The sequence below is a fragment of the Arvicanthis niloticus genome, chromosome X, assembly GCF_011762505.2.
Source record: "Arvicanthis niloticus isolate mArvNil1 chromosome X, mArvNil1.pat.X, whole genome shotgun sequence".
Taxonomy (NCBI): Eukaryota; Metazoa; Chordata; class Mammalia; order Rodentia; family Muridae; genus Arvicanthis; species Arvicanthis niloticus.
The window spans coordinates 61,939,670-62,083,848 of NC_047679.1; the positions used below are offsets into that span (position 1 = coordinate 61,939,670).

Below are 144,179 nucleotides of genomic sequence, written 5' to 3' on the forward strand. Positions count from 1 at the left end.
ATCAAGTGAGGTGATCATGTGCTTTTTTTCCCTTTGAGTTTGTTTATATAGTGGATTACATTGATGGATTTCCGAATATTGAACCATCCCTGCATTCCTGGGATAAAGCCTACTTGATCATGGTGGATGATTGTTTTGATGTGTTCTAGGATTTGGTTTGCAAGGATTTTATTGAGTATTTTTACATTGATAATCATAAGGTAGATTGGTCTGAAGTTCTCTTTCATTGTTGGGCCTTTGTGTGGTTTAGGTATGAGCGTAATTGCAGCTTTATAGAATGAATTGGATAGTGTTCCTTTTGTGTCTATTTTATGGAATAGTTCACAGAGAATTGGCATTAGATCTTCTTGGAAGGTCTGCTAGACTTCTGCACTAAAACTATCTGGTCCTGGTCTTTCTTGGTAGGGAGACTTTAAATGAGTGCTGGTATTTCTTTAGGGGTTACAGGACTATTTATATAGTTTATCTAACCCTTATTTAAATTTTATACCTGGTAACTGTCTAGGAAATTGTCCATTTAATCCAGATTTTCTAGTTTTGTTGGGTATATGCTTTTGTAGTAGAATCTGATGATTTTTTAAAATTCCTCACTTTCTGTTGCTATGTCTTCCTTTTTAGTTTTGATTTATGAATTTAGATAGTCTTATCTGTGTCCTCTGGTTAGTCTGGCTAAGGGTTTTTCTATCTTGTTGATTTTCTCAAAGAACCAGCTCCTGGTTTTGTTGATCCTTTATATAGTTTTTTTTTTGTTTGTTTGTTTCTACTTGGTTGGTTTCAGCCCTGAGTTTGATTATTCCCTAATGTCTCTTCCTCTTGGGTGTATTTGCTTTATTTTTATTCTAGAGCTTTCAGGTGTGTAGTCAATCTGCTAGTGTATGCTCTCTCCAGTTTTTTTTTTTTTGTAGGCACTTAGAGCTATGAGTTTTCCTCTTAGCATGCTTTCATGGAGTCCCACAAGTTTTGGTATGATGTGTCTTAATTTTCATTAAATTCTAAAAAGTTTTTAATTTCTTTCTTTATTTCTTCCATGACCAAGTTATCATTGAGTAGAGTGTTGTTCAGTTTCCATGTGTATGTGGGCTTTACATTGCTTTTATTGTTATTGGAGAGCAGGCTTAGTCTGTGATGATCTGATAGAATGCATAGGATTATTTCAATTTTCTTGTAACTGTTGAGGCCTGTTTTGTGGTCTATTTTGGAGAAGGTACCACGAAGTGCTGAGAAGGATATATATGCTTTTGTTTTGGGATGAAATATTCTATATATATCTGCTAAATACTTTTGGTTCATTCTTCTCTTAGTTTCACTGTGTGTCTGTTTAGTTTCTGTTTCCATGATCTGTCCATTAATGAGAGTAGGGTGTTGAAGTCTCCATCTATTATTGTGTGAGGTACAATGTGTGCTTTGAGCTTTAGTAAAGTTTCTTTTATGAATGTGGATGCCCTTGCATTTGGAGCACAGATGTTCAAAATTGAGATTTCATCTTGGTTGATTTTTCAGTTGACAAATATGAAGTGTCCATCCTTATCTTTCTTGATAACTTTTGGTTGAAAGTCAATTTTATTCAATATTAAAATGGCTACTCCAGCTTTTTTCTTAGGACCATTTGCTTGAAAAAAATTTTTCCATCCTTTTTTTCCCCCTGAGGTAGTGTCTGTCTTTGTCACTGAGGTGCATTTCCTGTATGCAGTAAAATGATGGGTCCTGTTTATGAATTCAGTCTGTTAGTCTATGTCTTTTTACTGGGGAAGTAAGTCCATTGATTTTTAAGAGATGTTAAGGAAAGGTAATTGTTGCTTCTTGTTACTTTTGTTATTAGAGGTGGAGTTATGTTTGTGTTGCTATCTTCTTTTGGATTTGTTGAAAGAAGTTTAATTTCTTGCTTTTCCTAGGGTATAATTTCCTTTCTTGTGTGGGTAGTTTCCCTCTATTATCCTTTGTTGGGCAAGATTTATGGAAAGATATTGTCTAAATTTGGCTCTTTCATGCAATGTCTTGGTTTATCTATAATAATTGAGAGTTTTGCTGAGTATATTATCCTAGGCTGGCGTTTGTGTTCTCTTAGGGTTTGTATGACATCTGTCCAGCATCTTCTGGCTTTTATAGCCTCTGGTAAGAAGGCTGGTATGATTCTGATAGGTCTGCCTTTATAAGTTACTTGACCTTTTTCCCTTACTGCTTTTAATATTATTTCCTTTTTGTGCATTTGATGTTTTGGTTATTATGTGATGGGAGAAATTTCTTTTATGATCTACTCTCTTTGGAGGTCTGTAGGCTTCTTGTATGTTCATTCATAGGCATCTCTTTTTTTAGGTTAGGGAAGTTTTCTTTTATATGTTTGTTGAAGATATTTACTGGTCCTTTAAGTTGGGAATCTTCACTCTCTTCTATACTTATTATCCTTAGGTTTGGTCTTCTCATTGTGTCCTGAATTTCCTGGATGTTTTGGGTTATTTTCTTTGACAGTTGTGTCAATGTTTTCTATGGTATCTTCCTCATCTGGGATTCTCTGTTCTATCTCTTGTATTGTGTTGGTGATGCTTGCATCTATCACTCCTGATCTCTTTCCTAGGTTTTCTATCTCCTGGGTAGTCTCCCTGTGTGATTTCTTTATTGTTTCTACTTCCATTTTTATGTCCTGGATGGTGTTATTCAATTCCTTCACCTGTTTGTGTTTTTTTTCTAATTCTTAAGGGATTTTTGTGTTTCCTCCTTAATAGTGTCTACCAATTTACCTGTGTTCTCCAGTATTTCTTTGAGGGAGTTATTTATTGTGCCGCGCCAACCCTGACCAGCAGGAATTAAGACAAGGAACAACCAGTTCCTTCTCACAGCAGTTTACTCAGGATGCTTAGCAGTTGGTAGTCAAGATGGTGAGCTCCCCCCACCCCCCATCCCTTCTCCCGGGAGCAGCTTATAAACCCTGCCAGGAGCCCATGAACTCATGCCACGTGCACCATATAGCTGAGGTCACTAAACAGCAAAACAAGCTATGTGGGATAAACAATATATTTATCTGAGTGTGCTTCAGCTGTTATAGGCTTTTGAAAACCAAATCTTTCATCAGGGTATATGGTTCCAGATGCCTGCAAAGTTGATCTAGCCGCTTTCTACAAAAGTTGGCTCCCAACAATTTATGACCTTTTAAAAGTATTCTATTATCATGAGAAGTGATTTTAAGTCTAATCATGGTTTTCTGGTGTCATAGGTTATTCAGGACTTGCTATGGTGGGAGAACTAGGTTCTTATGATGCCAAGTAACCTTGGTTTCTGTTACTTATGTTCTTGCACTTGCATTTTGCCATCTGTTTATCTTTAGAGCTACCTGCACTCACTGTCTCTGACTAGAGCCTGTATGTTCTTTTATCTTGGTTGTGTCAAGTTCAGCTGCTTCTGTGATCCTCTGATCCTGAGATCCTTGGTGTGATAGCTCCTGGGAGTCAGGTTGCTTCTGGAATCCTGAAATTCTGGTGTGACCAAACTCCTGAGATTTTGTGTTCCTATTATCCCATGTTCTTGGGCATTTTAGAGCTCCTGGGAGTCCAACCTCCTGTGGGTTTTTCAGGATTGCATGCAGATATGGCACTCTAGCACTGTTCTGGGCACTGGCACAGGCCAGAAAGCCTGAGCATGTCTTTATAATTAAAGTCCCAGAGATGTTAGAAATAGATATAACATATTTTAGAACAATACAATATATACAATAAACCTGAATCCAGCATTATATTAAATGGAAACAAAGTGAACTATTTCCTTTAAAATAAGGAATGAGAAAATGGTGGCTACTTTCAACCCTCTTACTCAATTTAGCACTCAAAAATTTGTAACTATAGTAATAAGACAAGAGAAAGATATAAGAAGGATAAAAACAGGAAAGGAATAAGTCATGTTATTTGACTCTATACTTAATAGGCCTCATTGAAAATACCTGAAAATACCTATACTTACTAAGCACTTTCAGTAAAATTAGAGGATAGAGACTCAACATATAATATAAAATTGAGATTATATATATATATATATATATATATATATATATATAGTTATGAAATGATTATATTTATAAACTTACATATTTAGTGCAATTCCTACTAAAATTCTCGTGTTATACACTACAAAGCAAGATAAAGCAACCTAAGAATTCTTGTAGAACCACAAAAGATTATGCCTAAAGAAATACTGCAGAGAAAGAAGCATTCATGTTAGATTCAGCCTGATCAATCTCAGTCCTGTGTTCTTGTATGTAGTGTCTTTAATAGGGTCCTACATTCAGTCTCTGAAAGACAAATAACAAAAATCTAGTTCACATGCCAAAGAATGAAATTAGACCTGAACTCAGCACCCTGAACAATTGGATCCAAGTGAATCAAAGACATCAACTTGAAGCTCAAACACTAATTTTGCTAGAACAAAACATGAGCAGTATTCTCCAAGATATAGATCTTGGAAAAGACAACAGTTGACTAGAGGGACCTCAGAAAGCTAAAGGCTTCTGAACACCTAAGGAAACAATCAATCAGTGGAAGAAGAAACTTACATAATTGAAGATAAACTATGTGAGCTATAAATTTGATTAATTAAGCAATACAAAGGATTAATGTTTAGAATATGCAAATAATTTAATGAACAAAGGAGTCAAGGAAAGAGATGACTCAATTAAGAACTGGAATAGATATCTAAACAGAGAGTTCTCAACAGAAGAAATAAACTTGGCTCAGAAATACCTTAAAAAAGTGTTTACCATCCTTAATAATTAGGGAAAAACAAGTTAGAATAAATTCTTTTTTTAACATTTATTTATTATATATAAGTACATTGTCACTGTTCTCAGACACACCAGAAGGGGGCATCAGATCTCATTACAGGTGGTTGGGAGCCACCATGTGGTTGCTGGGATTTGAACTCAGGACCTCTGGAAGAGCAGTCAGCACTTTTAACCCCCAAACAAATTCTTATTATTACTACAACATGAATGAATCCCAAGAACATTAGGACAAATGAATGCTATTTACAAAATCTCTCTCTCTCTCTCTCTCTCTCTCTCTCTCTCTCTCTCTCTCTCTCTCTCCATATATATATATATATATATATATATATATATATATATTCTGTATATATAAAATATCAAATAAATACATGTAAAAACAGAAAGTGATTTTTAACAATGAAAAGCAAGTTTAAAAACATTTCTAATATGTATGAGTTTTATTTAGGGATGATAAAAATTGTTAAAAATTAGAATTTGCTGATGATCATGTAACTCTGCTTTTATTATTATTATTCCTTGATTAGTTTTTATTTTTGAGATAGGATTTCTTTGTGTAGCCCTAGCTCTCTAAGACTCACTCTGGTTGTCCTTGACCTCACAGAGATCTGATTGCTTTGAGTAAAAGCAAGTTTCTGCCACTGCTGGCTGTTACTCCATCTTTATTATTGATGCTGAATTAAAGCCTTTCAGTAAGAGAATTTATGACTTGACTTATATTTTAGTAAAATAAAATGCTACTTGTAATTCCCATATTATAAAATTAATATTATTTGGGTTTATCTTCACTGGTCTCACATCTGACAGAGGGCTAATTCCCCAAATATGTAAAGAACTCAAGAAACTAGACATTCACATGCCAATTAAAAATGTGTTATAGAGAATTCTCAACTGAGAAATTGCAAATGGCTGAGAAATATTTAAGGAAATGTTCAACATCTTTAGCCATCAATGAAATGCAAATTAAAACTGCTTTGAGATTTCATCTTAATATCTGTCAGAATAGATAAGATAAGGAAACACAAGTGATAGCCCATGCTTGTGAGGATGTGGAACAAGGGGAACAGTCCTCTATTACTAGTGGAAATGAAAACTTGTATAACTACTTTGGAAATTTATATGTAGGTATCTCAGAAAATTGTGAATCAATCTACCTCAAGACCCAGTTATACCATTCCTGGTCATGTACCCAAAAGATGCTCCAATCTATCAGAAGTTCACTTGCTCTACTAATGTTTATAGCAGCTTGATTCATAATAGCCATAAATTAAAAACAACCTAGATGTCCCTCAATTGAAGAATGGATAAAGAAAACATCATACATTTATACAATGGACTATTACTCAGCTGTAAAAAACAAAGACAACATGAAATTTACAGGCAAATGAATGGAACTATAAAAACAATCATCTTGAGTGAGGTAACCTAGACCAAGAAAAACTCTCATGATATGTGCTCATATTTAAGTGGATATTAGCTCTAACGTTAAGGGTAACCATACTGCAATCGACAGACACAGAGAATCTAAGTAACAAGGAGGGCTCAAGGAGGGATGTATCAATCTTCCTGGGAGGGATGAATGAATCTTCCTGGGAAGCGTAAATAGAATAATCATTGTGGATGAATGGGTGTGCATGCTTGTGGAGTGGGTGGGTGGCTGGGTATGGGAACAGGATAGATCAGTTGGGTGGAGGATGGAGGGAAAGAATACTGGAAAACAGGAATTGGGGGACCACCTCTTGGACAAGCTAGAAACCCAATGTAATGGAAACTCACAGGAATCTACAAGGATAACCCTAGTTAAGGTCCCTCACAATGGGGAATAAGGGGACTGAACTGAACTGGTCATCTCCTGTAACCAGGCAAGATTTCCAGTGGAAGGATTGGGCTATCAACCCATCCACAAAATCTTTGACCTACAATTTGTCCTGCCTACAAGTTGTGCTGGGATGAAGATAGCTGGAATAAAGGAGTGGCCAACCAATAACTCATCCAGGTTGAGACCCATGCCATGAGAGCAAGCGCCCACTCCTGACACTACCAGGACCCAGAGGAATATCCCAGAGACATAGGAGAGAGAATGATTACTAATGATATTCTGCTATACTCATAGATTAGTGAATAACCCAATTGTCATCAGAAAAGTTTCACCCAACAACTGATGGAAAGAGACACTGAGACCCACAGAGCTTCAGAAAACCTACCCAAGAGTGGAGGTAAAGTTGGAGAAGCCAGAAGGGTCAAGAACACAAGAAAACCTACAGAATCAACATGCAGGGGCTAAAAAGGACTCATAGAGACTGAACTGAAAACTGGGGAGCCTGCATAGGACTGTCCTAGGCTCTCTAAATATATGTTACAATTTTCTTTTTAGTCTTCTTGTAGGACTCCTAAGAGAGGGAGTAGGAGCTATCTCTGACTCTTTTGTTTGCTTTAGGGACTCCTTCTTTCTTCTGGGTTGCCCCATTCAGCCTCAATAGGAGGGGAGGTGCCTAGTCTTACTCAACTTGATATACCATGGTTGATTCATATCCATGTCAGGCCTGCCTTTTTCTAAAGAAAAATGGAGGAGGAGTGGATGGAAGACAGATAGACAGAAGGTGGAGGGGAAGAAGTAGGTAGAGAGGAGGGAGGGGAAACTGAAGTCAGGATGTAAAGAAAGGAAAGAAAAAAATGAACGTACAAAAGCATTAATGATCATCTTTCTTAATTTTTTTCTAGAGTAGTAATAACGATGACTCTGGAGTGGTGACTCATTGCAGTTTACATTTATTTCTCTGAGTTTATTGATTCTTGAAAGAAATGCCCATACAAATATCTTGCCATCATTTCAATTGGGTTGTCTGTTTCCTTCTTGATTTGAAAGAGTTCATTGCATAATCTGTACAGTTTGACCTTATTTGGTATATGATTTGCAAGTAATTCATCCAATTTAATGCTCTTTTCCTTACTGATTTGATAGTTTATTTTTTGTAGGAAGCCGTGGTCAGCGGTGATATATGTGCCATTCCAAGATGGCGTGGACATCGTGTCCTCTCCACTAGTAAACAACTAACTGTGCAGGTGCAAAAAGGCAGAAAGCGCCAAAAGTCACTGCCCAACCCGGGGCGTATTATGGGTAATGAGTGAACAGCCAATCAGAAGTGAATACGTCACTCTAGGGCGTATTTAAGCTGTGCCTCTTCCTGTCTTTGGCCCTTCCTCGGTCTTTCCGCTTCTGCTTATACAAGAAGTAAAGCCTCGTTTGTAGTAACTACCCAATCACTGCCTCCATGTCCTTTTTCGTGGGCGAAGGGGACACAAGAGGCGCGCGGAACAATTTTTGATAAATTTAAAACATTAATTTTTCTGTAATTCAATTTATCTGCATTATCACACACTGTTCCATTGCATGTCTAGTACCTGTCATCAGATGCAAGGCATACTATATTTGCCTACTATAGATAGTCTGTATATACATACAGTCTTCTTTTAAAAAGATTTATTATTTACTCATGTGTGTGTGTGTATGTGTGTGTGTGTCTGTCTGTCTGTCTGTGTGCACGTGCATACACATGCATATGTACCTGCATGTGGTAATCCATGTAAGCCACAAGAGAATATCAAACTCCACTGAAACTAAAGTTACAAAGGGTTTGGTGGGAAACTGGTACAGATACTGAGAACTAACTAGGATCTTTTAGAAAAGCAACAAGCAACTTCTCAGCAAGGTCTTCAGTTTCTATTGTCTTCTATAGAAAAATGTTGATTTTGGGGTGAGGTTGTTCTTTCATGCAATAAACTCATAGTTGATATATATCTATATCTACATCTCTATCTATCTATCTATCTATCTATCTATCTATCTATCTATCTATCTATCTATGTTAATTCATTTAATTGTTGGTGTAATATAGATTTTATCTTTTTAAAAGTGAGATTATAACTTAAGTATATCATTTCTTTTTTCCTTTTATTATATTCTAACCCTCTTCTGTACCCACTACTCCCATATTCTGCCACTATTCCAAATTCATGGCCTCATCTTAAAAATTTATGTTATACAAATGTGTGTGTGTGTGTGTGTGTGTGTGTGCGTGTGTGCATGTGTAGTCCTTATACATAGGTACATCCTGTTCTGTTTATGTAATGTTACTTGTATATTTATGTTTTAAAGATTTTGTATTGATATGAAATTGGTGTGTTATTTCATTACCTATAGTTCTTTGTGTAGGTTTGAGACTTTTCTGAGCTTTTTTTCTTATTAACATGCCTATTTGTGCCTTCTTTGTTCTGGTCATGCTTAAGTAGCCATGTTAGTAAGATTTCATGGGTATAGCTTCTGACATTTCTAGGAGACCCTATCTAACAGTAAACTCCTGGTTGCTTTAGTTTATACAATCTTGATGCTTCTTCTTCCATGATTATTTGAGCAGTATTTATAAGAGTAGTTTTGTGGATGATTCAGTTGGGACTGACTTCCACAACTCTTCTTTTTGATTGGTTGTAATTTTCTGCAATGATCTCTGTATGTTGCAAATATAGTTTTCACGATGAGGAGTGAGGACTTATAAGGGCAAATATTTATAATGTAGTTAAGAACAATGCTTGCTTAGTAAATTGGTGATAGTAGATTTTTCTACCAAAATCCATGACCTCACTAGCTATAGGAAGCTGGCTGAGTTTCCAGTATCAAGCATGATTTCTCTATTGTTGAGCATGTCTTAAGTGCATTAGAGAGCTGTTGGTTATCATCAGTGTCTGTACACTATAACTCCACACTAAGGGTTATATGCCATGCTGGCCATTGTTTTCATGTGGTTCATAGGTGGGACTATTGGCTGGTTCCCTCATTTATATGCTTGCATGGCCTTTCTGGTGCCTAGTCCTCAGGGAAAAGATGGCTTTCAAGTCAGATGCAGCTTGGGGCCTCTGGTCCTGGTAGCTAATGTGCATAGTGTCTTTAAAATTATGGACTTATCTTCCACCTCTGGGGTGAGCAGAGAGGGCAACCAAAAGCAATGACAATAGTCCGCAGTGTTTTGGCAGTCTATTGGACAATCCTGACCAATCACACTAAAAAAGGTTTCTCATCATGCATTGGCTTTTTATTCAGTTTATTTTTTGAGGTACAATGTTTCTATTTATCATTATCTCATTTAGTCATTTATCTACTTGCTAGAGTTCATAAATTTACCATTTTTAACTAACAGCCAACATTGTTTCACTTTTGTTTGGTTTAATTCTATTTCTTATCAGATATTTTATTTGTCATCACATCATCATATTCTTATTAAATGAAAATAAATCTATTTGATACTCACTAATTAGTCCCCTTTTATTTTTATTCCCCATGGTAGACTATATTTCATCTGTGGTTGTGAGATTTATATTTTTGATACATAAGCTAGATTGCTATAGTTGACATGCAATGACTATAAATCAAACATAATGAGGATAAAGTATGCTAAATGAAGTTGGAACAGACTTATCAAAGGACAGACACTGAAATGTCTTGCTGTTAACAACATACATTTTTAAACCACAGATAAATCTTAATTCTTCTCTTGATGCAAATTATAAAAGCCTTTGATATAGCAAATTAATTTAATATTCACAAAGCAGTAATAATCAATTCAATTAGAATTCTTTGGTAATTTTAAGTAGAGACAAATGTCTACTTATAATAAAGTATTACTGCTAACTAGAAAACACTTTAAGATAAGTGGTCACTCCATTAACATATCTAACATTCTCAGTATATCATTAATCATGACAAGACACTGGTATTAACACTGATATAATGACACTTTCATTATAATACCATGGTTTTTCATAGACTTCTAGTATCAGAAAATATTACTGTTTGAGAAGCCCATAGACATTATCTTGTACAATTTCCTACTTGATTGATATATGACTCCCCTCAATAATATGTTCATAAGTAGCCATCAAATCTATTCTCCAATACTTCCATAGAAGATAGTTTATATTCTTTCACTACATATCTTATTATAATAACTGACAGTTAATATTACAGCCTTAGTTTTACTGAAGAGAAATCAATCTTACTGACACTTCTGACCAGGAGGCCTCATTTTGTGTTTCACAGCCACATAAGTGGCTAGTGACTGGTCAAGTAAGTCACTAATCAGTATTATCATCTGCCTCTCCTCATTCTCACCCCTACCATGTATTTTTATTCTTCAACATCCTAATTTCATTCCATTGTCTGTAACAATATAATTCCCATTCTGCTATTGATTGAAACTTTTTTTGGGGAGAGTGGGCTATCTATTCTTCAAAATTCTCAAATACCAAAGTATCCCAAATATGACTTCTGGCTTTTTTGAGGGGGTGCAGCTCTCTTCTTGTTCTGTTTGTGCAACTTTAAATGACACTAATTCTTAAGTTAGCTTAACACAAATGTTTACGTAGCCCATGGACAATTCTATAAATTATCTTACTATTAAATTATTGGGTTTGTCCATGTTTTTTGTTTCAATTCTGTGTGGTACACCTGGTGTTATTTTTGTGCACTTAAGTGCTTATTTTATTTAATTTTTAAAAAATCTTGTGAATTTCAATAAAGGTTGTATTTTCAGATTGGATTTTTTTTTTAAATAAAAGGTAACAGCACATAAACAGTGCCTGTACAATTTCTGCACCAGCCCTTCTGAGTATATATTATGGTTTTTAGTTTAATCTTTTTGTGGAATTCTGGAGTGTGCAAATAAGTGAGTGTCTGACTCTTCTGTCATCTTTTGGGCTCTTTCCCTTCTGTTTACAACTAACTTTAAAAAATTGAAAACTATTATATTCAGACATATTAAATTTCATTATGCTAGGCTCAATGAGTTGTTGTGATCTTTCAATCTCATGATTATCCCATCTTGTTTATGGATTATACTGAACATTCAAGCATTTAATTCATTTCAAAAGAATTTGATCTGTGTCTAGTGTGTTATGGTTTTTAAGGGAATCTCATACTCTTTAATTTGCCTAGTTTCTTAGTTGGATAGTGAAATGAGAATTGTGTCATTATAATGCTTTAGGAAAACTGGAACCATGCTTTTTCTGAATTGTACTATAAAAATATAATTTTTTATTAATTCTTTGAAAATTTCAATGCTGTATTGTGATCATTTCCAGCCTCCTCTTCCCTTAACTCCTTCCAGATACACTTCTCACCTGTCCATCTCCTCCCAACATTATATCTCCTTTGTTTCTTTAATAATTTACTGGGTGCAGTTGTGCTACCAATATACTAATAGATGTGGAGGCATCTACTGGAATATAGTCAAGCTAGATAGACTTAGTATAGTCATGAACTCACAGCAGGTATGGTTGTCTGAATAAGACCTTAACAATGTACTTCTTTTTGAGAGTAAATATATTTTTACTTCTTTATTGATAAAATTTATGTTCCTTAAAAACCCAGAATTGTTCCTGTCTAAAGGAAATGTCGGGACAAAGCTTGGAGAAGAGACTAAAGAAAAAGCCATTCAAAGACTGCCCCACCGAGGGTCCATCCCATCTGCAGACACCAAACCTAGACACTATTGCCAATGCTGCAAAGTGTTTGCTGACAGGAGGCTGGTATAGCTGTCCCCTGAGAGTCTCTGCCAGAACTTGAGCAAAACAGATATGGATGCACGCAGTCAACCACTGCACTGAACACAGGGACTCCAATGGAGTTAGGGGAAGGACTAAAGGGGTTTTCAACCCCATAGGAAGAAAAACAATATCAACTAACCAGAAACACCAGAGCTTCCAGGGAGTAAACCACCAACCAAAGAGTACACATGGAGGATCCCATGGCTCCAGTTGCAAATGTAGCAGAGGATGGCCTTATCTGGCATTAGTGGGAGAGAAGGCCTTTGGTCCTGTGAAGGCTTGATGTCCCAGTGTAGGGGAATGCTAGGGAAGTGAGGTGTGAGACATAAGTAGGTGGGTGAGTGGGGGAGTACTCTCATAGAAGCAGGGGATGGGGATAGGATGGGGGTTTGCAGAGGGGAAACCAGGAAGGGGGATAACATTTAAAATATAAATAAATAAAATAACTAATAAAAAAGAAAAAAACAATCTTGTTGTATTTCTCTTCATTTGCCATGTTTATACCCTAACTCCTATACAGAATGTCCTTCCTCCTGTTATACTTAGAAGAAGCCAATTCTTTTCTTTTGAGGTCAAAACCAAATTTTACAGCCTCCAGAATTTCTTGTTTTAAATTTAAATTTTATTTTATTTAGGTTGTATAACATCCATGGTACATTTTATATCCCTTGAAAAAGATTCCAATTAATTATGACATCTTGGTTGTCTGTTTCTATCTGCATTTAAATTATAGTTAGTTAAAGCTGAAGGCTTAAAAATCACTATAACATTTACCATAGGCTTTTAAAATATATGGTGGATGCCATGTAAACATTTTGAGTTAAATTCAAAGCTTATGACATGTCAGTGGTGACAGTGCTTTAAGGAACACTGAATAAGATTTAAGATATTTAAACTCTAGTTTCTACTGTTTGTAAGTGACCCTGTGTATATATGATACCCTGTGTGTTCCATTTCTGTACCCTAGTGGAATAATCTACAAGTAAAAGGATTTAATATTATGTAGTTTAATTTTTTCAAATATTTATTTATTTTTGTATTATTTTTTATTGGATATTTTATTTACATTTCAGATGCCATTCCCTTTCCCCATTCCCCTCCCCAGAAAACCCCTATCCCATGCCCCCTTTTCTTTTTTGCTTTTATACACTTTTTAAAAAAATGTTAATCAAAGGCTTTATAAGTTTGGTAATGTTCAATCAGAAGTGTAACCCAATACCCAACCTAGATATATCAACTATCTTTGACTGGTGGAGACACGTGACCATCTGCCTCCATATCCCCCCTCTCTTTCTCTCTCTCATCACCTAGCTTCTCCAATTTCTAGATGTGTAGATAATCAGAATTTGGTTTGAAAGATCCTAGAATAAAAATTAAGATGTCCTGCTTTTTCTTTTTTATGTTCAGTGAATCAGCCTCATCCGAAGCGCTGTATTCCTGGATATCTCTTTCCAATGCAAATTGCTGTTGGACCTTTCCCACATCCATCTTTTGATGCAACTGCAGGTGAGTTTTGAAACACATCCCTATGTATTGATGTTTGTACTTAATAAGAACTTTCTCAGGATTAATTAAATCAATGTTGTATCCTAGATTATATACTAAGTTGATTATCTCTGTTTGTTTTCTAGATACAAAATATTTACTTGGCAATTTCTATCCATATATCTTACTGGTTTTATGTGAAGAGAAATTGAAATGAAGGGTATAGACATTTATGATCTTCTAGGTATTCCATGTAAACTTCAGTGAAAATGTTTGAGTCTTTTACTCAAGTGAATCAATATATTAGATATTACTTGTTCCATTTTATAGATTATGAAACTGATTCCTACAACATTTGGAAATAGTAGAGCCATAGTATTCAGAATTTTAAAAATTTAAAACATGTAATTTTATTCATTTTCTGTAATAAATGAAAATAAAATGAAAAGAAGTACAAGTGTCTCTGTAAAAACAAGTACCTTTTGTGTTCAAAACCAAGTTATGCTTCTAGTCTCTACATTGGAACACAGGTTGAATCAATAAAATATCATCATATAATCTCTAATTCTCTCTCTGTCTCCCCTAAGGCCTCATTCTGTTAAAAATCATATCTAGATTATTTTATAACTCACTAAATCTAATCAGTAAAGCCCTTATCTGCATGTGTATGAGACCGTCTAGTGAAGCATGAGAAACCTAACATCACTCATACCCTCAAAGAAGAGTGATTCTCCTATCCACAGCAGCTATCAACTGCCTATAGCTCTTAATACAGGGAATGGCCTATAAAGCACCTCTCATATTTATGCTGGAATTTTGAACAGCTTGATTTTGTATATGTATTATGTAGATAACCAGTTTGTCTGAGGTCATGAGTATAGTAACCATGTCATGTTCGTGAGACAGCATTTTATGGCACTTCTCTCTCTCTCCTCTAGCTCTTTCTCCCCTGTTCCTTGATGTTCATTTACTGATCATTTTTGTTGAAGAGGTTGATACAGATGTCTCAGTCAGGGCTTAACACTAGGTCCTTTAGTCTTAGAACTTTTAACAGTTACATAAATCTCCATTGGCTGTAGCTCAATGGAAAAAAAAAGAAGTTCTCCACCTTTGACCAAGGTGGAAAACAGTCTAATTTTATGAGTACAAACAAATATTTAGAAGGCAATTTGACAGAATTACCATTTAGTAAAATTACTATAGCAGGTTCTATCATAAGTCATATGACTTCCCTAACTATAGACTTTTGATTAGTTTAATAGCACCATTTATAGATGCAAGCTGCCTCCTGTTTAACAGGCCACAAAAACAAATAGAAGTAGCTGGTTACTGGCATATATGTCCCTGTTGTATCATTGACCATATTCTGTCTGTCAGGTCAGTGTTGTGGCATACAAATTCATCAATGGGTAAAACAATGTCTCCCCAGCCTGCACACTACATAGCCCTTTCTAGCATCATGAAAGCTAGCAGGGAAGAGATTTACCAAACAGATTGAGATTGGTTTCTTTAGCTATTATAGACAGACTTTGTGGTATATTTTTCAACAGGACTATAGTATCTAACTATGGTGTTTAAGCAAGCTCAATTACAGTATCTTGTGTTATTCTAAAAGATTGTGGGACCTCCCTGGTCAATAGCTTATAGGAAGATATCTTGTTCCTGTACGGATATTTTCACATAATAATCCATGTCTTTTGAGAGTGACATTGTCTACCCATTTAAGGTCCCTCTGTTTGACTTTTGATTACATTAATATTTTGAAATCAGCTTCTTACTAGTAGGTTTCATGAAGCTTTTTCATATAGCTGTAGTTTATGATAGCCTACCCACCATCTTCCCCTGTACATCATTCTCTAACACTCATCCCCTACTCAAACCCTAGTATTTGGTCATCTTCTTTCATATTGGATTCATTTTACTCTAGCTTCAAAATGTTTAATTGAGTAGAGATATAAGAAGCTTCAACATAGATTTTTTTTATACACCTTACCTTTGGGTTAGTTGTTTCCCCAAACCCTAATTTCCACATACTTTTACATGTCTCACTGAATAAAATATTTTACGGCTTTCTCACTATCCCTGCCTCTATTTTCACCTCACCCTTATTCTACTATTCCCAATTTCTAAATATATCCTCACTCAAAGGTCTATTTTTTCATTGTCCTTTTTTTCTCTTTCTTTCTTTCTTTCTTTCTTTCTTTCTTTCTTTCTTTCTTTCTTTCTTTCTTTCTTTTTCTTTCTTTCTTACTTTTAATTTTGCTTCAAGTTAAACCCACAAAAGAAAATAAAAAAAACCTTGAAGCTAGGGCTAATAGGAGATATCATATATGACATTTGATTTTCAGGAGCCAAGTTATCTTTTTCAGGATCCTACTGATGCACTTATTTGCATGTGTTTGGGGCTAACCATTTAGTATTAGGTGTTCATCACTGAAGAACCAAACCAAATCAAAACAAACCAAAACAAAACAAAAACCAAACTAGCTCTCATTCCAACAGCAACTATTGACTGAGCACCAGAAGTTGTTCTTTTGGAAGGGTCTTGTGAAATTAAACCTCCTTCACATTGACATGTCAACTGGTATGGTTTTGTGGGTATTTTCATGCAGTCATGTTGTTGGGATTTATGGGAGCAACATTACTGTCCTGTCTAGAAGAAAATATCATGCTCTTACAACCTTTCTGTGCCCTCTTTTGTGATGTTCCTTGACATGTAGGAATTGTGTTATAGATATTTAGTTTTGGGCTGGACACTCTACAAATACTGTATCATTGGGTTGTAGCTGGTTGCATATGTCTTCAACAGTCTTCCTCTGGTTAAGAAAACTTTTTGGATGAGATTGAGAGCTGCATTTATCTATGGGTATAAAGATATGTATTTAAAGGACATTTGAAAACTGTATTATTTTAGCAATCTGGCTTAGTAGGTTTTCCTGTAGTTGGCCATGTTTACAGTACCAGGCATGGGTTACCTCTAATTGAAAGGAATTTGGGTCCAATTAGACAGTACTCAGCTGTCTGAGAGATAATGTTTTCACTGTTCTCCTACTGGTGACACTGGACACTGGCTGTCTTGTCATTGTTGTGGTTCTCAGGCTTTATACCTTGTTGGGGCTTTATCCACTTTTCTTCCTTAGAAGATTACAGAACAACTTGTGACTAAGAGCTAGTCCTTATTGAAGAGAATCTTAGTTATTATCAGCTTGATTTATCTGTTCTCTGACCAAAGTGTGTTGTATTTTCAACAATAGGGTCATACTGTCTGTGTTAGTTATTTTTCTATTGAAGTGATAAAATATTATGACCAAGCTAATTTGAAGAGGCAATGGTTGATAAGGGTTATTTTTCAACATTCTTAGAGATTATGATGGTGGATTGAAGATATGTTAACTGGAACAGAAAACTGGAGGCTCACATCTTAAACTACAAGCATAATGCAGATTTAACTAGAAATAAAGTATATTAACTCACAAATCTTGCCTCTAGTGATATAAAAGATCAGATTTCTTAAGCCTCTTTAAACAGGACCACTAACATTTGGACCAAGTGTTCAAATGTCTAAGATAATTGGATACTTTCTCACTCAAACTATCACATTTTTTGTATTCTTACAGGCAACGGAGAGCAATGGCAATAAACTAGAATGTTTTGAGAGTCCTTTGTCACAGTGGGAGATAATGGCATTAAGCCTACCCCCACCACACATTGTGTGTGCATGCACAAAATATGTGCATTTAAGAAAACTTGGAAAATACTGGGTTTTCTCATTTTTTCCCAAGCATCCTCATCCTTCATGATTTTTAACACTTCTCTTTAATTCTGCTACTATGTTTTCCTCCCTCCCAAGATAACATTTCCCCTCTTTTTTCTTCCTTTTCCTCTCATAGTACCTTTCTAATTCCTCTATAGAGCTCCTGTTCTTCCCACTCTCCAGGCTTCTAACACTACACATTATACCTCAAAACCAAAGATTCAGATTTAGGATCCACAAAAAAGGAGGACAAGCATCATTTTTCTTTCTGGGTCTGAGTTACTTCAGTTAGTCTAATATTTTCCCACTTCTGTCTATTTACCTACAAATTTCAATATTTCACCTTTCTTTAGCACTAAAAATAATTATGTTGTGTATATTTACCACATTTTCATTATCTGTTTATCAGATGATGGACATATGGGCTGTGTCTTTTTTCTAGACAGTGTGAATGACAATGAATGTCCTAGCATGCTGTTTATTTGTTTTTCTCATAGTGTGTTTAAAATTAGTGCTTGTTTGCATTTTAAAAAGAATTATTGTATTCTTTAATTGATTAGTTCAATTTTACTGTATTTTATCTTCAAATTCTAACACTATGTCTCATACATAACCCATTCTACTGTTAAAGGTTTCTTTAACAGTAGAAACCTTTGCTTTCTAGCTGCATCTTCAATTTTTTTTTTTTTTTTTGGTTTTATCTTCATTTCAGTTTATGTTTTCATCAGAATTTCTATCTCTTTATTAATTCAGTTTTCAAAGCCTGAGATGTTTTCTAATTTCATTTAGCTATTGGCCAGTGTTTCTTTGAACTTTAATTAGGAATTTATTTTTGTAAGCTTTTAGTTTTTTTCTTGGAAATTCTTTGATCATGTTTATAGTTGTTCTTAAATTTTGCATCCTGAGATTCATCTAGATAGTCTGCATTGGGGAACATTTCTCAAATGGTGTCTTAGTTTTTATATTGTTTCTGCTTTTGTGATAAGGTCTGAATGTGCTGATTTATATAATTTGTTTTGTGTTGGATTTGAGAATCTAGCATGCTTAGGTTGAGGGGAAGTTTGATATTTTGTTGTTGTTGGCCAATCTTGGTTGATGTCAGGTCAGATAGGAGGAGTGAGAAAGTCAGTCCTTCAGATACCTTATTCTGTTAATTATATCCTTCAGATACAATATCGATTACTGATTGAAGAGATTGGTAATTCTAACTCACTGGTAACAAGTGTGATTTGGGGTTCTATTTTTCCCTTTTATTTAAAGTAGACATCTTCCATATATCCTGTTTATAGTTTGTTTTCCCTCTATTGCTCCTAGTTCCTACCCACCTTCCCTTTCAGGTGGATCTAGCTTCAGTCTCTCACTAGAAAACAAACATGATTCAAAAGGATAATAATAAAACAATAAAACAAAACAAAACAATCAGAATATGACAAAGCAATCAGAAAGAAGAGTACAAAATGGCACAAGAAACATATATAGACTGAAAGCTCACTTCACACACTAGGGAATATTATAAAAACATAAGATCAGAGGCCATAATATGTATGTAAATTGCCTGTAGGGTGAAAAAAAAGGAGAGAGTAATAAAAACAAAAAGATAAATTAAAGAATAATAAAGAGGGATGGTGAGATGTCTCAGCGGTTAAAAGCATTAACTGCTCTTCTAGAGGTCCTGACTTCAATTCCCAGCAACCACATGGTGGCTCACAACCATCTGTAATGGGATCTGATGCCCCCTTCTGGTATGTCTGAAGACATCTCCAGTATACTCATATAAATAAAAAAATAAAGAAATAAAAAATAGATTCAGTTTAAAAAATAAAGAAAAAATTCTGACATTATGAATAACATTATGACATTATGAAGCATTGAACTTCCACAAGCAAGGAACCTTCCAAGATGCTACTGAGTTCATTTTCGTTCGCCATCTCTTGGTGGGCATGCAGCCTACTCTTTAAGTGTAGTTTGTTTCCTCAGTCAGACTCCCTTGAAGAAAACTTAAATTTTTATTTGCAAGTGATTATCAATTGGCATAATTTCTGGGTTAAGCGTGGGAGCATGTGGCCACTTCTCCTTTCAGATTTAAGACCTTATCTGCTGTAGACCAACACAGGCTTTGTACATGCTACTTCAGATTTTGTGAGTTTATATAAGTAATGGTATTGTTTTGTTTAGAAGGTCTTGGTTTTTTGGTGCCTTCCATCTCCTCTGCCTGTTATACTCTTTTTGCCTTCTCTTCTCCAGGGTTTTTTGAGCCCTGAGGGGAGAGATTTGATGGAGACATCCCCTTTAAGGATGAGTGTTCTAAGGTCTCTCACTTGGTACATTGCCTAATTGAAAAGTATTTTCTGGACTATGAACATAATCATGTAGGGGTGAAGGCATAAGGTAGTTATTGCCTTTAGCCTTTGTGGAGCAAAGTCCACAAAATAGCAACAGTTTGTATAGAGCAACCTGTACTCTTGGCAATAGTTTGAGTTATTTGGGCATTTCCACAAGAGTCCTTTGGCCAACAACTCAATTAAATGTAACCCACTCCCAGTACTGAAAATTTCATTTCTTGAAAAGAGATGTCTAGTTGGGATTCTTTATTCCCCATTATTTGGTGATTTCATTTAGCTTGCCTTCATATATATACACATTTCCAGAAGCTTCTGTATTAGGCTTCCATACTGCACCTCAGATGGCTTTTAATGATTTAGAAGTGTATGCTCTCCTCTAGCATATTTAATGATTCTGGCTTACATTATCATCTATGAAACATTTGAGTTGGTTTTCTGCAGGGTGACATACAGATCTAACTTCATTCTTGTGAATATTCTTATTTTACACAACATTCATTGAAGATACTGTCTTGTAGTATACACTTGATACTTTGTAAAACTTCATAAATAAATAGCTATCACTGTGAACATTAATTTCATTGTGCTCTTTTCTATTACTTTAGTATCTATGTGTGGTTTGGGACAGTATCAGGCTGTTTCAACTACTATAACTATGTAGTATAATAAAATTATAATTTTACACTTTCTCTTTAGGATTGTTCTGGTTATTAAGTATTTTTGTTACTTCCAAATACATTTTAGCATTCCTTATTCAACTTCTGTTAAGAATATTGAATTTTTTTCCTATTTGTATCCCTTTGGCTTCCTTTTGTTGTCTAATTGCACTGGCTAGGACTTCCAGTACTACATTGAATAGGTAGGGAGAGAGTGGGCAGCCCTGTTTAGTCTCTATTTTAGTGGGATTGCTTCAGGTTTCTCTCCATTTAGTTTGATGTTGGCTCCTGGCTTGCTGCATATAGCTTTTACTATGTTCAAAATAGGTTTGGGCCTTGAATTCCTGGTCTTTCTAAGACTTTTAACATGAAGGGTGTTGAATTTTGTCAAATGCTTTCTAAGCATCTAGTGAGATGATCATGTGTTTTTCTTCTTTGAGTTTGTTTATATAGTGGATTATGTTGATGGATTTCTGAATATTGAACCATCCCTGCATTCCTGGGATAAGGCCTACGTGATCATGATGGATGATATTTTTGATGTGTTCTTGGATTCGGTTTGTGAGAATTTTACTGAGTATTTTTGCAACAATATTCATTAGGGAGATTGGTCTTAATTGTATGTCTCTTTTTTGTTTTTTGTTTTTTTTTTTTTGTTTTGTTTTGTTTTTGTCTCATTGTTCTAGTAAAGCTTGGGGTGCTATAATAAGCCTTGAGGTACAACATTGTGTTATTTTTTTTAAAATCTCTTGAGTTTCTCTCTTTCTTTCTTTCTTTCTTTCTTTCTTTCTTTCTTTCTTTCTTTCTCTCAGTCTTTCTTTTATTCACTTTGCATCTTACTTGCTATTCCTCTCTTCTGGACCCTCCCCCACAGCTACTCCCCATCCCCCATCTACTTCCCTTCTGAGAAACTGGAGACCCAGCAGGTATCTCCATACTCTGGTACATCAAGTCTCTGCAGGGCTAGGCACTTCCTCTTCCACTGAGGCCAGACAAGACAGCCAAGTTAGGGGAACAGATTCCATAGACAGGCAACAGCTTTAGGAATAGTCCCACTTCAGTTGTTTGAGACCCATAAGACCAAGGCACATATCTGCTACATATGTACAAGGGACCTATGTTCAGCTAGTATATTCTTTAGTTGGTGATTCAGTCTCTCAGAGCCCCCAAGGATCTAGGTTAGTTAATTCTGTTGGTCTTCCTGTGGAGTTGTTATCCCCTTTAGGGCCTGCAATCCTTTTCCCACCTCTTCCATAAAGGTCCCCAAGGTCCATCCAATGTTTGACCATGGCTCTCTTCATCTATTTGAGTCAACTGTTTGATGCAGCCTCTCAGAGGAGGGTCCTCTCATGTAAGGCTCCTGAGTCTGCAAGCATAACTGAGTAGCATTAATAGAATCAAGGATTGGTGCTTGCCAATGTGATATGTCTCTAGTTAGGCTTGTTATTGCTTTGCCATTCCCCAGCCTCTGCTCTAGCCCCTGTTTCTGAGTTTGTGGTAGACAGTATAAATTTTGGCATGAAAGTTTTGTGGGTGGGTTCATGTCCCTATAGCTCCAAGGGGTTCCTGCCTGGCTACAGAAGGAGACAACTCCATATCCTCATTTACCTGTGCATCTCAGCTAAGGTCATTCTCATTGGGTCTTGGAAGCCTCTCCTATCCCAGGTCTTCAGAGCATCCTCGAGATGTTCCCCTCCCCCAAGCCTCCATCAGTTACAGATTTCCATGAATTTTCATGACCATCTGGCCATTTCTCCTGTCTCTCTCCACACCTGACCCTGAAGCACCCTACCCCCATTTCCGTACCCATTCCTTCTTTTACCCAGTTTCCTCCTTCCATTTGTCTCCTACAACTATTTTATTCCTGCTTCTAAGTGAGATTCAAACATCATCCCTTTAGCCTTCCTTCTTGTTTAGCTTCTTTGAGTCTATGTAGTATAGCATAAGTAGCCTGTTTTATGGCTAATATCCAATTATAAGTGAGTACATACCATGCATGTCCTTTGAGGTCTAGGTTGCCTCACTCAGGATGATATTCTCAAAATCATGATGTTCTTTTTTTAATGCTGAATAGTATTCTATTGGGTAGATGTACTACATTTTCTTTATCTAGATGTTGAGGAACATCTAGTTTTTTCCCCAGTTTCTGGCTATTATTAATACACTTCTATGAACATAGTAGATCAAGAGTCCCTGTGGTATAGTGATGCAGTTTTTGAGTATTTTCCCAGGAGTAGTATAGCTCAATCTTGAGGTAGAAGTATTCCCAGTGTTCAGAGAAAGCACCAAGTTTATTTCCAAAATGGTTGTACAAGTTTGCATTCCCACTGACAGTGGTTTTCCCCTTTCTCCACATCTTCACCAACATGTACTATCACTTGCATTTTTTTGATCTTAGCCATTTTGACAGGTGTAAGATAGAATCTCAGAGTCATTTTGATTTGTATTTCCCCAATAACTAAGGGCTTTGAACATTTCTTTAAGTGTTTCTTGGCCATTTGAGATTCCTCTGTTGAGAATTCTTTGTTTGTGGTGTTGGATTTTGTCTAAGGCTTTCCCCAAATCTAGTGGGACATTCATGTGTTTTTTTCTTTCAGTTTGTCTTTGTAGTGGACTAAATTAATGGATTTTCATATATTGAACCATCCCAGCATCCCTGGGATGAAGCCTACTCGATCATGGTTGATGATTTTGATGTGTTCCTGAACTAGGTTTGTAAATATTTTTGCAACATTGTTCCTAAGAGAAATTGGTCTGAAATTATCTTTCTTTTTTGAGTCCTTTTGTGGACTCAAAAGGCATCAGAATGACGGTGGCTTCATAGAATGAGTTTGGCAGTGTTTCTTCTGTTTCAATTTTGTGAAATAGTTTGAGGATTATTGATTTTAGCTCTTTGAAAATCTTAAAATTTTGTACTATAACCATCTGGCCCTGTACTTTTTTTTTGGGGGGGGGGAGCATTTAATGAGTATTTCTATTTTTATAGGGGCTATAGGGTTGTTTAAATAGTTCGCCTGAGTGAGTCTTTCAATTTCCTCATTGTCTGTTGATATATTTCACTTTTCATGTCTGATTTTGTTTATTCGGAGACTTTCTCTATCTTTTGTTTAGTTTGACTACGTGTTTGTTAATTTTTTCAAAGAACCAGGTTTTGTTTTGTTGATTCTCTGTATTGTTTTCTTTGTTTCTAACTGATTGGTTTAAACCCTGATTTTGATTATTTGCTGCCTTCTATCCTCTTGTTTGTTTGCTACTTTTTTTCTAGAGCTTTCAGTTGTACTTCTAAATTGCTGCTATGAGAACTTTCTAATTTCTTTATGAATTGCTTAGTGCTATGAAATTTCTTCCTTGAAGTGCTTTCATAGTGTCCCACAAATTTGGGTATGGTGTGTCTTCATTTTTACTGAATTAAAGAGTCTTTAATTTTTTAAATTTTTAATTTTTCTTTCTTTCTTTCTTTCTTTCTTTCTTTCTTTCTTTCTTTCTTTTCTTTTCTTTCTTCTCTAACCTAGTGATCATTAAATAGGGAGTTGTTCAGTTTCTAAGAGTTATATAAGATTTTTGGTGTTTCTGTTGCTTTTGATTTCCAGCTTTAAACCATGGTGATCTATAAGATATAAGGTTTATTTCAGTTTTCTTATATCTGTTGAGACTTCTGTTGTGACTGACACTATGGTCAATTTTGGAGAAAGATTCATGAGGTGCTAAGAAGAAGGTACATTTCTTTGTGTTTGGGTGAAACATTCTATACCTGTCTGTTAGGTCTATTTGATTCATATTGTTGGTTAATTTCGTTATTTCTCTGTTCATTTTTTGTCTACATGGCTTGTTGATTGGTGAGAGTAAGGTGTTGAAGTTTCCCACTATTAATGTGTAGGATTTGATTTCAATGTTACTTTTACAAATGCGAGTGCCATTGTGTTTGGGGCATAGATGTTCCAAACTGAGATATCATCTTGGTAGATTTTTCCTTTGATGAATATGAAGTGTCTTTCCCTGTTTCTTTTGATTAACTTTGGTTGAAAGTCTATTCTATTAGATATTAGAATGGCTACTCAAGCTTGATTCATGGGTCTATTTACTAGGAAAATGTTTTTTCCAGCCCTTTACTCCGAGATAATGTCTTTCTTTATTGCTGAGATATGTTTCTCATATATAGTAGAATGATAGATCCTGTTTTTGTATTCCATTTTGTTAGCCTATGTCTATTTATTGGAGAATTTAGTTCATTGGTGTTGGGAGATATTAATGACAGTAATTGTTACTTCTTAATATTTTGATGTTGTTGGTTGTGTGTGTGTGTTTCCCATTTTTGCTGGTATAAAATTACTTTTTTTCCTGTGTTTTCTTGGATGTAGTTATCCTCCTTGGGTTGGAACTTTCCTACTAGTATATTTTTTAGAGATTTGTAGGTGGATAGTGTTTAAATTTGAATTTGTCTTGAAATATCTTATTTCCTCCATCTATGATGATTGAGTTTTGCTAGGTATGGTAGTCTAGGTTGGCATCTATAGTTGTTTTAGAGGTTCCAAGATATTTGTCTAAGCTGTTCTAGCTTTTAGAGTTTCTGTTAAGAAGTAAGGTGCAATTCTGATAGGTCTACCTTTGTATGTTACGTAGCCATTTTCCCTCACCAATTTTAGTATTCTTTCTTTGTTCTGTGGATTTTTTATTTTGATTATTATATGCTAAGAGAATTTTCTTTTCTGGTCCAGTCTAATTGGTGTTCTATAAGCTTCTTGTATGTTTATGAGCATCTAATTCTTTGAGTGGGAAAAGTTTTCTCCTATGACATTATTGAAAATATTTTCTGAGACTTGGTGCTGGGAGTTTTCACTTTCTTCTATACCTAATATTTTTAGGTTAGGTCTTCCTGGGTGATTTTTGTTAGGAATTGTTTAGATTTAACATTTTCTTTGACTGATATATCAATTTTCTTCTATTGTATGTTTTACACCTGAGCTGTTTGTGATGCTTCTTGCATCTGTTGTTTCTGTTCTCTTTCCTAGGTTTTCCATCTCCAGGATTCCCTCAGTTTCTGTTTTCTTTATTGCTTCTATTTCCATTTTCAGGTCTTGAACAATTTTTTCATTACCAGTTCAATTATATTTTCTTATATTTGTTTAAGTGGTTTGTTTGCTCTTTAATAGCCTCTATCTGTTTGATTATAGTTTCCTCTATTTCTATAAGAGATTTATTCATTTCCTTTTTATAAGACTCTGTCTTATTCATAAGTTTGGATTTAAAGTCATTTTCTTGTGTACAGGTTGTGTTAGGCTATCCAGATTTTGCTGTAGAAGGGTAGGTGTGCTCTAATGGTGTCATATTGCCTTGGTTTTGTTAGTTGTGTTCTTTTGATGGCCTCTAGCTTTCTGGATAGCTTTAGTCCCTGGATGTTCCTGTAATAGTAGGTATTGAGGTGGGGCATAACCTCAATGATTCTGGTCTGGAATGACTTTGATATGTCTCTTTGTGCTGTATGTGTTTAGATCAGCAGGTCAGATGAAGGTAGGCTCAGAGGTGGTGAAAGAATGAGGGTCCAGCGTGAATAGCAGGCTGTTCAGACCAGCTGGTCACCCCAGAGGACTCAGTAGGCAGGGAAGTTCAATGTGGGAAGAAACTCTAACCTGTGTGCTTCCAGATCAGCAGTTCTGATCAAGGTGGGTGGTAAGGTGGTGGGATAATGGAAGTTTGCAAGGGGGAATAGGAAGTAGCTCACAGAAGCTAGAGGTGTCCCAGATGACTCAATATACCCTTCTTTCTTTACAATAGAGCCTATAGTTTAACAAACTTACATTTATTTATTTATTTATTTATTTATTTATTGGGATATGTGCCAAAACACATATATAGATGTCAGAAGACAACTTGTAGGAGTCTGTTCTATGTTCTCAATGTAGGTTCCAGAAACTAAGCTCATGTCATTGAGCTTGGTAATGGCCATGATTGTTTCATATACTGATTCTTTTTAATTGTATTAGAGAATTCTTCTAAAATCATGTCTTGCCCACAATTCTTTTAAGAAGAGTAATTGTTATAAGTCATCATAATACCATTCCTATTACCTGATGTACTGTACTCTTTTACTCTGATAGAGTACTCACACACACACACACACACACACACACACACACACAGACAATAACTTCAAGATGTGTATCTATTTATCTGTCTGTCTATCTATCTATCTATCTATCTATCTATCTATTATCATTTATCATCTATCATCTATTGATCTATCATTTATCTATCATCTATCATTATCTATCATCTGCCTATTATCTATCTATCATCATTTATCTATTTTTCTATCCATCTATCATCTATTGATCTATCTATCTATCTATCTATCATTTATCTGTCTATCATCTATCTATCATTATCTATCATCTGTCTATCTATCATCTATCTATTTATCTATCTATCATCATCATGTATCATCTATCTATCTAGCATCATTTATCATCTATCATCATCATTTATCATGTCTATCTATCTATCTATCTATCTATCTATCTTATCTATCTATCATCTAACTACCTACCTATCTAACTGCTCGTTACTAATATTTGTAAGGAAAACGTACTATTTGAAAACTAGGTTCTAGACTAAGGGGTTAGGGAGATTGCTCTGGTTAAAAGTGTGTACTACTTTGTTTTTAGAGCATTTGAGTTTGCTTCCCAGAACAGAATGGCTTACAAACTTTTGTAACTTCGGTCACATAGGCATTTGATGCCTGTGGCCTCATTCTTTTCTGGCACCTGCATTAATGTGCATATACCACCTGACCAAGATAGATAATTAAGACACTTAGATAAGAGCTGGTGGTAAAGTGGGGGATCAGTCTGATCATAAGAAATTGTATGACATTCTTAAATAATTATTAAGAATATCATATGTTCATTAAAAATTTTAAAATCAAAACATATCTTTAAATATTCAACTAAACATTAGACAAGTCACTGGATATTTTGGAAAAATTATGCTTCATGTTTCTTTTATTTTCTAAAAGATACAGATGCATTGAAATAAATTATTCAATTACTTTAAAATTCAGATACACATCTTCAAACATCCTCTTTACTATGCCTAATGGGCTACTTTTTTTTTTGAGTATATGTGGGAGCCTACAGAAAAGGTAAGACAGACTAAATTCTGAGTTCCATAGTCCTTTGCTATGTGATACAGGAAAATTAAATATAGATCATTTATATTTTATTTTCTATCTGTTTCTTCTAGATGATGTATGCAACATATTTAATAGTTCATGAAATTGAAGAATATGTTACATTTGCATACATCTTTATAATTGAGTTTTAGAAATTCCCAAACATGTTTTCCCCATGGTATATTTAGGCTTATATTGAGTAATGGATAATGTGTGATTACAAAATATGATTTGGATTTTCTATTTGGGGAGCACCACCTCTATTCATATATCCTTGACCAGCTTTCCTCTATTTAGGAAATGTAGTTCTCCTTGAGCAAATATGCAGTTTTGAGCAGAACACACATGGAGCAATGAGAGAGGAAGGGGCCACCTGCCTAGCCTGATCAGCTGAATCAGAAGAGAATAGATGATTACAAAACATGTTCTAGCTGGGTGATTATGGCACATACTTTTAATCTCAGCACTTGGGAGAAAGAGGCAGGAGGATCTCTGTAAGTCTGAGACCAGTCTAGTATATAGAGTGAGCTCCAGGACAGTCATGGATAAACAGAGAAACCCTGTATTAAAATACCAAACCAAACAACAACACCACTACCACCACCACCACCACCACCAACAACAACAACAACAAACCCATGATTTGTTCATCCTAAATAAGGATGCATCATACGTATTTATTGTTACTTTTAGGATGTACTTATATGAAATATTTGTGATGATAGTTTCATGTGTTCACACATCTCTCTTGCATAAGGAACTCAGCAACGCAGAAAGTCTAGTGGAAGAGAGAGAACAATACACTTCAGCAGAAGCCTGAGTTGTTAGAAATAACGTCACAAATTGCCATTAAACAAACATTGACAGATTCCAATAACATTTATTTTTGGGGGGAGGGAGGAGAGGTACAAGGTTTGTTCAAATGATGAATCAGAAGTGTTGGATTTAATCATTCAATTTGAAGTCTTGCTTTATATTATGAGTATTATAGAATGGTTATATCCAGAGACTTAGGTCTAGAAACGTGCTACAAATAGAAAAACCCCATGCTTATCTTTTTACAACTAAAACTGAATGGGTGTATATGACTCAATGTAATAAATATTTTTGAATTATACTGTGGGTCAGAAAACTCTGTTGACAGTGGAAAATACTAAAGTATAATCTTGGATCGCAGGTACATAAAGAAAGGGAGCTATGCTAGGATTTTTGTAAGATCGGTGAAGTGATAATCAATCAGAGATGTCTGTAACCTAAAGTGTAGTAATGAATTACATCTAATGAAAAAGATCATCTGAAGTGTATTTGAAAAGATAAATAAGAAATGCTAGGTGACAAATTATGAATAACTATTATGCTACAAATTAAAAAAAACTTGATGCTTGTATCAATGATAGGTTGTTATCAAGGGTTAGCCCTCATTTTCTATAATATGCTCTGACACAGTATTTTTCCCTCACTAGTGTACAGGGGCTTTTGGACAATCTTCATTATATTAGGTGCTGCTTCTGGTCTGTCAGGGGGATTTCTCTTGGTGTATGGTGTGCCCTTTGCCAGTGCTGGGTGTTATAAAGTTGGAGGTGGCTTCCTGATGATATCAGGTAAGTTTTTGCTTCATTTTATGGACATAAATTATAACTACAATGTCATAAGTATAAGTGTATTTTTCTATAAAATCTTTACATGAACATTAACTGAACTGATAAGAAAGGAAACATGAGTAAATTACTCATGGTTAGTGGAGTATATTTTTCCAATATAAACTTTTCATAAGCAATTGTTTTCTTATTCTATATATGGAAAATTTGTTCTTGGTTGTATTATAAAAAGATCATATTTAACAATTTATGTGCATTCTCAAATATGTTATTTTTTCCTCTAAAAGTATATGAGAGATATGGGAAAATGCACAGGGAGACTTGAATGTGATAAAGTGCTAATAAATTTGAGAAACTGAAAGATAATTGCTATGTCAACTTTGTAGTTTCATGTGGGAAGAATAGCATGAAAGATAATGTTCATGACTTTAGCTAAAGGATGAGAAAAATTTGTTTAGTTCTTGAATTATGATCAGGAGTTTATGTTTTTCCAAACCTCATTAAAAATCATAGTGTTCTAATCAGGGATGAATTATACTGGCCCCAAAGAAATATCATAGTTCTTGTGCTACATAGATAGTTAACAACATGAATGCTTTTCTATCGGATAGATAAAAAATATAAAGCCACAGACAGAATTCTTAACAGTGAATAATGAAGACAAGTTGTGAGAAAAATCAAGGTAATATGTGTGAGTGTATAATCTATATTTATATATTCATACATATGCACATTTGTATATTTTTTATAGAATACCTAAATCTAGCCAAGTGATTTACTCATTAACCTTATGCATGGATATTGTTTTTCTTTGAACCACTTAATATGTACTGTCTCATCATTTTCCCAGAGTTTTATACATCAATTTTCCACTTGATACATACATGAAATTGCAGATGTCACCTTAGAAAAGCAGAGGAAATCTTGGAGGATTCCTTGGAAGCAGACTTTTAAGTCCTAAAAAACAGAAAACAAAGAAATAAATCTGTCTAATTGGAGAAACTTTCTGGGAAATTCTATATTATGAACACAGGAATAGAGACTTCTTAGGTAATCATAAAAGCAAGGAACAGATTTAGAAGGTGTAAAGATATGTGACTATTTTTACTAAACCAAGCCAGTTAAAAATTCCAGCCCAGAGAAGCCAGTTTTAGTTAAATAGAACTTTAATCTCATCACTTGGGAGGCAGAGGCAGGTGGATCTCTGTGAGTTCCAGGACAGCCTGGTCTACATACATAGCAAATTCCAGAACAGCCACAGCTACATAATGAGACCCTGTCTTGCAAAAAATCAATTGATCAATCTATCAATGTGTGAATCAGCCAAAAAACCACACATTTTGGCATAGAGTGGGGAGTACATCCTGAACCACAACATGCCTGGCTGAGGAAGTATTGGCCACCAACAGCTGTTAGGACAGGAAAGGTAGTACTTCCTCATCTGATTACATGCCACCAAATAACCCCACCGTTATATACATATGAACAACACTGATTGGACCCAGTGGGTTGAACAATAAAACAACAATTCAAAAGAAGGACTTGAAGCTGGAAGGGAGATATTTTAGGGAGGGGAGGCAGGTGGAGTTGGAGGAAAAAAGGGGAGAATATAATTAAGATGCATTATATATCAATAAATTTTTAAAGGAATATACTTTTATAAAGGAAATTTAAAATACAAAGTAGAAGGAGTGTGAAAATGAAGAATGTATTTACCACAGTCTAGTATGTAGTATTCTTACATGTGTATGTATTCTGTTGCAATGACTTATAATCACTTTGAAAATAGTAAGTAAAATAATAAATAAATGAAAGTATTTTATGTTAAATATTTTTAACAGTTTAGTAAGCATTCATAAGAAATCAACCCATATAAATCAAGTGAGTTTGAGAGAAAAATTTAACAGTTTAAAATATTGAATATAGACAGCTGTGGTACCCAGAGTCCAGCTTATAAGTGCATAAGTAGAAATAACTTAGGTGCTGAAGGTCATTGGCAGTTACTGGCTCCGAGGTAAAAATCAGTATGGGAAACATGAGGAAACTCAAATTTCTTTTCTCCTATAAATGAACTGAAGTAAACACAGTGTGTGTAAAAACTAAACATATCTAATTTGATCTTGTTCAAATGTCTATTTTAGAACTCATACCATTGTGATATTGCTTGCTTAAAAAAAAACCCCTGGTTTTTAAATAAGTGTCATGTCTGTTTTCTCCTCACCTAATAAACAGAACCTTAGCTTTAAGGAGAGTCAAAATTTCAAAGCACAGGGAAAGTACACTTATACTAATAATGACAACCACATGGCATATGTATCTCACATGTTATCTTTCATGTTATGTGTAATTGTTTCATCTCCTGATGTTATTGTGATTTTATATAACTTCTTGCTGACAGTGAGCGGGGCACTTTTTTGTGGACAAATGAAAAGGTCAAATTATCTATTTTTCTGTTTATGTAGTTTATTCCCTTTACATCATGATTGCAGCTTTCCTCCTATCCGTACCACCTCACTCAGCTCCTGCTCCATTCCCTTTTTGCTTTCTCCTCTGAGAAAGGAGTGGTTCCCCCATGGCTTCCAACCCATCCTGGCACATCAAGTCATTGTAGGACTACACATATCCTCTACTACTGAGGACAGACAAGGCATCCCAGTTATGGGAATAAGATTACCTGAGTCAGGGTGAGGCCCCATTCCAGAGGGGATCCACAGGAAGTCCAAGCTAGACATTTGCCATATATATATATATATATATATATATATATATATATATATATATATATATATATTATATGGGACCTAGGTTTAGCCTGTAAATGCTCTTTAATAGGTAGTTCAGTCTCTGGGAGCCCCTAAAGGTCCAGATTAGTTGATTCTGTTGATCTTGTGGAGTTCCTATCACCTCCAGTTTCTTCAATCCTTCCTTCAGTTCTTTCACAAGACTTCACAAGCTTCATCTAATGTTTGACTCTGGATCTCTGCATCTATTTCAGTCAGCTGCTGGGTAGAGCTTCTCACAGAACAGCCATATTAGGATCCTGTCTGCAAGCATAACAGAGTATGATTAATAATGTCATAAATTGATTCTTGCCCATGAGATGGGTCTCATGTTGAGCTGGTTATTGTTTGGCCAATCCTTGAGTCTCTGCTCTTTGTCCCTGTACTTCTTGTAGGCAGGAAAAATTTTGGGTCAAATTCTTCTGGTTGGGTTGGTGTTCTTATCTCTCCATTGAAAGTCCTGTCTGACTACAGGAGGTGGCCACTTCAGTCTCAGTATCTCCCACTGCTAGGAGTCTGAGCTAGAGTTACCCTCATAGACTCCCTAGAGCTTCCCCAATCCCAGGCATCTTGATCCACCCCACCAATTTCCATTTACTCTCCTGGCCCTCTCTCTCTTGCTCTCTTTTCACCTAATCCCCACTTCCCATTCCCCTTTCTATATCCTCTCTCCCACCCATTTCCCTCCCCCGTCCATCTCCAATGACTATTTTATTTGCACTCTGAGTGATATTCAAGCATCCTCCTTTGGGCACTCCTTGTTATGTATTTTGTTTGGTTCTGTGGATTGTAGCATGGGTATTTTGTACTTATGGTTAATGTCCAATTATAAGTCACTGCATATCACACATGTCTTTCTGGCTCAGAGTTACCTCAATCAAGATGATATTCTCTAGTTCTCTCCATATGCCTGTGGATTTCATGATGTCCTTTGTTTAATAGCTGAACAGCATTCCATTGTGTAGATGTCCCACATTTTTTATCCATTCTTCAGTTGAGGGACATCTGGGTTGTTTGTAGTTTCTGGCTACTATGAACAAAGGTGCTATAAACATACAAGTTTGTACTCCTACCAACAATGGAGAAGTATTTGATCTGGGAACTTTTTAAGGTCTTCCTACAACCCCAATGGTTATATGCAGACATTATCTTCATTCTATGGATTACATTCTCAAGGTATTATTGCTTATATAGAAAAGAAAAAAGTTTGGCTTTTCTTTCTGGTAGGGTTGTTTAAATATTTTTGATAAATATGTAGAGGTGTTATTAAGATCTAATTCTATAGTTCCCTTACAGTATTTTGAAATTTAGGATTTTACTTCTATAGTCCTAAGCTTGCCACATATGTTAGCTTACTTTAAGTCAACAGAGAAGCTGTTTTCTGGTGTTAGAATTATTTATTTTTATTCCTGTTCCACAACCTCAAAAAAGGACAATGGCTATATATTTTCAAGTAGACACTGTTTATCTTGACTTAAATTCCTAATGTGATATCATTGTATGGGGTTATGGCCATTGGTTAAATATGACATTATTTATTCAAGCTGGAGGTTTGTGTGTAATCTTTCTTCAAAAACTAGCTGATAAGATTCAAAATCATAGCTTAGATAAGTGCCTGGAATTTTCTACCATTTTGAGTTTAGATATTTTGCTTTTGAGAAACTGGCTGTTTTGAATAACTAGACCCCTTTCTCCGTTTCATAGATTCTTTATAATTCTAGGCCACCAGCTCATTTTGAGTTTTTCTTTGTAATGATTTTGGCATATAGTTCAAAAATTCTAACAGATGAATTAGACAACCAATACATCAGATAAGTCAGATGTAATCATGTCTTCAGTTTGATTAATATGTTGAAAATGTTACTTAAGCCACAAAGGCAAACACACAGACAGATAGATAAAGATTTATAGATAGAAAAAGGAGTAGTTTAGTGCGTAAAATTCTTCAGATAAAAATAAAATCTAGGAAGTCAGACTCCAAAAAAAAAAAAAAAAAAAAAAACCCAACCAAATAAGACTATTCAAAATGAGATACAGAATTAAACAAAGAATTCTTTTTTTATTTTATTTTTTTTAAATTTATTTTTTATTGGATATTTTATTTACATTTCAGATGCCACCCACTTTCCACATTTCCCCTCCCTAGAAAACCCCTATCCCATGCCCCATTCTCCTTTTTGCTTTTATACAATTTTTTAATGTTAACCAAAGGGTTTATAAATTTGGTAATGCTCAATATCAATCAGAAGTGTAACCCAACACCAAACCTAGATATATCAACTATCTTTGACTGGCAGAGACATGTGAACATCCACCTCCATGTCTGCCCCCCCTTCTCTCTCTCATCACCTAACTCCTACCTCTCCTTCTACTCTCCTTACTTCTCCTCTCTGTACTCCTCCCACCTTAGCTCCACCTATATATCACCCTTTCTGTTAAAACTTTTCTCTCAAAATACAGTTAGAGCATAACTATACCAATTTATGTCAGTAAGGTGCAAGATAGACCTAATACCCAGTCCATCATTTTGTTGACTAAGCAGAACCTCTGTCATCTCTCCTAAATAAAGGACATAGTTCTGAACTTGGCTTTTTTTCTTGGCTTTAGAATGAATGTCAGCTGAAAACCATCCTCTCAAATCTTTTCTCTCAAAGTAAATAGCCAGGATTGGCTATGAGACTATAAGTTTTCAACCTCATCAGAAATCCAGAATGACTGAATTAACTGAAATTATGGGAAGCACAAAGCTTAGCTTCTAAAACTTAGCCAATTTATAGAGACCGCTGAACACCTGGACAGTTCCTATACTACAGAACATTGGAGCATTAGATCTTCAGCCTTCTGCTCCAGGATCAACTGACAGACATAGTGATGCAGAATTATAAAGGGCTGATTACTGTGTCTTGGCAGATATAATCAGTTGACTATTCTGAAAGTAAACAAAGAATTATTAACAGAGGAATCTCAAATGGCCAAGAAGTGCTTACAGAAATGTTCAATATCCTTGGTCATCAGATAAATGCAAATCAAAATGACTCTGATATTCCACGTTACACCAATTATAATGGCTGTGATCAAATTCTCAAGTGACAGCACAAGCTGTTGGAGATGTGGAAAAGAGGGAAAAGGTGGCATTTGTCTTTCTGTGTCCTTTTATATCATTTGATGTAATTTATTCCCAGTTACATTTATTTGTGTGATAATTTCACTTTTTCTTTAAAGCTGAATAAAATTCTATGTACCATATGTATATTATACATTAACCAATTGATAGTTATCTACATTGATTCCTTTACCTGTTATTGTAAATATGGTATCAGTTAAAATGGATAAACAAGTATCTCTGTTGTAGGATATAGATGTCCTTTGGATATAAGTTCAAGAGTAATGTAGCTACTTCATATGATAGTTCTATTTGTATCCTTTTGAGGAAAATTTACACTGATTCCCATAGTGGTTGTACCAGTTCACACTCTCATCAGCTATGAACAAAATTTTCTCTTCCCTATGTCTGTACTAGCATTTGATGTCATTTGATTGTTTGAGGATAGTCATTCTGACTGGGGAAGGAATGAATCTCAGGGCTGTTTTAATCTAAATTTCTCTGATGGCTAAATCATATCAAACATACTTTAAAATATTTATTAGAAATCTATGTTTCTTTAAAAAAAAAAAACTCTCCTCTTAAATGTTATTTCATTCTACGGTGTGCTTTTTTATTTGATTGGCTGTTTTCTTTTCAGTAAAATGGTCCTTTTGGTTGTTGTTGTTTGTTTGTTTCCTGAGTGAAAGGAGGTTTACTTAGAAACTCCTTACCTATATCTTTATCATGTTTTGAATGATTTACTTTATATTCTAGAAGTTTAATGGCCTTTTGAATAGTAGTTTTAATTTATGATTTTAATGTTTCATACATTCATAAAATATATTTTGATTAGAGTTTTAGGTTTTATATTGAGGTCAGTGATACACTTAGAGCTGGTTTTGTGCACTGTAAGATATAATAATTTATATTCATTCTTATCACTAAATGCAGATGATCTGATACTCTCTGTCAGCAATGTTGCAAGATGTAAATTTAATATACAAAAGCCAGTTGCCTTGTTTTACAACAAATAATAAACACACAGAGAGAGAAATTAGAGAAACAAAGCCTTCATAAAATCCTTAAATGTACCTTGGAACAGCAAGGTGATGGTGGCACACCACTTTAATTTTGCCATTCTGGATTTAGAGGCAGGCTGATCTCTGTGACTTCAAAGTAAGCCTGGTCTACAAAACAGGTTATAGGACAGCTGATCTATACAGAGAAACCATGTCTTGAACCCACACATGCACTACAAAAATATCTTGTAATAAGCCTAATTAAAGAGTTAAAAGACTTCTACCATGAATACTTTAAGGTGTCAAAGGAAAGAATTGAGGAAGAAACTAAAAGATGGAAAGACTTCACATTCATATGTGTTAGAAGCGTTAATGATTTGAAAATGAGCATTCTACAAAAAGCAGTTTACAAACTCAATGCAATCCTAATAAAATTACCCATGCCCTTCTTTTTTCTAGATATACAAAAACCCTTCAAATTAAAATGGAGTATATAAAATACTACGAAGCAAAAAATAAAAATAGAAAAGTTCAGAAGGAAAGAATAGTACTGAGGATATTACTGTACCCAGTCTCAAATTATACTATAATACATGCAGGTGACCTTAGAGGCCAGAGAGTATTGAGTATCCTGGAACTGGAATTGCAGGTCATTGTGAGCTTTCTGAAGTGATTGTTGATTACTGAATTCTGGTCCTCTGTATGAACAATATCAACAAGGCCATCTCTAAGCCTCTTTTCTGGTAATTATTGTCTTTGTTATTTTTACTAATTCTGTAATAGGTGGATTATTTATTTTAGACCATTTTTAAGTGTAGGCATAAGTTGAAAGTATGAAAATAATATTTCCAACTTAATACCAGCCTTGTCATATATTATAAGTTTTTGCACATTTTATATTTGTCTTTACTTTCTTAATTCTCATTTAAAAATTTCAACATTATATTTATTTTTAAATGTGATTTAATTTCTCTATATTTGTAAGTGTTCTGTTTTCTCTTCCATTGTTCTCATTTCTACTTTGATCAGGAAAAAATATTGGTATTATGACTAAATGTGATGAGTTCATATTGAATTAATATACAGAAAAATTAGGTATACCACAGGCAAAAAAAAGCAAAAAAAAAAAAAAAAGCAAAAAAAGCAAAAACACTGTAAACTTAACTTTTATTTGTCTGATGTAATTGTTTTCTCAGAGGCTTACTTTTGAATAAGTTCACCTTTTCCATTTCTTTCTGAACTCTGGCTGACTAGTTCAAGTGTGCTATTCTGGCTTAAACATCTCTTCAAGCTGACTGAATCAATATGACTTCTCTCAGATTTTCACTGAATTGCTCTGCATGGCCTCAAACTAACTCTGACAATCTGTTCTAATCTTCTATCTCCTTCTCATTATCTGGCTTATTCTGTTTTCACCTGTAAAACTGTTCCAGTAAAAGTGCCATCATCTCTGTTTCCTCTTCCTCCTCTTCCTCCTCCTCCTCCCCCCCCCCTCTCTCTGTATTGCTCTCTTAAGTCATCTTTCTTTCCTTAACTCTTATTGTGTGAATTGGGCATATACTGTCTCTGACTCATTCTGTCAAATCTTTCTGTCTCATCACTTTGTCTGTTCCTCAATTAGAAGTCACTTCCAAACACAGCTGGTTCCTTCTACAAAATAACCTAACCTACATTGTTTGAAAGTAAAGTTGTGTGCTTCAGGTACGTTTGAATTCCACATTACACATATAGACCTAGAAGACCTTTGGATATGATCCCTTGCCAGAACAGCCATGTTACTGGAGTAAAATTCTTCTACATAAAACATTTTTCAAAGCAAATTTCTTCTAGAACAAAAGCATTGGGACTTTATACAGGTGTCTTACACATATTCACATAGGAGAGATACCACTCCTAAGAAAGATCAATCAATAAGAAATACATTATTAAAATATAACTATGGAGCTTTGGGATATATGCTTCAAATGTATTATGTATTATATGAAATACCCCTATAACTCAGTGTCATATACAGTGAATATATGCCAATTTAAATTATCATTATAAACATACATTGTAACAACAAAATGTATTCTTATGCAATTATAATGCATTGGTAAATAGAGAATTAGAGGCTCCTTCTGTAAACAAACAAACAAACAAACAAACAAAAAAGAAGTATATATTCCACGTAAGGTTGTACAATACATACTTTAAAAGGTTAAAATGATGGACAGAATGCTCAGGTTGAATCATACAATTCATGCGAAGGTACAGTGACATAATGTCCATGATATCTGCTTCATTTAGTGGACACATTTCAGCCTCAAGTTATTAAGACTTGTGTCTAAGCTGAATTCAGTGCTGAAAATATTACAAGGTTTATTATGCTTCTGTTGAATATAATGTTATATGTTTGTCTATTGTGATCACTTGTTATCCATGGTTGCCAAATCTGCAGTGTCTTTATTGATTTTATCCATGGGAGTTTAATTATTGAAATTTTCCTTAATAGTATTGGATTCTCAGTTGTAGTACTGATGAACTCATCACCATTTTTCTTTCAAGAAAATGTTTGTTTCTTGGTTTTGAAGAATAATTTATTATATTTATAATTTATTGTATTTATGATTGATATTTTTGTCCCCTTCAAAGTATCGTGACACTTTATATAATATGTATATACTCTTATATAACATGTATATACTCTTATTTGGAACATGTTGCTTTTGTTCCTGGTGGGTCTAAAATTCTCACTTTGTCTTTGGCTATTTGTTTACATTATTTTGTTTTGTATGCTTATATAAATATGTACATAGTGAAATGATTGTTATAGTTATGAAAATTAACATATATAGCATCCATGTAGATGTCTTATTTCCATGTTGTTAGGGTACTTTGTATCTATTCTCTTAGTAAGTATCTAGAATAAAGTACAATATTATTAATATCTAGAATAAAGTACAATATTATTAAATGAAGTTATAATATATATCAAATCTTATTCACTCTATATTATTAAAGGTTTTCTAACCCCTTGGCATTTTTATTTAAACAGACATCTAATTGTGACATGAAAATTCCCAACCATGCACTCAAAGAGACAGAAGAAATTTTTGTAGAGGCTGAAAAATAATGCTTTGAAGGGACCTAGAATGACTACAAAGTTCTTGAAGTTTTTATAGGCTAGATAACAGGAGGACTTTGAGTCCCATAATCACCAAAGATCCCATTGTGGTGAGAAATGTTTACAGGAACAGGAATCACAGAAATAAGAATTCTGCATGTATGTATTTGGCAGGTAGTAATAAAAGCATACAAGCTTTTGTAAATGCTAATAAAACCATGTAAATTTGAGAGTTAGCAATACAAAGACTGGTAAATGGCAATAAAGAATTCCTTTTGTAGCAAGGATGATCTACAGTATAACTTTTGACTAGAGAGCTGAGATAATTTTTCCTCCATACTGTCTCTGACAAGTGTTTGATTTCTCAAAATAAGGGTTAATGCCTTTATCAAGCATAGGAATTAGTACATTTAGATAAAACTCTAATTGTTTACATTCTTACAATATTATAGTTTTAGGCTAGGATTTCTATTAAGCTATTATAACAGAGTAGCAATTTCATTTTGTCAGATACATGTAAAGAGAAATTATACTCATATGTTAATAGTAATATATATTTATGCATATATGTATTATATACTAGTATTACCTCTTATCCATTATAACAATTTATAAAGTAAAATATGTTGTTTTAATACATGTCTGAACTGTATAATCTACCAAAGCAGTAATTCATATAATCAGAATAATTATGGCAAGTATCATTTCAAACATTTGTTGGGTTTTTTGATAAGACACTTAAAATTCTGTCTTGTAATTCATGCACCATTATTTTTGCTATGTTTATTCTATTTTGCAGTCAACTAATAAAACATATTTTTTCTTTCAAGTTTAGCTATAACTTTTGTACTTGTTTAAACCCTTCAATTCTTCTACAATTCATAATTTCTCATTAAGTAATTTTCTACTTCCTAGGTAGCTAACTCATTCTAGATATTGGATGCTGCTAATGTTATACATATCTGTCTTTAAAAAAAATTTTCTCTCTCTCTCTCTCTCTCATTCTCTTTCTCTTTTATTATTTTTTTATATGTATAGTGTTTTGTGTGCATGGACATCTGTCAACCACATATATTCATGACACATAAAGAGGCCAGAAAATGGCACCAGATCCCCTGGAACAGGAGTTACAGATGGTTGTGAGCTACCATGTGGGTGCTAGTACTCAAACCCAGGTTCTCTGAAAGAACATCTAGTGCTCATAACTCTGAACTATCTCTCAGACCGACTGTCTTTTACTTTCTTGCTATTTTAATTTAACAAGACATTTTGACTTGTTTTGACATGCTTTGCAAATGACAGAATTTAGGCTTGATACCTATAATCTCCACTCTTGGAAGGTATGATATAAGACTGTAATCTTAGCTCCTGGGAGATATAGTCTGAAGGCTCAGCAGTTCATGATCAATTTAGCTACATAATAAGCTTGAAGCTAACCTGGACTACATTAGACCCTATCTGAAACAACAAAGAAATAAGTAACTAAAATAAAGTAAATTAATGCAAACTACAGAATTTCATCTTGTTTTATGATTTATTTGAATACATTCTATATGGTACATTTTATGTACTGTAATTCTACACAAATGAACAATCACATGCATACACATCTGCAAACACACACACATAAAATATATACCATAATTTCTTTTTTCGTCATTCCATTACCAACAAAATTATTTACAGAACCAGAAGAAACAAATATATCTAGATTTTAATGGGCCTAAGAAGGCACTTAAAGTAGTTGAACAAAATCTTGAGCAATGAGAGAAAATGTGGATGTATCACTGTTTTTTTATTATAAATTACACTATAAAGTAATGTGACATTGACACAAAGATTGATTAGATAGACTAAGAGAAGAAAGTTTTTTAAAAAGATTGTTATTAAAGGTATTCATAAAACACAGTGAGGCAAAGATAGTCGTTTTGTTAATGGTTTTGGAAGCATATACTGACAAAATGTATAAAATGCAAGAGATAGCATAAAATGGTGGCTGTGTAAGACCATCCTGTAATCATGAATCTTCAGACATAAAATGTTGAAAAACTACTCTTGTACTAAATTGCCTTCATAAGAGTAGAGGAAATCAAATAATATCTTAGTGGCTTTTTTTTGTAGAATAACAGACAATAATACATTCTAAAGAAAGTAGGAAAGAAAGAGATGCTCACATCATTTATCTATCCACTCTAAACCACTGTGCTTGGAATGAAATATGTCTTACTTTATGCAAGGAAAATCATTTTAAGCCTTAGACTTGGAAATAAACACTAGGCCAAAAATATTGAACCTCAATACTAGGAAATTCCTCACAAGTCCCAGAGACTGGGCTGAATAAGAAAACCACTACTCCGTATCATTAATTAAAATAAATGCAAAACTCCCAAAGAAAACTGAATCCATGCATATTAAAAAGTTTAATTCCCATGACCAAAAGCACTCAATCACATGTATAAACAAAAAATTGATTCCATAGACTAATGCAATAAAACATTATATATGTCAGTCGAAGGAAGTTCAAAGTAATAGAAGTTTCAAAAGAAGTACATGGCACTTGATAGACTCCAACACTCAGGACAATAACTCTGGACAAATTAGGTATAGATAGCAAAAACTTAAACATACTAAAAGATGTTAGACTTAGGAAACAAACCACCAGTGTATGCATCTTTATTTGATATTTTTCTGGAAGTCTTAGATGAAACTGTCAAAAATAAATTAAAAACACTCATATTTTAAAAAGAAGCAATCAAATTGTCATCTTTTCTAGAGACATGGCCTTATTTTAGTACAATAATTATTAGTCATCATTATTGTTACTTTGTAGAGCTCTGGATAGAATTCAGAACATTGTACATGTTGCGTATATAATCTAATACTGAATAATACTATCATGATAATATGATCATAGATATAATTACATTAAATTTTTCATCAAATCGTTTATAAATAAATATAAATTTAGAAATTTTTAGAATATAAAATTAATATTCCTGGTATGTATTGAATACATAAATGAATAACTCTGAACCATCAATAACACATTGATGTCACCTTAGGAAAAAAACATAAAAAGTGATTTCCCCTTGAGTCATTAACTAAGTAAGTGTCCAGATTTGAATTCTCTTCTTTATAATACCCATGTTTTCTGTCTATCTGTTTGATGTATCAGTCTAATTCTATACCTGCCTAAAGGCTGCCTTGTGAATCTGTCCTTGTATCAACCAGTATCCACAAATAATATGTTCAACATGTATGGCAAATACTCATTTTAGAATATTGCTTTCAGCTTCTGTATTTTCTGCTTTCAGCAAATGATACACATATCTTTTTTCCCGATCAAGAGCATGGAGGACCACATAATTTAAGATTACAACTATTATAAAAAACTGATTACATGGATGATCCAAGGCAAATAAAGTCAGTTGTTATATTGTTCTCTTGAAAGCAGGTTAAACAAACAGGTGCAAGCATAGGAGAATAGCACACTATGGTATCATTCTTCTTAAGTCACCTTAAGGTATATTATTAACTCAGACTTTGAGTCTAGCAAATTGTCAGTCTCTTAGAGTTTAAGGGATTTTTTTCTATTAATCAATTATTTACTTTATATCCTGATCACTGTCCTCTACCACTCTGGTTCCCCCCTCACACAGTGCTTCTCCTCTTCCTCTTCTCTGAGTGGATACAACCCTCTCCTCCAGTACCAAACCATCCTGGCACAATGCATCTCTGCAAGGCTAGGTGCATTCTCTGCCACTGAGGCTAGACAAGGTAGCCCAGTTAGGGAACAGATTCTACAACTAGGCAAAAGCTTTAGGGATAGTCCCTACTGTAGTTATTGGGGACCCACATAAAAACCAAGCTGCACATGATCCAGCACATGGATGCTGCTGGTTGGTGGTTCAGTCTGGGAGGTCCCCCAAGGTTCCAGGTTAGTTGACTGTTGGTCTTCCTATACAATTCCTATCACATCCTGGGCCCTCAATCCTTTCCAAGACTCTTCCTTAAGAGTAGGTGAGTTCCTTTCAATTGTTGGCTTTTGGTCTCTACAACTGTTTCAATCAGCTGCTGGGTGGAGTCTCTCAGAAGACAGTTATGCTAGGTTCCTGTTTGCAAGCATAACCAAGTAACATTAATAGTGACATGTATTGGTGCTTGCCCATGGGATGGGTCTCAAGTTCATCCAGTTATTGGTTGGCCATTCCCTTAATCTCTGCTCCATTTTTGTTCCTGCATTTCCTGAATTTTCACAAGTTGAAAGTTTTGGTGAGAGTTTTGGTATCATTATCCCCCCTCTTGGGATCCTTACTGAAGACTGGTGGCCTGTTCAGGTTTCCTATGCACATTGCTGTGAGGCTCAACTAAAGTCCCAACTAAACTCCTGAGAGCGTCCTCCATCCCAGGTCCTTGGCACATCCTAATGCATACCAGCTGTAGTTTTTCCTTCATTCTCCTAGCCTCTTTCCACACTTGATCCTGATTGCCCCATTCCCATCTCTATCCCCTTTTCCACCCAGTTCTCTTACTCCATCTGCCTCCTATGACTATTGTACTTCTTTTAAATGATATTCAAACATCCTTACTTGGGTCTTCCTTCTTGTTTAGCTTCTTTGGGTTTGTGGAGTATAGCATGGGTGTCTTGTACATTATGGCTAATATCTACTTATAAGTGAGTATTTACCATGAATTTTCTTTTGAGTCAGGGTTACCACACTCAGGATATTTCTAGTTCCATTCATTTGCCTGACAAACTCATGATGTCCTCATTTTTAATAGCTTAATAGTATTCCAATGTGTACATGAACTACATTTTCTTTATCTATTCTTTGGTTGAGGGGCATCTGGGTTGTTTCAAGTTTCTGGCTATTACTAATAAAGATGCTATGAATATAGTTGAGCAAGTGTCCTTGTGGGATAGTAGAGCATCTTTTGGGTATAAGACCCAGGAGCTGTATAGCTGTATAGCTGGGTGTTCAAATAGAACTATTTCCAAATTTTTTTTGAAAAACTGCCAGATTGATATCCAGAGAGGTTGTACACGTTTTTACACCCACCAGTAATGGAGAAGTGTTCCCCTGGTTCCACATCCACACCAACCTAGTATTTTTGATCTTAGCCATTCTGATGGGTATAAAATGGGTTCTCAGGCTCATTTTGATTTATACTTTCTTGATGACCAAGGACTTTGAACATTCCTTTTGATTGCTTCTCTGCCATTTGAGATTTTTCTCTTGAGAATTCTTTTTCTATACCCCATTATTTGATTGAGGGTATTTGGTTTGTTGGTGTCTAACATCTTGAGTTTTTTCTATATATTTGGATATTAGCCATGTATAATGTAGGGTTAGTGAAGCTTTTTTTCCTAATCTGTAGGCTGCTGGATTTTTTCTTGTTGAGAGTAACCTTTACCTTACAGAAGCTTTTCAGTTTCATGAGGTCCCAGTTATCAATTGTTGATCTTAAAGCATGAGCCACTGGTGTTCTGTTGAGGAAACTGTCTCATGTAAAAAGGTGTTCAAAGCTATTTTCTACTTTTTCTTCTTTGAGATTTTGTATATCTGGATTTATTTTGAGGTCTTTGATCCATTTGTAGTTGAGTTTTGTGCAGGGTGATAAATATGGGTCTAATTGCATGTGTCTTGCTTACAAGATTTGCAGGGACAAATTTACAGCAAAGACAAGAGGAATGGCCAACCAATGACTTGCCCATATTGAGACCATGGCAAGAACCAATACCTGACACTATTAATGATACTGTATTATGCTTGCAGAAGGAGTCTAGCATAACTATCCTCAGAGAGTCTCCACTCAGCACCTAATGGAAGGAGATGTGGTGATTCACAGCCAAACATTAGATGGAGTTCAGGGAGTTTTATGGAAGAGTTGGGGTTGGGGGGGGGGGGAGATTACAGGACCTGATGAGGACAGGGACTTGACAGGGAGATCAACAGAGTCAACTAACTTAGGCACTTGGGGGCTCCCAGAGACTGAATGACCAACCAAAGAGTGAGCATGTACTGGACCTAGGCCACATGTGTATATGTAGGAGATGTGCTCCTTGATCTTCATGCAGATTACCCAACAACTGGAGCAGGGCTGTTCTTAAATCTGATTCCTGCCTGTGGATCCTGTTTCCCTAACTGGACTGTCTTGTCTGGCCTCAGTGGAAGAGGATGCACCTAGTTGTACAGTAACTTGATGCACTATGGGGCAGCAATGATACCTAGATTGAGGCTCCCCTTCTCAGAGGAGAAATAAAAATGTTAAAAAATATGAACATAAAAATACCCAGTCTATCATTTTGTTGACTAACCAGAACCTCTGTCATCTCTCCTAACTAAAACACTTAGTTCTGAACCTGGATTTTTCCTTGGCTTTAGAATGAATGTCAGCTGAAAGCCATCCTCTCAAATCTTTTCTCTCAAAGTAAATAGCCTGGATTGGCTATGAGACTATAAGTTTTCAACCCCTTCAGAAATCCGGAATAGCTGAGTTAACTAAAATTATGGGAAGCACAAAGCGTAGCTTCTAAAACTTAGCCAATTTATAGAGACCTCTGAACACCTGGACACTCCCTATACTACAAAACGTTGAAGCATCTGATCTTCAGCCTTCCGACCCAGGAACATCTGACAGACCTTAGTGATGCAGAATTATTAAGGGCCGATTACTCTGTCTAGGCAGATATAATCAGTTGACTATTCTGCAAGTGTGTCCTTTTCTGGACAGTAATTTGTCTGTAGATGGAAAGAGGCAATTCTTGCTTAGTGGCTGTCTCACCACAACTGGAGTAACTCCAAAGATGCTCAATTTCTTCTTAGAATCCAATACAGGAAGCTGTCAGGAGCAGACAGGTCTCTAATCAAAATGAACTGGGTATTAGGACTATTTTGTACCTCACTGGTACAAATTGACATAATTATGCTCTAATTATATTTTGAGAGAAAAGTTTTATTTTAACAGGAAGGGTGATATGTAGGAGGAGCTAAGGTGGGAGGAGTACTGAGAGGAAGAGAAGGAGTAAGGAGAGGAGGAGAAGAAGGAGAGGAGATGCTAGGTGGTGAGAGAAAGAGAGAGAAAGAGAGGGGGGGATATGGAGGCAGATGTTCACGTGTCTCCACCAGTCAAAGATATACCTAGGTTGGCTATTGGGTTACACTTCTGATTGAGCATTACCAAACTTATAAAGCCTTTGATTAACATTTTTTAAAAAGTATATAAAAGCAAAAAGGAAAAGGGGGCACGGGATAGGGGTTTTTAGGGGGGAGAAATGGGGAAAGGGGATGGCATCTGAAATGTAAATAAAATATCCAATAAAAAAAGAAAATAAAAATAAGTGAGAAGCTATTTTTCAAATGAAATTAAATAAATGTATCATAGTTAAATTAGAAGATGATTAACATAATCAATATTTAGGGCCCTTGTGTGAAAATCAAAATGAATTATCTTATACCAGCAAGGGTGGCTATTATCAAAAAGCAAAATGATCACAAGATGTGAATAAAAGTGGAACACTTGTGCTCTTTGTGGAAAAATGTAAGTTAGTACAAGCATTTCAGAAAACAGTATGGAGACTTCTCAGAGATGTAAAAATGTAACAACAAAATAGACAATAGTTCCATTACTGGGATTTGATGGTCCATCATTTTACATTGATTAGACTAAGAAACACTTAAGCAGTTATTAAAGTACAGTTTTACATGTGTCTGTTAGAGCATTTTCAGAGAGAATTGATTGATTGAAAGAGCAAGATCTGCCTTGAGTATGGGCAGCCCCATGATGTGAGCTGGAGTTTCAAATGAATAAAGGGTGAAGAGGAGGTAAAAACAAAAGGTGAATACCCTATCTCTGCTTCCAGATTTACTTCAATTTTTATTTATTGGATATTTTCATTATTTACATTTCAAATGTTATCCCCTTTCCCAGTTCCTTCCCTCAAACCCTTTATCCCACCCCCTCTCCCTGCTTCTATGAAGGTGTTCCCCCACCTACCCACTCCCACCTCCCTGTCCTCACATTCCTACACTGGGGCATTGAGCCCTCACAGGACCAAGGGTCTCTTTTCCCATTGGTGACCAATAAGGCCGTCCTCTGTTACATATATGTCTGGAGCCCTGGGTTCTTCTGTATGTATTCTGGTTGGTGGTTAAGTCCCCAGGAGCTGTGTGGGGTCTGGTTGGTTGATATTGTTGTTTTTCCTATGGGGTTGGAAACTCCTTCAGTTTTTTCAGTCCTTTCTTCAATTCCTCCACTGGGGACCTTATGCTCAGTTCAATGGTTGGCTGCGAGCATCACCTCTATTTTTCAGGTTCTGTCTGGCAGAGCCTTTCAGGAGACAGCTATATCAGGCTCCTGTCAGCATGCACTTCTTGGCATCCACAATAGTGTCTACATTTGGTGACTGTATATAAGATGGATCCCCAGGTGGGGCAGTCTCTTGATGGCTTTCCTTTAGTCTCTGCTACACACTTTGACTCCATATTTGTTCCCATATGTATTTTGTTCCCCTTTCTAAGAAGGACCGAAGCACCCACACTTTGGTCTTTCTTCTTCTTGAACTTCATGTGGTCTCTGAATTGTATCTTGGGTATTCTGAGCTTTTGGGCTAATATCAACTTATCAGTGAGGGCATACCATGTGTGTTCTTTTGAGATTGGGTTATATCACTCAGAATGATATTTTCTAGTTCCATCCATTTGTCTACGATTCCATGAATTCATTGTTTTTAATAGCTGAGTAATACTCCATTGTGTAAATGTACCACATTTTTTGTATCCATTCCTCTGTTGAAGGGCATCTGGGATCTTTCCAGCTTCTGACTATTATAAACACAGCTGCTATGAACATAGTGGAGCATGTGTCCTTGTTATATCTTGGAGAATCTTTAGGGGTTATGCCAAGGAGTGGTATAGTTGGGTTCTCAGGTAATACTATGTCCAATTCTCTGAGGAACTGCCTGACTGATATCCAGAGGAGTGTTCTTTCTAAACATCCTTGCCAGCAAATGTTGTCACCCAAGTTTTAGATCTTAGCCATTCTGACTGGTATAAGGTGGAATCTCAGGGTTTTTTGATTTGCATTGCCCTGATGACTATGGATCCTGGTTATATCTTTAGGTGCTTCTGGGCCATTCAATATTCCTCAGTAGAAAATTCTTTGTTTAGCTCTGTACACCATTTTTTAATAGGCTTATTTGGTTGTCTGGAGTCTAACATCTTGAATTCTTTGCATATATTGGTATTAGCCCTCTATCAGATGTAGGGTTGGTAAAGATCTTTTCCCAAACTGTTGGTTGCAATTTTGTCCTATTGATAGTGTTCTTCACCTTACAGAAGCTTTGCAATTATGTGAGATGCCATTTGTCTATTGTTGATCTTAGAGCATAAGCCATTGGTGTTCTATTCAGGAAATTTTCCCCTGTGACTATGTGTTCGAAATTCTTCCCCACTTTTTCTTCTATTAGTTTCAGTGTATCTGGTTTTATGTGGAGATCCTTGATCCACTTGGACTTGAGCTTTGTACAAGAAGATAGATCAATTTGCCTTCTTTTACATGCTGACTGCAAGCTGGACCAGCACCATTTGTTGAAAATGCTGTCTTTTTTCCCACTGGATGGTATTAGCTCCTTTGTCAAATATCAAGTGACCATAGGTGAGTGGGTTCATTTCTGGGTCTTCAATTCTATTCAATTCTATTGTGTGGTTCTCTGTTCTGGGGGGCATCCTACAACAATCTCCAGCCTGGCCTGGTGTGGGGGGCCAGGCCAAGGGGACAGAGTGTGAGCAGGGGGGATGGGAGATAGCTTCTGCTGCTGCTTCTCCTTGCATCTCTGCTGTCGCTGCCCAGTCACTCTCAGGTGCTGCACCTGTGTCTTTGTGCTGAGCTGACCTGGGCTGGGCTGGTAAGAAGCTAGCTAGCTAGCTAGCAAGGAGGGGAAGGTCCTGAAGGCACTTTGGGAGAGCAGATTTCTTTTCAAGTGTTACAGCTCTTGTGACAGAAACTCTCGGATAATGAGATGATTCTTGCAGACCTTTATTTCTCCCAAATAGAGCTTTTATACAGTTTTGGGGTGGGTTAGGGTCTGGCTGCAGATAATGCCTATTGGCTTGGTCTGAGAGCTTGGAGATACCTCATCTACATGTAGGAGAGCCTGAGGCACTGCTCCTCATGACTGATGGCCATAGACCACTCTGTGTGAGGGGCTGTTGAGAGCTGAAGCTAAATGATAAGAACCAGGGCCAAGGAGCAGAGAACACCTGCAATCCAATTAGGGTCTGGGGTTCGAGGCTTATACTAGACCAGATGCCCAGCAGCCTCTCACAGCCCACCGCCCCACACCATTGATCTTCCTGCCTGTCTCTGTACCAATACCATGCAATTTTTATCACGATTGCTCTGTAATTCAGCTTGAGGTCAGGGATGGTGATTCCCCCAGAAGTTCATATTTGTTGAGAATAGCTTTCATTGTTCTGGGTTTTTGTTATTCCAAATGAATTTGCAGATTTCTCTTTCTTACTCTGTGAATAATTCAGTTGGACTTTTGATGAGAATTGCATTGAATCTATAGATTGCTTTTGGCAAGATGGTCATTTTTTTTTACCATATAAATCCTGCTAATTCATGAGCATGGGAGACCTTTCCATCTTCTGAGATTTTCTTCGATTTCTTTCTTCAGATTCTTGAAGTACTTGCCATACAGATCTTTCTCTTGCTTGGTTAGAATCACACTAAGGTATTGTATATTATTTGTGACTATTGTGAAAGATGTCATTTCCTTAATTTCTTTCTCAGTGTGCTTTTCCTTTGATTAGAGGAAGGCTACTGCTTTGTTTGACTTAATATTATATCCAGCCACTTTGCTGAAGTTGTTTATCAGGTTTAGGAGTTCTCTGGTGGAATTTTTGGGGTCACTTAAGTATACTATCATATCAGCTTCAAATAGTGATATTTTGACTTCTTCCTTTCCAATTTGTATTCCTTTGACCTCTTTTTTTTTTTTTTTTGTCTAATTTCTATGGCTTGGACTTCAAGTACTATATTAAATATGTAGGGAGAAAGTGGGCAGCATTGTCTAGTCCATTGTGGGTCTGTTGCTTTTGTGTGAGTTCTGTAGTATGAGCTGTGGATCCTGTGTGTCTGCTATGGTTTGGGGGGTGTGCGGGGGGAGAAGTGCGGGAATTTGACTGAGTTTTTGACTCCACATGGTGCCATATTAACTGTTTTTCTCCAATATAGGAAAAGATGTTAGTTCTAGGAGGTAACCATTTTATTGAGTATTGCTATCCATATTTAGAGTAATTTGCTTTAAAATTACTCTACATACCTCATTGGTAAATTCCAAGATTTTCATTGAATTTTAAATTCTTTGCCAGCTTTTAAGAATATAAGACATTTCTATATTTTGGCATGTTTTGAAACAGAGATGATAGAGAACACTAGTCAATCAGGAACTTCTGGAATTCTTGTCCCAAGAGAAACTGTATACTTACCTACTTGCATAGACATTTATTTCCTGTCAGCTATTCTCAAGTTTGAATAGTAATGTTTATATTTCAAAGTAATGAGGTAAGGAAATTCTTAAGATGTCTTGCTTCTGAGCTGATTGTGAGTAAACAGACCAAAATTATCCCGGCTTTGTTCATGTAGTGTATAGCTAAGATTACCCAGGACACTTTATACACTAGCCATGTAGTTTTCTCTTTTCTCCAACTATGCTAAGCAAGAACACAATTAAAATGTAGAAAAGAAAGAAAATGTTCTTTAATTCACTATTGAATTCCAGCCATGAATACAATTTTACCAGATTTTTGAATAGCAGTCTTGTTTTTTGTATATACTTACAAAGTATTCGTTATAAGTTAAATTTTTAAATAAATGCATAAATATTATTCAAATAAAAAATATTTTTGATAAATGTATAGATTCTGTTGTTTCAAAATCAGGTTAAAATATCTGTCTTCTCAGATATGGTACGGATTTGGACAGGAAGCTGGGAGGATCTTGAAGGAGTTGAGGGAGGAGATAACATAATAGAATACAGTATATTAAAAATCTATCTTATGCACTGCCTTTGAGCCCCCAGTCATGTTCTCTTGGTGCTGGGAGTTAAGCTGCGGTGCCATAGCACACTGCTGGTACATAACTAGGGCCGCATGCCCTTCATAGGCGGCCCTTTTAACTGCTAGCTACAGGCTCAGAAAAAAATCTATGTTCAATAGAAAATTGAAAATTTAGATAAGACACTTGTTTTGTCAATACTGCATGATTAAAACATATGTTACAATATTGTAACAATCAAAATACTATGCTACTGATATAAATATAGACACAAAGTAAGAAAAACTGAGTCTACAAGTAAACTAACATAGACAACCAATTATTTTTATTGTGATTTGTTTGTTTGTTTTCAAGACAGTCTTATTTTGTAGCTCCAACTGTTCCAGAACTCACTATGTAGATCAGGCTAGCCTTGAACTCACAAAGATCTGATTGCCTCTGCCTCCCAAATGCTGAAATTAAAGGCATATGCCACGTTTTCTAGCTATCCAACCATTTTTTAACAAAGTTGATTGTCATATATTAGAGAAAAAAACATTTTTCCCAACAGAATAGGAGAAACTGGATATCAATGTATATATGGATGAAACTATACTATTCTCTACCAGAAGTCACAAAATTCAACTTAAAATGGATTAAATATTTCTACACATTATCTAAAACTACTTGAAGAATGCATAGCAAAACTGTTTCTAGAGGATAGAATCAACAACAATGTTTTGGAAAAGCTCAGGAGACAAAGCAAAAGTAGACAAATGTAGTTTAACAGGGTGGGGAGCTAATCAGAATGAAATAAAACACTTGCAAACTATGAATCGGAGTAGTTGATATCTTGAATATATAATGACTTCCAAAACATTACTTTTAAAGGAAGACAACATGGTCTGTGAAAATCACCCCCTGCAGCAACACATAGGGAATGTGCTGGAGAGCCCTCTCAACATTTTGTATCATTTCCATGGTTCATAATAGGGACTGTAAATATGTTATGGATACATAAGCCCCTTTGATATTTCTCTTCTATCTCATATCCCCTGTGGAGGATGAACCTCTCCAGAATTCAGTATCTAAACTATCCCCAAAACTTTTATCTTCCAAGGACCAGTTCAGCTTGGAGAGGAGTTTTGAAGAAAAGGAGTATCTGGGAACAGCAAAAACAAATGACTGACATCCAAGCTGGCAGCCTATATGCTCTGCTTGAGACAGATGTCCAACCTGCTTTTTCTCTGTTCTGCTTTCTTTCTCATAGATCTGTGTTCTCTGGAGATCTGCAAGACAGCTCTTTCTCTGTGTTCTGCTTGAAACGGTTCTCTAAGCAGTTCTCTCTTGCTATTCTAAAAAATTCTCTGGATAGTTCATCTCTTGCATATCATAAGCCCACTCTTCTTTTACATCAAGTTTGCATCAATCCAATAGTCATTTAATGCATATTTCCTTTTGATTATCCTAAGAATCATCATCAGGAGACCTCATCCCCTTCCCTCTTAGGAGATGGCAAACACACATTTCCTTTTAACGTTGCAAAAGAACTCAGAGATCTGCCTGCCTCTGTTTAGCACAGATGCTGAACTAGCTGGGTGAGACCCTGTCCTGAAATTACCATTTTTACCACACCAGGGCCTAGTCTTACCACACCAGGGCCTAGGCTGGCCTCTAACTCATGAATCTTCCTGCATTTGTATCTGCCTGTCTTTGTATCTTTCTGACAAGCTGGCTCATAGTGTAGCTGCCTATGTTTCTTTAGATTCATGAAATCCTACCCTTTATTTTTTGCATAGTTGAGAAATTGTATATTTTTGAACTAATGTTTTTAGAGTTCTTTTCTACAGCCTTAAGGGTTGTCCTGAAGCTTCCAACATTTATGATTTTTCTCAGACATAGACACACCCTTGCCTCCTGGACTCATGCTGCTTCTAATTATCATGGAATCATTAACATTAACAGAGAGGTCATACCTCAAGGAATGTGAAAATATGTACATTATTATACAAACAAGCTTCAGGCCCATGAGATAGCCATCTATACTAGTGGAGGGCCACATCTGCTGGCCCTGTACCAGGGACAGGAATTGAGTCATTCTGTCCTCACTAGGGCCATGCCAAATGCATGTTTGTCTTATAGTTGTTTCTGATGCATTGCTTTATATTTTCTTTTTATTTAATGCCAGTATCCTTAGATTGATGTTTCATGAAAGCCTATTTTTATAGCCACTGTCAGTTAGCCATTTTTGTTGAATCATTTATCTGGATACATTATTCAGGACCAACATTTGTTAAATAGCTTCCATGTTGGGTCTTAGTGTCTTAGACTTTAACCTAAACAAAATCTGTCAGCCCATCTTCTACTAAGTATAAGGTATTGGAATATCTCTACTTCATGAAACTCATACTCAGATACTTGCCTTTGCTTATAGCATTTTATCTGTGTATGAGGTAGAACGTTTAACCATTATTTGATTGTCAACTTTGCTGTGTTGGGAGGAATTCTAAACCACTGGATAAAATACAGAAATTACCTGTATTTATCATATTTCAGGTGACAGTTTTCCTCATTCTTTCATTAACACAACTTACTGAGTGACTACTGTATTCATGAGGTTTCCTTGTTCTCAAGTACATATGGCTTTTTTTGCACATGCCACAGAAATGGACACAGCATTATCAGGTCACAAAGTGGAGATGAGGCAAAAACTAGGCATCAGCATATGACAATTGTTTAGGAACATGCATGTATTAATAAAACTATGAGACTCACTTGAACATTGTCAGAAACATGAGTGGTGTTGGTCAGACATAAAGTTGTATATGAGTATACCTGCTTGCAGATGGGCAAAGCTCATAACCTATAGTTGAGATAAAAGAGAATATTTCAGATTATCAAAAGCATCTACGTTTTATTTTATTAAAAAAATAAAATAGTGGGTGTAGCTATAGCTTATGACAATAAAAAATGGAACAATGAGGGAGGAGAAAGGAGGCACTCAGGAAAGAGAGGTAATAGAACACCTGGCATGGGAGTGGACAGCAATCAACTTGAGATTGAAAGGTCAAAGACACAGGGGAGAAAATGAGGGGTGATAATTTAAAAAGATATATTTAAGGATGCCATACCAAGAGATTAGAGAGATGGTTTGGTTATTATGAGCACTAGCTACTCTTGCAGATGATTTGGGTTCAATTCTCAGCATGCATGTGTCACTAATAACCAGCTATAACTCTAGTTCCAGGCTGTATTTAGGTCATCTTTATTTTATGTGGGCACCAGACATGAAAATGGTATATTAACATGAATGCAGGCAATATACCCATACACAAAATTGGCTAAAATGAAACTTATTATTGTATATACTCTTCAAAATAAATTTAAAAATAATTTGAATTGAAGGTTTGAATGAATATGTTCACAAATAGTTTTGAAAGTCTTTGTACGTTGGAAGAATACATTTGAGGGTTTTAGATATTAAGCAAAAACTAAGAAAAATAACTTAGAATTGCAAACCAAATAGGTGAGACTTTAAATATTTTCTTACTCAGGCTAAGAATGGCATTGATATGGATTGGCAATATGGCAGTGAAGAGGGCAGCTCAGGAACCTTGAAACACTTGTCCCTCTGGAAGGGAGAAACTAATTAACATTACTCAGACAACAGGGGGTAACCTACATTCAGGTCAGGACATATTACACAGGCTGGACCATTGCCTACTCACAGACAAGGGAAGTCCCTGCCACCTCATTCCCTAAGGACCAATCACTTTAAAAGTCACACTGTCCTGCCAATCATATTGTGCCTAGTTGCTGTTTCTCTAGTCTACCCCTAAAAACTGAATAAAAACTGACCAAATGGGCTGCCTGGGGTAGCCACTCCACCTTCCATGTAGGATGACCTCAATGCATTTGAACATTAAATTCCTTTTGCTTTTTACATTGAGTCTCGGCTCCACATGGTTCACTCAGGGGGTCCCCAGTAAGCTAAGGTTTGCCAGAGTCTTACAGCAGTAATAAAAACAACTATCAAATATATTTAATACATTATATACAAAATATATTATAGAATAGAAGATAAAGACATTGACTAAATCCATATTTAAATATTGTTTTTCTTCATAAAAACAATATGTTAAAAATGTTGAGAAAGTTACTAACTCTCTCTATGCTTCATTTTCTATGTCTCCAAGATGAAATAATTTTTTTCTATGCAACAGTGTCAGTATGAGTATAAAAGGCTTGATGGGCACAGATATCCTAGGATGCTGACTAATAAAACCATTAAGTATTGAGAGGACTGAGACACGTGGACTCTAATGACAGACTTAAATCTTGCAGTTCAGACAACTAGACCTAAATGTCTGTTTCCCAAATGTTGTTTCCCAGAACTGGACAATTCTAGGCAAGTCAGTTAGTGGAAAAACCACAGGCAGTAGGCAGCCAATCAGAAACTGCCCTGCTGTCAGAAGCTTCCCGGCCGCCTGGTCTGAGGAAAGAACAAGAATCAGTAACTGTTTCCAGGCTTCCCCATTAACAGTTTTCAGCTTCCAAACTCCAAGCAATGGTTCTGGAATGTCCCCAGAGCACTAGCCAATCCCAAAGACACCCACACCCCTAGTTATTAAGTCAACAAATCTAGATAAAGATTATCTTTTCCTCCCTGGAATTTCCCTAATGCACTTTAAATTGGGCTTGTAAGCTCACAAGGGTTTCTCTCTCTCAGTAAATGACAGAACTCCAGCATGCTGAACTGCAGAATAAAATGCCCTTTGCTTTTGCATACTATTGGAGTCTAGGGTATCATTAATCTTCAAATCACAGACCTTTATATTATAGTATATTATACTATATTAGTTAGTTTTTATTGCTGTGCTAAAATACTATGACCAACGTAATTTATTAAAATCTTCATTTTGGCTTATGGTATCAGAACTATAAGAGTCCACAATGGAGAAGGCAGCATATGAGTAGGCAGCTGGGGAAGAAAGCTGATGAGAAGACATTGTTGATTACAGGCAGGAAGCAGAGAGAGTAAGCTTCAAGTGGATTTAAGGCTATATTCTCTAAAAATCCATCTCCAATGAAATACTTCCTCTGGTAAAGCTACACCACCTCAAAGTTCCACCACAATGCCACTGACTGAGGACTCAAAGTTCAAATACATGAGCCTATGAAGAATATTTCCTATTCAAATCACCACAGTTAGCAAATATTAGAACATAGTTTGTCAGAAATGGAGGAAAAGTAGGTTCTTAGGTTTCAGATATGAGTTATTGAATGGTAGACACCCATGGGAACACAAATATGTTTATGTTATGATTAAGTATACATTCTTACCATATAGCTGGAAATGTTGATTGTAATTCAGAGAAAAGTTGAGAGATCATATGTATGTATGTTTATATATATACATGTATATATATATATATATATATATATATATGAATCTTTGATTGTGGAATATAAATGAACAGATATGATCCTTCAAGAAACATGAACATGTGAGCAAAACATTACATTAACACATTCATTTCAGTAGAGATGGTTGAAGTTTGATAGGAAAAGTGCTAGTAAATTATCATATAGTCTAGATAGAACCTATTGGAGAAAAATGATTTATTATTCAAAATTTATCATACATGCAATCACAGGTGCTTACTACAATCTCAGTCTGCTCACATTTCTGGGTTCCTGCATCTTGTGTTTTGACAAACTTATAAAAATTCCTGAAATATTGCTGTTTTTATTTTAAATTACCTATGTTTAAGGTATACAACATGATTCATTGACATACAGACTGAGAATGAAATGATTACTAAATTCAAATAACTTAACATCTCCATCACCCTACTGAAGCATTAGTAGCCTCTTGGGGGCTACATCCCTGAAGAAAACTGAATGTACACTGGCTAACAGTCTTTAATGATCAGTAGCTCCTCACTTAGAAATGTAACTATGAGTCCCTTTCCCATCCATACTGGGATTATGACTGGCTTGATTTTCTGCAAGCAGATACAGATACTGTGGCTTCATGTGTTTAGAGTCCCTGCTGCTTCTAGCACAAAATATTTTTCTGCAGATGTCCACTATTTCTGGCTCTTACAATATTTTTGCTTAGTCTTCCTCAATGATCTCTAAGTCTTGGTGGGGTGGAGGTATATGATATAGATGTCCCATTAAGAGCTGAGTGCTCCACAGTCTTATATTCTCTGACTATTGACTGGCTCTTGTTCTCTGCATTAATCACTATCTCCTGAACAAATAAAGGTTCTCTGATAAGGGTTGCGAAGTGCCCTAGTATATGGGTATAAAGACCAGAATTTAGGGGCAATTTATTACTATGTCCTCTTCGAGGAACAATAGATAGAATTATGTTCTCCCCTAGGTCTTCTCCTAAACCCAGGGAAATAAAAGCCTTGTACAATAAAGTTTACAACACTGAAAAAGAAATTGAAGAAGATACGAGAAGTGGAAAGATTTCTAATGCTCAAAGATTGGTAGAATTGGTACTGTGAAAATGGCCATCCAATCAAAATCATTCTATAGGTTTAATATGAGGCACATCAAAATTCCAACGTAATTCTTCACAGAAATTGAAAAGTAATATCAAAATTCACAAATAAAGAAAAAAGACCCAGGACAGTGAAAACATTCTTGAACAATATAAATACCTCTGGACTTGATAGTGGAGAGGGTATATAGAAAGGTTTGGAATGAAGGAAGATACCTTGGAAGTACTAGAGAGAAAAATCAGGGGAGGAAAAGTGATATGATTTTAGTTCAGTGAAAACATATTTAAGAAAATAAAGAAAGTACTGTTGAAGGCATCACCGTCCTTAATTTTAAGTTACACCACCAAGCTGTAGTAATAAAAACAGCATGGTATGGGCATAAGTGCTGTGTTTATTCATTTTAGGGTGTATTCTAAGGTAGTTTCTATTCTGGCTGTTATGAAAAGGGTCCAATGGAAGTGCTGGTATCTCCAAGAGATATTGGCTGCATTACCTTTTTAAATATACTCACAGTAGGGATTCCTGGACTGTAGTTCTATTTTAGTATTTTATAGATTTCATAGTTTCTAAATAATGGCCTCATTAGTTTTCATTCCAAATAACAGTACATAGATGCTTCCTTTTCTGCACACATTTTTCCATTTTAATGTGCTCTCATTTTTAGATAGTTGTACTCAGCTTTTTTTTTTTATTTGCACAACTGGTGATGCTAACCTTATTGGCAGTGACACAGAACCTATTAATCATTCAGGTGTGTATTTTAGATAAATATATTTTTCTGACAACTTGAAAAATTTCAGATATTATGGCCTTTGTAAAAACTGATTTATTTATATTTTGTAGCAAATGGATCAATTACATGAAAAAAATCAACCTATACATTGGGTAAAATATTTGCTCTCTCTCTATATATACATACATATATATATATATATATATATATATATATATATACATATATATGTGTGTGTGTGTGTGTGTGTATGAAATCAACTTATAAAAATGAATTTCACCAAGATTTGTTTTGTGTTCAGAGAAATTGGTTTTTATTACTATTAGAGACTTTTAAAAAAATTATTAAATTTTTAAATAATCTAAAGTTTCATCTGCCAGAGCTTCTTATTGCAAACATGGGTTTAACAAGTGTTTTTATTTTCCATGGCATATTGTTTGGTTCCTGCTACAATATACCTTTTTCATTGCTTCAGTAAAGATTCAAACTGATAATATATTAGTTATATGTTCTCAAATAAATTTCTGCAGCCTTAAAGATGTTTAAATTAAATCTATATTAACTCCTAAAATATGAATATATATATAAACGGGATACACACACACACACACACACACACACACACACACACACATATTCAGTTTAAACATATCTATTTCATAATCATTAATCACTTCTTTGTGGCAAAATATTCAAAGTCCTATCCTTTACAATTTTTCTAGTGCATAATCACTAATAACCTTTCTACTGCACATGAGAACACTAGCAATTGTTACTCAGATATAAGTACTATTAAGTACATAGTGATCAATATTTTTGTTATCTTTCTTGTCGACTTCCTTTTCTTGTTCCCTATAACCATCATATTATTCTTGAATTCTATGCAATCAATTTGATCACCTCACAATTTAGTTTTCTGTATTTTCAGTGCTACTAGAGCCCTCTGCACTATGTCTCATAGGTCTGGAAACTATGGGCCAATCAAAGCTGCCATATTATTTGAATTTCAGGGTTTTCTTCCATGTTTTTCAAAATTGATATTCTTTTTGTTGTATGACATTTCTATTTTATTTCTGAATCTTGATTACAGATTACACTCAGCTACATCAATTACTATTGGGTCCTTGCCATGTGGTATCCCTCCATTGGCATGTCAATATATGGCTGAATCAGTAGATGAACCTCTGATGTTGCTGCAAGTCCATTGTAAGCACTTATGTGTCTAGGTTAGTCCTTTGGAAAAAATTTAGTACACTGATTGCATATCTTAATTACATTTAAAAAAATCACCTTATCCAGTAGCCTGTAATGTACTTTGATCTGTGCTTTAGTTTTACAGTTTTACAAGTAGCATAGCAAATTAACATGAATGTAACGAATAAAGTGCACATTACATTTTATTTTTTCTTTTCTTTATTTGTTATTTTACTTTTTTACATTTCAAATGTTATCTCCTTTCTTGGTTTCCCTTCCACAAACCCCCTATTCCATCCTCCCTCCCCCTGCTTCTATGAGGGTGTTCCCCCACCCTCCCATGCACTCCCACCTCCCCACCCTGGCATTCTCCTACACTGAGGAATCCAGCCTTCACAGGACCAATGGCCTCTCTTCCAATTGATGCATGACAAAGCCATACTCTTCTACATATGTAGCTGGAGCCTCTCCATGTATACTTTTTGGTTGGCGGTTTAGTTCCTGGGAGCACGGGGATTCTGGTTGGTTGATATTGGTTTTTCTTCCTATGGGGTAGCAAACCACTTCAGCTCCTTCAGTCTTTTCTCTAACTACTACATTGGGGGACCTCTTTCTCAGTCCCATGCTTGGCTGTGAGCATCCACCTCTGTATTTGTCAGGCTCTGGCAGAGACTCTCAGGGGACAGCTATATCTGGCTTCTGTCAGCAAGTACCTCTTGGCATCAGCAATGGTGTCTGGGTTTGGTGTCTCATATGGGATGTATTCCTAGGTGGGGCAGTCTCTGCTTCCCTCTTTGTCTCCATATATTCTTCAGACAGGAGCAATTCTGGGTTAATATTTTTGAGAAGTGTGGGTGGCTCCACCCCTAAACTGGGGGCCATGCTTAACCATATGATCTCTACATTTTAATGTGTAAAGAATCAATATAGTTTAGTTGGGTATTGTGCAAAGGGGCAGAATGTATATGTTTCTTCAAGGAGCAGAAGGAACAATTCTACACACTATGTTGCTAGCTGGGGTGATAAAGATTTTTTTCTTTTACTTTTCTTTGGTGTGCGTGTTTGGGAGTCTTTTCACTTTAAAAGGGCAAATAAATCTCATTGCCTTACCCCTAGCAGTCACTAACCTTTACTAGAAATTCATCTTCTCAGCAGTATATACATACATACCCTTCCCATTAACAATCTGAACCATTTGGAGAAAACACTAAACAACTGATGATGATGATGATGATATCATGGACAAGGAATTTCTGATGTCTGTAAAATTTTCATTCTTCTCACATTTGATAAGTAACTATAATCTCATCAAAAATGGAGGAAATATTTTGATTTCTTACCATACTTTTAGATTTGCCCAAGAACTGTCAATTTCCATAAAATATAAATGAATGTATAATTCAATAATGGAATTTTTACTTAAAATACTGTCTAAACACTGGATAAATAGTTTCTTCCTAATTCCCAAAACATTTTATTAGTGTGTATTTGTCATGTGCCCCAAAAGACTACTATTTCATTTAGGTATATTCAGGTTAGTATAGTATGTTAATAAAACATAAATTAATAGCAAGAAGGATGTTTAATGAGGTTCAATTGCCATCCAATTAATTTAATTTAAAGTTACATGAGCAATAAAAGTTTAATTACATTCTTATGGATGTATTGTATTTCCTGAAGAATATGTGGCTAATGATTTATGAACACAGCAATTTGTTTAAGTCTGAATAATTGGTATTTTAAGTACAAAACTGTATATTAAATGTAAATTGCTTATTTGTTACATTTAATTTAAACTAACAGCCCATGCTGTAATTAACATATATATTTTTAAAAATATTTATTTATTTATTTATTTATTTAATGTATGTGAGTACACTGTTGTTGTCTTCAGACACACCAGAAGAGGGCATCAGATCCCATTGCAGATGTTTGTGAGCCACCATGTGGTTGCTGGGAATTAAACTCAGGACCTCTGGAAGAGCAGTCTATGCTCTTAACCTCTGAGCCATCTCTCCAGCTCTAACATATATGTTTTAAGGAAGATAGCATTTAACACTTTAGTTTCTGGAGTTTAATATGTTTATACTTTCTTCAGACTATAGACTAAAAAAATAAAACAGTAGTATTTTTTTATTAGATGATTTTCGTTAAATGCACAATGCTTATGATGGAAACAAATAAGAAGTTTCCTACTTTGTATAAATTTAGTGTTTACATATATATCTTATTAAAATTGTGTGTTATACAGGATCATTAAATTAAGCTAACCAAACCAATGTCTTAACAGAAATATGATTTTATGTCATAAACACCTACAAATTACCCTTTATAATTTTGAAATAGGTTATAATCAGTAATAATGACATCTTGATCAACCTAATGATAGAGATTTAATAGAAACTCAAGAGATACAAAAGGGAAAAACAAAATGGAAGCTGACTTTTCTATCTATATTGGGATGTATGGATGTATGTATATGTATATGCTTTTGTGTTTATGTGTGTGTGTCTGCAGTTGCACATTTACCACAGTACCACAGTGCATGTATAGAGGTCAGAGAGCAACCTTGGGGCTGGCTCTCATCTTCCACCTTATTTTTGGCATTATTTTTTTTGTTGTTGTTGCTGTATTTTTAATGACAAGCAACATACCTCACATCAATCTGTTTCTGGTATCCATCTCTCATCTTGTTATAGAATCAATGGGATTACAGGTGCATGTTCTTTGTACCCTGTTTTATGTGAGTTTATAAAGGCAACTAACTGCTGCTCTGTGTACAGAGATCTGCAGGAGTTTTGGCCTGGTGAGAGTGTCCAAGTAAAGGGAAGGGGACTGCTGCTACAGCAGACACTGCTACATGGCAGACTTGCTGGCTGCACAAGAAGGGAGAAGGAAGGGCTCTGCTGCTGCTCTAGCTACTGCTGCTCTAGCCACTGCTACTCTGGTCACTGCAACTCCTGCCACTGCAGTTTCTCTAAAGTCAGCACAAAGAGGCAAGATGCTGTGTTGTGCAGAGCAATCATGAGGCTTGGCTAGCAAGTGGGGTGCATTGGCCAGGAACCAAGGTCAGGGCCACCAGGTGGGAAGTGACCATGGTGGACCCTGGCAGCTTCCAGCTGTGAAAGCTTCAGGAAAGAACCCTCTTCCCCATGAAGTGTTACAGCTTTTATGTGACAGAAGCTCTCAGATGATCCATGATGGAGTCATTCTCACACCTTTATTCCTTCTGGATAGGATCTTACATACATTTTGGGGTGGATTGGGGTCTGACAGCAGATGCTTTCTATTGGCTTGCTCTGAGTTGTTAGTGATGCCTTATTTTCATGTATATGGGCTTGGGGCATTAGCTCTGTGTGACTGATTGTCACAATCTTCTCATTGGAGTGCTATGGTCATGTGACAGTGGCCTGGTTGGAAGCAGGTGAAGCTCCTATCATCCTGTGGTATGTATGAGTTTCCGGGGCTTCCAACCTACTCAACCTTACCAAGTTTCCTGACATGGTCCACTGCACCCTTCTCCAGGCAACTGATATTGTATCAGCTTAATTTCAGTTAAAATGATTTGGAGGAATATGTGTCTATTAATAATAAATACAATAGTTAGCACTTTATTTAAATTATTGTAATATTTATAAAAATAATCTATTCATTTATTAACACAACCAAATAGTAATTCCATCACTGAGTATTTTTAAGTAAATGCAATGTATAAGATACTCTTAGGCTATGTAAAGTAGAGATATATACAATCATTAGGAAATTTGTGATAGCTCAACCAAAAATAATGATAAAACAGTATGGTACCTATATCTGCATATGATATAGTTTCATGCCAAATATAATTTGTTTGGGCATTCAAAAGAAGTGTTAGTTTTATATGTGACCTCTTTTAGTTGTATTATAGAACAAGAATTTGTTATAAGTAAATCAACAGCATGACTGCATAAATATGATCTGAACAAGAACAAAAGTAGACATGCTTAGGTAGATGTGGAAAAGACCATTTCACACAAAGAACTACAGGCAGTAAAGGAATGCTAAGACTGGAAAAAGTAGTCTTCCCCAGGGAAAAGTACATGGATTAGTTATTCAATACAAAATAGCTTTGAAAACATATATAAAAGGAGCATAACATAGACTGATTAGATTCTATTTATGTATTTAGTAATATATATGTATACATATACATATATAAATAACAGTAAGTAATGAAAAAGAGATTATAAATTTGAAAGATATGAACAAGGCATATGCTAGATAGTTTGAAGTGAAGGAAGGGTAGATGAAAATGATATGATTATATTATAATCTCAAATGACAAAAGAAATTTAAAAAAAAGAACTACATGCAATTAAGGAAAGGTGAGAGTAGGGTACAAGTATTTTCCAGGGATGAGTCCCTAATTGGTTAGCTAATACTGAGTTGTCAACTCTGAAATCATATACATAAAACTAACAGTAAGTGAAATGAGCAGGTTGTATACGCAGATATGTGTATGCACACGTATGTGTGGATGCATGTGTGTGTTTGTATCTGTGTGTGTTTGTGTGTATGTAAATATGATAATTAAACAAAGGCAGGTCATGAATTTGAGAAGGAGCAAGAGAAGGATGTGGGAAAGGTTGGAAGGTGAATGGGAAAATGTAATTATATTTTAATTTTAAAAATATATAAAACATAAAATTGGAAAAAACTAAACACCAAATATATTACTTGCATTTGTGCAGCTTGGGTGACAAACAATGTACATAATAAAAATATTACCTATTTTATGGTATGGAAAACAGTTCAATTTGAAACAGTAATGGAGTATTAAAATGCTGCTGTATAAAGTTAAGTAAACAGTCTATTTTTTTTAAATTTCAAAGTAATAAATAACATATGTTATACGTGTTTCCTGAATGTAAATCAAACATTTATAGGGTAGTATTTGTAAGTTTTGTTTATTGTATGGGAAATGAGTTTAAGATTTTATAATGTGTACTGCACAAATATATATCTTTTTTTTCCTTTTCTTTTTCCTTTCACAGGGGCCCTGTTCAGTCTGATCCTCAGTCTGTTTGTACTATGGAAGGAATATGCTGTTGATTTTCCAAAATATATATCTATAGAAAGGAGCAACATGTGTGTCCCAGAAAATGTCCTCATTGACATAAAATATGGATGGTCTTTTATGTTTGCTGCTTTTGGAACTCCCTTTGTGTGTTTGTCAGGCATTATGTTTCATTTCATTGGTCGGCACCTTGAGAAGTTTCAGAAATGAACAAGATAAAATCCATAAAAGCACAGTGAAATCTGGTCAGATTTCTGCAGGATACTTGAACAAAGCAAATTTAAGACTTGGAGATGAGCCAAGTAATGGAGGATCATTTACTATCAGTAAATATATATATATATGATGGATGCCATTTGCAAAGAGGTGCTACAAAGTAAAAAGTAATAGAAGCCATTTCTAAGAGAACTTGGTGGAGGGGAAATTTGCTGTCTAGATGCAAAGATAAAATGGTTTCCTCTGGGTTTTTTTTTTTTTTTTTTTTTTTGATGATCTCCAAACTCTCTGGTGCTATTATGTAATTTTCAGTCTTTCCAAAGTTAACCCAATTTATGGTAGGAATTTTCTTTTATGAGGCCTTTGGCTTGAATCATCTGATTTATTTGAAATAACCAATTAACCACAGCTAATGCACAAGGGTACCAATGTCTCATTTTCCTCTAAAAGCTTGGGAATTTGAAAGAGAGTAACAAATTTTCCCCTCTTATCTTTGAACAGGTATATTTAACATCAGTTAATTCGGGCACATTTCAATGGGACAAACAGAAACAGTTACACCTGAAAAATCAACTATTTTATAGTCTCATGTTCCACATCACATATTCTTCCAACACAAAGAAATTGTCACAGGTGTAAGAGATTTATGAAAATATTGCACAATACCCACTGTTCCACTTGAAAAAATACAAATAAAGGTCGTGTTGCCAATCCGAACAAAAAGGCTTCTTGTGGCGAGGTGATAACTGTATCCATAGAATGTGAATTCCGGCTTACAGGATGATTGGAAGAGTTGCAGTAGTTTCATTATTTAAATCACATCTATTTATTATTTAACCATTTTTATTTGGTTTAAAAAGTCTCATCAGAATTAAAAAATCCTATAACAACCAAATGGAAAGCTGATGGGAAAGGCCTATGTTAGTTTTTAATTCATAGCAGAACCTAAATCAAAATACAGACTCATATTCAACTCACCATTAAGATAAAAGATAACATGATTTTTTGGAGATTTTATATGCTATGGATCATTTGTCAATTTTAAAAGGAGAGTTGGTAGAGTAGTTTTCAGTAATAAAAATATATCATTTGTATGAATTCATTTTCTACTTGTGTATGTTCTTAATAAGTCAATTTCAACTAGTACTAAAACTCATTCTCACATTTAAAAGGTTCTAGCAATTGCTAATTATTCAGCTATTATGAAATCATATTTGCATACATGTTTTAGTTTGATACAAAGTATTATAAATTTAAATTTAGAATTGTTCTAAATGTTATCTTTCTGTTTATTTCTTTCAATTTCTAGATTTAATTTTTTACCAAAAGTAAAGTACACTTTGAACCATGAATCATTATATCAGTTGATATTTCCCTTGCATGTATCTTATGCATTTAAAAGAATCATGAGCTGGGATGCTAGAGAGAGGATATTTGAGGTAAAAAGATCTTGTAAATTATCACACGGTAATGATCTCTGAGAGTACACAGAGTTCATGTATACTGAGAGATAAAGCGTTTCATAGAGATTCAATTACCAGAAGTGAAGTTTTACCTTTAAACTTTAGAAAGCTACTTGGTTTCCATGACATAACTAACTGGAAGGTCATTTTTCAGGGAGTTGGCAGTCTTCTCTTAAAATGGATATTACTGGGACAGAAAATAAGGATGTTTGAAATCTTAAACTGAGCTATTATACATAAGTAGAACAAGCATATTTTAGAGGAACAGAAGGGAAAAGGTGATTTATTCTTATTTTAACATATTTTTAGGGTAGAGATATGACAAAATAACCCAAAATTATCAGTAGTTTCTCTATTAATAGCTTAATTCACAAGACAGAGTCAGTACATATGAAAACCATGTCAAATGACTTATCTCACTTAATCATCCCAGAACATCAGGATTATTTCAAGTCTCAAAAGAACATGATAATTGTTTGTACTAAGGAATTTATTGGGACAGAATGAAATTTCAGAATGAGGGTGGATAGTATATTTTCCCTTAATATTAATTAATGAGAATATGTATTCCTGCTTCTTATTTTAGGGCTATGAAATATGAAAGTAATGAACAAGAATTACAGTGTATGTATTTGTATGAGGAGGCACATATAGCAATACATAATTCAAAATCATGTTCAGTTTGCTTGTTCACTTACATTCAAATGAAATAGTACACAGTTTTTTGTTTATAGTGCAATAGAGACTGACACTATCAATGAATACGCATCATCACTTTTCAAATTTTACAATGTCTCATGTGACCATTTCCTCATTCTCAGTAGCTTTACCAGTTGATAATTTGTTTTTACAGAGCTCTGTTTGTTTATTTATGTATAGTCACAGTCATGGATATACATATTTATAAGCCCAGGGATATGCACCAAGACAGTGATTTGTATCAATAACTATTGTGGTAAATAATAATTTTTTATAATTTCTAAAATAAAAAATGAAAATTTTATCAAAACATTGTTTTGCTTGTCTACTATTCTTTTGTATGTACTATTAAAATTTATATATTCTGTGGTTTTCATGTACAGATAAATGTGGGGAATGGACTCAAACCTATTTCCCCTGTAATGATGGTGCCTATCATATGACATATAATGCCATGGGGAGACTCCATTGTGATAACTAGGAGAAGGTGGGTTTATCTGAAGAACTGGGCAAGAAAAGAGTTTAAAATATAATGAAGTGGATGGAGGGAGCAGATTTGTAAACTTTGTAAAGCTTTTTGCAAGTTTCTAAGAGAACATAAAGAGTATGAACAATGTTTACCAATAAACATGTATTTAAAACATTTTAAAAATAAAGTATATGTTCTGGTACCCAAAGAAAATGTTTCAGGAATAAATATTTCTAGCATGGAAACATTTCATTTGATGAATCTGCTTCCTTAGATGAGTCAGTATTATTGTAGACTATAGAAAGGTTTTAAAAGTTAAAGGACTTTAAATAAAAACATACAGTTTCTATGGGTAAATATGCTCATTACAGTCATAATAGTATAATTATTATTGTCTTGCAGTTATCAAATTTATGGATTAAACACATTAGCTATTAACGTCAAGTCAACAATAGCATTCTGGTGTCACATTAAAGTAAATATAAAATAAAAACAATTCCTGGTGGAGAAATTTAACTATAAAAGAGTGAGTCCAATTTGAATATGCTATTTCATGTTCCCTGTCTTTTGTGCTTTGTATGTCTATTGTATTAGTCTGAATCTCTGCCTGCCTGAAGGCTGTCTTTTTTTCTGTCCTTGTGTAGTAACTGTGTGTATGTCTGTTCTAAATAACCATATTAACTCTGTATTTGTTCAATAGAAAAGTCATGACATTGGCTGAAGGAATGTGTTACTTCATAAAAATCTTTAACACTTTTGATAGGGATTAAATCATTGGTTCCAGCTGATCTTAATTGATACAGACAATATATAGTACTTGTAACATCAGTTTTTATCAACCAACATCCATAAATCTTGCATTCAAACTTTCTGGTGGATTTTAGAAAGTTGGCTTTAACCTTTATATTTCCTGCTTTCAGCAAATCATATACTTGCATTCTTCTGGGTCAAGGTATGGAAGAGTAAAACAATTAAGTTTGTGGCTATGCATTAGCTTTGGTTATAAAAGCTGATTAAACAGGAAACCCAAGGCAAGTAAGGTTGGTTATTATACGGTTTTCTTAAAAATAAAACTATTTATTCTTCTCTCATACAATGCATTCCAACCACAGCTTCCCCTCCCTTCACAGATACCCCCACAACCCCTCTGCCCCAGATCTATGGCATTCCCATCTCTCCCAGAAAAGAGCAGGTCTCCCAGGGACATCAGGCAAACATTGCACAAAATAGACTGTGGCCTCATATAATGAATTGGGGAATATTCCCTCTGTTTCTATTTTATGGAATAATTTGAGCAGTATTGGTGTTAAGTCTTTGAAAGTTTGGTTCTGTGCTAAAACTATTTGGCCCTGGGCTTTTGTTGGAAGACTTTTAATGACAGTGTCTATTTCCTTAGGGATTATAGGTATTTTTAAATTATTTAATTGATCTTGTTTAAACTTTACTCAGTGGTTTCTACTGAGAAAATTATCCATTTCATATAGATTTTCAAATTTTGTGGAGTATAGGATATTCTTTTTTCCTTTTTAAAAATTTTTATTCATTATTTTATTTATTTACATTTCAAATGTTCCCGGTTTCCCCTCCACAAACCCCCATCCCATCCCACCTCCATCCTGCTTCTATGAGGGTGTTCCCCCACCCACCAACCGACTCTTGCCTCACTGCCCTAGCATTCCTCTATGTTGGGGCATCCAGCCTTTATAGAACCAAGGGCCTTTGCTCACACTGATGCCAGATAAGGCAATCCTCTGCTTCATATGCATCTGGAGCCATGGGAACCTCCTTGTGTACCCTTTGGTTGGTGGTTTAGTCCTTGGGAGCTCTGAGGGGTCTGGTTGATTGATATTGTTGTTCTTCCTATGGGATTGCAAACCCCTTTAGCTCCTTCAGTCCTTCCCTTAACTCCTCCATTGAGGTCCCCATGCTCAGTGTGATGGTTGGCTGCAAGCATCTGCATCTGTATTGGCCAAGCTCTGGCAGAGCTGCTCAGGGCACAGCTATATCAGGATCCTATCAGCAAGCACTTCTTGGCATCAGCAATAGTGTCTGTAGATAGGATGGATTTCTAGGTGGGGCAGTCGATGGATAGCCTTTCCTTCATTTTCTGCCTCACTCTTTGTCCCTGCATTTTCTTTAGACAGGAACAATTCTGGGTTAAAAACTCTGAAATGGATGGGTGGCCTCATCCCTCAACCTGGGGCCATGCCTATCCACTGGATATGGTCTCTACTATTTCTATCTCTCATTTGTTAGATATTTCAGCTAATGTCATTCCTGTTTCATCCTGGGAGCCTCTTACTTTCCTGGTATCTGGGATTTTCTGGTGGCTGCCCCCAGTTCCCCATCCCCCACAACTACACACCTCTGGACAATTTTCTGACCTCTGTACATCTCCCCCATCTCCTCCCACACCTGGTCCTGCACCTCTTTTCCCTTTCCTCTTCTCTCTCACTTCCAAGTCCCTCCCTCCCTCCCTCCCTTCACCTCCCATGATTAATTTGCTCCCCCTTCTAAGTAGGACTCCATACTTTGGTCTTCCTTCTTCTTGAGCTTCATATGGTCTGTGAGTTGTATGATGGGTATTCTGAGATTTTTGCCTAATAGGAGTATAGAATTTTCAAGTACAAGTTTTCAAAGATGCTTCTTTGGATCTTCTCTGTTGTTATGTCTCCCTTTTTTTGTTTCTATTATTATTACTTTAGATATATACTCTTTGACTTTTAGTTTGGATAAGGGTTTGCCTATCATATATTTTCTCATAGAACCAATTGTTTGTTTATTAATTTTTGGCATTGTTCTCTTTGTTTCTATTTTATTGTTTTCAGTCCTCAGTTTGATTATTTCTGGCTATGTACTGCACTTGAGTTTGCTTCTTTTTTGTTCTAGAGTTTTTTCAAGTGTGGTGTTCAGTTTATACTATGAGTTCTATCAAGTTATTTTATGTAGGCATTTAGTGATATAAACTTTGCTCTTAGCACTGTTTTCATTGTGTTCCATAAGTTGGGCAATGTTGTATTTTCATTTTTATTGAATTCTAGAAAGTCCTTTAGTTCTTTTTTTTTTTTCACACATTTATATTGCACAGGCTTGTCTGTGGAATTTTACACGAAAAGCAACCTATATTTTCCAATAGCCACACCAAGGTATTTTAAAACTTTAATTCTGACTTATTCTTGAGTTCCCAGTAGAGCAAGTAAGTCAGTACTCACAAAGCACATCAGGGACTCTGGTGCAGATTTCAGATAGAAGCAACTGGAATCTGCCTGTGTGCCACTTGGAGCCTTCCCAGAAGTCCTTATGCAGCTGCACACCAACCCTGTGGGAGACAGGGTTTTACTAGCTCCCGCCTTACAGTTAAGGAAACCAAGGCTCGAAGGTGCTGTTCTGTTCTTCGGAAGCTTCAGGACAATGTTGCTATTCATAGTGTTCTGGTCTTCAGGCTGCTGCAGTCTACCAAGAGAAGGGCTAACAGGTGAACAATGATCTAGTTAAAGACAAACACTTTAACCTTTTCCCCATCTTATGCTAAGTAATAAGGGTCACATACTGGATTTATTTGTAGACATTTAGAAGAGAAAGTGGGTGGTGTCTCTTTGTAGATCCTATTAATGAATTTTATTTGGAACTTGTACCCCAACAGTTCTAACAGCAATGATTAAGGCTGCATGCCCTAGAGTAGTCACAGGGGTAAAGCATGGGTAGAAAAACTTGCACCTTAGAGCTGATCATGATAAAGTTAAAAACACCTGACACAATATTTGTGCTAAGAAATTTCCTTCAGGTCATGACCAGCATGGAAAAAAAAATCAGGAGAGATTCTGCAAACATTCTGTAAATGTGTACAGCAATGTGCTGCATTAGGAGTCACAGTCAGATTCTATTTAGTGTTAACATCAAGCCCTTGGGAGAGGAAAAACTCCTTTGTCATTTATACACACCGAGAACTATTCACACTTAAGGCTGGGCAGGGCAGCCGAGGAGTCAAATAGGCTCAGCACCTGAAAAGAATGCTTAGGCTAATACTGAAGGCCTTTCCTGTCAGAGGCACACCCACCTTCTAGCCATAAGAATTTCATTTATCAGCCATTAAATAAAACCAGAAGAAAGCTATGCAGGTCTCTGGGAACCTTATCCTTCCCGAGGGGAAAATGCTTTGCCAATTCAAGTCACTCAGTCAGGAAGATACAGTAACAAGTTAAGGCTTTGGTAACAATTATGGTCTTAATTTCTGTTTTGACACAGTTTTTATTCAGTAGAGAGTTGTTAAGTTTTCACAAGTGTAGCCAGGAGGTGGTGGCGCACGCCTTTAACCCCGGCACTTGGGAGGCAGAGGCAGGTAGATTTCTGAGTTCGAGGCCAGCCTGGTCTACAGAGTGAGTTTCAGGACAGCCAGGGATACACAGAGAAACCCTTTTCTCGAAAACAACAACAACAAAAGTTTTCACAAGTGTGTTGTTATTGAAATCCAACTTTTAGTCTTGGTGCTCTATTAGGATGTGGGAAGAATTTTAACTTTCTTTTATATGATGAAACTTGCTTTGTGAATCAGTAAATGGTTAATTGCCGTGAAGAAGGTATATTCTTTTAGGTTTGGGTGAAATATTCTTTAGATATCTGTTAAGTCCTTTTGGCTTATGACATCTGTTAGTTCCAGAATATATCTGTTTAGGTTTTGTATAGATAACTATCCAGACCATTTAGGCTTTTATATTTTCCATTGAGAAGTAGGGTGCAATTTTAACACATCTGCCTTTATATGTTACTTTGTAGTTTTCACTTAGAGATTTAATATCTTATTTCTTTGCTCTGTATGTTTAGTGTTTTCTTTATTATGGAAAATTATTAGGAGGATTTTCTCCTTCATTAAGTTAGAAAAATTTTCTTCTATAATTTTGTTGAAAATATTTTCTAGGCCTTTGAGTTAGGATTCTTCTTCTTCTTCTTCTTCTTCTTCTTCTTCTTCTTCTTCTTCTTCTTCTTCTTCTTCTTCTTCTTCTTCTTCTTCTTCTTCTTCATTTCTATTATTTGTAGTTTTTTTTCTTGTCATAGTTTCCTGGATTTTCTTAAAGTTTTTGTGTTGGGATTTTATAGACTTACCATTTTTCTTTGACCAACATATCTGTTTATATTACCATATATAAAATGCATAAGATTCTCTCTTCTATTTCTTGCACGTTGTTTTTAAAGCTCATTTCTGTAGTTTCTATACACTTATGTAGATTTTCTAATTTTTTTTCAATTTATATCTGCTTTATTGATTCTATTTCCATTTTCATGTCTTGAACAATTTTATTTATTTTGTAAAACCCAAATGAAAAGGACCTCACCGATCCGTGGAGAACTGCAGACGCACCCCAAATCACTCACGAGAAACACAACTTGATGCAAATCGCATGAGGTTTACTGGCTAGCCAGGGCTGTCTTTCCTTCAAGCCTGCGCAGGGGCAGCGGAATTCAGCAAAAGAACAAAAGAAGTTTACAGCTTTTAAGGGGGCATCTACAAACCAGGTGGGGGTGGAGTTAGGGAAGGGGGAAGGCTGAGAGTGGAGTTAGGGAAGGGGGAAGGAGGGGGAACAGGTCACTAGGTCATCGATACATTTGATCTCAAATTCCTAAGATGGATGGTGTGTCACTTTATAATTGGCTATTTCGAACTAGTTTCACACTATATATCATGAGCTCCAGTTCAAGGGGGTCAGGCTTATCTCAAACTTTTAGCATCCTGGCACCAACTGTCTCAGGGCTGTTAGTTCAAAGCCTGGCCAAGCTAATCTCGGGCCCATAGCATCCTGACACCATGAATCTTAAGGTCTGTTTAGTTAGGGCCATCTGTTCAAATGGTCAGCTAATTTTCTGGGACTGAGGCAACACAGTGTTTGACTTACAGGTTTTTATGTCTTTGCTTTTAAGAGTAGGGTTTAGGGGATCAACTTATGATTTTTCTATCTTTCAATTTCCTTCAACTGTTCATTTGTTTCCCCCCATTGGCTTTCTTTGTAGGATTTATTCATTTCCTGCAACTTTTGTTTTGTTTTCCCTTGTTTTTTTTTTTTAAGGAATTTATTTATTTTCTTGATTTCTTCAAGGGATTCATTAATTTTTCTCTTTAAGGACCTCTATTATCTTCATATTTTGTTTTTAAGGTACTTTCTTGTACTTTATCTGTGTTAGAATATTCAGAGATGGCTATAGTAGGGTAGCTGGGTGTTCGTGGTGACATATTGCCTTGGTTCTTTTTTCTCATTTCTTGAGCTGATGTCTAGGTATCTGAGTTTGTGGAGATTATATCTGTATACTAATTTCTGAGTTTGTCTTTTTTGAGTGGCGGTTTTGTTCCTTGTTTTCTGTTTCCTCTCTCTTTTTTGTCTGATGTGGGCTGTGGTCTATCATGAGGTTTCTGTCCATGTTGAGGGCTGGGATGCAGTGACAACCATGAGGGAGTAATTGGGGATAGAATGGGGGACACAGAGAGTTGGGCAGATCTACTGGTGGGTGCCCTATCTGGACTTCTGGTGGCCAGAGTTTTTTCTGCTTGACCGGAAAGACTCTGACTGAGTTGAGGCCTAACACAAAGGGAGAACAGGGTAATAGTGGTCTGGGATAGTGTCGGCTCTGAAAGAGTGGGGGAGGTCTATGGGCAGGTGAGCTACTTGGAATTCAGGTAGCCAGAGTAGTCAAGTAGGATGTCTCCATCCATGTTGACTGCTGGGACATGGTGACTAGGACTAGAGGAAACATTGCAGATAGGATGAAGGAGCACCAAAGAGTGGAAAAGTTCTGTTGGCAAGGCAGCCTATTTGGACTTTTCTGGTGTTTGTACCTCTATTGTTCTATTAGGGCAGGTTAAACAAGCAGGCTAAGTAAAGTGTAAGATACCAATCATAAGTCTTAAGTGACCTGAAGGTGTCACCCTGACTATGCAAAGTCCAGCAGTTATTCCAGTATTTTAGAATGTAAGAGATATTTTCATAATACTGCATTATCACAAACTAATAAAAGTACAAGATTATAATAGACAGTATATGAAGAAAAAAATCAATAACTAAACTGATTTTTATCTCTGTGTTTGGGAACACAGAGAATAGCATAACCTGTGAAGGAACAATAGCAGTAAAAGAGTTTTAATTTATAGGATTCTTGCTATAGTATATGTCACTCCTTTAATGTGATTTATTTTATTTTCAGATATCTATTTCTAAAATATATGAAGTGGGTGGGTATTAACTTTAGCACTCAAACTATGAGAAAAATCCTAAGGGTCAGAAAGATTAATATAACTCAAGATTATAATTATATAATTATAAGATATAATTATAATTATATATGTCAAGAAAAATTAACATAACTAACAAACAATGGAATGTGATTTTGAACCCAAATCTTTCTAATATTAAGCAAAATATTTCCCTAACTAATGAATTTTTTCCAGAGTGTTTCTGTGCATCTGAATCTCAATATAATTGCTACTTCTACCCCCAAGCACACTAGATACTCGAATGAATACTTTTATAGCATTGTCATCCTCCTTGTATTATATTAATTTTTTAGAGTTGACAACATCAACAGCAACAGAAAAAAACAAGCTAATAACTGGGAAGATCAGCCCAAAACTTAGGAAAATTACATGCTATTTGATGGTCATGAAGAAGTATAAAATTTTACATGTTATAGAGATACACTTAAAATTGAGTGAAACAAGTTAGTACTTCACCAATGATCACAAAATAGAAAATAGTAAAATTAATGTATAGTATACTATGATGTTAAAAATTACAGTATAATTTTTATGATTATAAATTAATGTAATGACAAATGGAGGATTGCTGGTGCCTGATTCTGTCACTCTCTCAATTGTCTCCTTGGCAGCAAGTTATATTCAGAATTCCTGACTTGTAGTTTTGCCCTGTTCTCAGGTCTCCAGTGTAGCTCAGTTTTAAATAAAAGTTTATTTCTTGTAATGGTACCTGGCCACCTCTATACATATCATATAGAATGACAAAATATATTCTATTCACCCCATGTCACATCTGTTGGAAGAATTGCTGTGTTATTCAAAGTCTAACTGGCTTTGAGGCTTGTGGATTCTGTGGACTTGTCCTGATAGTAAGACTTTCAGGTTCTTTTCAGAAGGGAGATCTTCCTTAACTTTGAGAATAGGTTTTGGTGTCTCACTCTTAAGAGGAAGTTGTATGTTTGTGGCTAGCTAGGATTAGTTTTTCTATGTCTTTTATAAGTATTACATATTACTCATCCCTTTTCTCTGGAGTTTTCAGCTGTTTAAACATATCCATTGTAATCATCGGAACTTCTTTCCTATTTCTTTCCTTAGAATAGCCTACATTCTTTCTTAATCAAATTTTTTTTGTTTAATGGAGTCATACAAAGTCAGATTCTAGTTCACTGTCTTACTGAAAGGCCACTAAGTTGCTACTAGCAGTAAGGTTTACAGATTTTGATGTTTTTGTCTTTCTCAGTAGTGTCTCTTTCTATTTGAGGGGTCTTTTCAGTATCACTTTTAAGACAGGTTTGAATAAATATGCTTTTATCTTTCCTTTGTCTGAGTATATTTTCACCTCCTCACTGTTTATAACATATAGCTTTGCTAGGTACAGTATACTTATTGGATTGTGTTGTTTTAGTTATGGTAGATGTGAACTGAGTTTCAACTCAGAAGTCTGAACTTAATTCCTTTGCCCTATCTTTTGTGAGCAAATTCTCTTTTTCCTACTATATTTTCAGTATTGGAGGAGAATTAATTGTCAGAAACTCTTTTCTTCTAGCCGCCTTCAATATATTTTTCCTTCCTATTCTAAAATCTGTCATTCATATATAAGCATATATAATTCAAATATTAATATATAATTGAAAGATATATATGAATATATAGCCTTGCTCTCTTAGCTCTTCTGGGAAGCTGGGTATTGGGTGAATACCTTCTCATATTTTGTGCACTTGAGCAAATACTGTAGAGAGATCTAACTCAGTCACCTTCATACTATGCCACTCCTAGTGATAATTTTATATTCTTTCATTTTATAATTTTTCCTAATTTTGTTTTAAGTCAGATTTCTATTGGTAACTGATGATTGTCTTATTTCATACATTTGTTTTCTTTATTAGAAAAAAAGAGAAACATCAGATCCAGAGTCTTGTTGCAGGTAAATACAGAATCATAATGGTCTTTAGTGGTCTTCCATTTAACTGAAATAACTATTAATTTAACATTTATCTCTATAAAAACTATATCTTGGTAGTATATATTTTAATACAATTTTTTATTTACTCTGAGAATTTTATACACATATACAGTGTAATTTGATACTATCTACCCCAACTCATCCTCCTAACTCTTCCAAGATCCCCTTCCATTCAAACTTCATGTTCTTTTATTTTCAAAATAATTTACAGAGTCCAATTTGTGCTTTCCATACACCTTTGAGTGTACAGCACTCACTATTGAATGGTCAATATATCTGGGACCACACCCCTAAAAAATTGGCTCACTTTTCCCCAGAAATCATCATTTGTCAATGATCCCTCTCCACCTTTATGCGTGAATATTGACTGGCTTGATCCTATACAAGTCTTAGAAAACACTGAAGTCAGGAGTACAATGATACTATCATGTTCAAAAGACATTGTCTTGATTTGGTTTTATCAACCTCTGGCTCTTACACATTTTACAATGGTCCCTGAAATACTGGTCATTCCCTTTGTTTCTGTTCCATCATTGTCCCTGCACATCATGTAGGCAGGACACATTTTGGATCAAAAGTTTTAGGTGGGTTCCTGTCCTTATCCTGCCACTGCGAATCCTGCCTGACTATAGGCAGTGGCCACTTCTGGCCCCATAACCCCACTGATAGGAGTCTCAGCTGGAGTCACTTCCATAAACTGCCTTGAGCCTCCCCCTTCTAGGTCTCTGGCCTGTCCTAGAGATGCATCTCCTTGCCCACCACTGATTTCTGTTCTTTCTTCCATGATCTCCCTATACCTGATTCACCCACCCCACCCCCTTTCCCATTCCCCTTTCCATCCCCTCTGCCACCTGGTTCTCTCCCTCCCTCCAACTTTGATATTTATTTTATTTCCCCTTTTAAGAAAGAATCAAGCATAATCACTTGTGTCCTCCTTGTTATATAGCATCTTTAGGTCTCTCATTTGTAGCATGGCTATCCTGCACTTTTTGGCTAATATCCACTTAAAGTGAATACATAACATGCATGTCCTTTTGGGGCTGGTTTACCTCACTCATGATGATATTTTCTAGTTCCATCCATTTGCCTATGAAATTCATGATGTCTTTGTTTAATAGCTGAATAGTATTCCACTGTGTAGATATACCACATTTTCTTTATTCATTCTTCACTTGAGGGACATCTTGGTTGTTTTCAGTTTCTAGCTACTGAGAATAAAGCTTCTATGAAAATAGTGGAGCCAGTGTCCTTGTAGGATTTTGGAGCATCTTTTGGGTATATGCCCAGGAGTGGTTTACTTTTAGTTAGTGAAGATCATCTTCACCTTTGAGAATTTTGGTAAAATAGTAAAATAGTAAATCAGTGATTATTTGAGAAAAACACTTATTTTTTCTATTCTATTCTTGGTGATGTACTTTAAAATGATAATCAATTCTGCATGTTTATTGTCTTACCAAAAGTGTAAGTACACTTTCTATTTACATGCTATAGCCAGTGAAGGCTCCTAAAAATCCTAAAAAGATAATACACTTATGACTCCACAGCACAGAAAACCTGATTCTGTGACATTATGAATCATACTTCTATTTAAAGATTTTATTTAAGCATTTATAAATGATATCTCAGGGTTATAGTTATGCTGTATTGAAATTTCAAGTGGTAAATCTTTTCTATGGTTTCACTTTTAATGATATTTTGCCTTTTAATTATCTATTTAATGTAAATATGAACACTTATGCTCAACTATAGTTATAGTATATATAGTATATAGAGAAAATAGACTTAAGATTTACAGCTACATGTCTCTCATTCATACTTGAAAACAAATGGAGCACAAACAGTATGAATTCCAAGGTGAAACAGGCCTAGAGCATAGAGGAAGTATGTCTAATATTTCATAGGTTTTCTGATAGCTGATATGGCTGGTTATTGGAGTATGCAATTTTGACTATAAAAGTTGGTTCTTGGTCAGTGACAGTTTATTTTATTTTTAAATTTCTTCTAGTATTGTCAAAGTGCTAGGAAATGTTCAACTTCTTTGTGTAGTTATGTCATGGAGAAGTGACATTCTTAGTAATTTTTTCATTATTTACCTGAGTATGACTAATAATTCAAAATTCATGCTTTTAGAAAAATAAGTATTTGAAGTAAAATTCTAGAAAATGCATAGTGAAATGAAATACTTTCTAACTGAAGCCAACTTGGAGCCAATGTATCTCCAGCCTTTTCAGCACACTCTTCTCTTACTTCGAAGTGTATCATCTGTTTCATCTGTTCAGCTGGTGGATGAGAACAGAAACAAGATCATAGTATTGTATGATTGGGTTTTATGAATCACATTGTGAATTAGTACAATTGCTTGTAAATATATATTTCCCATGAGCCAAGTCATATGATTACAATTGAACAACTGATTTCAAGGAGAGCTGAGAACTATATTTCAATTGTGTGTCTAGGTATAGAAGGGAAGCATCTGGTGAATGGCTTATCAAGTTGTGCTTCACTTACTTCCTCAAGAATATTCAAATATCCCCTGGGGATTCTTTCAACACTGAGCACTGTCGTTTGTTATATAGATTTTGGTGATGTTTTTACTTCTTAATGCTTTCTGCATAAATATTGTGGCCATATAACTTATTGCTCAAACTAGAACACTTTTAGTTATGGTGTGTGCTATTAAGATGCAACAAATGGCATAAACAAACACTGTCTTGGGGGTACTTGGACATGCACCTATCCAATATATTGGCAGATAATTATCATTAGAGATGAAACAATGGATATTTGCTCATGCCACATTGATTTTTGTTCAGTGCTCAGCATTTAGCAAATCTGTAAACACCTGTAGGTGTGAATGAAGTATGAAACATTATGCAAGTATAGTTATTTCATTTAAAGATTATCTCCTTTTCTTTTTTTTTTTTAAAAATGTGATACATGTGGTAATAGGCAAACAAACAAACAAAAAAATTAGCTTCATTAGTTGTTGTCTTTAAGCTACTTTATACTGGCTCAGCCAGCTTTCCAGAATGTCCTGAAAACAGTTAATGACTAATGAAAAGCAGTAAGGCATTCATATCACTATTATTTCCACCACTAGTAAATTGAATCAGAATGATATTCTATGTGTTTTCCTAAAGCTATAGCTCTGTTTCTTGGTTTTAAAAGTGATAGGAGGAGTACAAATTCAAGTTCTATCTTCACCTTTCAAGAATAAATTGGAGTACATTCAGGTAATAATGGCAAAACATTTTAAAATTTTCATATGAAAAATTAGGTAGAAAATTTAGTGATATTTAGATTGGAAAAAATAATCAGAAAATTTTATCAAATTAAATAGGGTAACTATAGTCAAATGTTTAAAGAGAGAAAGTAGTAGGTTCTTCAGGGGTTAAACCAGGATCAGTGTGTAGAAGTGAAAAGAAGGCATATTTATGACTTGTGCCTTAAAGAAGCAAGGGATAACACTGATAGAACAATATGTTATCTCTGGAAAGAGTAAGTTTATATATGAATAAGGCAATTAATTGGTGAAGATATTGTACCAGGATTGAAGATGTTCTGTGTTCCTTCCAAATTGAGAAGTGATAGTGCAATTTTCACTATAATGATAATATTCTTCCAGTAAGAATATATTAACTTTGATTATTCAGCTTAGTCATAAAAGTCACTGACTTGAGCTTTGTGAAAGGTAATAAATATGGATCTATTTTTATTTTTCTAAATACAGACCACCAGTTAGACCAGCTCTATTTATTAAAGATGCTTTCTTTTTTTCCACTGTATAGTTTAGCTTCCTTGTCAAAAATCAAGTACCCATAGGTGTGTGCATTTATTTCTGGCTCTTCAATTATATTCTATTGGTTGTCCTGTCTGTCTCTGTACTAATACCTTTATGTTTTTGTTACTATTGCTCTGTCATACAGCTTGAGGTCTGGGATGTTGAGTCCCCCCAGGAGATCTTTTATTGTTAAGAATTGTTTTTGTTATCCTGCATTTTTATTTAGGTTTTCCATATGGAATTGAGAACTGTTCTTTCCATGTCTGTGAAGAACCATGTTGGAATTTTTATGGGTATTGCACTGATTCTGTAGATTGCTTTTGGTAGGATGGTCATTTTACTATGTTTATCCTACCAGTACATGAACATGGGGAATCTTTCCATCTTCTGAGAGGTATTCTTCAATTTCTTTTTTTCAGAAATTTGAAGTTCTGGTCCTCAGATCTTTTACTTGCCTAGTAAAAGTTACACCAAGACATTTTATAATGTTCATAGCTATTGTGAAGGGTGTTGTTTCCCAATTCTTTTCTCAGCCCATTTATCATTTGTATAAAAGAAGGCTATTGATTTTTTCGAGTTAATTTTATATCTAGTAACTTTTCTGAAGTTGTTTATCAGCTGTAGAAGTTCTCTGGGAGATTTTTTGAATTCTTTAGTATACTATCATATGATCCACAAATAGTGATATCTTGACTTCTTTTCCAATTTGTGTCCCCTTGATCTCCTTTGCAGGCAAATGGGTGGAACTAGAAAATATCATCCTGAATGAGGTATCACAGACCCAAAAGGACATACATGGTACGTACTATATAAAAAGTGGATAGTAGCCAAAAATACAGAATACTTAGGATACAACCCACAGAATTTAAGAACTTTAACAAGCAGAATGGCCAGGTGAGGATGCTTCAATCCCACTTTAGTAAGGGGAAGAAAATAATCATGGGAGTCAGAGGAAGGGAGGGATTGAGATAAGAGGTAGGAAGACCCTCTAGAAAATACTAGAGACTTGGGTGGTGAGAGACTTTCAGGACTCAGTGGAAGTGGAAGTGATCATATATGAAGTGCCCAACAATGGGGAGAGGGAACTTGAAGAGTCTGCCTCCAGTAGATAGACAGAGCCTCAAGAAGGGGGATGGTGTCAGTCAAAATTTACGACTCATAAGTGTTCTTGCCTAAAAGAAGTACAGGGATAAAAATCGAGAAGAGACTGAGGGAAAGGCGATCCAGTGACGTGCCCAACTAGGGATCTGCCTCATGAGGAGGCACCAATGCCTTACACTATTACTGATGTTATAATGTGCTTACAAACAGGAGCCTAGCATGTCTGTCCTCTGAGAGGCCCAACCAGCAGTTGACTGAGACAGATGCAAATACACCCAACCATTGTACAAAAGCCAGGACCCCTGTGGTTGAATAAGGGGAAGGCTTGACTAAGCAGAAGAGGAGGTAACCCCATAGGAAAACCAGCAGTCTCAACTAACCCAGACCCCAGGGAGCTCCCAGACACTAATCCACCAATCAGGAAGCATACAGGAGCTGGTCCAAAGACCCAGACACATAGACAGCAGAGGACTGCCTGTCTGACCTCAGTGGGAAAAGATGCACCTAACTCTAGAGAGACTTGAGGCTCCAGGGAAAGGGGAGGCCTGGTGGTAGGGGAGCATCATCTTGGGGATGAAGGGGAGGAGGAGGAGGAGGAGGAGGAATGGGACAAGGAATTGTGGGAGAAGGTACAGGTGGGGGCAATGGCTGGATTGTAAATAAAAATAAAATTGCTTTATAAAAAAAGTCTCTGACACTTATTTCCACGTGCTTAAGTGACCATAAAGCCTATTTCATGTACTATGTCATCTCTATCTTTATATTAGGAATGACTTGAAATAATATTTAGATAAGTTTAATATGAGTTCTAGAGAAGTATATAGTAAGATATATGTATACATTTTTATATGATATGTATCACCAGGAAAACTTATTTCTTCTTTCACTTCCTAAGCAGAAACCTGTCATGCCAAACATATATGCTTTGGCTGACATAGAAATGAAACTATTTCCTGGAACCTGACATTTGAAGAAAATCTATCAAATTATACAAGAGAAGCTTTGCTCTCTGAAGTGGGTTTTATCATGTAATGACTTTGATAAGGTAGATGATATTTTATTAAATTATAGATTCCTCCTGGTACGTTAAAAAGTATGCCTGTCACAGTTAAGATTACCATTTGGTGAAGCAAAGAATGATCTGTCTGGTCTTATCAATAATGAGTTTTTCTCTACAGCTCAGTGCACAGTCTTCCTATTTCAGGACTTGATTGAAAGACATGTGTAATAAACCCAACTAAACGTACAGTTTTAGCAATTAAAATGAATGTGTGTTTGTACATTGCATATCCCTATTTCAAGGCTCATTTCTCAAAGACTTGGGATATCAATAAGAAGGAGCATGGGTCTGTGATAGGAAGAGTAGACAGTAACCTGTTCCATTATCAGTAGGGTCTTTGAGAAGTACGTTTTATATAGTTTCACTAGACAGTCTTAATATCAATCTTGTTTCAGGGAAAACATTGATTTTCAGTAAAACTATCTTGTGAAACAATTTGTTTCTAATGTTTATTTCATGGCTTCTAGTGGTTGTTTTCTCACTCTGGCTACTAAATCTGACTCAATATTCCATTCTTAGGACATATTTCCACATTTCCAATTCAAGTGTTTCCTTTAAACGGTCCATTTCTTTCTTTCTTTCTTTTTTTTTTTTTTTTACTTTTTAAAATTGGATATTTTATTTACATTTAAGATGTGATCCCCTTTCCTCATTTCCCCCCACCCAGGAACACCCTATTCCATCCCCCCTCCTCCAGATTCTATGAGGATGTGCCCCCACCAACCCTCCCACTCCCACCTCCCCACCCACGATTTCCCCCACACTGGGGCTTCCAGCCTTCACTGGACAAAGGACTTTCTCTCCCACCTATGCCTGACAAGGCCATCCTCCCCTACATATACAGCTGGAGGTGCCATGGGTCCCTCCCTATGTGTTCCCTGGCTGGTAGTTTAGACCCTGGGAGCTCTGGTTGGTTGGTATTGTTGCTCTCTCCATGGGGCCACAAACCCTTTCTGCTCCTTCAGTCTTCTCTCTCACTTGTCCATTGGGAACCCCATGATCAATTCAATAGTTAGCTGTGAGCATCCACCTCTGTATATTTCAGGCTCTGGCAGACCTCTTAGGAGACAGCTATATTAGGCTCCTGTCAGTATGCACTTTCTGGCATCCACATCAGCATCTGTCTTTGGTGACTGCACAGGGGATGGATACACAGGTGGAGCAGTCTCCAGATCCCCCTACTTCAGTTTCTGTCCCATGCTTTATGTTCATATTTACTCCCATGAGTATTTTGTTACTCCTTCTAAGAAGGATCAAAGCACCCACACTTTGGTCTTCCTTTTTTATGAGCTTCATGTGGTCTGTGAGTTGTATCTAGGATATTGTGAGTTTTGGGGCTAATATGCAATTATCAGTGAGTGCATACCATGTGTGTTCTTTTTTTTCATTTTTTATTGGGTATTATATTTACATTTCAGATTTTATCCCCTTATCCCACTTCCCCCCACCACCCAGAAACCTCCTATCCCATCTCTCCTCCTCATGCTTCTATGAGGCTGTGCCCCCACCTAACCCCCACCCCAACTCCACCCTCCCCACCCTCACATCCCCCACACTCTGTGTTTGTTCTTCATCGGACCAAGAATCTCCTCTGTCACCTATGCCTGAAAAAGCCATCCTCCCCTACATATACAGCTGGAGCCATGGGTCCCTCCCTATATGCTCCCAGGCTGGTGGTTTAGACCCTGGGGAGCTCTGGTTGATTGATATTGTTGCTCTCCTCATGGGGTCACAAACCACATTTACACAATGGAGCTATTAAAAATAATGAGCAACTAAAAGAGTATTGGACTTTTTGTTCATAGCCAGCCAGTATTGGGTTAGCTGTTTTGCAGTCTAGAAATCATTCTAGTAAATCAGCTTTCTGTCTATGTATAGACAGAATTCTATATGTATAGACAGAATGTATGGACTTATATTCTATAAGTTCTGTTACTTGAGAGAACCCTGACAAATACTTATTATGTACAATTTTAAGTTAATATACAAGAATATGATTCCATGAGGCTTTATCAAAAACCTTCCTGTTATTTTTCCTTTGTTCCTCATTATTCTTCTGCTTTGACCTCCTTCTCACATCCTCAGTTGAAGAACCCTCCTAAGATTTTCATTTACTGCTTTATATCATCTGTATCTTGCTAACTCCCTTCTCAAAACCCTCCTACCCTTTGTTCCCTTTATAATTTCCAGGATTTTTTTCATTATTCCATGTCTCCATGTTGTATACTCATGTTTGAACATTTGGGGCTGGGAACTATTGATGAACAGGAATGTGTAGTGTTTTACCTTGCTGGCTCTGAGTTATCTTGTTAAAAATAGGATTTTCTAGGTCCATGCATTCACCTGAAAGCTTCATTTTTCCTGACAGCTAAATAGTATTCCATTGTGTCTATGTATAACACTTTCATTATTTCTTCATCTATTGAAGAACATTTAGGTTGTTTTCATTTCCTGGGTATTGTGAATTCAGCAGGTATGAACATTATTGACTAAGTATTTGGTGAAAAGGATATCAAGTCCTTTGGTAATATTACAAGGAATGGTATAGCTGGGTGATATGATAGATTTATTCAGGTTTTTGAGGACTTTTCATATTGATTTTTAGAGTGTCAGTACCAATTTGCATTCCCACCAACATGCGCTGAGAGTTCCTCTTTATAAGATCCCAGCATTTCTTGTCAGTTACATTCTTCTCTACTCCCCATTCTACAGTATTCTCTATGCCATGGAGAGTGGAGTCAACGTAAATGTTTTATCTTGTTGAGCACTCATAGTTAGTCTCAGTAGTTTGGACAGATAGGAGTCTGTATATTAACGACTACCCATTGAAACAGGAAGCTTTCCCAGTAAAGCTGAGAAGCAGCACAAATCTGGAAAGAAACATAAATATTTAGAATGCAGCTTGGAAACTGTAACAGTTTAGAAAGAAGAAAGCAACATCAAAACATTCTCCTCTTCCTACTACTCACTTAACCATGGATCTTAACTATGTGTAGAGTACCAGGCATAAAATCCCTCCTGTGGAACAGTTTCCATTTCCAATTAAAAGCCGTATTTGATATCCTTCTAGTAAGTCTGAAGTGAACTTTCTTATAGTTTCTAAATTATTTTGTTTTGAAATTTACTTTGGCAGTTATTAGAATACACATGCCTGCTAGTTTCCTAGTTTCATTTGTTTGGAATAACTTTTCTCATCCTTGTATAATTAGGATAATATCTATCTCTGGTGGAAATTTAAGTGTAATTGGAGGCGAGAAAAGATTGATCTTATTTTTTATTCCAACCTAGTACTCTGTGTCTATTTATTGGGAAATTGAGACTATTCGTGAACAAGTTGTTATTGGATGTGTGCATTGATTCCTGCCACTTTTGTGGCTTTCTGATATTTGCTCCGGTGCCTTTTGATTAGCTATCCTGGAATTGTTTATCTCCTGTGACCTCTTAGATGTGTTTGTCTTTTGTTCAGACTGAAGTATTCCTTCTAGTACCCCCATCTGTTTTTATCAAAGAAGATTTTTATTTCTTATTCAAATTATAGTTTTGCTGAGTATAGTAGTCCATGATCTGAAATTGAGGTCCTTGGGGCACATCTTTCTAGCACCTTCTGTATTTAAAAGTTTTCATTGGATCATCAGGGTTTTGTTTTTGTTTTATTATTATTATTATTATTATTAATTATAATTATTTAATCTTTTTTTACAGTACAGCTGTCCACCCACCACAGTACCTCATCCCACTTATCTCCTCAACCCCTGCCCCCAAAAGGATGTCCCCACCTCCACCCCACAAGACCTCCTGCCTCCCTGGGACCTCAAGTCTCTCCAGGGTTAGGTGATTCTTCTTTCACTGAGGCCAGACCATGCAGTCCTCTGCTGTATATGTGTTGGGGGCCTCATATTAGCTGGAGTATGCTGCCTGGTTGGTGGGTCAGTGTCTGAGAGATCTTGGGGGTCCAAGTTAATTGAGACTGCTGGTATTCCTATGGGGTAGCCCTCTGCCTCAGCTACTTCCAGCCTTTTCCTAAGTCAACCACAGGGGACTCGGCTTTTGTCCACTGGTTGGGTGTAATTATCTGCATCTGGCTCTTTCAGCTGCTTGTTTGGCTTCTCAGAGTGCATCCATGCTATGTTCCTATTGGTAAGCACATCATAATATCAGTAATAGTGTCAGGCCTTGGAGCTTCCCCTTGAGTTGGATCCCAGTTTGGGCCTGTCACTGGACCTTCATTCCCTGTCGCTTCTCCATTTTTGTCCTTGCAGTTCTTTTAGACAGGGCCAATTCTGGGTCAGAGTTTTGATTGTGTGATAACAACCCCATCCCTGTTGAGGCCTGTACTGCCTCATGCTTTGGCGCCACTTTGTTGAGGACCACTCTGCCCCACACTTTGGGGCTAACTGCTCTGGTCAAGAGAGAGTGGGGGAAGAAGGGGAAGAGATGCGAAAAATGGAGACAAACCAGAGTGTGTGACCAAGTCCTGTTTCTCGTTTAGTCTCTCTCTTATTGTCTCCTCCTTATTCTCTCTTATTGTCTCCCCATATTGCAAGGAAATCCTTTGTATTTATAAGCACAAGCAGGGGAGCACACCTGAAGACACTTTACCACGTACACCATGCAGCTGGGGTCACTAAGCAGCAAAACAAGCTATGTGGGATAAACAAGATGTTTATCAGAGTGTACTCAGCTGTTGTAAGCTGTGGAAAAACAAATCTCTCATCATGGTATATGGCTCAAGATGGCTGCAAAGTTGATAGCTGCTTTCTGCTAAAAGTCAGCTCCCAACACATCCCTCCACTTGATGACTCCAGTCTTTCCACTGGAGGTGGACCCTACTAGTTCCCTCTCCCCACTGTTGGGCATTTCATTCAAGATTCCTCCTTCTGAGTCCTGAAAAAAAAAATACATTTTAAAGGGCATTAAAATCAGGAATAGAGAAAAGTTGAATCACTTATAAAAGCAGTGTTAACTTATAAAGGCAAGGCTGATAGAGAAAAAACTCATGATTTCTGACCAGGAAGATAAGAGAAGCTGAAGATCCATCATTTTGCTAACCCACAATGTTTGGCTAGGTTTCTCGGACTAGGTATGATTTCTCTCTTATTGAGAGAATCTTAGCTCCAATTAGAAAGCTGTTGGTTAGTGAAAATTATGTATGTGTCACTACTGCACGTTTTAGGGTTACTGTGGCATGCAATGATAGTTATTGCTGTAGTTTACAGGTGCCATAATTGGGTAGGACTGTTAGTTATTTTCCTTTTTGGGAAACTTCCATTGTTATTTCTAATACCATGAAAGCTAGTTGTTTTTATTTCTAGGTTATTTTGGATAAAGGTGGATGTGAATGTACAACTATCTCTGTAGTGGAATTTAGAGACATTTGCAAATATGTCTAAGAATATTGCTGGATTGTATTATACATCTTAGGGTTTTACTGCTGTGAATAGACACTATGAATAAGGCAACTCTTATATTAGGACAACATTTAATTGTGACTGGCTTACAGGTTCAGAGGTTCAGTCCATTATCATAAGGTGTGAGTGTGGCAGTGCCCAGGTAGGTATGGCACAGGAGGAGCTGAGAGTTCATCATCTTGTTCCAAAGTCAAACAGGAGAACACTGGCTTCTTCAGGCAGCTAAGAAGAAGCTGTCAAAGCCCACCCCAATGGTGATACACTTCCTCCAACAAGGCCACACCTACTTAATCAAAACCACACCTCCAAATAGTGCCACTGCTGGGGCCAAGCATATTCAAACCACCACCTATTAGATCTATTTTTAGCTTTCTACAACATATTCACACTAATTTCGATGGTGACTACACCAGTTTGCATGTCCGCCAACAGTGAGTAACTGTTTTTTTGACTGTACCTATGCTAGTATTTGTTGTCTTTATTGTTTCTTTGTATTTTAGCTGTTTAGAGTAGGGGATGATGAAACTTCAAAGTAGTAGTATAAATTTAAATTTTTCTGGTGGCCAAAGATGTTGACCATTTGAAATATATCTCAGCCATTTTCATTTCATTTTTTGAGAATGCTATCTAGTTCTTTTTCTTCACTTTAATTTTTTATATTTTAAAATTTTTATTAGAATTGTTTTTACTCTTTTTCTTCTCCTACAACCACCCACAACCAGGTCTTCTGCCTTGAACCCTGCAATGTCCTTTTTTTTTTTTTTTTCAAATTGATATATATATATATATATATATATATATATATATATATATTCTCCCTCCTTTATAAAATAGCCAAAGTCACATAATTGAGGTGTGGTGTGTCATGGTTTGAATAGGTTTGGCTCTCATAGATTCATGTGTTTGAATGCTTTCACATAATGTGTGTCACTATTAGGAGGTGTGGCCTTGTTGTGTAAAGAGTAGACTGTTTGGAGGAAGTGTTTCACTGTGGGGGTGGGCTTTGAAATCTCCTGTGCTCAATCTCTGCTCAGTGCAGATGATAGTCTTTTCCTGGCTGCCTGTGGGACACAGTCCCTTTCTGCTGTCAGTGGCTCAAGATTTAGAACTCTCAGCCTCCTTCTCCAGTACCATATCTGCCTTCATGCTGCCATGCTTTCTTTCATGATAATAATGAACTGGACCTCTGAAATTGTAAGCCAGCCCTAAATAAATATTTTCTTTTATATAAAAATATACCCACTCCTGGTCATATACCCAAATAACACTCCATCACATTACAAGGACACTTGCTAAACTATGTTTACAGCATTTTTTGTCATAATAGTCAGAAACTGAAAGCAATTTAGATGTCTCTCAATTGAAGAATGCATAAAAATGTAGTACATTTACACAATGGAGTATTACTCAGTGGTTAAAAACAATGAAATCATGAAATTTGCAAGCAAATGGATGGAACTAGAAAAAATTACCCTGAGTGCAGTAACACATAGCCAGAAAGACAGACATGATATGTATGATAAGTAGATATTATCTGTTACGTAAAGGATAATCATTCTACAATCCACTGACCCAGAGAGGCTAAGTAACAAGGAGGGCTCAGTGGGGGATACAGAGATCTCTCTGGGAAGGGAAAATAGAATAGATTTTACAGGTGGTCTGAGAGTGGTTGGGATGGGAACAAGAAAGAGTAGATGGAGATGAAGGTAGCAAGTACTGTGAGAGAGATAAATGGAATTGGGGCACTTTAGGGTTGAGGTTTTTGAGGGGCATGCAGGAGGAACAACAAATAGCTTTAGAACTCATGGAATGTGGCTCTCCATTTAGCATATCTACATCCTGTCCCTGAGGATCATATTTTCTGAGGATTTCATACTATTATGGAGTTCTGCTCTGCTTGCTGCATTCACATTTCTCTTGATCTAAGAATTGTATGAAAAACTCTAAGGGCATTTCCAGACCCTCATTGGGCAGTATCTTCTGCACCCACAACAATAGTGCTCCTTTTTCAGGCATTGCTGCTAGAACAGATTAATGATTCAGTCACCACTCTAGGTAAGAACTTAGAAACATAGATTTTCAGCTATGACTACAACCCTTAGAAAGCATTTGGAAGAATAAAATTGTTAGTGAAGCTAGGTTAAGATGCTCTTACTAATGGCTCTGATATAGAAAATCTTAGGGAACAATTCAAAGTAAAGAAAGGTACACTCTTAATAGTTAAGCTAGCGACGTTTTATGATCAGGGAACAAGAACAATGGCAGCACTGGTTGATTTGACTTAACCAAGGCTCAACTGGTGATGATTGATTCCTTATACCCATTTTTGCCCTCTGCTTCCTGATATGATTTATTAAGAATTGCTGATGAATAGATATACATTCTGAGGACTTAAAATAGATATGACTGATTTTTATATAAACATGTAGATTTGTGATTCTTATAAGATTCTATTTGCAATCCCATAGGAAGAACAACAATATCAACAAACCAGAGCCCCTAAAACTCCCAGGGACTCTAAACTACCAACCAAAGAGTATACATTGGTGGACCCATGGCTCCAGTTGGATATGTAGCAGAGAATGGCCTTGTCAGGCATCACTGGGAAGGAAGCCCCTTGGTCCTGTGGAGACTCGATGACTCATAATAAAGGAATTCTAGGGCACTGAGACACGAGTGGGCAGGTGGGGGAGCATCCTCATCAAAGCAGGAGAGTAGGAGGAAATAGGGGGTTTGTGGAGGGGAAACTGGGACTGAGGATTACATGTGCAATGATAATCAATAAAATTATCAATAAAATGTCTGTATTCACAAAGAAAAACAATAAAAATTTTTGAAGTTACTTTAAAAGATAAATAAAACAATTAATCCTTTCATTGTAAATTCAAATCATTGCCTGCAAACTGGTTGAGAAAACAATCTTGCTTGCTTACACTTTAGTCTCTTTTTTATTTAGATTTATTTTATTTTATCAGTTTTATAATTTTATCAGTTTACCCTATAGGGTGAAAGCTGATCTTTGTCATGAGGTAGAAACATAGTGCAATGGAAACTCCCTGAAATCTATGAGGGTGACCCCTCAAAACCTCTCAATAAGGGGTGGTTAGATATGGAGCTTAAACTGAAAGTCTTCTATAACCAGGCAAAATTTTCACAGGAGGGATTGGAGCACCAATGCAGCCAGGAAACCTTGAACCTACAATTTGTCTGGTCTGCAATATGTGCTGGGATAAAGTTGGTGGAGGACTTGTGTAAATGGCCAACAAATCACTGGTCCAAATTAAGATTCATGCCACAAGAAGGAGCCCACTGCTGACACTGCCTCGAAAGGCAGGAACCAGAGGCTGGTTAGCACAGTGACCTAATATAGAACCAAAAATTCCAGGCAACAAAGTTGAAATGATTCTGCTATTGATATTCTGCTATACTCATAGTAGACCACACCTAGTATAATTATCATCAGAGTGGCTTTATTCAGAAAACTGATAGGAGCAGATTCAGAGAACATTAGATAAATTTGGGGAATCCTGTGGGAAAAAAAGGGAGAGAGAATTGTAGGAGCCAAAAGGGTCAAGGACACCAGAAAATCATGGTCTACAGAATCAACTAAACATTGTTCATAGGAACTCTCTGACACTGAACTGACAATCAGGGAGCCTGTATGTGTCTGACCTAGGCTTTTTGCATATAAGTTATGATTGTGTAGCTTGGTGATCTTGTGGGACTATTAATACTGGGAACACGGCTGTGTCTGATGCTTTGGCTTATTTTAGGGACCATTTTCTTGTACTGGGTTTCCTCATTGAGCCTTGAAATGAGGGTATGTACCTTGTCTTATTATATCTTGTTATGTCACTTTTGGTTGATATTCGTAGAGGCATATATATATATATATATATATATATATATATGTATGTATATATATGTAAATGGAGGCAAAGTGGATCCGCAATAGAAGGGAGGTAGGAGGAAGAGGCTGGGAGGAGAGGAGAAATGGGAGGAGAGGAGAAAGACAATAATGCTGACAGGATGTATATAAGAAAGAAGAATAAATGAAAAAGAAAAAGTATAACAAAATGAAATGTAATGAGATGCAATAAGAACTATTACTTCAGAATTGGACAAGACAAACCAACAGAAGGAAAAGAGCCTAAAAGAAGTAAGAAAAATCAGAGATTCGAGACCACTGAGCAGATCTTGGGTGGCAGCTCTGCCCCCAACCTCCAAGAACCCAGAGGAAGTAGGGATCCCAAGTGCTCTAACTCAGGCAGTATCTTAGGTAAGCAGACAGCAGGGCCCACCCTAAACAGGGAGTAACTGGGACCCACAAGGACCTGGGAAGTCACTCCCGGCCCGGAACACTGGTTCCTTCTGGTCTGGGCCAGAGCACTGAGCAGATCTTGGGTGTCAGCTCTGTCCCCAACCTCCAAGAACCCAGAGGAAGCAGGGATCCCAGGCGCTCTAACTTGGACAGTGTCTTAGAAACTAGTTCTCAGAACTGAGGCCTGGATCAGACCTCTGCCAGGTCTGCTGTTGTGTGGACCCTGGATTCCACCTGAGACATACTGGAAGGTCCACTCATCCCAGAGCCACAGAGGAACAACTGAACTCAGAGCTTCAGACAACATATCCTGAGATATTCTAGAGGAGACACTGCACCCAGAACAGCAGACACCTAGCTGGACTACTACCTTGGAGGCACCATATCCTGAGGCATCCTAGAGGTACCACTGTAATCAGTGCATCTGGAAAAGATCACAGAGACATCTGGACCCCTAGGAGATCAGACACAAGCTAGATAACTGGAAAGACAGGCTTCAGTCAGAGACAGCAAGTACAGGCAGCACTAGAGTTAACCAGATGGCAAAAGGCAAGAGCAAGAACGTAAGCAACAGAAACCAAAGTTACATGGCATCATCAGAACCCAGCTCCTCCATCAGAGCAAGCCCTGAACACCCCATCATACCAGAAAATCAGGAACAGAATTAAAATCACTTCTCATGATGATGATTGTTGAGACTCTGTCGGTCCACTGGTTCTCCAGCGCAGGGTGTCTTCCACTGTATCCCGCTTACTGGAGTCCCTGTTCGGGCACCACTAATGTTGAGGCCCACATTCTGCCTCAACAGTTTGCTTCAACACTTTTGGGGCTAAGTGCTCTGGTCAAGAGAGAGTGTGGCTCTTGGGGCAGGAGACGTGAAGAATGGAGACAAGACAGGGTGTGATTCAGTCTCTTCTATTTTCTCAAGTCTCTCTTACTGAAGGGAATTCTGAGGTATTTATATACACAAGCAGGAGAACACAGGTGAAAACATTTTACCATGTGCACCATACAGCTGAGGTCACTAAACAGCAAAACAAGCTATGTGGGATAAACAAGATATTTATCAGAGTGTGCTCCAGCTGTTATAGGCTTTTGACAACCAAGTCTTTAATCAGGGTATATGGTTCCAGATGGCTGCAAAGTTGATCTAGCTGCTTTCTACTAAAGTCAGCTCCCAACAGATGATAGAGGGCTTTAAGAAAGACATAAATAACACTCTCAAAGAACTTAAGGAGAGCACTGGTAGACAGATAGACACCCTTAAAGAGGAAACACAAAAATCCCTTAAGGAATTGCAAGAAAATGCAACCACACAGGAAAAGGAATTAAACAGAACCATGCAGGATCTAAAAATGGAAGTAGAAACAATAAAGAAATCACAAAGGGACAATACCCTGGAGATAGAAAACCTAAAAAAAAGATCAGGAGCCATAGACACAAGTATCACCAACAGAATACAAGAGATGGAAGAGAGAATCTCATGTGCAGAAGATACCATGGAAAACATTGACACAACTGTCAAAGAAAATGCAAAACACAAAAAGCTACTAAGCCAAAATATACAAGAAATCCAAGACACAATGAGAAGGCCAAACCTAAGGATAATAGGTATAGATGAGGGGGAAGACACCCAACTTAAAGGACCAGTAAATATCCTCAACAAAATTATAAAGGAAAACTTCCCTAACCTAAAGAAAGAGATGTCCATAAATATACAAGAAGCCTACAGAACTCCAAATAGTTTGGACCAGAAAAGAAATACTTCCCACCATATAATAGTCAAAACATCAAATGTACAAAACAAAGAAAAAATACTAAAAGCAGTAAGGGAAAAAGGCAAAGTAACATATAAAGGCAGACCTATAAGAATTACAACAGACTTCTCACCAGAGACCATAAAAGCCAGAAGATCCTGGACCGATATCATACAGACCTTAAGAGAACACAAATGCCAGCCCAGACTACTATACCCAGCAAAACTCTCAATCATTATTGATGGAGAAACCAAAATATTCCATGACAAATCCAAATTTACACAGTATCTCAACACAAATCCAGCACTTCAAAGAATAATTGGTGGAAAACTCCAACACAAGGAGGGAAACTACAACCTAGAAAAAGCAAGAAAGTAATCTTCCAAAAACCCCAAAAGAAGATAGTTACACAAACATATCTCCACGGATGTTAGCCCAAAAGCTTGGATTAGCGAAGACTCAACCCACAGACCACATGAAGCTCATGAAGAAGGAAGACCAAGAGGGGATGCCTCAGTTCTACTTAGAACGAGAAACAAAAATGCTCAAGGGAGCAAATAGGGCCTTGTAGGACATAGGTGGGAGAGGAGTTTCTTGGTCCCATAAAAAAATGAACACACAGTGGGGGCGGGGGGGGAATGTGAGGGCGGGGAGGGAGTAGTGAGGGGGAGTAGGTGCTGTCACTGCCTCATAGAAGCATGAGGAGGGGGATGGGATAGGAGGTTTCTGGGTGGTGGGAGGAAGTAGGGTAAGTGGATAAAACCTGAAATGTAAATACTACAACCAATTTTAACAAGCGGGGGTGGGGGGTGGGGGTGGGGAAAGTCTTCAGAACCAACATCTTAAAAAAAAAATGTCAGCCCCCTGGGGGTGGGAAATTTTTTTTTCTTGATACTAAAACTTGTTCTGAGAATTGTATATTGCAGAATACACAGCCTTGGTGTATCTACTCATCAAGCATACTGAGCAGACCTGCCCAAACCTCCAATGTCCTGGAATTCCATCTGGATTCAGTGAAGACACAGCATCAGAGGCTTATCAACTTACTCTTCCCCCCACCACTCTTCTAAAATCTCAACGCCCTTAATCAGCTTGAAGAAGTTAAAGAAGAGTCAGCTCCCCTATTCCCTGAGCTTGGGGACTAATGTGGTTAATAATGGTCTGTCTTTCTAGGGACAAGTAGTGGTTTTATTGGAACAGGGGGGATTAGCTAGGACTTATTTCATAGCCATAACCTATTGGTAGAAATCTGTATAATTATTATCAAGATGAAGTTATAATTTCTTAAATGGCACAAAATTTACTTTGATTTCAAATTTAAGGTTTTCATTGGTATGAGCCTCTTATTAATATAAAAATGAGATGAATATTGATACTCTCATGAGCAATGTGCCTGTAGAACACATTTAGGAATACAAGGCCTAGACCCAGCCTTTTTTTAACTTTTTAAACTGATTTGGGACGGTTAACCTATGAGTTAAGGGACTATAGCAAATTCATGGTTTTCAGTTTATTGGTAGGGTGTTTTCCATATTTTATTTAGAAATAGCTGAGAGGAGTGAACAGACAACAGTCCAGGTTACCTTACATGGATATTTGGTTTTCAAAACATCAGAAGTCCATAGAACTGACGCTACAAATATTTATATATTAATGTTCATTTTGATTAGAGACCTGTCTGCTCCTGACAGCTTCCTGTCGTGGATTCTAAGAAGAAGTTGAGCATCCTTGGAGATACTCCAATTGTGCGGTGACAGCCACTAGGCAAGAATTGCCTCTCTCCATCTACAGACAAATTACTGTCCAGAAAAGGACACACATGCAGAATAGTCTACTGATTATATCTGCCCAGACAGAGTAATCAGCCCTTAATAATCCTGCATCACTAAGGTCTGTCAGATGATTCTGGGCCACAAGGCTGAAGATTTGATGCTCCAACGTTCGGTAGTATAGGGGCTTTTCAGGTGTTCAGCGGTCTCTATAAATTGGCTAAGTTTTAGAAGCTATGCTTAGTGCTTCACATAACTTCAGTTAACTCAGTCATTCTGGATTTCTGATGGGGTTGAAGACCTATAGTCTCATAACCAATCCTGGCTATTTACTTTGAGAGAAAAGATCTGAGTGGATGGATTTCAGCTGACATTCATTCTAAAGCCAAAAAGCCAGGATCAAAAGTAAGTGTTTTAGTTAGAAGAGATGACAGAGGTTCTGGTTAGTCAACAGAATGATGGACTGGGTATTAGGACTATCTTGTACCTCACTGTTACAATTAGGAATAAGTATGCTCTAATTGTATTTTGAGAGAAAAGTTCTACTTTAACAGGAAGAGTGATATGTAGGAGGAGCTAAGTGGGAAGGAGTACTGAGAGGAAGAGATAGAACAAGGAGAGAAGATGAAGAAGAGGAGAAGCTAGGTGATGAGAGAGAGAAAGAGAGAGGGGGCATGGAGGCAGATGTTCACATGTCTCCACCAGTCAAAGATAGTTTATATATCTAGGTTGGGTATTGGGTTACACTTCTGATTGAGCATTACCAAACTTATAAATCCTTTGATTAACATTTTTAAAAAATTGTATAAAAGCAAAAAGGAAAGGGGGGCATGGGACAGGGGTGTTCTAGGGAGGGGAAATGTGGAAAGTGGATGGCCATCTTAAATGTAAATCAAATATAAAATAAAAAAAGAAATGCAAAAAAAGGATATCATGCCATTTTAATGTGTGTTAGAGAGAGACATCATAGAGCTCAACTTTTTCATCTGTTTACTCTCTACCATGACAACATCTTTAATAATAAAAAAGGGTTTTATGAAAAAAAATAGGGGGGCTGGTGAGATGGCTCAGTGGTTAAGAACACTGACTGTTCTTCCAGAGGTCCTGAGTTCAATTCCCAGCAACCACATGGTGGCTCACAGCCATCTATAATGAGATCTGATGCCCTCTTCTGGTGTGTCTGAGGACAGCTACAGTGGACTTATATACATAAAATAAATACATAAATCTTAAAAAAAATAAAAAAAAGAAAAAAGAAAAAATCTGAGCATGTCTGGGAATGATTTTTAATATTGTGTGGAAATATATACCCTGATGTGGAGGTATCATTGGTGAATTCGGGTCTAAGATTACATAAAAGGAGAAACCTAGCTGAACATCTCTCTGGTTGAGCATCTCTCTGTGCTTTCTGACTGTAAATATAGTGTGAGCAACTGACCAAGTGTCTGCTATCCTGACCTCTCATGATGGTCTGTATCCTTGAACTGTGATCTGAATAAAACCCTGGTTTTCTTCAAAAAAAAAAAAAGAAAGAAAGAAAGAAAAAAGAAAAAGAAAAATCAGAGATTCTTGCATTCACTCATTCAGGAATTCCATAAAAACACTAAACAGGAAAACATAATATACACACAGAGGACCTGGCCTATTTTAATTGGTTCATTTGTTTCCTTGGCTCTCTGTTGAGTTCTTTGTGAATTCCTTTATGAGATATATAGCTGGAAAAGATTATCTTTTTTTTCTGCAGAATTCTTCTTCACTCAAATATTTCCTTAGGTTTACAGAACTGTTTTAATTTTATAATGCCCCATATATCAGTTACTGGCCCTAATTTTTGGACAAATGGGGCCTTGTTCAGAAAGTTCTTTCCCATACCTATATCTTGTGGAGTATTGCTTATGTTCCTTCTAGAAGTTTTAGCATTTCAAGCTTCAATTAAGATCTTTGATTTTTGTACATGCTGATAGATGTGAATCTAATTTCATTCTTTTTCATATGGACATCCAATTTTTCCAGAATCATTTATTTAATACACTATATTTTCTCTAGTATATGTTTTTTTCTATTAGTTACTAATGGCTTTCCCATTAGTTGCAGATAGCTATAGTTATTTGTACTCATTGTTGAGTCTTCTATTTAATTTCGCTGTCGTGTCTGTTTTATGGCAGTATTGTATTGTTGTATTACTATGGCTTTATAATAAGTCTTGAAATCTGGAATAGCAATCCCTACAGTATTCTTTCTTTCCCAGTATTGTCTTTGGCTACTTGGGGTCTTTCCTGGTTCCATATGAATTTTAGGATGTGTTTTCTATCTATTTCTGTGAAGAATGCTGTGTGTTGTGAGTTTGTAATTGGGGGAACCTTTGAACTGATTTTGGCCAGATGGTCATTTTTACAACATAAGCAGTACTGATATATGAACATTGGATTTCCATTTTCTAGTGTCTTTACCAATCTCTTTCTTCATAGATTTCAAATGTACATTGTAGAGATCATTAACCTCCATGTTAAGTTTATTCCAAGGTATTTCATTGCCTTTGATGCTATTGTTAGTGGGTGTGTGCCCATGATCTCTCTCAGTGTATGTGCTTCTGGTTTATAGAAAGGATACTGATTTTTTAAAGCTGATTTTTAACCTGCCATGTTGCTTAAATGTTAATTGTTCCTATCAGTGTTTTGGTTGATTTTTAAAAAATATTTTATATACACTGTCATATCATCTTCATGTAAGGATAATTTGACTTCAATTTTTCTATTTGGATACCTTTAATTTCCTTCTCCTGCCTTATTGGTCTGGCTAATGCTTCTAGGACTATATTGAAAAAAAATGAGGCTTAGTGACCATACCATCATTGAATTAGCCTTTTATTATATTTCATTTTTAAAAATTCTGTATGTATTCTGGACATAATCTTCTGTTTGATATACAACTGGTACAGGTACTCTCACATTATATAGGCTACCTCTTCACTGTAATAATAGTAGAATGTTACAATGTAGAAGCTTTAGCTTTCAATTTTAGGTCATCCTATTAGTCTATTGTTTGTCTTATGAGATAAAGAGTCACTTTCCTTCAGGATACTGACCTAGAAAGGCTACTTATGGAACAATAGATGGTCTCATACTTGTATGCATACAGGCAGGCACTGTCAATTGGAAATGGAAATATTAGAAAACGTATTAGATTGGTCAAAAAGAAATATAATATAAAATTGGAAAAAACAAAGATGTGTTTGCTGAAGTAGTTATCCCCCTCAAAAAGATGCCTTAAGAATATCTCAGGGATTTTCCATATCTCATCCAATGTGGGCCAAAACAAAAAGAAGAGAGTGTCAAGACAGATTGCTTAAACGGTCACCTATAAAATTGTTTTATAAAGAATTGCTTTCTCTGTACTCACTCCAGTCATTGAGGCTTTCAGAATATAATATGATCTTGGTATAATGATAAGGTAACAGTTACTGTTCAACCTGGTGACTGACCATGGCATCATACATGTTATGTCTATTTTGCAGGCATATAGAATGCAAGATTGATGGAGGCAAGATTTCAAAGGAATGCCTTGGAAACTAAGCAATGTGTGGCAAGAGTCCTTATAGAAATCTCCTGAATATTTGAGGTATTTTGCTCTAAGAATAAAGCTAATTCTGTCTGTGTAAAAGTATCTTTTAAATTTCTGAAGTATTTGTAGTATTGGAGGCTTAGTGCTGAATAAGTTCACCCTTTCTAGATCTTTCTGAACTCTGGATGGCAGGTTCAACTCAGCTGTTCTGGTTCAACATCCATTACAAGCAGACTAATTCTTCTATAATTTTGTTGAAGATATTTACTAGACTTTTAATTTGGTAATCTTCACTCTCTTCTCTACCTATTATCCTTACATTGGGTCTTCTCATTGTGTCCTGGATTTTCTGGATGTTTTGGGTTAGGAGATTTTTGTATTTTTTGATAGTTGTGTCAATATTTTCTATGGTATCTTCTGAAGCTGAGATTCTCTCTTCTATCTCTTGTATTCTGTTGGTGATGCTTGCATCTATGACTCCTGATCTCTTTTCTAGGTTTTCTATCTCCAGAGTAGTCTCCCTTTGAGATTTCTTTATTGTTTCTACTTCTATTTTCATGTCCTGAATGGTTTGTTTTATTTCTTCATCTATATGTTTGTGTTTTCTTGTAATTCTTTATGGGATTTTTGTGTTTCCTCTTTAAGGGCTTCTACCTGTTTACCTGTGTTCTTCTATACTTCTTTGAGAGAATTATTTATGTCCTTCTTAAAGTCCTTTATCATCATCATGAGAAGTGATTTTAAATATGAATCTTGCTTTTTTGGTATGATAAAGTATTCAGGACTTGCTATGGTGGGAGAACTAGGTTCTTATGATGCCAAGTAACCTCAGATTTTGTTGCTTATATTCTTGTGCTTGCCTTTTGCCATCCGGTTATCTGTAGTGCTACCTGCACTCACTGCCTCTGACTGGAGCCTGTCTTTCCTGTTATTTTGGTTGTATCAGATCTCCTCAGAGTCTACCTGTCTCTGTGATTCTGTGATCTTGAGATTCTGGGTTTCAGAGCTCCTGGGAGTCAGGCTGCCTCTAGAATTCTGAAATCCTGGTGTGACCAATCTCCTGACAGCCTGTGATCCTACAATCCTATGTTCCTGGGCATGTTATAAATTCTGGGAATCCTGTATCCTTTGGGTTTTGGGGGATTGGGTACAGAACTGATGCTCAGGGCACCAGCACAGAGAGGAAGGAACCTGTGCCACTCCACACTTCATCTTTTTATCCCTGTAATCAGCCATTATATGTTTCTTTTGTGTTAAGCAGAAATATTCATTGCATAGTTTCCCTTTATTTATTTTTTGTATTAATGTATGCATATTCATGTACATGGATATAGCTATGAACATGGCACCATCTGTGTGTGAAGATCAATAGACACCCTAGGACTGTGGGCCTCATCCACTGCCTTATGTGATACAGGATATCCATTGTTTATTATTTTGTATACCAGCCTATTTGGCCTAGAAATTTTTGGATTTCTTTATGTCTCTACCTCCAATCTCACTACTGAGGTCATTGGAATTACTGATCCATGCTACCACACCCTTCTTTATATAGATTCTGTTGATAGAAATGTAGGCACTTATGCTTTATCCATTGAGCCATCTCCCTAGCCTCTTTATTTAAATTTTACTTATGTTTTCACTATGTATTTTAAGGTATGTGCTTAATGCTTTGTGTAAAGCATTACAGTGAACATTTTAAAGGGGTTAATGTGATCTCAGTATAAATAATGTATATTAATGATAATCATATGAATTACTGACATAAAATACCCTACGGACAATTTACTCTTGTTTTATTAATGTTTGTATTTTGTTAAGTAGTCAGGTAAAAAAAGAGATAAAAGTTCTATCTATTAGTATTTTATGATTATACATATACTTGCATTGCTGTTACTTTCAATGTCTTCATGTAGATAAGTAGCTATTGTTTTTATTTCTGTGCATTTTAAAGTTTTATTATGCTGTACCTAAGTGTGAACATTTTTGATTATATTCTATTTGGAGTGTTTAAAGCTTATTTTGTGTACTGAATGTATTTCATGTATTTGGAGGATCTTGGCCATTGTTTCCAAATATTTTAATTCCCTTCATTTGTCTCACATTTTGGAACTCTAAATATGGTAATTTTGGCATCATTGTACACCAACATGGAAAACTTTTACCAACTAAAGCATAACGTCTATGTGCCATTCTCAGTGCCTTGTATTCTTCCCACAGGCTCTTCTGTTTCTCATGTGAATAACAAAATATTATAAGATAAAGCAAAACCCATCACATTAAAGTTGGACAAGCCAAGCCAACAGAAGGAAAAGAGCCTTAAAAGCCAGAACAAGAATCAGATCCAGTTATTTAGCTATTCAGGAGTCCTATAAAAGTACTAAACTGAAAGCTATAATTATATACACAGAGGACCCTGTGCAGATCTCTCTTGACTGTAATTTTCTAAAATAAATTTTCTAATGTGGTTCAGCCTGGATCTATTGTATCATTCTTTTGTAAATTGTATAGATTCCTTTTTAAAAATTTTATTGTATTTACATTCCAAATGTTGCCCCAATTTCCAGTCCCCCCTCAGAGTTCTTCACCCCATCCCCTTCCCCTTTTCCTTTGAATAGGTGCTCTCTCATCCAACCACATCTCACCCCTCTCAGTTTCCCCCCATGTGTACTCTTTGGTTGGTAGTTTAGTTCCTGGAGCTTTGGGGGGTCTGGTTGGTTGGTATTGTTGTTTTTCTTATGGGGTTGCAAACCCCTTCAGCTCCTTCAGTCGTTTCTCTAACACCTCCATTGGTCCTTGTGCTCCGTCCAATGGTTGGCTGCATAGGTCTGCATCTGAATTGGTTAGGCTCTAGCCGAGCCTTTCAGGGGACAGCTATTCAATGCTCATGAACAAGACACAACAAATTCAGAAGTATTTATCTAATTCTGCCTTATTGCAATTATAACAAATATATCAAGTATTCATATACCCTGTCTCAGGCCCAGAATATTCTCTTTCAAGGTTTGATAGCATCTTATCTTTGTACACATAATAGAATTACTATTTTCACTCGCAAGTAGTTAAGTTGTTCCTGTATCTTTATTATTGTAAGTTCATATGAGTATAGGAGTGTAACTGTTTTTACATACTCATTTCATATTTTCATGTTCTTTGGATATGTCTCTAAATGTTACATCAATGTTACTGCAGTTACTATTTTGTAGAGCTTATACCAATGAAAACCTTAAATTTGGGGTCGGGGAAAGAGTAAATTGATAAGCCTCTGACGCTGTGTCTTCACTGCATCCAGATGGAATTCTAGGACATCGGAGGTTTGGACAAGTCTTCTCAGTATGCTTGATGAGTAGATACACCAAGGCTGTGTATTCTGCAATATACAATTCTCAGAACAAGTTTTAGTATCAAGAAAAAATTTTTTTCTAGAGTAACCCATAGTTTTTATTCTGAGTGTGTCCTAAATTTTATCAAATGCTTTCCTCCCTACTATTAAAAGAAACATTTTAAAGATTATGTTAATATATCACATCTCATTTTGAGTTGCTTAGGTGAAAAGTTTAGTCCCAAGTACATATTACACTTTTCTCATGTTCTATGATAGCTTTTATTGTCTCTGAACTTAAGTAAAATTATATTTTTACCTGTCCCTCAAAGATATTTGTCTGCTGCCTTTTTCAATGCCATTGACTTATTTGGGATCAGAAATATACTGACATTATGAAATGAGTTTGAAAGTATTCTTGCAACTGAAATTTTAAAGAATTGTTCATGATGAAAACTAGCCTTTATTAAGCATTTGGTAGACATCAACTGGAAAATCATTTGACCCTAAGCATTTACTATTTTTTCAGTCATTACATGTTAATAGCAAATTTCCCCTTACAGTTTTGTAAATAGTTATTAGTATATTAATTAACTTCTAGGTTCTACAACTTGTTGCCATATGAACAAGAAAATAAAATCTTTTTGTAGATCCTTTAATTATTGTGATAGCTGTTGTTACATTTCCCTTTTCATTCTGAAACATCTTTTTTGTTACTATTGTTAGAAAAGCTGTAATTTTATTACATTTGCTTATTTTGTTTTTGCTTGGTGTCTTCTTTTAGGAATATGGACTGTTTTACAGATAGATTTTAATTTTTTCTTCTTGAGTAATTTTTATTCATCTACTAATTAGTTTTATTTTAGATAAATTGAGTGTTACATTAGAAAGTCTAAAGTTCAGATGCTCCAACGTTTTGAAGTAGAGCGAGTGTCCAGGTGTTCAGAGGTCTCTATAAATTGGCTAAGTTTTAGAAGCTATGCTTTGTGCTTCCCACAATTATAGTTAACTCAGTCATTCTGGATTTCTGACAGGGTTGAAAACTTATAGCTATTTACCTTGAGAGAAAAGATTTGAGTGGATGGTCGTCAGCTGACATTCATCCTAAAGCCAAGGAAAAAGCCAGGTTCAGAACTAAGTGTTTTAGTTAGGATAGATGACAGAGGTGCTGGTTAGTCAACAAAAGGATGGACTGGGTATTAGGACTATCTTGTACCTCACTGGTACAAATTGGCATAATTATGCTCTAATTGTATTTTGAGAGAAAAGTTTCCTTTTAACAGGAAAGGTGATGTGTAGGAGGAGCTAAGGTGGGAGGAGTACTGAGAGCAAGAAAAGGAGTAAGAAGAGGAGAAGAAGAAGGATAGGAGAAGCTAGGTGATGAAAGAGAGAAAGAGGGGGGAGACAGGGAAGCAGATGTTCATGTATCTCCACCAGTCAAAGATAGTTGATATATCTAGGTTGGGTAGTGGGTTACACCTCTGATTGAACAATACCAAACTTATAAAGCCTATGATTAACATTTTTTTTAAAATGTATAAATGCAAAAAGGAAAAGGGGGCATGGGATAGGGGTTTTCTAAGGGGGGGAATGGGGAAAGGGGATGGCATCTGAAGTGTAAATAAAATATCTAATAAATAAAAAAAAAAGAAAGTCTAAAGTTTTATAATGATATACCTTTATCTGATAATGTTGATCATATACAAATTTTTATTTTATTTCCTAGGTTTCTACAGAGAATACACTAAAGGCCTTCAAGAGTTAAACCCTGCTGAAGTTTAGCAGAGATATTTGAAAATTAGTTTTCATCAATTATAATTCCCTACTATGTTGTCTTGATCTGGTGCCAGATGAAGACTTATTTCCAACTCTCTGATGTCAACAGCTGAATGTACATAGGTATATGATAGTGCTTGGGAAAAGTAGTATAGACTTTCTCTCTGATTTTGCCCAAAATTATAAGTAAATATTATTTTTATATTTTATTTTATGCAATGTATTTTATAATGTAGATAAAAGACAGAACCAAGTACCAAAATCTTTGAGTTAATTCAGACCACACATATCAATAGGTCTAAAAGTATTACTTAAGATACATTAACAGACACTTAGATGAAAACTGATGAGAAGACATTTGCTTGAGATTAAACATAGCTAGTGATGGATACAAGAAATTATTTGAAAGTATTTATTTTTCACTAATAAGCCCATTTATGTAAAGATACTTAGGAGTTTGTGTCAGTCTTTTATGACTTAAAGGAAACCTAAAATTATGAAATGAAGGTTACAGTAAATTATGCCACCTATTTTAATTTATTTCCTTTGAAAAGGAGTTCCATATAAAATCAATTTACTTGTACTGAAATTACTTTAAGTTTAAGCTCTAAAGAAGATAACATTTTGTTACACTAGAGGCATGAAGGTAATAGCCTTTTGGATCATCTGTCTAGTAGAAGAGTTATATGGGACCTAGGGGTACATATCAGTGGTGAATGTTGAGGAAGCATACAAAAAGCCCTGGATTATATCTGGTTATGGTTTAAATAGGAAATGTCTCCTCAAATTGCCCATATATTGAAGGCTTTTTCACCAGGTGGTGGTGCTTTGAGAAGTGGTTCAATCATGATCACACAGACTTCAATGGTTAATCTTTTGACAAAGGAGTAGCTGAAATTTTTGTGTGTAATGTCTTTTATTCTTTTTTATAGGATATTTTATTTACATTTCAGATGCCATCCCTTTTTCCCATCCCCCTCCTAGAAAACCGCAATCCCATGCCCCCTTTTCCTTTTTGCTTTTATACACTTTTTAAAAATGTTAATAAGAAGCTTTGTCAGTTTTGGTAATGCTCAATCAGAAGTGTAACCCAATACCCAACCTAGATATATCAACTATCTTTGACTGGTGGAGACACGTGAACATCTGCCTGCATGTCCCCCCTCTCTTTCTCTCTCTTTCTCTCTCTCATCAACTAGCTTCTCCTCTCCATCTTCCCCTCTTCTCCTTACTCCTTTTATTCCTCTCAGTACTCCTCCCACCTTAGTTCCTCCTACATATCACACTTCCTGTTAAAATAAAACTTTTCTCTCAAAATACAATTAGAGCATAATTATGCCAATTTGTACCAGTGAGGTACAAGATAGTCCTAATACCCAGTCCATCATTTTGTTAACTAACCAGAGCCCCTGTCATCTCTCCTAACTAAAACACTTGGTTTTGAATCTGGCTTTGGTTTTTTTTTGGCTTTCGAATGAATGTCAGCTGAAAACCACTCAAATCTTTTCTCTCAAAGTAAGTAGCCAGGATTGGCTATGAGACTATACGTCTTCAACCCTGTCAGAAATCCAGAATGACTGAGTTAACTGAAATTATGGGAAGCACTAAGCATAGCTTCTAAAACTTAGCCAATTTATAGAGGCCACTGAATACTTGGACGGTCCCTATAGTACAAAACATTGGAGCATCCCATCTTCAGCCTTCTGGCCCAGGATCATCTGACACACCTAGTGATGCAGAATTATTAAGGGGTGATTACTCTGTCTAGGCAGATATAATCAGTCGACTATTCTGCAAGTGTGTCCTTTTCTGGACAGTAATTTGTCTGTAGATGGAAAGAGGCAATTCTTGTCTAGTGGCTGTCTTACCACAACTAGAGTAACTCCGAAGATGCTCAATTTCTTCTTAGATTCCAATACAAGAAGCTGTCAGGAGCAGACAGGTCTCTAATCAAAATGAACATTACTACAGAAATGTTTGTAACATCAATTCTGTGGACTTCTGACATTTTGAAAACCAACTATCCATGTAAGGTAATCTGGACTGTTGTCTGTTAACTCCTCTCAGCTACTTCTAAATAAAACAGAAAACACCCTAACAATAAACTCCAAGCCATGAATTTGCTGTAGTCTCTTAACTCACAGGCTGTCCATCTCAAATCTGTTAAAAAGGTTAAAGAAGAACTGGGTCTAAGCCTTGTATTCCTAAATGTGTTATACAGGCACAATGCCTATGAGACTATCAATATTCATCTCACTTTTATATCAATAAGAAGCTCGTACCAATGAAAATCTTAAATTTGTAATCAAAGTAAATTTGTGCCATTTAAAAAATTATAACTTCATCTTGATAATAATTGTACATATTTCTACCAATAGGTTATGGCTATGAAATAAGTCCTAGCTAATCCCCCCTGTTCCAACAAAACCACTACTTTTCCCTAGAAAGACAGACCATTATTAACCACATAAGTCCCCAAGCTCAGTGAATAGGGGCACTGACTCTTCTTTAACTTCTTCAAGCTGATTAAGGGTGTTGAGATTTTGGAAGAGGAGTGGGGGGAAGAGTAAGTTGATAAGCCTCTGATGCTGTGTCTTCACTGAATCCAGATGGAATTCCAGGACATCGGAGGTTTGGGCAGGTCTGCTCAGTATGCTTGATGAGTAGATACACCAAGGCTGAGTATTCTGCAATATACAATTCTCAGAACAAGTTTTAGTAGCAAGGAAAAAAATCCCCCCCCAGGGGGCAGACTTTTTTTTAAAAGATGTTGGTTCTGACAACTTTTTTTTTTCGCTTGTTAAAATTGGTTGTAGTATTTACGTTTCAGATTTTATCCCCTTACCCTACTTCCTCCCACCACCCAGAAACCTCCTATCCCATCCCCCTCCTCATGCTTCTATGAGGCAGTGACAGCACCTACCCCCCCTCACTATCCCCTCCCCGCCCTCACATTCCCCCCCCCCGACTCTGTATTCATTTTTTTTATGGGACCAAGAAACTCCTCTCCCACCTATGTCCAACAAGGCCATCCATCCTTCCCTACATATACCTCTGGAGTCTTGGGTCCCTACCTATGTGTTCCCAGGCTGGTGGTTTAGACCCTGGGGGGCTCTGGTTGTTTGGTATTGTTGCTTTCCACCTGGGGTCACTAACTTTTTCTGCTCCTTCAGTCCTCTCACTAAGTTCTCCATTGGGAAACCCCTGATCATATCAGTGGTTAACTGAGCATCGTCCTCTGAGTGTGTTAGTCTTTGGCAGACCTCTAAGGAGACAGCTATATCATGTTCCTCACATTATGCACTTCCAGCCATCCACAACAGTGTTTGTCTCCATATTTGCTCCTTTGGGTATTTTGTTACTTCTTCTAAGTAAGACCTAGGCATCCACACTTGTTCTTCCTTTTTCATGAGCTTCATGTGGTCTGTGAGTTGAATCTTTGTTGTTTCAAACTTTTAGGCTAATATCTGCTTATCAGTGAGTGCATACCATGTGTGTTCTTTTGTGATTGGGTTACATCACTCAGGATGATATTTTCTAGTTCCATCCATTTACCTAAGAATTTCTCAAATTCAATATTTTTAATAGCTGAGTAATATTCCATTGTGTAAATGTACCACATTTTTTGTATCCATTCTTCTCTTGAAGGGCATCTGGGTACTTTCCAGCTTCTGGCTACTATAAATAAGGCTGCTATGAACATATTGGAGCATATGTCTTTGTTATATGTTGGAGCATTTTCTGGGAATATGCCCAGGAGTGGTATAGCTGGCTCCTCAGGTAGAGCTATGTCCAATTTTGTGAGGAACCACCAGACTGTCTTCCAGAGTGGTTGTACCAGCTTGCAACCCCACCAACAATGGAGGAGTGTTCCTCTTTCTCCACATCCTCGACAGCATCTGCTATCACCTGAATTTTTGATCTTAGCCATTCTGACTGGTGTGAGGTGGCATCTCAGGGTTGTTTTGATTTGCATTTCCCTGATGACTAAGGATGTTGAGCATTTCTTAATGTGCTTATCAGCCATTTGAGTTTCCTCTGTTGAGAATTCTTTGTTTAGCTCTGTACCCTATTTTTAATGGGGTTATTTTGTTGTCTGGTGCCCAATTTCTTTTGTTTTTTGTATATATTCGATATTAGCCCTCTATAAAATCTAGGATTGGTAACGATCTTTTCCCAATCTGTTGGTTGCCGTTTTGTCTTATTGAGAGTGTCCTTTGCCTTAAAGAAGCTTTGCAATTTGATGAGGTCCCTTTTGTTGATTCTTGATCTTAGAGTATAAGCCATTGGTGTTCTGTTCAAGAACTTTTCCTCTGTGCCTAGGTATTCCAGGGTCTTCCCCACCTTCTCTTTTATTAGTTTCAGTGTATCTGGTTTTATGTGAAGGTCCTTGATCCACTTGGACTTGAGCCTTGTGCAAGGAGATAAGAATGGATTAATTTGCATCCTTCTTCATGCTGACATCCAGTTGAACCAGCACCATTTTTTGAAAATGCTGACCTTTTTCCACTGGATGGTTTTAGCTCCCTTGTCAAAGATCAAGTGACCATAGGTGTGTGTGTTCATTTCTGGATCTCCAATTCTATTCCATTGATCTTCCTGCCTGTCTCTGTTCTAATACCATTCAGTTTTTATCACTACTGCTTTGTAGTACAGTTTGAATACAGGGATGGTGATTCCCCCAGAATTTCTTTTATTGTTGTGTATAGTTCTTGCTATCCTAGGTTTTTTGTTATTCCAAATGAATTTGTAAATTGCTCTTTCTATCTCTATGAAGAACTGATTAGGAATTTTGATGGGGATTGCTTTGAATCTGTAGATTGCTTTTGGCAGGATGGCCATTTTTACTAAGTTAATCCTGCCAATCCAGGAGCATGGGAGATCTTTCCATCTGAGATCTTCTTCGATTTCTTTCTTCAGAGACTTGAAGTTCTTGTCATACAGATCTTTCACTTGCTTGGCTAGATTCACTCCAAGATATTTTATTTTATTTGTGGCTATTGTGAAGGGTGTTGATTTCCCTAATTTCTTTCTCGGCCTCTTTATTTTTTGAGTAGAGGAAGGCTACTGATTTGTTTGAGTTGATTTTATATCCAGCCACGTTGCTTAAGTTGTTTATCAGGTTTAGGAATTCTCTGGTGGAAGTTTTAGGGTCACTAAGTATACTATCATATCATCTGCAAACAGTGAAATTTTGACTTCTTCCTTTCCTATTTGTATCCCTTTGACCTCCTTTTGTTGTCTAATTGCTCTAGCTTGAACTTCCAGTACTATATTAAATAGGTAAGGTGAGAGTGGGCAGCCTTGTCTAGTCCCTGATCTTAGTGGGATTGCTTCAAGTTTCTCTCCATTTTGTTTGATGTTGGCTACTGGCTTGCTGTATATTGCTTTTACTATGTTTAGGTATGGGCCTTGAGTTCTTGATCTTTCCAAGACTTTTAACATGAAAGGATGTTGACTTTTGTCAAATGATTTCTCAGCATCTAGTGAGATGACCTGACCATGTGGTTTTTTTCTTTGAGTTTATTTATGTAGTGGATTACATTGATTGATTTCCAAATATTGAACCAACCCTGCATTCCTGGGATAAAGCCTACTTGATCTTGATGGATAATTGTTTTGATGTGTTGTTGGATTCAGTTTGCGAGAATTTTATTGAGTATTTTTGCATCAATATTCATAAGAGAGATTGGTCTGTAGTTCTCTTTGTTGGGGCTTTCTGTGGTTTAGGTATGAGCGTAATGGTAACTTCATAGAACAAATTGGGTAGTGTTCCTTCTGTTTCCATTCGATGGAATAGCTTGAAGAGAATTGGTATTAGGCCTTCCTTAAAGGTCTGATAGAATTCTGCACTAAAACCATCTGGCCCTGGACTTTTTTTGGTGGGGAGACTTTTAATGACTTCTTCTATTTCTTTAGCGTTTATAGGACTGTTTAATCTGCTCCTGTTTATAGGACAGTTTAATCTGCTCCTGATATAATTTTGGTATCTGGTACCTGTCTAGAAAATTGTCCATTTTATCCAGATATTCCAATTTTGTTGAGTATAAGCCTTTGTAGTAGGATCTGCTGATTTTTTTTTTAATTTCCTCAATTTCTGTTGTTATGTCTCCCCTTTCAGTTCTGATTTTATTAATTTGGATACTGTCTCTGTGCCCTTTGTTTAGTCTGACTAAGGGTTTGTCTACCTTGTTGATTTTCTCAAAAAACTAGCTCCTGGTTTTGTTGATATTTCATATAGTTCTTCCTGTTTCTACTTGGTTGATTTCAGCCCTAAGTTTGATTATTTCCTGCCGTCTACTCCTCTTGGATATATTAGCTTCTTCTTGTTCTAAAGCTCTCAGGTGTACTGTCAAGTTGTTAGTGTATGCTCTTTCCAGTTTCTTTTTGTGGGCACTTAGAGCTATGAGTTTTCCTCTTAATACTGCTTTCATGGAGTCCCACAAGTTTTGATATGATGTATCCTCATTTTCATTATATTCTAAAAAGTCTTTAATTTCTTTCTTTATTTATTCCTTGACCAAGTTATCATTGAGTAGAGCATTGTTCAGTTTCCAAGTGTATGTGGGCTTTCTGTTGTTTTTTCCATGTCAAAGACGAATCTTAGTCCATGGTGGTCTGATAAGGTACTAGGGATTATTTCAATCTTTTTGTATCTGTTGAGGCCTGTTTTGTGACCAATTATATGGTCTATTTTGGAGATGGTACCATGAGGTGCTGAGAAAAAGGTATATTCTTTTGCTTTAGGATGAAATGTTCTATAGATGTCAGTTAAGTCCAATTGGTTTATAACTTCTGTTAGTTTCATTGTGTCTTTGTTTAGTTTTTGTTTCCATGATCTGTTCATTGCTGAGAGTGGGATGTTGAAATCTCCCACTATTATTGTATGAGGTGCAATGCATGCTTTAAGCTTCAGTAAAATTTCTTTTATGTATGTGGGTGCCCTTGCATTTGGTGCATAGATGTTCAGAATTGAGAGTTTCCTATATGCAGCAAAATGTTGGGTCCTGTTTATATATCCAATCTGATAGTCTCTGTGTTTTTATTGAAGAATTGAGTCCGTTGATATGAAGAGATATTAAGGAAAAATGAATGTTGTTTTCTGTTATTTTTGTTACTGGTGGTGGAGTTATGTTTGTGTAGCTACCTTCTTTTAGGGTTGTTGGAAGATTACTTTCTTGCTTTTTCTAAGTTGTAGTTTCCCTCCTTGTGTTGGCGCTTTCTACCAGTTATCCTTTGATGTGCTGGATTTGTGGTAAGATATTGTGTAAATTTGGTTTTGTCATGGAATATTTTGGTTTCTCCATCAATATTGATTGAGAGTTTTGCTGGGTATAGTAGTCTGGGCTGACATTTGTGTTCTCTTAGGGTCTGTATGATATCACTGCAGGATCGTCTGGCTTTTATAGTCTCTGGTGAGAAGTTTGGTGTAATTCTTATAGGTCTGCCTTTATATGTTACTTTACCTTTTTCCCTTACTGCTTTTAGTATTTTTTCTCTTTTTTGCACATTTGATGTTTTGATTATTATGTGGCGGGAAGTATTTCTTTTCTGGTCTAAACTATTTGGAGTTCTGTAGCCTTCTTGTGTATTTATGGACATTCCTTTCTTTAGGTTAGGGAAGTTTTCCTCTATAATTTTGTTGAGGACATTTACTGGTCCTTTAATTTGGGAGTCTTCCCCCTCATCTATACCTATTATTCTTAGGTTTGGACTTCTCATTGTGTCTTGGATTTCCTGTATGTTTTGGGTTAGTAGCTTTTTGTATTTTGCATTTTCTTTGACAGTTGTGTCAATGTTTTCCATGGTATCTTCTGCACATGAGATCCTCTCTTCTATCTCTTTTATTCTGTTGGTGATACTTGTGTCTATGACTCCTGATTTTTTTTTTTTTTTTGATTTTCTATCTCCAGGGTAGTCAATTCTTGTGATTTTTTTTTTTATTGTTTCTACTTCCATTTTTAGATCTTAGATGGTTTTGTTTAATTCCTTCACCTGTTTGGTTGTGTTTTCTTCCAATTCATTAAAGGATTTTTGTGTTTCCTCTTTAAGTGCTTCTATCTGTCTACCTGTGTTCTCCTTAAATTCTTTGAGAGTGTTATTTATGTCCTTCTTAAAGTCCTCTATCATCCTCATGAGAAGTGATTTAAATTATGGATCCTGCTTTTCCAGTGTGATGGGGTGTTCAGGGCTTGCTATGATGGGGGAACTGGGTGCTGATGATGCCATGTAACTTTGGATTCTGTTGCTTAAGTTCTTCCGCTTGCCTTTTGCCATCTGGTTAACTCTAGTGCTACCTGTACTCGCTGTCTCTGACTGAAGCTTGCCTTTCCAGTTATCTTTCTTGTGTCTGATCTCCTTGGGGTCCAGATGTCTCTGTGATTTTTCTCCAGCTGCTCTGAATGCAGTGATACCTCTAGGATGACTCAGGATAAGGTGTCTCCAAGGTAGCAGACCAGCTAAGTGTCCGCTATTCTGGGTGCAGTATCTCCTCTAGGATGTCTCAGGATAAGGTGCCCACTGTTCTGAGTGTAGTGGCTCCTCTAGGATATCTCAGGATATGTTGTCTGTTGCTCTGAGTTTAGTTGTTCCTCTGCTGCTCTGGGTTCAGTGGTACCTCTGCCCCTCTGGGTTAAGTGGACCTTCCAGAATGTCTCGGGTGGAATCTGGTATCCACACAAGAGCAGACCATCAGGGGTCTGCTCCAGGCCTCAGATCCAGGAGGGGGTGGAAGGGGAGTGCTATTCCTCGGGGGTGGGGGTTTGGGTATCTGCTGGAATCTGAGCACTCCTGGCACCGAGCTATGGGCGTAGGGCAGTGTGTGGCTCTTCCTACCTATGGCTCTGGGTTCATTCTGCCCCAGGATGTCTTGGGCAGAATCCAGTGTTCACACAAGGGCAGACTGCGCAAGGCTTGAGTAGCTGAATTTGCTTATAAGAGTTGGAGCATATTAGCAGTATATTCTCCTGGGAGTGTTTTCAGATACTTTTCTCACCATCTCCCTTCTGAATGCTAATGGTGAACAACTTTGTACCAATTCAGGATACTTGACATGAGGTTCTGCCCTATCATAGGCTTAGCAAATGAAAAGGAGCCAAGTAGTGATGCAGTAAAAACCTATTCTAAAATAGAGGCAAGCAGCTCACCAAGTTCAAGGCCAGCCTGGTATAGAGCAAGTTTCATGTAAAGAAAAGCTGAGGGCCTGGCATGGTATTACAAGCCTTTAATCCCAGCATTTAAGACAGAGCATGCAGATCTGAGTTCATCCAGTTGAGTTCAAATAAGTCACTTTGGTTCAGTTCAATGTTAGGGAGTTGGGAGTCAGCACAGTTAAGTGGAGGTAATGGAATCACCTTCAGTCAGTTTTGTTCAGTCAGTTAAACTCAATTCGGTTAGTTAGGAGTCAGTGTAATGAGTACAGTGCAGTGGGGTTGAATTTGTTTGTAAGGTCATTCAGTTCAGTGCTGGTCAGCAGAAACATTTGAACCAACGTAATAAGAAGGAGGCAGAAGATTAGAACAAATTACCAGGCTAGAACAAATTGCCAGAGTTAGTTTGATGCCAAGCAGAGCAATTCACTGAGAAGCTGAGAGAAGACAGATTTGAATGGATCAATCAGGGTGGAGAGCAGTTTCACCCAGAAGACATGAGTTGGACCAGACAGTCAGAGACCAGAAAAAAGTAGGGAGGATGATCTTATTGAGCAGTAAACCTTCAAGATGACAATTATGTTACATTTAAGTTACATTTAAAGTTTACCTTTAAGAAAGAGAATTTGCTAACATAGTTTATATGAGTTAGAATCTAATTCTTTGCCTTTTTATCCTATTAATCTCTTAATATTCTCAATCTTTTCATCTTCCTCCATTACCTTTCTCCCTTCCTATCTACCTTTTTCACTGTTTTTTTCTTTCCTTTGTACCCCCCCCCCCTTTTTATTTTTCTTTCATGATGTATCTACTTCTGTCATGGACTTTTTGTTTGTCTCTGTATCAGTCTGTTCACTTTCCAACGTAACAGCCATCAAGAAGACATTTAGAAATATGTGATATGCATATAATGCTCTTAGTTATATAATTAGTAATATAATTTCACAAAGACCCTTTTGTTGGACTATACTAAGAGTCCACAGATAGTTTTTCTTTCCATGGGCCATTTGATTAGTTCTTCTTCTATTTTGACAATCTTTGTATAGTGAAGAACTGTAGACTAGCATTGTATAGTGAATTTAGATAGCAAGATTTTTCTCCAGCATGTTCAAACGTTTGACATCGTGGCACAAATACAATCAAGTTACCAAAAAATTCTCATAGTGTTTTAAGTAATTTTATGATTCTTGGAGGGGGGCTGAATTGATAGCTTTCCTTGTTTCCATTGTTCTTTAGATGATAATCTGAGGTAAGTAAACTGCTCTATCATCATCTGGACATTTTTGCTCCCCAGACTGTAGGGAGCTATACTGCTTTACTGCTTGTTACTCCACTTTCAGGACTCTAAGTGAATTGTAATCAAGAATATTATTTCCTCATATTCAAACATTTTAGGAAAACAACATGTATAACGTAGGCAGTATGAATGACAAGGAAGAAAACACAGAGGATTTTCAAATACTGCACTACTATACAGGTGCCTAGAAACGATCTGATATTAATCATTATTCTGAGGCCTAATTCTTTATTTACTACTTTAAAAATTATTTCAGATATCCTAAGAGCAAGACAATTGAAAAAACAAAGGACAATAAATATAATTATATTCATTTTCATGTTAAAATTAATTTTAATTTTAATATCTTGTCTTGGCAGTGTATTTTAAAAAGTCAGTACATAATTTTCTCTACAACCAGTGTTTAATGGCTGTATATATTAGGTACCTAAAAGAAGGGCCATTGTAAGGGTTCAGTCTCATGAATGCTATATTTTTTGGAAAGTATCATTAAGTAAATGTAAAATTTATTGAGAATGAAATATATTTTTATAAATGTATGTGTAATAGATGTACATAGTTGAGGCAAATTATGCCAATAAAATTTTAATAGAGAGGTTCAAAAGTCATGCCAGTTCAGGATTTTTTTTTTGGAAGGCAATTCATTGAATTGTTGAGCAAAGGAAATCCCCAAAGTCTCAAAGTAGAATTAATACTGAAATTAGAAAGAAAATGGAAGAGCTATTCAAAGGAATAATTAAAATCATGATCCGAACCAGAGACTTATAGGAAGAATTGAGAAATAAAAGCTGTGATTAAGTATTTTTTTAACAAATGTTCACTTTTAAATTGCTGTCTTTTAGTTCATAAAGGAATAGACTCTAAGAAAGGTACACCCTATATCTGATATCTAATTTAGTACTTCAAATATAGGTTTAAAGAATTAAGCAGCTTCTCTGATTTCCTTTCCACTTCTGAAAATAGAGACAGTAATAAGCATCTCATAGGCCCAGTGAGATTCTGTGTCTTTGCTTTGTGTAAAAATTTTAGTTCATTTTTAGTAAAATCTCAAACATGAGAGATGCAATAAAACATCACTGCAGCTATTTTCCTAATAGTAAGATTCTTTATTATATGGTATCAGTGAAAATATGCACACTACACACACACACATATATGTATATATGATATAATAGATATAATCTGATGTATAATACATACCTATTATATAATTAACATTGTAGATAGAGCAAAGCAAGTATGGAGAGAAAGATTCTAGGCCCATGGACTTGTTAGAAATTTGATGGTGTATTTTTTTCTCCCCTAGTCAAATTTTATTGGACAGAAAAGGTTCTGTAAACAAACCAAAAGGCCTGTATATTAAGAAATTCTTAGAACAGATTTGGAGTTAACAGCATCATTTGTTTATCTATGAGGTCATAATGTGTTTACACACACATGTGCTGTACTATATATACACACATATATATGCACATAAGCATGAAAACATGTATTTAACCTCTACACACACACACACACACACACACACACGTGTGTGTATGGAAAATTAAAGAACATTTTTATTGTTTAATGTGACAGACTCATCATCAAAATAAGATTTCTCAGAAAACCATCTCTAAATAAGGGACAAGCACCAGCCTTTTAAGCAACCTTTTTGCCACATTTTCTTAGTGACTCGTGAAAGCTAATGTGCAGAGCTAGTGATAAGGAGCTGCTCTGTAGCGGGCAGTAACTGCTACCTAAAAGCAAACTGAACTGGCATAAATAATTGTGCTGTAGAAAGCCTTTCTGTTGCACCTTGCCGATCACTGACAATTTACATATCTTAGGAAAACCTTTGTTGGCTTCTGTCATTTCCTCACTATTATGTGCCTTTCTGGATAATTACCAGTTAATGTGAAAAAGCAGATGGAAAAAACCTTGAAATTTCTGATAGAGAATCCTCAAACCTCTCCTCTTATCTGTGCATAGCAGCTTCCTGATTTCAAAAGAAGTTTCAAAACCTTTGTTAAAAATGTCCCTGATTCCCAGTTTGAATGAACCAAATGACATTCAGCTAAAATTATTCTCTTTTTTTCCACAATTAAATTCCATTATCATGAACTGTCAAAGTAAAATGGAAGGCCTCTTAACTAATGTGTCAGTTGTTTGCTTGGTATATTTTGTGGCACTGACTGTATAAAGCTGTGTAAAATGTTTGTGAGGTGGAGGGAAACAACTATGATTTTGTAACAATGTATATGGTAATAATATAGTCTCTTTCTTGCCATTACCTTCCCCCCTTCCAAAAAAAAGTGTTCCTTTAGGGAGAAACTAATTGTGTATTTCACAAAATTTAGAAGTGGCATGCACATTCTATCTCTTCATCCTCAAAATAACTTGTCTGTCCTGACTGCATGATCATTTGTGTTAGACATTAAGAAAACTCAAGTATAATTCCTCTTATTAATTAAGATGTGATTGCAACTTAATTAATGGATGTTATTACAAGATTGTATTCAAATTTATATCATAAAGTGCACCATGTCAGACTTGTTTACATCTAATGGTAAGAGATAAATAGGTTACCATAGTAACAGTCTTGAAATGCCCTTCTGGTATTACCTTCTGTGTGTCTGTCTCATTCAAAATCCTGCAACCTTTCCTACTACCACATCTTCAGCATGTAGGTGTTGACCAGTTTTAAAGGGTCCAAACTCTCCATTATTGAATTCCTAAAAAGAAATTTACTGTTAATTATGAAATGAGCGTGTGTATTCTCCATCAATGAATTATTGACTTCATGAAGCACTTAGAGGCAATTTCAGTCTCATTCCAGCTTTTCTCCTAGCTACTTTTGAACTTGGCCTTCTGGGTACTCTAAATTAAGCAGGAAATATCATAGGTATATTTCATTTGAGTACTGAATAGACAAGTGTTTGTCTTTTTTGTATAAATGCTTTCCACTAATGAGGGATACCATTGCAAAACTGGGTAACTAACACATAATATAAATTTGTTTCTCACATTTCTGAAGATGGAGGAGTCCCATATTATGGCACTGGCAGATTTTAATGCTCGTGGGGGTGCAAAAAATTTATATGTGGTACTTCTTGCTGTATCCTCACATGGAAGAAGGAACAATTAGGGGAAACAAGAATATATTTTCATTATATAGACTGAGCAATTAGTATTTGTGTAGTTATGAACAAATGCATACTCTTATGTAAAAACAATTCATGAAAAAAAGAAGCTATGATTTTGAAAAAGAGCAACAAAGGGTTCTGAAGGATAAAAGTGAAAGTGCAAAATGATGTAATTATAATCTCAAAAATAATTTTAAAAACCACTTAGATTTAAATACCATATTATTTTCTTGGTGCACTCATTGCTTCTGGTTTTAGAAGCTGAATGGTAGATACCTCAAGTCCTCTTTTCATCTTTATCCATGTTTATGAATTTTCACCACTATGCTACATAGTTTGTTGCATAAAATATAGAGAGGAACCTTCTAAGCTCATGTACTAGGACTTAAAACACGAGAGTACAATAAAGTACAATTCAGGGTTCCACAACACCAAACCCAAACTAAAGTTGTAGATCTATGTTCTGAGAATTGAGCATACAGAGGGTAGTCAAATCTTTAAACAGACCAATAAAAATTGGCATGATAAAGAAGGCATCTGTGTTTTAACTTTTACAAGAAAAATAACTTGAATTCACTCCATCTTTAATCAATGTATTTCATGTAGTATACTGTTCATTGTATATATATATATATATATATATATATATATATATATATACACACACATACACACACACACACACACACACACACATATTCAACTCTATTGTGTCCAAAAGAGGCTTGATTTTATTCTTCAGCTATAAAACTTTCTGATTCTTGACTTACAAGACAAACAAGCAAAATGTTAATTATATCCCTGAGTTAAACTTGTAACTTGTTCTAAGATTGATTTTAATATTCTAAATCTTAGAAATACTATTTTTGGTAGAGAACCTTTGGGGACTGAACTCAAAGACAAAAAATCTGAAAGTCTCTCTTAGATTCCGCTATGGTTTCTGGTTTGATTTGTACTGGCTCAAGCTTCTGGCCCAGTATTTAAAATATCCTTAACAACTCAAAAATACCCTAAACATTAAGAACAAAGCACATTTAAAACTGCAACATTGATCTAAGCAGACAGTTCTCAAAAGATTATATAGAAATGGCTGAGAAATATTTTTTCAATGTTCAACATCTTTATCCTTAAGGAAAATGCAAATTAAAACTACTTTCAGATTTCATTTCACCATAATCAACATGCCTGAGATAAAACCAGCAAATAATGACAGATGCTGACATGGATATAAGGAAAGGAGAAAACTTATTCACTGCTGATAGGAGTGCAAGCTGTGGGAATCAGTGTGGCAATTCCCCACAAATCTGCATATAGCTCTATTACATAATCTAGATGTACAACTTTTTGATAGATGACAAAGAATTCTATATCCAACTATAGAAATACATCCTCATTTGTATTTACTGCTGCTCTATTCACAAAAGAAAAGAAAGACCCTAGATGTCCAACAGCTGATACATAGATAATAAAAATGTGGCATATTTACACAATAGAATATTACTCAGCTATTAAGACAAATGAAATTCTCAGGTAAGTGGATGAAACTAAAAACAGGCATTCTGAGTAGACAATATAGACCAGAAACAAATATTACATGCTTTTTTTTAATTTGCAGATGTTAGTTTTGACTCTTCAGATGGGTATGTACCATTCAGAATAAACATAGAGTTCAAGGGTTCTTAGGAGTGAGAAAGGATTCAGTGGTACATAAGGCTAAATGAAAGAGACAGCTGAAATTGGGGAACTTGGGGAATGGTGGGGAAACCTAGTACAAAAACTTGGTTCAATGAAAACTTCCTAGAAACTATGAAGGTGATCCTAGTGAGGACTCTTAGTAAGGGAAGATTTAGAATCTGTAATGGCAATCTTTTGTGTCCAGGCATGGCTTCCAGTGATGGGAAGGAGTTGCACTCAGGTGAGTTGTTAACCATGGCTAATGCTAGGACAGAGGTTCGTTCTTTAAAAACTGACACCAGGACCCCATCGAAAATGGCAACATCCACACGGCAAATTGAACACAAAAGTTGAGCTGCTGCTTCCAAGGAGCCTTCACCCCTACATCCTAGCCTTTTGGAATGAGAATATACATTGTAGGGTACAGAAAGAGAAACATGGACATCAATCCAGCCACGATACCTTTCAACCTTCAATCTGTTCTACCTGCAAGATATGCTGGGGCAATGGTGTTATAGAACTTGTGGCAGTGACCAACCAATGTCTGGTTTAGCTCAAGACCTACAACATAAAAGGGAGCCCTGCCCTACAATTCCTAGATGTCCTGCAATCACAAACAGGACAGCCCAGAGACCTTCGGTAGAACCAAACAGTACTAGCAAAAAGAATCAATGAAATGATATTCTTTTATTACTCATAGACTGGTAACTTGTCCAGTTATCATCAGAGGGGCTTCCTCTGGCAGCAGATGGGAGTGGATGCAGAGATCCACAGCTAGACATTATACAGGAAAAGAGTCCAGTCTTCCTTGGGTTCTTCACGTTGGAGCTTGGAGAACCACTTGAAGAGAGGAAAGAAAGACTATGGGGAGTCAGAGGGAATGGAGGACATTGGGAGAACATGGCTCACTGAATCGAATAAACCGTACTCATACAAGCTCAGAGACTGAAGCAGCAAGCATGGGGCCTGCATGCATCTGGACCACGTTCTCTTAGTATATGTTATGACTGTTAGCTTGAAGTTTTTGTGGAACTCTTAACAGTGGGAATGGTTGTGCCTCTGACTCTTTTGCCTACTACTGGGACTCTTTTCCTCCTATGGAGTTTCCTTGTCCATTCTTAATATGAAGGCATTTGCCTCATCTTGTTGTAGCCTATTTTAGTTTGCTCAGTTGTCTTTTTTAGACCTTCTATTTTCTTGAGGGAAATGAAGGGGGAGTGGATCTATGGGAGAAGGGAAGTAAGGGAGACTGGGAGGAGTGGAGAAAGGGGAAACTGTGGTCAGGATGTATTATATGAGAAAAACATCTCTTTTAAATAAAAAAATAAAAATAAAAGTATAAAGTGGGAATGATGGAACAGGAATACTATAAAGTGAAGGATGGAAGGTAGGGTGGAAGAGGAAATGTTAGACAGAATAACTAAAACTAAACATATTTTTTAAACATTTATTTGTTTGTTTATTTATTTATTTATTTAATATATATGAGTACACTGTAGTTGTCTGCAGACACACCAGAAGAGGGCATCAGATGCCTATTACAGATGGTTGTGAACCACCATATGGTTGCTAGGAATTGAACTCAGGACCTCTGGAAGAGCAGTCAGTGCTCAACTGCTGAGCCATCTCTCTAGCCCCTAAAGACATTTTTAAATGCCATATAGAAACTCGCTATTATAGAAACTTCTTAAAATATTTACATATACACATTTAAAGGGAGCTTAAATACTATTACTCTATAATAAGGAGATAATGTCACTGCTAAAAACACTGGCCAAGAAATAAGTTCTGTCTGGAACATGTTATTCTTTTGGAATTGTTGGCTACTGAGGTTCCATAGATACCCAGATATTACAGGCTATAGTTAAGTACTCTGCTTGATTTCCCACCAAAATATTACCCTTCCTCTCCATACACCAAATACTTCAGTCATAGAATAGAGAAATTAAGCTTGTACACACCTGGAAGTTTCCTGTCTACTGTTAGGTCTCAAACTCAGGACAAGTGCCTAACTGAGGTGCCTATTTAACATATCAAAGCAGACCTGGCCACCAGATTCTCTCAGGATCCCTCAGTCTCTGCCTATTACAGGGTATGGGTGGTATATTCTGCCTTCTACCCTAAACTTCTTCAGTTTAGGGGCTGGACTGCCCTTCTCCAGCAGCCCTATCCTATATAGTCAAGCCTTTTTTGTTCCCTAGTTCTTGGTCTACCATTTACCCTCTTGGCCTCTTGGTCTCCTGCTCTTCTGGCTCTTCCCTCTCTTCACATGGCTCAGTCCAGGGTCATGTTAACTCTGGATCTTGAAGATGTCTCTGTTTATAGCTGTGCTCTCCCTTTTATCTAAAATAAACTTTCTCTTCCACTGTACTTAAAGAACAGTCATGTCCTCCTTTTTAATGTCTTTTTCTACTTATCCTGATGCTGAAACCTCCAGATTGTCACATATAAATTTCCTTTGAAGGAACTCAGTCCCTCTGAACCAAGCTGCTAATATTACTATTTCTAAGATATGTTTAAATCCTTTTTTTTTCTGCTGACTTCTGCATCCAACATACTTGGCCTAATTCGAAATTCTAGAGTTCAGTTTTTAAGCTGGTTCATCATTCTATCCGCTATGCACCACTAATCCCTAAGTGTCTCTTTGGCTCCTAGAGCCTTCCATTCCCTCCCAAGGCATACGCCTGTGCACTGGGGTCTCTTGGATCTGACCTGTTATACCTGTTTGGGTATCTCTACTAAGAAAACTGTTTCCCTTTCCCCTTGCTCTCTCATCTCTCTCTAATGGATAAATGTCACCCTGAGCTGCCTGCCTTGTCTACTATTACTACAAAAGCCACACTGGTATGCCAAGAAGCTCCTCTCATCCTCTCTGGGACACAGTCACATTGAAAGGGGCAACATTCCACTGTGATTTGAAACATTTTTCTCTTTGACAAGTTTCTTATTCTACTTTGAGATGTCCTGGATGGAAATTCTTGTCACAAGAACATATTATCCACCTCATCTACTTTCTCTCACTTCCCTCTATGAGCCTGTAGTTCTACTAAGCAACTTCTCTATTCTTACCTGTTGTACTGCAGCTTCTGATCTCAACTTTCACCTAAAGTTTCCTCTCCCCACTAGGAGCTGCCTGGTCTGCCTCTTCCTTAAGCAGTCCTAGGGATCTCTTCCCTCAGGTGGAGCTTCTCGGCAAACTCCTCTGAGCCCTTTCTGAGACACCTATACTCTCTCTTAGCTCCCTCTTGAAGCCTATAGAAATTTCTTCCAGTGGAATTTCATTTTTGAACCTTTCTTCTTCCATCCTGGACTACAAGCAGCCTGGCCTCACTACACATCAATGACCAAAGATTGGCCCACTTCATTTTCAATTTCTCGCATATTGTAACAGCTTCTGCCACTACACAGAGAAATCATTTCTAAATCTCTTACATCTATACTTGTACTTCTCTATACTTCTGCTGCTTCCTAGTCTTAGAAAAATTTATCACTATTATTTCCATGTGCTCTGATTTCAAAGAAATAACCTTAAGACTATGACGTAAACACTATCTCAGTATTTGTAAGTTTATTTGGATATGGTTAAAATGTCTATAAAATCTGTAACTAAAAATTGGCTTAAAACATATTGTTAACACCTCAAACAGCTTATATATAGCTAGCCTCTCAACCCAGTGATGATGTCATCCTTAGGCAACAGGGACCTCCTGCGTCCATTGCCATGGCAACTGCCACACACCCCCTGCACATGCATTACCTGCATTACCTGTATCACTTCCATCACCACCTGCATTACCTTTGTCATACCTGGATAAAAGACATGGACCCTGACCCAAAGCTCTCGCTCTCTTCCTTGCTTCTTTCCCTATTTCAATAAAAACCTCCCATAATGAGAACTGTGATGGTTTGGCATGGTCTTTCCAGGAATACTCTGTTTTCAAATAATACTTATTATAAAAGTCTTATTATTTAAAATATGTACATGAGTAATTTTAATGTGCTACAACTTACTATATACGTAACTAAACACATTTATAATCTGTGCATATAACTTAGATTAAACTATTGTTTAAAAAATAAATCTACAAAGAAAGCTATTTTAAATAACAGTCAAATGGATGGAAGACATCTTTACTACGGTGAAATGATACACGCCATGTGACTTGACCACTATTTTGATTAATATGACCACATGGTATAAGCCAACTAATGTAATATAAAACTTCTCAGTCCTACTGAGCCCTTACATTTTATCTCTTTTTAGACTGAGAAAGCAAGATCATGACTACAAAATGTCTTAAATTATGGTGGAGTTTTATAAAAAAAATTCCTAAGGTTATAAAGACATACTCAGGTAAACAGAAACTAACTTAGAGGTGTATATTTAACTACTATGTCTTTGATAACAGCTCAACACTAGGCTTTTAGATAGATTTAATAAACAAGATTTATAAATTCCTAAGCTTTACTCAGATTCAGAGTCATATTTGTGTAGCTATTTTGTCTTTGATCTCATGGTTAAGCTTTAGGTATTTGATAAACTAAGTCATAGAAAAACTGTAATATTATATAATGGTACACTATAAAAAAAATCAGGAACGTTTCCAGTCTCTCTGTGGACTGAATTTATAATTTAAAGTTAATGAATTTATGGTTTAAAGTTTTGTTTTTTGTTTTTTTGGTTTTTTTTTTTTTTTTTTTGGTTTTTCGAGACAGGGTTTCTCTGTGTAGTTCTGGCTGTCCTGGAACTCACTCTGTAGACCAGGCTGGCCTCAAACTCAGAACTCAGAAATCTGCCTGCCTCTGCCTCCCAAGTGCTGGGATTAAAGGCGTGAGCCACCACTGCCCAGCTTATGGTTTAAAGTTTTATTTTGATACTAAAGTACCTTTAATTAAATCTTCAATTCAAAATTTTAAGGCTCTAACTTAACAGAGATAAATCTGTAAAATCTTAATCTTTAAAAAATTTTTTTTATTGGATATTTTATTTACATTTCAGATGCCATCCCCTTTACCCACTCCCCCCTAGAAAGCCCCTATCCCATGCCCCCTTTTGCTTTTTGCATTTATACACTTTTTTAAAATGTTAATCAAAGTCTTTATAAGTTTGATAATGCTCAATCAGAAATGTAACCTAATACCCAGCCTAGATATATCAACTATCTTTGACTGGGGGAGACACGTGAACATCTGCCTGCATGTCCCCCCCTCTCTTTCTGTCTCTTTCTCTCTCATCACCTAGCTTCTCCTCTCCTTCGTCTCCTCTTCTCCTTAGTCCTTCTCTTCCTCTCAGTACTCCTCCCACCTTAGCTCCTCCTACATATCACCCTTCCTGTTAAAATAAAACTTTTCTCTCAAAATACAATTAGAGCATAATTATGCCAATTTGTACCAGTGAGGTACAAGATAGTCCTAATACCCAGTCCATCATTTTGTTGACTAACCAGAACCTCTGTCATCTCTCCTAACTAAAACACTTAGTTCTGAACCTGGCTTTTTCCTTGGATTTAGACTGAATGTCAGCTGAAAACCATCCACTCAAATCTTTTCTCTCAAGGTAAATAGCCAGGATTGGCTATGAGGCTATAAGTTTTCAACCATGTCAGAGATCCAGAATGACTGAGTTAACTATAATTGTGGGAAGCACAAAGCATAGCTTCTAAAACTTAGCCAGTTTATAGAGACTGATGAACACCTGGACGGTCCCTATACTACAAAACATTGGAGCATCTGTTCTTCAGCCTTCTGGCCCAGGATCATCTTACAGACCTTAGTGATGCAGAATTATTAAGGGCTGATTACTCTGTCTAGGCAGATATAATCAGTCGACTATTCTGCAAGTATGTCCTTTTCTGGACAGTAATTTGTCTGTAGATGGAAAGAGGCAATTCTTGTCTAGTGGCTGTCTCATCACAACTGGAGTAACTCCAAAGATGCTCAATTTCTTCTTAGATTCCAATACAGGAAGCTGTCAGGAGCAGACAGGTCTCTAATCAAATGAACATTAATACAGAAATGTTTGTCACGTCAATTCTGTGGACTTCTGACGTTTTGAAAACCAACTATCCATGTCAGGTAATCTGGACTATTGTCTGTTAACTCCACTCAGCTATTTCTAAATAAAACATAGAAAACCCCCTAACAATAAACTCCAAGTCATGAATTTGCTATAGGCTCTTAACTCACAGGCTGTCCATCTCAAATCTGTTAAAAAAGTTAAAGAAGGACTGGGTCTAAGCCTTATATTTCTACATGTGTTATGCAGGTACAATGCCTATGAGAGTATCAATATTCATCTCACTTTTATGTCAATAAGAAGCTCGTACCAATGAAAACCTTAAATTTGTAATCAAAGTAAAGTTGTGCCATTTAAGCAATTATATCTTCATCTTGATAATAATCGTACACATTTCTACCAGTAGGTTATGGCTATGCAATAATCCTAGCTAATCCTCCCTATTCCCACAAAACCACTATTTTTCCCTAGAAAGACAGCCCAATATTTACCACCTTAGTCCCCAAGCTCAGGGAATAGGGGCGCTGACTCTTCATTAACTTCTTCAAGCTGATTATGTGCGTTGAGATATTAGAAGAGGGGTGGGGGTGGGGGAGAGTAAGTTGATAAGCCTCTGATGATGTATCTTCACTGCATCCAGATGGAATTCCAGGACCTCAGAGGTTTGAGCAGGTCTGTTCAGCTTGCTTGATGAGTAGATACACCAAGGCTGTGTATTCTGCAATATACAATTCTCAAAATAAATTTTAGTATCAAGATAATTTTTTTAAGTGGGCTGACATTTTATTAAAGATGTTGGTTCTAACAGCTTTTTTCTCCTCTTTTATTGGATATAATATTTACATTTTGAATTTTATCCCCTTACCCCATTCCCCCCACCACCCAGGAACCCCTTATCCCATCCCCTTCCTCCTGCTTCTATTAGGGTGTGCACCCACCTACACCCCCACTCCCACCTCCCCACCCTCAGATTCCCCTCCCCCCCATTCAGTGTTCAGCCATCATGGGACCAAAGATCTCCTCTTCCACCTATGCCCAACAAGGCCATCCTCCCCTACATATACAGCTGGAGTCATGTGTCCCTCCAGATGTGCTCTTAGGCTGGTGGTTTAGACCCTGGGAGCTCTGGCTAGTTGGTATTGTTGCTCTCCTCATGGGGCCATCAACCCTTCCAGGTCCTTCAGTCTTCTCTCTAACTTCTCCATTGGGAAACCTTGATCAGATTAATGGTTAGCTGTGAGTATATGCCTCTGGCTATGTCAGACTCTGGGGGACCTCTAAGGAGACAACCTTATCAGGCTGCTGTCAGCATTCATTTCCTGTTATCCATATCAGCTTCTATTTTTGGTACCTGCACATGGGATAAATACCCAGGTGGAATGGTCTCCATACAACCTCTCTTTCAGTTTCTGTCCCACACTTTGTCTCCCTATTTGCTCCCTTGGGTATTTAGTTACTCCTTCTAAGAAAGACCTAGGCATCCTCACTTGTTCTTTCTTCTTCATGAGATTCTTTTTTTTGTTTGTTTGTTTTTTTTTTTGGAGACAGGGTTTCTCTGTATAGCCCTGGCTGTACTGGAACTCACTCTGTAGACCAGGCTAGCCTCAAACTCAGAAATCCACCTGCCTCTGCCTCCCAAGTGCTGGGATTAAAGGCGTGTGCCATCACCGCCCAGCTCTTCATGAGATTCTTGTGGTCTGGTAGTTGAATCTTTGTTGTTTCGAACTTTTGGGCTAATATCCACTTATCAGTGAGTGCATACCATGTGTGTTCTTTTGTGATTGAGTTATATCACTCAGCATGATATTTTCTAGTTCCATCCATTTACCTAAGAATTTCTCAAATTCATTATTTTTAATAGCTGAGTAATATTCCATTGTTTAAATGTGCCACATTTTTGGTATCCATTCCTCTGTTGAAGGGCATCTGGGTTCTTTCCAGCTACTGGCTACTATAAATAAGGCTGCTATGAACATATTGGAGCATATGTCTTTGTTATATGTTGGGGCATTTTCTGGGTATATGCCCAGGAGTGGTATAGCTGAGTCCTCAGGTAGTGCTATGTCCAGTTTTCTGAGGAACCACCAGACTGACTTCCAGAGTGGTTGTACCAGCTTGCAACCCGACCAACAGTGGAGGAGTGTTCCTCTTTTTCCACATCCTCGCCAGCATCTACTGTCACCTGGATTTTGATCTTAGCCATTCTAACTGGTGTGAGGTGGTATCTCAGTGTTGTTTTGATTTGCATTTTCCTAATGACTCAGGATGTTGAGCATTTCTTAAGGTGCTTCTCGGCCATTCGTGTTTCCTCAGTTGAGAATTCTTTGTTTAGCTCTGTACCCTATTTTTAATGGGGTTATTTTGTTGTCTAGAATCTAATTTCTTGAGTTCTTTGTATATATTCGATATTAGCCCTCTATCGGATCTAGGGTTGGTAATGAACTTTTCCCAATCTGTTGTTTGCCATTTTTTCTTATTGACAGTGTCCTTTGCCTTACAGAAGCTTTGCAATTTGATGAGGTCACATTTGTCAATTCTTGATCTTAGAGCATAAGCCATTGGTGTTCTGTTCAGGAACTTTTCCCCTGTGCTTAGGTATTCTAGGGTCTTTCCCACCTTCTCTTCTATTAGTTTCAGTGTATCTGGTTTTAAGTTAAGGTCTTTTATCCACTTAGAGTTGAGCTTTGTACAAGGGGATAAGAATAGATTAATTTGCAGTAAAATCCTAATCTTATATAAGCTACTACCTTATCAAACTGTTAAATATAATCAAGACATAAAAGTTAATGTGTTTTCAAGGTAAGACAAAATCAAGTAACTAAATCATATATGCTTAATACATAGATGGTCCTAAAACTCTTTAGAGTTCCACTTAACATGGCATTTAAAATGTTTAATAAAAAAGTTTCCCATAATAGACAGACATGTCATAGCTAGCAGGAACCCTACAATCTTCAAAGAGGATAGATGGGGCATACCAATGCCACATGAACTGTGGTATCACTTGGAAAAAAACTGTCTTATTTCATTCCTACTGCCAGGGCCTTCTCTAAATTTAGATAATTTTGGGTTGATTGACTTAATCTGCCTGCTAAAAGGAAGAGCAATCCCCCAAGTTACTTCTCCACAAGGAAATCTCTCAGAGCTGGGTCTGGCAGTCAAAGACTGATGCAGCTCTGTGGAAGCTAAGGATTAAATGTCTTCTGTGACAGCAGGAGATTGACTCCTGCTCCCAGTGAAACCATTAAGACTACAGGAGCCTAAGACAACCATCTAGGTAGCGAGTATCTCTCATCTTAATCGATACATACACTATTTGGTTTATACTTCCTGCTATAATTTATCCTTTTCAGATCGCTGATATTTCTTTACTAACTGTATATAACTTTAACTGCAGAAAGCATACCAGCATTTCTATCAAGGCCTTAGCTGTCTTCATATGTAAAAATCTGGCCTCCAGGCCTCACTTTCATAGAGCTGCTATGTCTCCAGCTAGAAAAAAAAAAACAAAAGTAGAAAACAACAACAGCAAAAAAAAAAAAAAAAAAAAAAAAAAAAAAAAAAAAAAAAAAAAAAAAGTATACCTTTCCAAGACTCTGAAAGGAAATAAACTCAGATGCCTTTAACATCATTTTGAGGTTCCTATACTTTTATTATGATTCAAACTTGTGAGCCTTCTTCTAAAATGTGTATTTCAGCACAGATTACAAACACTGGTAATGATAATATATCTATGGTTTTTTATTTATTATTTCTTTTTTAAACATAAAAAAATCTTGTAAGCTTCAGGGGGTGGACTTAGATCCAATTCCCACTGTTCAAATGTACTCCAGATAAGTACTGTCAACCAGCAGCTTGATTCCCCACTTGCCTATTCTGCTTATCCTGGAAGGTGGGATCTCTCTTTCCTCTAGTCTCGGAATCCCTGCTCCCAACTGCCAGTACTGTGAGCCTGACTGTTTCAAGTATACATTCAAGATAAAAAAAAATTTCCCTAAACTTTTTAACATTGACTTCTATTCCAATTTCATATTTGTCCTAGCAGATTTCCCATCAACCAAAACTAAACTGCTTCAAATTCAATAGCCGTAGGTGCTTCTGATAGAATTTCTCACCAGCCTGCGCCTCTACATTCTAGAAGGTTCCAAAGTGGCTAGCAGTAATGCTCCAGACTCACAGACTGCTCCAACATGGCTTGCTCTTCCATGCTCCCCACAAGTCCAAAAGAGCCTGGTCTTCATTGCCTTGGCCAAATTTCTAGCAGTCCTTGGATGCTCCCAAAACATTATGTCATAAAAAAGATTATGATGCTCCTTATCATATTATCAACAAAATGCCTCAAAGTGGAATCTATTCTCTATAATAAACTTTCTCCTCCACCATACCTAGGAACAGTCGTGTCCTCCTTTTTAATTTCTTTTTTTCACTCACCTACCACCTAAGTTTCATAATGCTAGAACATACACATGCTACTCAAGGAAAAAAGTAATCACTAGTCTTCCACTATAGACTTTGCAAGCTATAATGGCCTATGTGACAATACATTCCTACTAGTGCAATTGTTGCAAGAATGTCATGGGAGCAATCAACTGCTTTGTGACCTGTTTCATAAGTTGCAACCCATGCTTAACACTGTTATCAACACTGAAATTAAGGAAGAACCTAGTATTCTTATTTTGGTAAATGGGCATAGTGTCAAACTAACTTTTAGTGCCTCATTCCCATAAAATAATACATCTCCTTTTCTTTCCCAGAGAAGTTTTTGCTGTATATGGTGATTAACACAGATGCACAATTATTCCAGTTGAAGAGAATGAGAGACTGCAAAATTTTTAGCACTAAATGGGATATGTGTATGTGTGTGTGTGTATATATATATATACACATATATATAAAATTTCCCAAGGCTCAGGGATCCAGAAGCAGCGGTGACTATGTTCTGGTCATACTAGGGAAGTTGCACATATGCACTCACAGAAATTGTGACTACACATGCATAAGACTTGTGCAAGCTCAAGCTACACAAAATTCTAACATGGAGAGGGGAGGTGGGAACAAATATCTATCCATATCTGAGTCACTATTGGCAATTGACAGATACTGGAGAGGGAGAGTCACACATGTTAAATGAGTGACCCCTTTAAGGTAGACCATGCTTAAAATATAAGGGCAGCACAAACTATACTTGATGAAATATATATAAGTCCAATTACCTTCTCAATATAAGGAAGTGAGTAGTAATTTTGAAAAGAAGAGTAAAAATAAATATGCAATAAGATACTTTGTAAACAGGAACAAACAATCAAATAAATGGGTTCAGGGATGCCAAGGTTCACGTTTTGGGTGTGCCTATAAGGTTTATGCTGAAATGGAATGCAAGAATATGTAAGTTAATATAGATTATCTTTATGTCAGATTTTATTTTTCCTCACTTTCTTAGTTCATTGACATTTTTATAAATAAGAATAAAAGAGTCTGTCATGACATGGTCTCATACTTCATAAACTCATTGTTGTCTCAGATTCACTCTTGCAAGGTAGTCTGATAAATTGTTGGTCTGTTAATTTCTACCATCATCCAAGGGACCAATCTGGTTCTTATAAAATGACTACCTCTTTTCCATGGAACAGGCTCACCTTTATGGACATGTGCCCTCATCTGGATACAGTCTATATTACCACAGTTTGTTCTTCCTAGAAATCAAGGTGATTAAAGAGTAAACATTAAGTATAATGGCTGGTTTCTGTGCCTTTGATTAAGTGAGTCAAAGTCAATGAAGATCAAATGCCATGTTTTCTATACAGCTTTTAGTACACTGTAGTTCCAAGCAAGCAACACGTTTTCTAGCCAAAGCAGTTCACAGTGCATTGTTCTTTCTTTCTTTCTTTCTTTCTTTCTTTCTTTCTTTCTTTCTTTCTTTCTTTCTTTCTTTCTTTCTTTCTTTCTTTCTTTCCTTCCTTCCTTCCTTCCTTCCTTCCTTCCTTCCTTCTTTCTTTTCTTTCTTTCTATTTGGCTTTTTGAGACAGGGTTTCTCTGTGTAGCCCTGGATGTCCTGGAATTCACTCTGTAGACCAGGCCTGCCTTGAATCCAGAAATCCACCTGCCTCTGCCTCTCAAGTGTAAGGATTAAAGGCGTGAGCCAACACTGCCCAGTGCATTTTTAATATTATGTGTTTTATTAGAGATTATGTGCTAAAAATTAGAAACAATGGTAAAGTGAAAGGAATATTCCCAGTACTATAAAGCTAAGATATAAATATTAAAGAGATGTCACAAACAAGAACAGACAACTATCTACCACCTTGGATTTTGTATAGGGTATTGCATGAAATATATATTACATTTAATGAAAAAATGATAGATCATGAGCCTGCCCTTTAAGATATTTACAAATCTAAGAGTCCAGAACTAGATCAACAGACTGAAGAAATAAGAACATATCCTGCTATAGATCCCCCACCACCACCATTTTTCTGGGACAAAATTAAGAACCTGATATATACCATGGTTTTTTTTCACTTCTTTTTTTATTGGATATTATATTTATATTTCAGATTTTATCCCCTTACCCCATTTCCCCCACCACCCAGGAACACCCTATCCCATCCCCCTTCTTTTGCTTTTATGAGGATGTGCCTCCATCTACTCCCCCACTCCTACCTCCCCACCCACGAATTACCCACCCCCACTCAGTGTTCAGCCTTCATGGGACCAAGGATCTCCATTCCAACCTATGCCCAACAAGGCCATCCTCCTCTAGATAGGCAGATGGATTCATGGGTCCCTCCCTATGTGCTCCCAGGCTGGTGGTTTAGACCCTGGAAAGCTCTGGTTGGTTGGTAATGTTGCTCTCCTCATGGGGCCACAAATCCTTTCAGCTCTTTTAGTCCTCTCTAACTACTCCATTGGGAACCCCTTTATCGGATCAATGGTTAGCTGTGAGCATCAGCCGCTGAATGTGTCAGCCTTTGGCAGACCTCTAAGGAGACAGCTATATCAGGCTCTTGTCAGCATGCACTTCCTGATATCCACATCAGTGTCTACTTTTGGTGACTGTACCTGGGATAGAGACCCAGGTAGAATGGTCTCCAGGTGGCTCCTCCTTCAGTTTCTGTCCCACACTTTGTTTCCATATTTGCTCCCTTGAGTATTTTTTGTTACTCCTTCTAAGTAGGACTGAGGCATCCACACTTACTCTCCCTTCTTTATGAGCTTCATGTGATCTGTGAGTTGAATCTTGGCTATTTCAGGTTTTGGGGCTAATATCCACTTATCAGTGAGTAGATACCATGTATGTTCTTTTGTGATTGGGTTACATCACTCAGGATGTTATTTTCTAGTTCCATCCATTTACCTAAGAATTTCTCAAATTCATTGTTTTTCATAGCTGAGTAGTACTCCATTGTGTAAATGTACCACATTTTTTTATATCCATTCTTCTATTGAAGGACATCTGGGTTCTTTCCAGCTTCTGGCTATTATAAATAAAGCTGCTATGAACATAGTGGACCATATGTCCTTGTTATATGTTGGAGCATCTTCTGGGTATATGCCCAGGGTGGTATAGCTTGGTCCTCAGGTAGTGCTATGTCCAATTTTTTGAGGAACTGCCAGACTGATTTCCAGAGTGGTTGTACCAGCTTGCAATCCCACCAACAGTGGAGGAGTGTTCCTCTTTCTCCACATCCATGCCAGCATCTGCTATCACCTGAGTTTTTGATCTTAGCCATTCTGACTGGTGTGAGGTGGTATCTCAGTGTTGTTTTGTCCCATTTGTCAATTCTTAATCTTGGAGCATAAGCCATTGGTGTTCTGTTCAGAAACTTTTCCCCTGTGCCTAGGTATTCGAGGGTCTTCCCCACCTTCTCTTCTATTAGTTTCAGTGTATCTGGTTTTATGTGAAGGTCCTTTATCCACTTGGACTTGAGCTTTGTACAAGGAGATATGAATGGATCGATTTACATCCTTCTACATGCTGACCTCCAGTTGAGCCAGCACCATTTGCTGAAAATGCTGTCCTTTTTCCACTGGATGGTTTTAGCTCCTTTGTCAAAGATCAAGTGACCATAGGTGTGTGGGTTCATTTCTGGATCTTCAATTCTATTCCATTGATCTTGCTGCCTGTCTCTGTACCAATACCATACAGTTTTTATCACTATTGCTCTGTAGTACAGTTTGAGGTCAGGGATGGTGATTCCCGCAGAACTTCTTTCCTCTTAGTACTGCTTTCATGGAGTCCCACAAGTTTTGGTATGATGTGTCCTCCTTTTCATTAAATTCTAAAAAAGTCTTTAATTTTTTTCTTTATTTCTTCCTTGACCAAGTCATCACTGAGTAGAGCAGTGTTCAGTTTCCACATGTATGTGGGTTTTCCATTGTTTTTCTCTTCACTAAAGATCAGCCTTAGACCATGGTGATCTGATAGGGTGCAAGGGATTATTTCAATCTTTTTGTATCTGTTGAGGCCTGTTTTGTGACCAATTATATGGTCTATTTTGGAGAAGGTACCATGAGGTGCAATGTATGCTTTAAGCTTTAGTAAAGTTTCTTTTATGTATGTGGGTGCCCTTGTATTTGGGGAATAGATGTTCCGAATTGAGAGTTCATGTGGGTACATTTTTCCTTTGATGAGTATGATGTGTCCTTTCTTATCTTTTTATTACTTTTGGTTGAAAATCAATTTCATTTGGTATTAGAATTTTTACTCCAGCTTGTTTCTTGGGACCATTTGCTTGGAAGATTGTTTTCCATCCTTTTCCTTTGAGGTAGTGTCTGTCTTTTTCACAGAGATGAGTTTCCTGTATGCAGCAAAATGCTAGGTCCTGTTTATGTATCCAGTCTGATAGTCTATGTCTTTTTATTGGAGAATTGAGTCCATTGACTTTAAGAGATATTAAGAAAAAATGATTGTTGCTTCCTGTTATTTTAGTTGTTAGAGGTGGAATTATGTTTGTGTAACTATCTTCTTTTGGGATTGTTGGAAGATTACTTCCTTGTTTTTTCTAGTTTGTAGTTTCTCTCCTTGTTGGAGTTTTTCTATCAATTATCCTTTGAAGTGCTGGATTTGTGGGAAGGTATTTTGTAAATTTGGTTTTGTCATGGAATATCTTGGTTTCTCCATCAATAGTGATTGAGAGTTTGCTGGGTATAGTATTCTGGGCTGGCATTTGTGTTCTCTTAGGGTCTGTATGATATCAGTCCAGGATCTTTTGTCCTTTATGGTCTCTGATGAGCAGTTTGGTGTAATTCTTACAAGTCTGCCTTTATATGTTACTTAACCTTTTCCCTTATTGGTTTTAGTATTTTTTCTTTGGTTTTTACATTTCATGTTTTAATTATTATGTGACAGGAGGTATTTCTTTTCTGGTCTAGTCTATTAGGAGTTTTGTAGGATTCTTGTATATTCATGGACATCTCTTTCTTTAGATTAGGGAAAGTTTCCTCTGTATTTTGTTGAAGATATTTACTGTCCCTTTAAGTTAGGAATCTTCACGCTCATCTATACCTATTATCTTTAAGTTTGGCCTTCTTATTGTGTCCTGAATTTCCTGAATGTTTTAGGTTAGGAGCTTTTTGCATTTTTGCATTTTCTTTGACAGTTGTGTCAATGTTTTCTATGGTATCTTCTGCACTTAAGATTCTCTCTTTTATTTCTTGTATTCTGTTGGTGATGCTTGCATCTATGACTCCTGATCTCCTTCCTAGATTTTCTATCTCCAAGTAAGTCTCCCTTTGAGATTTATTGTTTCTACTTCCATTCTTAGCTCCTGAATGGTTTTGTTTAATTCTTTCACTGGTTGGTCCTGTTTTCTTGCAATTCTTTAAGGGATTTTTGTGTTTCCTCTTTAAGGGCTTCTACCTGTTTACCTGTGTTCTCCTCTACTTCTTTAAGGGAGTTATTTATGTCCTTTTCATAGTCCTCTATCATCCTCATGAGAAGTGATTTTAATTCTGAATCCTGCTATTACTGTGTGATGGGTTGTTAAGGGCTTGATATGGTGGGAGAACTGGGTTCTGATGATGCCAACAAGCTTTGGTTTCTGTTGCTTACATTCTTGTACTTGCCTTTTGCTGTCTGGTTAACTCTAGTGCTACCTGCACTCACTGTCTCTGACTGGAGCCTGTCTTTCCAGTTATCTTGTTTGTGTCAGAACTGCTCAGGGTCAAGATGCCTCTGCGATCCTATGACCCTCAGCTTCAGCTGCTCTGAGTGCAGTGGCTCCTCTAGGATGTCTCAGGATATGGTGTCTTCACAGGAACAGACCAGCTAGGTGTCTTCTCCAGCCACAAGGACCAGGCTGGGCTGAAGGGGAGTGGTATTCTGCAGGGGTAGGGTTTGGGTGCCTGGTGGGTCCTGCATGCCCCCTGCTCCCAGTTTTAGCTCTGGGGCATAGGGTAGTGTATGAGTGTTCTTACCTTCTGCTCTGAGTGCAGTGGTTCCTCTAGGATGTCTCATGATATGGTGTCTTCACAGGAGCAGACCAACTAGGTGTCTGCCCCAGCCACAAGGACCAGGCCGGGGCAGAAGGGGAGAAGTGGTTTTTAGTATATCCTATTTTGCAGTCCTACCTGGTAGTTGGCTTACTTTAGTATCTTTCTCATTAGACTATGCTGAACTATGTTGAATCTTGTGACATAGAACTTCCCAACGTCTTCAAGAACAAATATAAAAATCAGATATTCTCTATGTTCAGAGGATTTTCCTAAAGGTTTGTTCATTCAGTTTTGTCCCCATTCCCCACCATGCCACCATTCTGTCCATGATAGCAAACTCTTTTACTTTTACTTTAAGTTATTCTTTCTTGGCTCTCAAACCCAGAATGAAAGAGCTAACTAACACCAAGGTGTATATTAGCCTATCAGTGCAGACCATGGCCACTGTCTCCTCTAGCCCTGACCAATTACAGAATCACACTGGCTGGCAGACCCTAACTCCTACACCAGACTCACCAGCCCAGAAACTGGGATGCCCTTCCCCCAGCTTCTTTTCCCTATATAATTTCAGCCATTTTGTCAATGCTGGTCTGTTGATCTCCTGGTCTCCTAGATAGCTCCTAGCCTATTGGCTCTAGGTCTTCTCTCTTCCTATCTTACTCCCCTCCACACATCTCCTCTCATGGCCAGATTCAGTCTGAACCATTTCAGAAGTCTCTGCATGTGCTCTCTCATATCTATACTACAACACTCAAGCCTTTGGGAGTAGTCATGTCTTCCTTTTCTTTACTTATTCATTTGATACCAAAATCTGGAAGTGTTCTAAATGAATTCCCTTCTAAGAAACTTCACCACTTGGAACCTAGCTGCTTATCTGACTCTCCTAAGTTGTCTATGAAACATTTGTTTCTGCTGGCTTTTGCTCTCCACCATATATGGCTCCAAATTCTAGAATCCAAATCTTCAGCTTCTATTCCTCTCTACCTGCTCTAACCATTTGAATTTCCTTGAATACTCCGTAAATGTTTCTCTGGCACCTGAAGCCTACTATACTGTTATGGGCATCTCTCTATATTAATATATTTCACCTTTATTAAAAACCTCCCTTTTCCTAAAAATATCTTCCAGTTTACCTCTTTAGCAGTTTTTTTCCTCTACCTGCCTTAACCACTTATTTCTCCTTGTCTACTAGGTAAGTGACACTCCAGAGCTGCCTGCTTTGTCTATTATTATTACAGAAGCCATACCACTGTGCCAGAAGCTATTACTTTTACCCTGCTGGACCCCCAGTCATTTGAGAAGGGATGCCTCTCTGTTATTTGTAAAATCTCAAAAGAGTCTTTTATTCTGCTTAGGGGTGCCCCATATTAAAATTCTAGTCACAACAACATTTTATACACCTTATCTCAGCTCCTTTTTTGGAGCTTTTCCTTGACTTCCCTGAGGAAACACAGTCCCTCTTGTAGTCTCACTTATGGCCACTGCAAACCCTTTCCCTTGCTTCCTCCAATTCAGAGCTATGTGCTCTACCTCTCTGTGTGTCTTCCTGGGTCTATATGTTGGGAGTTTCCTCTCCCTCCCCCACCCTTGGAGCATCTTGATCTGTGTATTCCTCACATCCTCCTGGGCCTTTGATACTCTGTGACCTTGCCTCCAAAAAGTCCCACAGCTTCTCTAAGTCTATCTGGGCCTGAAACTTCTTCCCAGGTTTAAAAGGAAAGTTATTTCCCGAGAAGTTGTACCAGCTTGCAATCCCACCAACAATGGAGGGGTGTTTCTCTTTTTCCCCATTCTTGGCAGCATGTGCTGTCACCTGAGTTTTTAATCTTAGCCATTCTGACTGGTAAGAGGTGAAATCTCAGGGTTGTTTTAATTTGCATTTCCCTGATGACTAAGGATGTCGAGCATTTCTTTAGGTACTTCTCATCCATTTGATATTCCTCAGTTGAGAATTCTTTGTTTAGGTCTGTACTGCATTTTTTAATATGGTTATTTAATTCTCTGGAGTCTATCTTCTTAAGATATATATATATATATATATATATATATATATATATATATATATATATATTGGATATTAGCCTTCTATTGGATGTAGAATTGGTAAACATCTTTTTTTAATCTGTTGGTTGCCATTTTGTCCTATTGACAGTATCCTTTGCCTTACAGAAGATTTGCAATTTTATGAAGTCCCATTTGTTGATTTGCAATTTTATGAAGTCCCATTTGTTGATGATGAGCATAAACCATAGGTGTTCTGTTCAGGAAATTTCCCCCTGTTTGAGGCATACTACTCAGCTATTAAAAAATAATGAGTTCATGAAATTCTTAGGTAAATGGATGGAACTAAAAAATATCATCCTGAGTGAGGTAACCCAATCACAAAAGAACACACATGGTATGCAATCACTGATAAATTTATATTAGCTCAAAAGCTCGGAATACTCAAGATACGATTCACAGACCACATGAAGCTCAAGAAGAAGGAAGACAAAAATGTAGATGCTTGGGTCCTTATTAGAAGTGGGAACAAAACACTCAAAGAAGGAAATACAGAGACAAAGTGTGGAGCAGAGACTGAAGGAAAGGCCACTGAGAGACTGCCCCACTTGGGGGAACCATTTCATACACAACTACCAAACCCAGACACTATTGTGAATGCCAAGAAGTGCTTGCTGACAGGAGCCTGATATAGCTGTCTCTTGAGAGGCTCTGCCAGAGCCTGACAAATACAGAGGTGGAGGCTCACAGCCAACCAAGGGACTGAACAAGAGGTCCCCAATGGAAGAGTTAGAGAAAGGAATAAAGAAGTTGAAAGGGTTTCCAACCTCATAGGAAGAACAACATTATCAACCAACCAGACTTCCAGGGTTCCCAGGGACTAAACCAGCAACCAAAGAGTACACATGGAGGGACCCATGGCTCTACCCACATATATAGCAGAGGATGTCCTTGTCTGGCATCAATGGGCAGAGAGGTCCTTGGTCCTTTGATGGCTCAATGCCCCAGGGGGAGGGGAGATGGGATAGGAGGTTTTGAGAGGTGGGGCAGGAAATGAGAAGATATTTGAAATGCAAATAAAAACAATATGCAATAAAAAGGGGAAAAGTAAAAAAGAAAGAAAAAGAAAAAGGAAAGTTATCTTTTAAGGTTTCATTCATGTTGTTTCATATACAATGTACTATTTCATTTTAGTAAAGCCTAATCACAGCTCCAGTGATCTTGAGATCCTTTCTCCTAATACAAATCATTGTTGAAGGATATATTTATGTTAACTCAATTCTTGAACCAACCCATCCATTGATTTTTCTCTTTAACAAAATCCAACAATGCACTGGGAACTGGGCTAAATATATTTATTAAGGATTTTACTTACTATATAATACACACATTACTACTAGTTTTAGGTATAAGAAAATGAATGTGAAGAAACTTGCTGGTTATCACTAAAACTGTTCTAGGGTTGGCCTTCAAGACAGATCTGTCTCCTTCCAATCCTCATAGAACAATGATGATTTTGAGCTATGCAATTAAAGTAATTATCTAGGTTGAAATGACCAATTCAACAAACATTAACTGGCTGCTAAGAACAAGATACTCTACTGGCATTTAAAAAATACCTTGAGATTTGAATTAAAGAACAAGTTGTCTTGGAAAGTTTTGAAACTCTTTGATTCAGCTATATGTAGATTAAAGAGATTTTTGTAGACTGGTTTAGGAATTCAATAGCCATAAAACAGTATATATGCTAACATGCATCATAAATCATAGCATAACAAATCCTTAAATAGTTATGGTAAAACATTTTTAAAATATGTGAACTGAAGCATTGACATAAGCATAGTTGCATTCCCAATATAAAGAAGCTAAGTGTGTCCCAAGGGGGCATATAGTTTTATGTCAAGTTGACATAAGTCATCTGAGAGGAAGGAAACCCGATTAAGAAAATGACTTTATAAAATCAGGCAGTGGCGAAGCCTATAGGGTATATTCATAATTAGTGATTAATGGGAGAGGGGCCAGACTACATAGGGTGGTACCATTCTAGGGATAGTTTTCTTAGTTTCTATAAGAAGAAACCTATAATTATATAAGCCTATAATCAGCATCCTTCCATAGTCTTTCCAGGTTCCTGCCCTGTTTAAGTTCCTGTTCTGACTTCCTTCACTAATGGGCTATAATGCAGAAGTATAGGTCAAATAAATTCTTTCATCCCCTATATGCGTTTGGTTATGGTGTTTCATCATAACAATAGTAACCCTAACTAAGAAAGTCACCCTCTCTTCTATGTTAGACCATATTTTACATTATTCAAAATTGACTGGGTCTTTTCTTTGCTTGTTATCATAATATTCATGGAGTTAGAGTTAGTAATCATTCTATTTCTAAGATAATTTTATTTGCAACTCTTATTGATATGGAGCTTCTGATGTTAGCAGCTTTGCTTTTGCTGTGGCTACAGTAGCTCTAAAATGAAGCCCTTAATAAGCACTAAATACTCATTGAGAGACTATCCATTTCCTCATTTTCTGAATGAAGTCACAGAAATGTAGATGTAAACACAAATCCCTCAAATAAAAATCCCAGATTGTTTTGCAGCTGGATTTCTAAAGATAGCATTTAAACTGTGGGAAAAGTTGATGCCTGCACCAGTAGGACCAAGAAGATTGCAATAGGCAGTTTGGCACTACCAAGATGACACTGAGATATTATGTCCTATATCTGTTCATCCCTTTAAGTGATAAAAAATTGATCAAAATGCTTTATCAAAATATGAAAACCAACAACCTGATGGAGTGATGAACATCATGAATCCCAGTTCTTGGCAGTCAACGGCAACCATATCTCTGCGAAAGTAATCGTTTCCCTTGCCTCTGGCAGAAGGGACATATAACTCTCCATTGACATATACCCATGGTTGTGTATCAAAGCCCATACTGGCTTCTAGGATCCCTCTGTCACTACTCAAAAATACTTGCCTTACATTTCAAAGTCCTCATAAAGTTCCAGACCAGCCAGGTTTGCACAAGGAGAGCCTGTCTCAACAAAACAAAACTGAAAATCAATCAGAATTCTAACTCATAAGAGTATATATTATATTAGACAACCTAACAGTTGTCTAAAACACAGGAATTATACACACAGGAAAGAGCACAAAAGTTTTTTAAGGTTGAGAACACTGGGGAAAGTTTAGAGCAAAAAAAAAAAAAACCAACGTGACGATCAAACTTATTTCACATGATTGTATTATTTTTAATGTTCTCCCTTCACACTTCATATCCCTGCAAACACTTCATCTCTTTGGTACTTTTCAGTCACACCATATCTTCAGAGACAAGAAGGGAATCCGTATTTTATAAGAAAATGGATGATCACATAGGCACTCTACTGGGAATGTCTTGATGGATAATTGAAGTAACAATTATTATTAAATTAGAATCACAACCTATACCCCTTTGGAGTGTTCACTTTTCCTAGAACTTTTAAGAGCTACAAAACTTTATTTCAGTTGATTAGGGGTTAAGATCACATTTGTTCTTGATATGTTCCTGATATCTTTACTCTGTATCAGTTTAACTTACAACTTCATCATTGTCATAGAAGTCTACACATGTATGTGTTCGTCACAATAAATGAAGTGAAAATGGTGGTGATATCTACCTATTTCTCATTTATGCTGTTATTACTATGTACAACTCTTTTCATGTAAGAGACAAGAGGTTGTGAAGTTGTTAGGATAATTCTACATTTCTCCATTTAAATGTCTAATTTTCACCTCTTCTTTAAATGGTCCAACTTCATACAATATGTCTAGTTTGCCTCATTTTTCTTTGGGGAATTTTGTTATTGGAATTAATTCAAATGTGAACTTTGTAAATGGTAAACCACTAGAGTGTATATAAAGCACAGATTTTTTTCACTAAAACTCTATGTCCAAAGCTGAATCATGATTTGAAAAATGAATCGCTTTACAATGTAAGATAAAATACTACAATAGGAATATATTATATAGAAAATATTCAACTTTCAGAGAAATATCTTTCAGAGAAATATAATGTGACTCAGAAACAGGAAATGACTTGCTCCTGGTAGCTAGTATAGAGGATCCATCCAAATTTTGTAATTTTCTATTTGCTAAAGGCTTTTATTTGTATAACTGAGGCAGCAATGATAGTGTCTATGGCACTAGGGCACTGTAACAACATATAAGCTAATAAAATAAAAGGGCTCAATATATCTCTGAGCACAAAATATACCCCATCATTAATATTGTATGTGATAACAAAGATGGTGCCAATGTAAATAAAATCATGATTCTAGACCCTAGATTTTCTGTGATGGTTTATATATTTTATGTTCATTTCAAGTGCTGGTATACTTTGGGACAATGACCAAAAGTTAAAAGAGCTCTGAAATACATTCAGAATAGCTGATGTAAGCTTTAATGAACACAAACAAATTGAAATGATTGTTTGTATTTTATTATATCCTGCTGGAAATCAACAGCAAGGGAAACAATAGATATTGCACACTCACTTTAAGATTGTGATTGTTGGTTTTAATGTGAATTTGAATTTGCCACAAATTAGAATCATTAAAACATGAAGTTGTAACTGAGGAACTCTCCTGATCAACTTAATCAATATGTGAAGGCCTACTCTGCATGTAGGCTACAACTTCTGATAGAAAACCAGATGATAAGGCCAAGGTAGAAGGAAAAACTTTTTTTAGTACTTTTTGTTTCTGTAGCTTCCCTTAGTGTCATACAGTAAATTTACTACTGCTTATACAGAACCAGAATCTCCAGGCTAAAGTCATTGATGTAATACCACTGGCTTTCCAGGAAACTTCCAGATTTTCCATGTCAGATTGAGACAGCTGAGGTACCTAGATCAGTGAATTGGTGTCTCTACTGTAAGATAGCTGTTGTGAGACTGCCCAATTCCTGAGATTCCCAGTCTCAATGATGTGTTCTCTGCTGTTACTTGGGTCCTGCTCTCCTACACAAACACACACACATACACACACACATAGTATGATTGACTATGTCCAAAAATGACACTCTGGGATCAGTTTAGGCTGAATTCTAATAAGGTAAATAGAAGGATTGCTGATGGAGAGATAAAAACTTTATACACAGCAATCCTCCATTTCCATTTTTTGTCTACCTGAAAGAACCATTACTTCTTATCTCCCCTTACCTCAAACAAACTGGGCATCTGGATCTCTATTAACACTTACCTGCAATGCATATCAAAGCCATCAAGCTCTTCTGGCCCATCTGCTATGTCCTCCCCACTATTCTAGTTCCCAGGCTGTTCCAGTTTACAGCCCACTTCTCACCTGTTTCCTTTAAAACTTGAAAGCTCCACATCTTCACTTCACTTTTCATTGCTCCCAGGAGAAAGTCTTCACAGTCACCAGTTTGCTATCCTTTTTACCCCTATGAGGTAGCCATAGCAGCTTTGGACTTCCCCAAATGCTTCTGTTTATTCTCTATCACTGAAGAAATAGCCACATAGTAGTTTCATTTATAAAAATCATTATTAGTACCAGTTTACAGGTCCAGTAAAGTGGTTTCTCTATACTCTTGCTGAAATTTCAATGCAAGCTGATTCAGTAAATTTTTTCACTTTTACACACACACACACACACACACACACACACACACACACACTTGAGA

At 36.5% G+C, this 144,179-nt stretch overlaps 1 non-coding gene across 1 annotated transcript; it reads left to right on the forward strand.

Annotated features, from left to right (window-relative positions):
- The first annotated feature begins 51,421 nt into the window (after nt 1-51,421).
- On the forward strand, nt 51,422-51,553 carry LOC117695659 (small nucleolar RNA SNORA76). Its single transcript, XR_004604693.1, has one exon. It is a non-coding gene; the product is annotated as a small nucleolar RNA SNORA76 (small nucleolar RNA).
- The last annotated feature ends 92,626 nt before the right edge of the window (nt 51,554-144,179 follow it).